Source organism: Coffea arabica, chromosome 1e (assembly GCF_036785885.1).
Source record: "Coffea arabica cultivar ET-39 chromosome 1e, Coffea Arabica ET-39 HiFi, whole genome shotgun sequence".
Classification (NCBI taxonomy): Eukaryota; Viridiplantae; Streptophyta; class Magnoliopsida; order Gentianales; family Rubiaceae; genus Coffea; species Coffea arabica.
The window spans coordinates 13,391,534-13,535,712 of record NC_092311.1 but is presented as its reverse complement, the minus strand read 5'-3'; the positions used below and the strand labels follow the sequence as shown (position 1 = coordinate 13,535,712).

General features: G+C 39.8%; 1 protein-coding gene and 1 pseudogene across 1 annotated transcript; both read right to left on the bottom strand.

Annotated features, from left to right (window-relative positions):
* Positions 1-16,139: 16,139 nt before the first annotated feature.
* Positions 16,140-17,192, bottom strand: LOC113688905 (uncharacterized; annotated as a pseudogene).
* Positions 17,193-33,627: 16,435 nt separating this feature from the next.
* Positions 33,628-107,329, bottom strand: LOC140016196 (uncharacterized). The gene is made up of 2 exons (XM_072069649.1): positions 105,777-107,329; positions 33,628-33,667 (listed from the first exon to the last, which is right to left on the bottom strand). The coding sequence occupies exons 1-2, from the start codon at positions 107,327-107,329 to the stop codon at positions 33,628-33,630; spliced, it is 1,593 nt and encodes a 530-aa protein (XP_071925750.1).
* Between the last annotated feature and the right edge of the window lie 36,850 nt (positions 107,330-144,179).

Genomic DNA, 144,179 nt, shown 5'->3' with positions numbered 1-144,179 from the left:
CGAACGAAATTGAGCTTGGTTCACAATGTGACGCCCCGTATGAAGGAGGGTTTTCATTTTATATATATCTTTGTTGAACGAGCGGAGGAGAGCAATGTTTGAACTTGGAAAAGAAAAGAAAAGTTTTGAAAAAAAAAGACAGGGGTCAAATCCGGCCAGTTTCTGGCCGGATACCAGGCCGGATTGTCTTGGAGTTTTGAAAAAAAATTCGACTGAGCCACTGCCTTGAATCCGGCCGGAAATCCGGCCAGATTCCGGCCGGATTCTGACGTGGCATGTCGGCCAACAACTTTTGACCGGCTGTTTGGCTTGATAAATATCTTGTTTTGGCTGTTTTTGCTCTTCATTTTGCACCCTCCTTGGCCGGCTGTCTTGGAGAGAAAACAAGAAAGGAAAAAAACTCCATTTCTTCCCTTTGATTTCCTTCTTTAAATCTTGAGTTTTAATTGGTAGTTTTGGAAAATATTTCACACAAGTGCTCTCAAGGGTGGTTTAAAGCTTTTGATGGATTGATTTTGGATGGGAAGCTCTAGGTTGATAGCTTCTTGAATTTGAGGTAAGTTGAATAAACAAGTTCCTTGTGGTTCTAATATTGGTTAATCTAGGGTTTGTGATGTTTGAATGTGTTATATTGTGGAGTATTTCATGGGTTTAAGGAAATTATGGTGAATTTCTGATTTAATGGGCATTTTTCTGATTTTATATGAAGGTCATGATTTGTGTTGGATTGATGGTTGGAAATGGTGTTAAATAGACCCTTGATGCATTAATTGTGATCGTTTGCAGAAAAATTCTGGTTTGTGCGGAAATTCCGGTTTCTAGGGTTTCATTTGGGGGATTTTCTAATGGTTGGCTTTAAGCTTCTAATTGGCTTTGATTGAAGGATTTTGTGGCCTAAATGGATATGTTTTATTGCTTGTGAACTATATGTGCAATTGTAGTTGACGGTTACGAATTTTGGTGAAAATTTGTAGGTTGGAAAATAAAGGAATTAAGGGGAAATGCTGTCCGATTTTGAATAGCGTTGGTTACCTTAAGTTTCAGTGAAAGGCTTGGACTTGAATGATGAAATTGTCTATATTGGACGATGATTGTGAGCCGTGGAGGTGAGTGACCCTAAACTATTTCCAAAGTACTTGTGAAATGTTTCTTGCATTATGTACTCGATTGCATATCATGCGTGCTTGCATGTGAGTTCATGACATGATTTGGCTTCAATGAGTTCTGGGAAAGTCTTGTGCTGGACACCAACGTCACCACCATTTTCGTGAGTTCGTGACATGACGGAGCAAATGGCTCCGGAGCTCAAAAAGGGGCTCCCTCCTAATGTTAATGTTAATGTTAAATGATCTATTTGAGCGTTGGGTGTTCAAGTGCTATGATTTCCCTGGCTCACGAGAGCACTAAACGAACATTTGATCTCTGAATCATGACATCATCGAAATGATCGAAATGCAACATTGTGAAATATATTTGTTTAATGATTTTACTGGTTACTCGCTGAGCTTCTAGCTCACCCCAAAAATATTTTATTCCCCTCCACAGGGCTCAAGGTGAAGGAAGGGCTTGTAGTGCTTCTTCATGGATTATCTCATGTATGGATTGAATTTGGATTTCCTTTTGTGTAATCGTTCATATTGGGATTGTATTGAACATTTAGAATTGATTGGATGTGTAATAGTCTAGTTTTGGAATTCCTCCTGTGTACTAATTGTGATCAAGGATCAGAGTGGCGCTGCGGAAGCGTGGACGCTTCGCTTTTGATATGTAAATGTTGGAATTTGATGTAATATTTGAGTTTTATCTTGTAATTCATTTGAGGATTGCAGTGAACGACTGAGTCCCGGCGAGAGCTGGGCAGGCGGCCCGCCGAACCCTCTGGTTCGCCTTAGGGGGAGGTGGGGCTGTCACACACAAGCTCGGGTCACAAACTTGGTCCACATAATCGGTGAACCGGATTCACAAACTTGGTGACCTCAAACCAGGTTGGACTAACTTCGACCAAGCCCTAACCGGCTCGAATAGTCCATCTAGGTCATGAGATCGGGCCCCAAACTCACAAACTTCACAAAATTCATTCAAAAGTCACCCCGAGCCACAAGCTCAAGGGGTTTAGTTCCAAAATGATTTATATACATATGTCATGTACAAATATGTGTGCAAATTAGGGTTTAGGTCGAGTGCGATAAAGTACACCCTCGCCTAGGTACCCTTTTCATACATATTGAAACACATAAGCAACTAACACGTAAGATCGGCCTGAATACTTACTCAACGAACAAAAGAGCAAAAGTTCGAAATTTGTGTCGCGAGGAGTAGCTAGTAGGCCCCACCGGCTCCACCTAGCTCACCACCGTCTGAAATAGAAGATTGCGTCACATAATATCATAAACGGCTACTAATATGCCTAAAACAAGCAAAACGGTAAAATCGGCACATACGAGTGCGGAAACGGCACACGGAAACGGGAATGGCGGCCTAGCCATTTTGCCGTCAAAACTGTTTTGAGTCTAATCGAAGCTATGAGTGTCGGATCAAGGTACATGAGGTACCGTTGCGAAGCTAAGAGAAAAAGCTATACCTTTTATGAAGATCCCTAACTCTGGATCTGAACAGAGATGGGTCGAAAGTGCAGAAAACCGTTCCAGGAATTCGCACTCCAAAATAACGGACAGGGTATGTTTGCTGGACTATAACTCCCAGCTCACAAATCCAAATCAGGAAATACCAAAGGCATTAGAAAGCTGAGACATAAGGTTAAAACTTTGATGTTTTGGCCAAGACCTGAATCCACTCAGAACAGAACGAAATTTGAGTGTCAAAGTACCCGTCAGAACTGTCCAGATTCAAAAGCAGTTCTGACGATTGATCTTGTTTGGGTTATAACGGAAGCTACGGAACTCAGATTTCGACGTACTTTATACTGTTTCGAAGCCAAAACCAAGATCTACATTTCTTATGAAGGAGTCACCACCCAGATCGTATGGTATCAAAACCGAAAAAGTCACGGGCAGAAGCTAAACTAACAACGCACAGAACCTGATGTTCAAAACAGGCTTGAGTATTTCATCTATAACTCATGATACACTAATCCGTTTGACCTGAAATTTTGCAGGAATATTCAGGACTTAAGAGGATACAATGTTGAAGAAGGCCACTCAGTCCAATTTCGAGTGTAACTACGTCAAAAATGTAACATACTACACCAGAATCGCAAAACAGGTTCACAAACCGTAGTCTAGTACAAACATCATAAAACAGCCTACATAAGTCCAAATCCAGAAATTCCAAAGCCATACGAAAGCTTAGAAACAGGGATACATTTCATTAGAAGACCAGAACAACCAATTCTGAAGCAATTCCAGCCAAAACAACCAATTACAGGCGCAATTCTTACATTCGGGTAAAACCAGAACAGCAATAGTAATTTTGACTTTTCTCACTCTACACTACTCCGATTGACCTGAAATTTTGCAGGCACCTCTAAAATGTCATTCCCTAAAACTTTTATGTTTTAATCCAAGGCCAATTCGGCCTCTAACTGGGAGCTAAAAATTCGGGCAGAATGCTCCCTCAAGAACCCTAATTTTCTGAAATTTCTTCCAAACCAGAAATTGGTTGCAATTAATCACTTTTTCCACCTTCTAGAATCATTATATACCATTTCCAATCATCATACAAGGCCACACCCTCAAATTGATATATAAACAGAAAAATCACCAATAAATGGAAAACTTCACCACTTCATCCAAAATCAAGAAATAAACCACAAAATTCAACATTTTAACTACCACTAAGCACAAATTAAGCTTCATTAGGTGAAGGAGAAGGTTCATTCACTACTCACCTAGTAAAACAAGAGAGGGAGAGTTGCTTGACACCTTAGCTTCCCAAAACACTTCACCAAACAACTCACTAACACCTAATGAAGAGGTTTTATGGAGTAGAAACAAGTTTAAGTGATTGTTTTGGAGGATTTGAGCTAGATGGAAGCCAAAACTTTGAAGAGTTTTCTTTCTTCCTTTGCTAGAGAAGGCCGGCCAAGATGGAGAAGAAAAGAGTGAATTTTTGGTAATTTTTGAGATATTTTAACCAAATGGTATGACAAGGAATAGTAGTCTTACTTAAGGACTAATCCAAGGGTGACACTTGTCACCTTCATTAATGCAAGTCATCACTTTGTTCCCTCTCACTCTAATCCATAAAGTATCCTCTAATTATCTCTTAACACCCGGTAAATTAAATCCAGTATCCAAAACTTAACCTAGTTGGCCGAATTTTTTCGAACTTTTCGCACTAGTGGGTCCCACGTCCGATATACGCTCTTAATTTCTCAAAACCTATTCGATACTAGAAAAATCATCTAAAAACTATATCTGCTCCTTAAAAATATCTAGAAAATTTTCCTACTCACGAAAATGCAGAAAACAAGCCATGAAAAATGCGAAAACCTAGAAAATGCAATTTACGGGTTCTCACACTCTCTCCCCCTTAAAAGAATTTCGCCCTCGAAATTTTACCTTCAAAATTTAAAGTAACCAATGGCCTGTACCTTCTTCGTCGTCAGAGTCAGAAGAAACGAGGTTCTTCATTCCAGTCCCTTCTCCACTTGACGGTCCAGGATCGGTCTTGGTTGGTTGTTGGGTTCTTTTCTTTTCACGCACTTTAATCGGGCAATGAGCAATTCGATGCTCGGCGCTTCCACAGAGCAGACATCTCCTCCCCTTTCTCCAACAATCGTTCTCAGTGTGATTGGCCTTTCCGCAATAGTCACAAGTCAAGTGGGAAGCCATCTTTTTGCTTTCCGGAGAAGTCTTCCCCTGTCTGGTTTGGCTTCCTTTGATAAATCTTTCATCTACTGCTCCCAATGTCCATGGCGGCCCGAATAACTGGTTCACTTTCTGTACTTTAGAAGGTGCCCTTGCTTCACTAGGTTCCTCACTCACGCTACCCACTGCATCCCTTTTCCGTATTTGGGAAGCTTTCACCTGCGCCTTTGCATTCTCGATTTGTTGAGCCTTCTCAAGGGCCTCCTCGGAAATCCCTTCGTATTTCGTTTTTAGCTCTAAGTTCTTGTGCAAGAGCTCAATTTTCTCTGAATACTCGTGCTTCCATCGCCCTTCCCAGTATGCGACTAGTTTCTTTTGGACTTCTATTTCGTCTCGAAGAACCGCGATTTCCTTATACATCTCAACCCAACGTGCCATCTCACAGAATTGCTGGACCTCAGATGGTAGCCTGTCGGCAAAACAATGGGTCATAATAAAGTCTTGAATACAAGTGGCACTCTTGGTCCATGTTTGGTTCAGCTGTTGTTTCCTCCCTTTCTTCTCTTGACCCTTGGTCTCGTTTTGTTTCACTGCTATGACCATGTCCGCGACTACGTCTTTCTTCTTCTCTTTTTTTCCCCCTCTCTCTTTTCTTTCCAAAAGGGTACTTTAATGAATGAATGCAATAAATTGACTAAAATAACAATACCTATCATACCAATTACACAAATAACATATCGCACATAACACGCCATATTAAAAGACGGTTAAGCAAGTATACAAATACAGATCAAGTTGGACAGATAACCATGTATACAAGCACATATACAAGCAAAGATACTAACGTCAGGTGGTAGTAATATACGGACGAACCAAAAGGAAAAGGTGAAGTCGTCCTAGTATCAGCCCGTCTGGTCTCTCACGTCACTTACTATACAAACTAGATGTCCATTGATCTCTTGTGCTCATTCTAGTCAGACAAAGCCTGTTCATGTTTCCAAAATACAAGGCTCAAATACCTAGTAGCTTGCATCGCCTCAACTCTGGAGTACTCAGGCACAAGAATCCGAAATAAGACAATCCACCTCTCGAGCTGGCCAGTCCCAAGAGTAAACCATCTACAATCGAAATTCCTACCAGACGTACCTATCTATGATTCTCAGATATCATGAGAGAGATTTGCGGCCTATAACATTCACAATTCAGAGCTTAGGCTCAAACGAGCACTTAGTCCTTCATACCTATTCACTACTTAGTCCAGGCTCACTCCGCGCAGAGACCACGCGAAGCAGGCTCTGATACCAACTGTGACAGCCCCACTTCCCCCTAAGGCGAACCAGAGGGTTCGGCGGGCCACCTGCCCAACTCTCGCAAGGACTCAGTCGTTCACTAAAGTCCTCAAATAAAGTACGAGATAAATCTCAAATATTACATCAAATTCTCCAATAATTACATCTCAAAAGTATCGAGTCAAACCACTCTAATACATTAGAATAACAACCAGCAGAAGGTAGACCCTATGGAGGGTTCTTATACAAACCACCAAAACAAAAACAAACATCCTAACTGTCCGACTGTTACAATCAAACCTAACTATACTAGTGTATGTGTCAAAAGTCCCCGCGTCGGCCCCTGCTAAGGAAAACAAAGGAATGGGGTAAGCTATATGCTTAGTAAGTAAACAGGGGCAAAAGCGTAAATTTCACGTAACAACAGTTACATAGTAAGAGTAAAGCAAAAGCAGAAAAGTAACATCACATAATAAGGATACAGGTGGCTCCAAAGCCAGATCGTTTGCCATGTGTGACCTCCTGCCGACACTCTGTCGACCTCAAATAATGGTCCGTAGAACTTCACTTGTACACCCACCGTACACCTTATCACCCTCTCTGGCCAGGCACCTCACAAACTTGCTCGAGCGAACGAAATTGAGCTTGGTTCACAAGCTCGGGTCACAAACTTGGTCCACATAATCGGTGAACCGGATTCACAAACTTGGTGACCTCAAACCAGGTTGGACTAACTTCGACCAAACCCTAACCGGCTCGAATAGTCCATCTAGGTCATGAGATCGGGCCCCAAACTCACAAACTTCACAAAATTTATTCAAAAGTCTCCCCGAGCCACAAGCTCAAGGGGTTTAGTTCCAAAATGATTTATATACATATGTCATGTACAAATATGTGTGCAAATTAGGGTTTAGGTCGAGTGCGAGAAAGTACACCCTCACCTAGGTACCCTTTTCATACATATTGAAACACATAAGCAACTAACACGTAAGATCGGCCTGAATACTTACTCAACGAACAAAAGAGCAAAAGTTCGAAATTTGTGTCGCGAGGAGTAGCTAGTAGGCCCCACCGGCTCCACCTAGCTCACCACCGTCTGAAATAGAAGATTGCGTCACATAATATCATAAACGGCTACTAATATGCCCAAAACAAGCAAAACGGCAAAATCGGCACATACGAGTGCGGAAACGGCACACGGAAACGGGAATGGCGGCCTAGCCATTTTGCCGTCAAAACTGTTTTGAGTCTAATCGAAGCTATGAGTGTCGGATCAAGGTACATAAGGTACCGTTGCGAAGCTAAGAGAAAATTCTATACCTTTCATGAAGACCCCTAACTCCGGATCTGAACAGAGATGGGTCGAAAGTGCAGAAAACCGTTCCAGGAATTCGCATTCCAAAATAACGGACAGGGTATGTTTGCTGGACTATAACTCCCAGCTCACAAATCCAAATCAGGAAATGCCAAAGGCATTAGAAAACTGAGACATAAGGCTAAAACTTTGATGTTTTGGCCAAGACCTGAATCAACTCAGAACAGAACGAAATTTGAGTGTCAAAGTACCCGTCAGAACTGTCCAGATTCAGAAGCAGTTCTGATGATTGATCTTGTTTGGGTTATAACGGAAGCTACGGAACTCGGATTTCGATGCACTTTATACCGTTTCGAAGCCAAAACCAAGATCTACATTTCTTACGAAGGAGTCACCACCCAGATCGTATGGTATCAAAACCGAAAAAGTCACGGGCAGAAGCTAAACTAACAACGCACAGAACCTGATGTTCAAAATAGGCTTGAGTATTTCATCTATAACTCATGATACACTAATCCGTTTGACCTGAAATTTTGTAGACATATTCAAGACTTAAGAGGCTACAATGTTGAAGAAGGCCACTCAGTCCAATTTCGAGTGTAACTACGTAAAAAATGTAACATACTACACCAGAATCGCAAAACAGGTTCACAAACCGTAGTCTAGTACAAACATCATAAAATAGCCTACATAAGTCCAAATCCAGAAATTCCAAAGCCATACGAAAGATTAGAAACAGGGATACATTTCATTAGAAGACCAGAACAACCAATTCTGAAGAAATTCCAGCCAAAACAACCAATTACAGGCGCAATTCTTACATTCGGGTAAAACCAGAACAGCAATAGTAATTTCGACTTTTCTCACTCTACACTACTCCGATTGACCTGAAATTTTGCAGGCACCTCTAAAATGTCATTCCCTAAAACTTTTATGTTTTAATCCAAGGCCAATTCGGCCTCTAACTGGGAGCTAAAAATTCGGGCAGAATGCTCCCTCAAGAACCCTAATTTTCTGAAATTTCTTCCAAACCAGAAATTGGTTGCAATTAATCACTTTTTCCACCTTCTAGAATCATTATATACCATTTCCAATCATCATACAAGGCCACACCCTCAAATTGATATATAAACAGAAAAATCACCAATAAATGGAAAACTTCACCACTTCATCCAAAATCAAGAAATAAACCACAAAATTCAACATTTTAACTACCACTAAGCACAAATTAAGCTTCATTAGGTGAAGGAGAAGGTTCATTCACTACTCACCTAGTAAAACAAGAGAGGGAGAGTTGCTTGACACCTTAGCTTCCCAAAACACTTCACCAAACAACTCACTAACACCTAATGAAGAGGTTTTATGGAGTAGAAACAAGTTTAAGTGATTGTTTTGGAGGATTTGAGCTAGATGGAAGCCAAAACTTTGAAGAGTTTTCTTTCTTCCTTTGCTAGAGAAGGCCGGCCAAGATGGAGAAGAAAAGAGTGAATTTTTGGTAATTTTTGAGATATTTTAACCAAATGGTATGACAAGGAATAGTAGTCTTACTTAAGGACTAATCCAAGGGTGACACTTGTCACCTTCATTAATGCAAGTCATCACTTTGTTCCCTCTCACTCTAATCCATAAAGTATCCTCTAATTATCTCTTAACACCCGGTAAATTAAATCCAGTATCCAAAACTTAACCTAGTTGGCCGAATTTTTTCGAACTTTTCGCACTAGTGGGTCCCACGTCCGATATACGCTCTTAATTTCTCAAAACCTATTCGATACTAGAAAAATCATCTAAAAACTATATCTGCTCCTTAAAAATATCTAGAAAATTTTCCTACTCACGAAAATGCAGAAAACAAGCCATGAAAAATGCGAAAACCTAGAAAATGCAATTTACGGGTTCTCACACTCTCTCCCCCTTAAAAGAATTTCGCCCTCGAAATTTTACCTTCAAAATTTAAAGTAACCAATGGCCTGTACCTTCTTCGTCGTCAGAGTCAGAAGAAACGAGGTTCTTCATTCCAGTCCCTTCTCCACTTGACGGTCCAGGATCGGTCTTGGTTGGTTGTTGGGTTCTTTTCTTTTCACGCACTTTAATCGGGCAATGAGCAATTCGATGCTCGGCGCTTCCACAGAGCAGACATCTCCTCCCCTTTCTCCAACAATCGTTCTCAGTGTGATTGGCCTTTCCGCAATAGTCACAAGTCAAGTGGGAAGCCATCTTTTTGCTTTCCGGAGAAGTCTTCCCCTGTCTGGTTTGGCTTCCTTTGATAAATCTTTCATCTACTGCTCCCAATGTCCATGGCGGCCCGAATAACTGGTTCACTTTCTGTACTTTAGAAGGTGCCCTTGCTTCACTAGGTTCCTCACTCACGCTACCCACTGCATCCCTTTTCCGTATTTGGGAAGCTTTCACCTGCGCCTTTGCATTCTCGATTTGTTGAGCCTTCTCAAGGGCCTCCTCGGAAATCCCTTCGTATTTCGTTTTTAGCTCTAAGTTCTTGTGCAAGAGCTCAATTTTCTCTGAATACTCGTGCTTCCATCGCCCTTCCCAGTATGCGACTAGTTTCTTTTGGACTTCTATTTCGTCTCGAAGAACCGCGATTTCCTTATACATCTCAACCCAACGTGCCATCTCACAGAATTGCTGGACCTCAGATGGTAGCCTGTCGGCAAAACAATGGGTCATAATAAAGTCTTGAATACAAGTGGCACTCTTGGTCCATGTTTGGTTCAGCTGTTGTTTCCTCCCTTTCTTCTCTTGACCCTTGGTCTCGTTTTGTTTCACTGCTATGACCATGTCCGCGACTACGTCTTTCTTCTTCTCTTTTTTTCCCCCTCTCTCTTTTCTTTCCAAAAGGGTACTTTAATGAATGAATGCAATAAATTGACTAAAATAACAATACCTATCATACCAATTACACAAATAACATATCGCACATAACACGCCATATTAAAAGACGGTTAAGCAAGTATACAAATACAGATCAAGTTGGACAGATAACCATGTATACAAGCACATATACAAGCAAAGATACTAACGTCAGGTGGTAGTAATATACGGACGAACCAAAAGGAAAAGGTGAAGTCGTCCTAGTATCAGCCCGTCTGGTCTCTCACGTCACTTACTATACAAACTAGATGTCCATTGATCTCTTGTGCTCATTCTAGTCAGACAAAGCCTGTTCATGTTTCCAAAATACAAGGCTCAAATACCTAGTAGCTTGCATCGCCTCAACTCTGGAGTACTCAGGCACAAGAATCCGAAATAAGACAATCCACCTCTCGAGCTGGCCAGTCCCAAGAGTAAACCATCTACAATCGAAATTCCTACCAGACGTACCTATCTATGATTCTCAGATATCATGAGAGAGATTTGCGGCCTATAACATTCACAATTCAGAGCTTAGGCTCAAACGAGCACTTAGTCCTTCATACCTATTCACTACTTAGTCCAGGCTCACTCCGCGCAGAGACCACGCGAAGCAGGCTCTGATACCAACTGTGACAGCCCCACTTCCCCCTAAGGCGAACCAGAGGGTTCGGCGGGCCACCTGCCCAACTCTCGCAAGGACTCAGTCGTTCACTAAAGTCCTCAAATAAAGTACGAGATAAATCTCAAATATTACATCAAATTCTCCAATAATTACATCTCAAAAGTATCGAGTCAAACCACTCTAATACATTAGAATAACAACCAGCAGAAGGTAGACCCTATGGAGGGTTCTTATACAAACCACCAAAACAAAAACAAACATCCTAACTGTCCGACTGTTACAATCAAACCTAACTATACTAGTGTATGTGTCAAAAGTCCCCGCGTCGGCCCCTGCTAAGGAAAACAAAGGAATGGGGTAAGCTATATGCTTAGTAAGTAAACAGGGGCAAAAGCGTAAATTTCACGTAACAACAGTTACATAGTAAGAGTAAAGCAAAAGCAGAAAAGTAACATCACATAATAAGGATACAGGTGGCTCCAAAGCCAGATCGTTTGCCATGTGTGACCTCCTGCCGACACTCTGTCGACCTCAAATAATGGTCCGTAGAACTTCACTTGTACACCCACCGTACACCTTATCACCCTCTCTGGCCAGGCACCTCACAAACTTGCTCGAGCGAACGAAATTGAGCTTGGTTCACAAGCTCGGGTCACAAACTTGGTCCACATAATCGGTGAACCGGATTCACAAACTTGGTGACCTCAAACCAGGTTGGACTAACTTCGACCAAACCCTAACCGGCTCGAATAGTCCATCTAGGTCATGAGATCGGGCCCCAAACTCACAAACTTCACAAAATTTATTCAAAAGTCTCCCCGAGCCACAAGCTCAAGGGGTTTAGTTCCAAAATGATTTATATACATATGTCATGTACAAATATGTGTGCAAATTAGGGTTTAGGTCGAGTGCGAGAAAGTACACCCTCACCTAGGTACCCTTTTCATACATATTGAAACACATAAGCAACTAACACGTAAGATCGGCCTGAATACTTACTCAACGAACAAAAGAGCAAAAGTTCGAAATTTGTGTCGCGAGGAGTAGCTAGTAGGCCCCACCGGCTCCACCTAGCTCACCACCGTCTGAAATAGAAGATTGCGTCACATAATATCATAAACGGCTACTAATATGCCCAAAACAAGCAAAACGGCAAAATCGGCACATACGAGTGCGGAAACGGCACACGGAAACGGGAATGGCGGCCTAGCCATTTTGCCGTCAAAACTGTTTTGAGTCTAATCGAAGCTATGAGTGTCGGATCAAGGTACATAAGGTACCGTTGCGAAGCTAAGAGAAAATTCTATACCTTTCATGAAGACCCCTAACTCCGGATCTGAACAGAGATGGGTCGAAAGTGCAGAAAACCGTTCCAGGAATTCGCATTCCAAAATAACGGACAGGGTATGTTTGCTGGACTATAACTCCCAGCTCACAAATCCAAATCAGGAAATGCCAAAGGCATTAGAAAACTGAGACATAAGGCTAAAACTTTGATGTTTTGGCCAAGACCTGAATCAACTCAGAACAGAACGAAATTTGAGTGTCAAAGTACCCGTCAGAACTGTCCAGATTCAGAAGCAGTTCTGATGATTGATCTTGTTTGGGTTATAACGGAAGCTACGGAACTCGGATTTCGATGCACTTTATACCGTTTCGAAGCCAAAACCAAGATCTACATTTCTTACGAAGGAGTCACCACCCAGATCGTATGGTATCAAAACCGAAAAAGTCACGGGCAGAAGCTAAACTAACAACGCACAGAACCTGATGTTCAAAATAGGCTTGAGTATTTCATCTATAACTCATGATACACTAATCCGTTTGACCTGAAATTTTGTAGACATATTCAAGACTTAAGAGGCTACAATGTTGAAGAAGGCCACTCAGTCCAATTTCGAGTGTAACTACGTAAAAAATGTAACATACTACACCAGAATCGCAAAACAGGTTCACAAACCGTAGTCTAGTACAAACATCATAAAATAGCCTACATAAGTCCAAATCCAGAAATTCCAAAGCCATACGAAAGATTAGAAACAGGGATACATTTCATTAGAAGACCAGAACAACCAATTCTGAAGAAATTCCAGCCAAAACAACCAATTACAGGCGCAATTCTTACATTCGGGTAAAACCAGAACAGCAATAGTAATTTCGACTTTTCTCACTCTACACTACTCCGATTGACCTGAAATTTTGCAGGCACCTCTAAAATGTCATTCCCTAAAACTTTTATGTTTTAATCCAAGGCCAATTCGGCCTCTAACTGGGAGCTAAAAATTCGGGCAGAATGCTCCCTCAAGAACCCTAATTTTCTGAAATTTCTTCCAAACCAGAAATTGGTTGCAATTAATCACTTTTTCCACCTTCTAGAATCATTATATACCATTTCCAATCATCATACAAGGCCACACCCTCAAATTGATATATAAACAGAAAAATCACCAATAAATGGAAAACTTCACCACTTCATCCAAAATCAAGAAATAAACCACAAAATTCAACATTTTAACTACCACTAAGCACAAATTAAGCTTCATTAGGTGAAGGAGAAGGTTCATTCACTACTCACCTAGTAAAACAAGAGAGGGAGAGTTGCTTGACACCTTAGCTTCCCAAAACACTTCACCAAACAACTCACTAACACCTAATGAAGAGGTTTTATGGAGTAGAAACAAGTTTAAGTGATTGTTTTGGAGGATTTGAGCTAGATGGAAGCCAAAACTTTGAAGAGTTTTCTTTCTTCCTTTGCTAGAGAAGGCCGGCCAAGATGGAGAAGAAAAGAGTGAATTTTTGGTAATTTTTGAGATATTTTAACCAAATGGTATGACAAGGAATAGTAGTCTTACTTAAGGACTAATCCAAGGGTGGCACTTGTCACCTTCATTAATGCAAGTCATCACTTTGTTCCCTCTCACTCTAATCCATAAAGTATCCTCTAATTATCTCTTAACACCCGGTAAATTAAATCCAGTATCCAAAACTTAACCTAGTTGGCCGAATTTTTCCGAACTTTTCGCACTAGTGGGTCCCACGTCCGATATACGCTCTTAATTTCTCAAAACCTATTCGATACTAGAAAAATCATCTAAAAACTATATCTGCTCCTTAAAAATATCTAGAAAATTTTCCTACTCACGAAAATGCAGAAAACAAGCCATGAAAAATGCGAAAACCTAGAAAATGCAATTTTCGGGTTCTCACAAACCCCTTGGTTTGCCTTAGGGAGAGGTGAGGTCGTCACAATCATTCCATATATTCAATTGCTTAACATCTCCTCTGTTTGTCAAATAGAATTGTAATATGAAATCGACACCAATATCAATTGTGGTGTGTTATCAAAAGGCCCCAATATACTAGGATCTTCAACTTGTTGTATCATAGAATCTTCTCTCAAGTTGATGTCTTGCCTAGATGCATGATGGCTGTGGCCATCATCACCCGATTCATTATTATCTAGTTCTAATTTGGAGTCCGCATTCACATATATGAAATCATTGTCAATATTTGTAGTAAGTATGGACAATATAGTTGTTTCAATTTCAATTGCAAGAATCTCCATTATTAACAGATGCTTCACCACTTAACTACTACTAGGGCATTCTCATTTTGGCACCTACTGGTTCATCTATGCCTTAACATGGATAGTTTGATATCTTCAAAATCTGATTTAGTCAATTGGTTGTCAGAAGAACCTTCCGCCCAAACCACTTTCATCACCCGAAGTCATATGAATATGCCTTAATCAAAATTCATACGTGCATTTTATTTTCGTTGAGTATCATATTGACCAAAACATGGAAGCTTCTCCGCTTCAACATAGATCTCGCTGGCTTGCTAAAGTGAGTTGAATTTTATGAAATGTAGTACATCAATTCCATTATCATCATCAAAGGCATCTTGACAAATATACCTACACTTATGCAATTTCGAAACACCGGACTTCCATTAAATTTATCTCGATCTAAATCCATAATGTTGTAATTCTATTAACTAGCTCATCAAAACCTATTCATTCTTTCAAGGACAACATGCATATTGGAGGGTTATATGATATTGATCCTCTAACAAATACAATTTTTCCTCCCCAATACAATTGAATCACTAAGAAATTCTCAACCGACATGTTTTGCCTAATATAATGAATGCCATCCAATTATATTGCATATAGCACCAAACTATCTAATCGCTAATACAATTAGTTCTAAAAATTAAAATGATTGTCTATATCTTACCAAATAAAATATTAACTAATCACTTGCTCAATTAAAGACTATAAAATCAATAAATGTTAAAAAAAGTAAACAAAACACATGCCATAGGTAGAGTAATTTAATATTATAAATTATGAAATGGATAATAAGGTAGCATGAGTTTAATTTAGTTTTGAACAATATAAAATAAATCACATGTTAATTCTACATTAATTTAACCTATTTGTCACGTCTCGAATCTGCCACGATTTAAAACATAACATATCGTGAAACTCAAGAAAGGAATTCCTCAAATCTCATAGGGCATCTTACTTTCACTAACCATAACATGCAAAAAATTTCATAAAATTTAGACTTTTAAAACTAAACGTATGTTTGGATAATAAGCGTAGCAATGAAAATCCAAATTTATCTAAAGGTAACAGAACACCACTTATTACATCACTTGTAAGGATAACTATAGTTAAATATCTACTCCAACAGCAGCCAAGCGACCTTTCCATATTTCAGCAACACACAAACTAATTATTATCCTTTTACATGTAAATTAAATTGCATTCTTCATTATCATCTACAAAATTGCTAGGAGTGGGGTGAGCATACTCATACTTAACAAGTAATCCACCTGATTCTTGCTGGATCATAAGATTTTTTCAGACATATACATAACTTGCAAAATAATGTCATAGCTTATAATTTCAAACATACCATTTCTTGATAATCACATGATTCAATGTTCAATTGCAAAAAACATAATTCATTCCATATCAATTTGCAAAAATCAGAATTCACAAAAATTAATGAACGCATATTTCTCTAATCAAGTGCCACACAAGACACAAATCTCTCTAGGACTAGGTTTTTCTTTTTCCATTTCTTGTCTCCTTGTACTAGCTGATTATAGGGTCCTCAGTTATCCTACAAATTCAACTCACTTCCTTGCTCAAATTCTTTCTCTTTATTTTTAGAAAATTCCTTTCTTCCTTTTTTTAGTCGAATTCCCCATTTATATCTGTGTGTGTGTGTGTGTGTGTCCATATATATATACCATTTTTTTTGTCATGCAAACACACACAACATTTTTGCATTATGCACTGCTAATATACGAGATAATCCGCATGCAAAGAAGCACAAATTATACAACAAGGAGTATCTTCCCAATGTGCTTGCTACTTTCCATTAGCTTGTGACCTTCTGAAGCTTGACCTAATGGTAAATACTTGTAAACTACTGGTTTCACCTTGCCCGCAGCGATTGCTGGCCAAACATTCTTCTCTACTTCACTGATGATTAAAGCTTTGTTTTCCTTGCTTCTATTGCGCAATCCAGCAGCTTGCACTGTGAGACGTCTCGCAAGCATACCTAAAAGATTCACTTCAGTCCCACCCATAAAACCAATAATAAAAAGCCTCCCACCAAGATTCAGGCTGTCCAAATTCCGCAGGAAGTACAACCCACCAAGGTTGTCTAGTATAACATCAACACCTTTTCCTCCTATTTCTTCCTTCACACAGGCTACAAAATCCTGAGTCTTGTAATTGATACAAACATCTGCCCGAGATCCTTGCAAGTAGCTAGTTTTTCATCACTTCCTACTGTGACAAATACTTTGGTCACTCCATAATATTTGGCAATTTGGATGGCAAATGTACCAATTCCACTAGAACCTCCATGCACCAGAAGAGTCTTCCCCGCAGAAAGTCGGCTCATCATGAAAATGGTTGACCAAACAGTGCAAGCTACCTCAGGAAAACTAGCTGCATCTTGCAAAGAAACACCAGATAGGATAGGACGAACTTGTCCTGCAGGCACAACTACTTTCTCTGCGTACCCCCCTCCACTAACAATAGCACATACCTGATCACCAATTTTCCACCTAGTTACATCCTTGCCAACAGCTTCAATGTTACCAGAGCATTCAAGACCAGGGTACTCACTATCACCCCGAGGGGGAGGGTATTTGTCCTGGCATTGAAGGGTGTCTGCTCTGTTGAGAGCAATAGCTGCAACTTTTATCAAGACCTCGTCATCTTTGATTTATGGGTCTTCTACTTCTTTCAATTGCAACACTTCTGGGCCACCGGGGCTTGTGATCACCACAGCTTTCATCGCTCCTGGATTTTTTCTTAGGTGTTCTTCTCAGTGTGTGAGACCAGAAGCGGTGTTTGTTTTGACAAGAAAGTTTTTTCTGTCTCTTGATTAACAAAAAGAGTTCATTTATGATCAACAATTCTCAAGAAAAACTCTTTATACGTCAAGTTCAAATCCACTATTATCACCAGTTGCTCTTCCAAAACATGTTTTATGTTAGCTACACACTTTCATAATTGCAACGCCTTATGCAATTGCAACATATGAAACACATTATGTACTCCCGAAAATGTAGGAAAACCAACTCTATCCAATCTTTCATATGGTCTAATGAATCTAAAATTTAACTTTCCACTCTTATAAAACCTTATCACCCCCTTAGTAGGTGATACACGAAAATATAGCTTATCTCCCTTTTAAAATTCCATGGGTTGTCTATGTTAATCAGCCCAACTCTTCTTGTGATTCTCCGCAATTTTTGCTGAATAATCTTAAATTTTTCAACCATTGTTGCACTAACTCAAGACCAATAACCAACTTTTCACCAACACTTTCTCCCGTATAAAGCCTCAACTAAGGCCATTCCTATATTACTGTGGTAGCCATTGTTATAGGAAATTTCTTGATACGAACATGGAATCCAATGATTTATGTTCAAGTCATACAAGAGATTAATCCATTGGAGTTCGTCAAATCATTATCAAATCATCCATTGGAGTCATCAAATCCGAGATCCCTTCCTTGATTTTTCTTAGTTTCCTTAGTTCAAGTCATTTATGTTAGTTTTCTTAGTCTTTGTTGTTTGCTTGAAAAATTCCAGCTATGTGCGTTTAATTATTTTCAGTAAATAATAGTTGGTTAATTAGTTAATTTGATTTGTTAGTTTGGTTCAATAAATGGCTAAGGTCATGTGGACCATTACTGAGCCAATTTGAGTTAGTTAGTTTCCTATTCTAGTCGAGTTAGGGTTTAGTAAAGTAGCTCTAGTTTAGATAGAATTTTGAGTCTTTGTAAGGCTATAAATAAGCATTGTCTCAAACATTATTTTCATAGAAGTCATGATGAATTAAAGAAAATTCCAGCAAAACACTTTGTGTTTAGTAAGTCTCTTGTCTAAGAGATCTTTTCTTGAATACTTGAGAGGATTCTTGAGTTTTCAATCGACTTATCAATTCAAGATCACGTTGAATTGTGGCATCATTCTATCATTCTAATAAATCTCGAGCGGTCTCTGATTGTTTATAATCCATCCTGTTGTGTCCATAGTTTGATCAAGAAAGATCCTTTCGTTGCTGATGAACTTGATTCTTCGATAAGTTCTTGTTGGGTTGAGTTCGCATCAATTCGATAAGTTTAACTAACTCATCCCAGCCCTTGAAATACAATGTACAAACTCTTAGCATATCCTTCAAGATTTGTATAGTATGTTCGGATTGTCTATCCATTTCCGGATGAAATGTGATACTCAATTGTAAATCGGTTCTCAGAACCTAATGATAAGCAGTCCAAAATTTGGATGTAAATATCAGTTCATGATCCAACACTATACTATTAGGCACTCCATGAAGACATGGTACATTCTCCATATACATTTCAATAAATTTCTCCGTAGTTGCTGGATTCTTCATAGGTAGAAGATACACGAACTTGGTCAATCTATCCACTGTAACCCATATAATGCTATTTCCCAACTTTGTTTTAGGCAACCCTACCGCAGAATTCATAGTTACATCTTCACAGAATTTGGATGTGAATCTCAGGTCATGATCTGATACTATACTTATAGGCACTCCAAGAAGACAAGCTACATTCTCCATATACATTTGGATAAGTTTCTCTGTAGTTGATGGATTCTTTATAGGTAGAGGATGTATGGACTTGGTCAATCTATCCACTATAACCCATAAAATGCCATTTCCCAACTTTGCCTTAGGCAACCCTACCATAGAATTCATAGTTACGTCTTCCCATTTCCATTGACAAATTTCTAAAGGCTTTAATAGACATGCAAATGTTGATGCCAGCATTCATTTGCTAACAAACTAGACATTTAGTTACAAGTTCGCAATAGTTTTCTTCATGCCTTTCCACCAAAAGTTCCTTTTAAGGTCCTTATACATCTTATTTCCTCCAAGATGAATGGAATACTTGTTACTGCATACTTCCTTTGTGACGGCTCCACCTCCCCCTAAGGCGAACCAGAGGGTTCGGCGGACCACCTGCCCAACTCGCGCCAGGACTCGATACTCTAAAACTAGAAAATAAAGTTCACGCCAAAAGTAAGTTCTATGTACTCTATTATAGCTTCAAAGGTTGCATAAACTAGTACATCAAGTCATACATACCACGAGTATCAGAAAGTAAACCCTAGAAAAGCTGATAACTACAACCACCACGATAACTATATATATCTTACTAGTCAACTTATAACAAGGATAAATTCAACTATTCTCTAATCAAAAGACAAAACACCTTTCCGAGCTATCCCCGCGTCGGCCCCCTGCTAAGGAAAACAAATGGAATGGGGTAAGCTATATGCTTAGTGAATAATCAGGGGTATAAATGAAAACGCACACCCAAATAACAAGTAATCAGGTTATTTCACATCAATAACAAAAAGGTAACAACACAATGGTAGGATACAGGTGGCTCCAAAGCCAGTTCAATTCCCCGAGCTTGAACGCCTGTTGACACTCCGTCAACCAAAGTACTCATAGACCGTAGACTCCACTTAACTTTCTCCGTTCACCTTATCAACCCCCGCTGGCCAGTCAACAGCACACAGCAGCTCGAGCGAAACAAAATAACTTAGCTTTCGTCAAAGCTTTAACAAGGAACTAAATCCCAAGTTTAGCATAGAACTATCTTCGACCAAACCCCAACTGGCTCGAATAGTTCGTCTAACCCCTGGAACCAGGTTGGAACCAAGCCCTGAGATATTCAATCTCTCAATAGATGATATCTCTCAGCAAAGTATACAACAAAGTACTTACCCCAACAACACACAGCAAAAAGGGGTTTAATTCAAGTCATGTAATCACCCCCATCAGCACACAACAAAAGGGTGATACTCAACATAAGGCATATATTCTCAAATATGAAATCAAAACAAAGGATGGGTTTAGGTTGAGTGAGATAAAGTACATCCTCGCCTAAGTACCCATTTAACATATACAAAGCACTTTAACAATTTCACATCAATAACAACCCAATTACACACTTGATAAAGCTTGGCACAAAAAATGATACAATTCACTGAGCTTGACCGTCACCGTCGAAAGCCTCACAATCTGTATTGACAGATTATATACACACATAAGTGAAACGGCCACACAATAGCAGTTTATAACTTAAACGATCGAATACGGTCGAAAACGGTTAAAAATAATAACAAACGGTCAAAAATGACGTTAAGGCCAAAAGAATGTCGAAATTGGCCGAAACGGCCAGAATGGTAACAAAATACCAAAAGTAGACCTAAACGGTCCAAAACGGCAAAAACGGTTGAGAAATGCACATGCACGTCCGTGAAAATGAAAATGGTACAAAACGGGTTACACGATTTTGCCCATAACTGGAGTTGTGGTTATCGGATCGAAATGTACTAGATGGTGTCTCGAACCTTAGACAAAAGGTTACAACTTCCATGAAGATACCTCAACCCATTTTTCAATGCATCCAAGTTAAATCTGCAAAATATAGAACTAGAACTCCAAAGGCTAGTTTATCTTTCTCGTGAAAATTTGGCAGCATGCCCCTTGTGTTTACCCATTTTCCAGCCATTTATGGCTTCAATCTTTTCCTGAAACAAACCCAAAGTTACATACAAAATAATTTCATTTCAATAGCCGTTCAATAGGCTCAAGGTCATACAGGTACAAAATCAAGCTAACGACATGTGCGGAAATGAAGTTTAGCAAAAGACAGATTTGACGTGTTTTTGCGTAACGGACACAACCGAGGCTACACTCATCGGATTGAGGTACCACTTATACCGTTTCGAAGCTAAGGCAGAGAGATACAATTTTGGTGAAGACCACCTAGTCTAATTTCCAGTGTAACCCAGTCAAATTCCCAATTCACAGAACCAAATTCCAACTAACTGGCCAGTTAACCGTACTACCTCCAAATGATCATATCTCAAGCTACCAAAGTCCGTTTATGGCGTTCTTGGAGGCTTTGAAAAGCTAAGACAATGTAATAAAACTTTCATGTTTTGACTAAAAGCTAGTTCAGTACATATCAAGGTGAACAAACGCAACCAACTTAGTGTACTGTCAAAACTGTCCACTGACTTTACTCCTAGGGCAGTCAGGGTATTTTTGTCTTTTCACAGGCTACGTTGCTCCGATTGAGCTGAAATTTTTTAGGAAACAATAAAATGTCATTCTATACAACTTTCATGTTTTGTACTAAGCCTAATTTGGCCTCTAACATAATGAAATAGAACCAGACAGAACTGAAGCTAAGATTTCCAGAAATCTGGAATTTTGCTATATTCAAGCTATAACTCACATTTTTATCTTGAAACTACCACTACTATCTCCTTTACAAGATTATATACCACATATATACATCATACAACTCCTAACCTACAAGAAACCCTAACTCAAAAGTCATCCATCTAATCATCAAAATCACTTGAAACAAGCATCACAAGCACAATACTACCATTAATACCCAACTTAATCATGATTAATGGGGAAAGAAAGGTTGGTCAGCCATTATACCTCAAGACAAGAGCTTGCAAGAATGATCCTCCACCTTTCCTTGAAATTTTTGGTTCCTTAGCTTCCCAAGCTTCCAAACTAGGGATTAATCGGTTTAGTTTTTCTTGTTTTCACTCAAATGGTTCAAACTCAAGATGGATTGAAGGTGTTTCTCTTGCTCTCTCTCTCTCTTAAGCTCGGCCAAAATAGAAAAAAAATGAGGAAAGATGAACTCAAATGGAAGATAAGAAGGTGAGACTTTGGCTTGGCCAAGGAACCATAGGTGGTTGACACTTGTCACCACCAAAACCAACTAAAATTTTGTTTTCTTTTCCTTGCATTTTGGCCACATATTTCGGTTATATGGCTGAGGATGAGGGGGATATTTTGCAAAAATATCAAGGGTATGTGGTGGTAGGGAAGTGGCGGTCAAGTGGGGGGTTCAATCGGTAGTGATCGATACCCGTCGGTTCGAGCCGTTTTTCTTAAATCGCGTATACTAGGGGTTTTGCCTTCTAATCACTAACTTATTATTATCACTTCTAATTATATATTATTTTCTCATCCAAAAGTCACTCTTACCTACCAAATTTGATCCTCACTCCGTACCGAATAGTCACACTACGAAAAAACGTGAAAATCCTAATTCGCTCTAACTTGAAAACGGACAACGAAAACCCTTACTTCTATATTCATTTACACTTATTGTGGGGTGATTGGGTAGTAGGGCCATAATAAATGAATAATTTCCAAATAAAAGGGCATTTTTAAGAAAAACGTGAGGGTTTTTACAAGTCCATAAATTGAATTTAGGGTTTCGGTTGAAATATGAGAAATTTGAGAAAACGGTCAGTCACAAGTGAAACTAGGGTTTTGATTAGACTTTTAGGGTTTCCAGTCTTTTAAAATAAAACAAGGTTTTAAATCAAACCCAAAGAAATAACTTTAGTTTCTTCTTTAAAACAAAATAATGTTTCAAAATAAAAATAAACAAAAGAAACCGTAGTATCTTCTTTGAGACTAAACAAAAGATGATCCTAAAAGTTGGGGTGTCACATCCTTTGTGACACCTCGGATTTTTGTGTAAGAGGAAAAAGTGTGACTGAAAAATTTGCTCATATTTTCTTAAAATACCCTTTTATTTTGATTAAATTACTTTATAATAGCTATACTACTTATTTACCTCCTCAGTGGTTGGAATAAAGAATAGAATTAAGAGTTTTCCCTTTACTTTCATCGTTCGGGTAAACTAGGGTTTTTTACGTCTTTCGGTAGTGTGATTATTCGGTACGGATTGTTTACTAAATTTGGTGGTTAAGAGTGAGTTTTAGATAAGAAAAAAATGTGTGATTAGAAGTAATAATAATAAGTTAGTGAATGGTAAGTAAAAACCCTAGTACGTGCGAGTTAAGGAAAAACGGTGTGAACCGACGGGCACCGTTTGTTATCGAGTGAACACACCACTTGACCACCACTTTATTAACTTAATTTCATTGTCACTAGTGCAAAACTATCAGCCCTAATTAACCTAGAGAGAGAGAGCTGAAATTCTTGACTAAAAAGAAAGGAAAAAGAAGAAAGATTCAAGGTGAAATCTTGTGGTGTCACTTGGAAGTCATCCAACCATCTTTGACCAACTCAAGTCTTAGCTTCTTATCTTTTCTTGGAGCTCCATTTCTGCCTCATTTCCTTCATTGTGGCCGAGACTTGAGGGAGAAAAACAAGAGAGAAAAACCACTTCATTCAATCTTGATTTCTAGCTTAGTTGAGTGAAAATCGAAAATCTAAAGCGATTAACCTCTTATTTGGGAACTTGGGAAGCTTGGTGTGCTAAAGGTTTGGAAGGAAAGGTTGAGGTTTCTCTTGCAAACATCTTTGGCAAGGTATTAAGGCTGTTTTTCCTTTTTCTTTCCCTTAATCTTGTTTAAGTTTGTATAGCAACTTATACTCTTGGCTAATGATGGTTATTTAAGTAGTTTTGATGGTTATGGTTGATTTTTGAGTTAGGGTTTGAGTTGTTCAGTTGTATTTCTTGTTGTTTAGATAGCATATGATGTCTATAAGCTTGGATAGGGAGTTGGGATGGTGGTTCAAGACATGAAAGAGAATGTAAACCTTGAATTCATCAAATTTCCAGCTTTAAGAGTAAACTGCCCTGCTTCTGACAAGTTTCATTTGTCCATGTTAGAGGCCGAATCAGGCTTAGGTCAAAACATGAAAGTTGTAGAAAATGATGTTACATAGCTGCTTGTAAAATTTCAGCTCAATCGGAGTACTGTAGCATGTGCAATGATTGAAATACCCCTGATTACCAAATGTTCTTTTTCGCGGCCAGTTTTGAGATTTCACATGTTTGGCTTCGTTTTTCACTTTGATTCGTATCAAATCAGCCTTTGGCCAAAACACAAAAGTTTTAACACTATGTTTCAGTTTTCCAACACATCTAAAAATGCCTCAATCGGAATTTTGTAGTTTGAGTTATTGCCATTTAAATTCAGTACGGATAACCAGAATGACAATGAAATTCGGGTTCTGTAATCTGCAAATTCGACCTGGATCAACTATGAACTAGGTTGACTTGTCTTCATGAAAGTTGTAACCATTTGTCTTAGCTTCGAAATGGTATAAAGTGTACACCAATCCGATAAACGTAGCTTCAGTTGTGACCGAAACGCCAAGAGACATCATACTTGCTATTTAGCTTTTGTCCTTAAAACTTGGTTTCCGGTTGCATTCCTAGACTTGCCTTGTATTTGGATGAAATTGAGCCTAGTTGAAGGACTATTGTGTTGAGATTGCTTATGTGTGAATTTGGGATGAGTTGAAGAAAATAATGAAGCCATAAATGGCTGAAAAATAGCGAAATACAAAGGGCATGCTATCCAAAATTTTAGGGCTACTTGATTCCTTCACGTTTGGATCGATTTGGTGATAAACTTGCTTAAGATGTTTGGTTAAACCTTTGTACTTGAATTTGAGTGAAAACTATTTCGATTAAGAGGTGAACAACTTCATGATTTCACTTGTGTCGTGGCTGCGAAAATTCTGGTTTGAAAGGCAAATTTGTATGTTGTTATCTCTAAGTCTTAAAGCCTTAAAATGGCTCGTGTCATGATTTCACTTGTTGCCTGGTTACCTTGTTATCTTGTTACCTTTAGCACCCTGTTACGTACTATAGGCATACGACTCGTACTCGAGTCTCAATGATTTTCCTTGATTGTTCTAGAACGTGTCGGTGATGAAAGGCATCCTTTGGAAGGAAACTTTTGAAGTTATCCTTGTTTGAAAGGGTGAGTGTACCATTCGCATGACTTGTTGCTTAACTGTTTTACTTGTACCTGAAATGTGTGACTTGAATGACTGTAACACCTGTTTAATTCTAGACGAGACGAGGGTGTACTTCATCACACTCGTCTCTCTTGCTTACTTGTCGAGTCACTGTATATGCTTGAACCTGTTACTCGTGCCTGTTATATGCTTGAACTTGTTACAGTGCCTGACCTGATGTCGTTTGGATGTGTATCCATTGACCTTCCTGTTAAACCTGAGCTCAACTCCATAGGGAGTCAATGGAATCGAGCCAGCAAGGGCTTGGTCGAGGAAAATTGACAAATCATGGGGACTGTTCCTGGAGAATCTTTGGGTATTAGAGACTCTGGATTCCCGGTATACTCGAGTATTATCATTCTTGTTCATGTTTGGCGTTCGGGCCCGGCAAGAGTATGTTTGGTGAACGGGATTTGGCATAAGAGGGGTCTACGGACATATTTGTTTCATTAAATGTTGACCGAGGGTCAACAAGTTTGGGTCAAGTACTGCAACAGGAATTTGGCTCTTGTGAGCCACCTGTATCCTTTCTAATCTTATTGGGCGTGTATATTTGATTGATTAAAAGAAAATCTCCATGATTCTTGATTGCTTGTATTTTTGGTACCTCATTGAGCGTAAGCTCACCCCTTCCCGTTACCTTTGTTTTCCTTACATGGTTCAACGTGTTGGAAACCATGATTTTGAGGAAAAGAGTAGAGCTAGTGATAGATATCCCTTTTGATTATGCTCATTTGTACAAGAAAATCCTAATTGTACTTTGATCACTTGTGAATATTCCGACTTGTATTGCTAGTTAAACTTTTGAACCTTTCGTTGTATATATCTTAAAGTGTTTAACCATGCAAATTAAGTGTACTTGTTTGACCTGGTACTTCTATTTGGCTTTGATGAACACTTCTAGTATCCGTTGGGGATTTTGGATGAGTGTGAAGTTTGAACGAGTAGAGAAAAAATTTGGTAGGAAAACTGTTCACGGAATCCGGTCGGATATCCGGCCAAGTCTTCGCCGGATTGTGACGTGGCCACAGCTTTTCATTTTAATTTTCGTTTTCATTCTTCGTTCTTTGTTTTGTTGAAGCGTTTGATCGCGGTACTATCCTTCGGAATGGCTTGGACCTCGTGTGTTCGGCTTAGTAGTTCTGACGAGAGCTGGGCAGGCAGTCCGCCTAACCCTCTGGTTCACCTTAGGGGGAGGTTGGGCTATCACAGATGGTATCAGAGCTGCTTTGCGTGGTCTCTGCGCGGAGTGAGCTTGGGGCCAAGTCGTGTTATGGTCTCGATCTTGTGAACGTGTGTAAAGGACTAAGTGCTTTTGAGCATAAGCTATGGAATGTTATAGGTTTTAAACCTTTATCGTGGTACTTGGAGACAATAGATGTATGTTCGGTAGGAATGATAAATGTAGATGATTTACTCTTGGGACTGGCCAGCTCGAGTTGTGAATTATCTTATTTTGGATTCTTGTACCCGAATATGAAAGAGATGAGAGCCTAGATTAGAAATGACTTGGGCAAACTGAAAATGTGATTCTATGGAACTTCGTGTGATGTGTTAGGGTGTCATTAAGTATGATTAATCCTGTCTAAGATATGAACTGTGTTATTCTTGTAGAGTACGGATGGAGCCCTAGAGGGGAGACGCACTCAGTTCTAACCATGAGGGAGAGTCCGTTAGCCCAGTTGGGAACTGGGTTAAAGCTCATTTATGTCATGTTTTGGTTCCGTGTGAGGGGTAGTCAGGGGAAAAGGTCTCAGTTAGTTGCTTTTGTACTTTAGCTCTAGTTTGTATATAGTACTTTTGTTGACCCCGATACTTTCATGGGATTCCCTTTTTCTTGTATCCGACTGACTGCTACAGTGTGATTTGCTTGATAAAATTTTGTTATCTGTTTATTTGCTTTTGAGTTGTGTCTACTTTTGTCACTTGTACCTGCATACATTTGTTTTAATATTGTATTCGCGCTTCAACCCTAAACTGGTTAAAATCAAATGGAGGGTACTCGTAGTGGACGGGGCCGGGGGCGCGGACTCTCAAATGAAGGAGGAATCGGGAACCAATGCCTGAGCCCAATCGTGAACCGGGAGTGGATCCTAACGTTCAGGTAGCTGTCGCTATCTAGCGCATGACCGACCTTTTGGCTCACGTAGTAGAACATCAGGCCAAAACCCTATTAATCAGCCGGGAAACCTTGGTAATCATGTAAAGGGTGAGGATAGAGCCCTTGAACGATTTCAGAAGTTCTCCCCACCGAAATTCATTGGAAGACCAGACCCAGATGTGGCCGAGAAGGGGTTGGGGAGGATGATTGACATTTTGGCTGCTTTGCACTATATGGAGGAGAGACAGATGACATTTACTGTCTTCCAGTTGGAGAGAGTAGCCCGTTATTGGTGGAATGTGATCAGAATGAAGTGGGAGAGAGAGTAAACACCGAGGACATGGGTAAATTTCATGAGGGAATTCAATGCAATGTATTTTCCGCCTCTAATTCAGAAGAAGAAGGAGGATGAGTTTATTCAACTTCGCCAGGGATCTCAAATTGTAGCGGAATATGAGAGCCACTTCACTAGATTATCTAAATTCGCTCCCGAACTTATTGTGACTGGGTAGAGGTGAATAAGGTGGTTTGTTCAGGGGCTGAATGTAGAGAATCAAAAGGACCTAGCGGTAGCCCAGATTAACACATTTAACGATGCTGTGGAGAAAGCCCTACGAGTTGAAAATGCGAGATTACAAGTTAGAAATTTCCAAGCAAAGAAAAGTACTATTCCTGAAAATAGCTTAGGGAAAGGGGATAAGAGTACACCTCTTAAGTTTGGAAGGGGTACTGGAGGAGTACGACTACCGGGGATGTCAAGAGGTGCCCCACAGGGAGGCTCGGCCTCTGCTTCCCGTGGTCCCTGCGGGTATTGTGGGAAACCGAATCACACGGAGGACATTTGCTGGAAGAAAGCGAGAAAATGCCTACGTTGTGGGAGTGCAGATCATCAGATCGCTAATTGCCCAGTCCTACCTAGTGAAGGGAGTGAGAACTGACAATCAACCAAGACCAACCCAGGACAGTCGAAAGGGGAAGGGACTGGAAGGAAGGTGCCGGCTCGGGTTTATTCCCAAGAGCAACATCAGGTCCCTAACCCGTCTGAGAAAGAAGAAGGTACGATCCCTGACTCGTCTGATAGATTCTGGTGCTAAGAAAATATCGATGACGAAATTCTTTTAAGGAGGGGAGTATGTGACACCTCGGATTTTTATGTAAGAGGAAAGAGTGTGACGACTGCAAAATTCGCTCATATTTTCTTAAAATATCCTTTTATTTTGATTAAATTACTTTATAATAGCTATACTACTCATTTACCTCCCCAGTGGATGGAATAAAGAATAGAATTAAGAGTTTTTCCTTTACTTTCATCGTTCGGGTAAACTAGGGTTTTTTACGTCTTTCGGTAGCGTGATTATTCAGTATGGAGTGTGTACTAAATTTGGTGGTTAAGAGTGAGTTTTAGATAAGAAAAAAATATGTAATTAGAAATAATAATAATAAGTTAGTGAATGGTAAGTAAAAACCCTAGTACGTGCGAGTTAAGGAAAAATGGTGTGAACCGACGGGTACTGTTTGTTACCGAGTGAACACACCACTTGACCACCACTTTATTAACTTAATTTCATTGTCATTAGTGCAAAACTATCAGCCCTAATTACCATAGAGATAGAGAGCCGAAATTCTTGATTAAAAAGAAAGAAAAAAGAAGAAAAATTCAAGACGAAATCTTGTGGTGACACTTGGAAGTCATCCAACCATCTTTGACCAACTCAAGTCTTAGCTTCTTATCTTTTCTTGGAGCTCCATTTCTACCTCATTTCCTTCACTGTGGTCGAGACTTGAGGGAGAAAAACAAGAGAGAAAAACCACTTCATTCAATTTTGATTTCTAGCTTAGTTGAGTGAAAACCGAAAACCGAAAATCAAAACCAATTAACCTCTTATTTGGGAACTTGGGAAGCTTGGTGTGCTAAAGGTTTGGAAGGAAAGGTTGAGGTTTCTCTTGCAAACATCTTTGGCAAGGTATTAAGGCTGTTTTTCCTTTTTCTTTCCCTTAATCTTGTTTAAGTTTGTATAGCAACTTATACTCTTGGCTAATGATGGTTATTTAAGTAGTTTTGATGGTTATGGTTGATTTTTGAGTTAGGGTTTGAGTTGTTCAGTTGTATTTCTTGTTGTTTAGATAGCATATGATGTCTATAAGCATGGATAGGGAGTTGGGATGGTGGTTCAAGACATGAATGAGAATGTAAACCTTGAATTCATCAAATTTCCAGCTTTAAGAGTAAATTGCCCTGCTTCTGACCGGCTTCATTCATCCAAGTTAGAGGCTCAATCAGGCTTAGGTCAAAACATAAAAGTTTTAGGAAATGATGTCATATAGCTTCTTGTAAAATTTCAGTTCAATCGGAGCACCGTAGCATGTGAAATGACTGAAATACCCCTGACTGCCAAATGTTCTTTTCCACGGGCGGTTTTGAGATTTCACATGTTTGGTTTCGTTTTTCACTTTGATTCGTATCAAATCAGCATTTGGCCGAAACACAAAAGTTTTATCCCTATGTTTCAATTTTCCAACGCATCTGAAAACGCCTCAATGGGAATTTTTTAGTTTGAGTTATTGCTATTTAAATCCAGTGCTGATAACCAGACTGACAATGAAATTCTGGTTCTATAATCTGCAAATTCGATCTGGATCAACCATGAACTGGGTTGACTTGTCTTCATTAAAGTTGTAACCCTTTGTCTTAGCTTCGAAACGGTATAAAGTGTACATCAATCCGATAAACGTAGCTTCAGTTGTGACCGAAACGCCAAAAGACGTCAAACCTGCTATTTAGCATTTGTCCTTAAAACTTGGTTTCCGGTTGCATTCCTAGACTTGCCTTGCATTTGGATGAAATTGAGTTTAGTTGAATGGCTATTGCGTTGAGATTGCTTATGTATGAATTTGGACTGAGTTGAGGAAAATAATGAAGTCATAAATGGCCGGAAAATAGCGAAATACAAAGGGCATGCTATGCAAAATTTTAGGGCTACTTGATTCCTTCAAGTTTGGGTCAATTTGGTGATAAACTTGCTTAAGATGTTTGGTTAAACCTTTGTACTTGAATTTGAGTGAAAATTATTCGATTAGGAGGTGAACAACTTCTTGATTTCACTTGTGCCATGGCTGCGAAAATTCTGGTTTGAAAGGCAAATTTGTATCTTGTTACCTCTAAGTATTAAAGCCTTAAAATCACTCATGTCATGATTTCACTTGTTGCCTGCTTACCTTGTTATCTTGTTACCTTTAGTACCCCGTTACGTACTTTAGGCATACGACTCGTACTCAAGTTTCAATGGTTTTTCTTGGTTGTTCTAGGACGTACAGGTGATCAAAGGCATCCTTTGGAAGGAAACTTTTGAAGTTATCCTTGTTTGAACCGGTGAGTGTACCACTCGCATGACTTGTTGCTTAACTGTTTTACTTGTACCTGCAATGTATGACTTGAATGACTGTAACACCTGCTTAATTCTAGACGAGACGACTTGCTTACTTGTCGAGTTACTATATATGCTTGAACCTGTTACTTGTGCCTGTTATACGCTTGAACTTGTTATTGGATGTGTATCCAACGACCTTCCTATTAAACATGAACTCAACCCCATGGGGAGTCAATGGAATCAAGCCAGCAAGGGCTTGGTCGAGGAAAATTGACAAATCATGGGGACTGTTCCTGGAGAATCTTTGGGTATTGGAGACTCTGGATTCCCGGTATATTCGAGTATTGCCATTCTTGTTCATGTTTGGAATTCGGGCCCAGCAAGGGGTATGTTTGGTGAACGGGATTTGGTGTAAGAGGGGTCTACGGACATATTTGTTTCAATAAATGTTGACGGAAGGTCAACGAGTTTGGATCAAGTACTGCAATGGGAATTTGGCGCTTGAGAGCCACCTGTATCCTTTCTAATTGAGATGTTTATTCATTTCCTTATTGGGCATGTATATTTGATTGATTAAAAGCAAATCTCCATGATTCTTGATTGCTTGTATTTTTGGTACCTCATCAAGCGTAAACTCACCCCTTCCCGTTACCTTTGTTTCCTTACAAGGTTCAACGTGTTGGAAACCATGATTTTGAGGAAAAGGGTAGAGCTAGTGATAGACATGCCTTTTGATTATGCTCCTCTATACAAGAAAACCCTAATTGTACTTTGATCACTTGTGAATATTCCGACTTGTATTGCTAGTTAAACTTTTGAACCTTTCATTATATATATCTTAAAGTGTTTAACCATGTAAATTAAGTGTACTTGTTTGAGATAGTACCTCTATTTGGCTTTGGTGAACACATCTGGTATCCGTTGGGAATTTCGGACGAGCGTGAAGTTTGAACGAGGAGAGAAAAAATTTTGGCGGGAAAACTGTTCACGGAATCCGGTCGGATACCCGGCCAAGTTTTGGCCGGATTGTGACGTGGCCACAGCTTTTCATTTTAATTTTCATTTTTTTCTTCATTCTTTGTTTCGTTGAAGCGTTTGATCGCGGTACTATCCTTCAGAATGATTTGGACCTCATGTGTTCATGTGTTCGGCTTAGTAGTCCTGGCGAGAGTTGGGCAGGCGGTTCGCCGAACCCTCTGGTTCGCCTTAGGGAGTGGTTGGGCTATCACAGATGGTATCAGAACTGCTTTGTGTGGTCTCTGCGCGGAGTGAGGTTGGGGCCAAATGGTGTTATGGTTTCGATCTTGTGAACGTGTGTAAAGGACTAAGTACTTTTGAGCATAAGCTATGAAATGTTATAGGTTTTAAAATTTTATCGTGGTACTTGGAGACAATAGATGTATGTTCGGTAGGAATGATAAATGTAGATGATTTACTCTTGGGGCTGGCTAGCTCGAGTTGTGAATTATCTTATTTTGGATTCTTGTACCCGAATACGAAAGAGATGAGAGCCTAGGTTTGAAATGACTTGGGCAAACTGGAAATGTGATTCTATGGAACTTCGTGTGATGTGTTAGGGTGTCATTAAATATGATTAATCCTGTCTAAGATATGAACTATGTTATTCTTGTAGAGTACGGATGGAGCCCTAGAGGGGAGACGCACTAAGTTCTAACCATGAGGGAGAGTGCGTTAGCCCAGTTGGGAACTTGGTTAAAGCTCCTTTGAGTCATGTTTTGGGTCCATGTGAGGGGTAGTCAGGGGGAAAGCTGTCAGTTAGTTTCTTTTGTACTTTTGGTCTTGTTTGTATATAGTTCTTTTGTTGACCTCGATACTTTTATGGGATTCCGTTTTTCTTGTATCTGACTGACTGCTGCTGTGTGATTTGCTTGATAAAATTTTGTTATCTGTCTATTTGTTTTTGAGTTGTGTCTACTTTTGTCACTTGTACCTGCATACATTTGTTTTAATATTATATTCGCGCTTCGACCCTAGATTGGTTAAAACCAAATGGAGGGTACTCGTAGTGGACCGGACCGGGGGCGCGAACCCTCAAATGAAGGAGGAAATCGGGAACCAATGCCCGAGCCCAATCCTGAACCGGGAGTGGATCCTAACGTTCAGGTAGCTGCCGCTATCCAATGCATGACCGACCTTTTGGATCACGTAGCAGAATATCAGGGCCAAAATCCTATTAATCAGCCGGAAAACCCTGGTAATCATGTAAAAGGTGAGGATAGAGCCCTCGAACGATTTCAGAAGTTCTCCCCACCGAAATTCATTAGAGGACCAGACCCAGACGTGGCCGAGAAGTGGTTGGAGAAGATGATTGACATTTTCGCTGCTTTGCACTATATGGAGGAGAGACAGGTGACATTTGCTGTCTTCCAGTTGGAGGGAGCATCCCGTTCTTGGTGGAATGTGATCAGAATGAAGTGGGAGAGAGAGTAAACACCGTGGACATGGGTAAATTTCATGAGGGAATTCAATGCTAAGTATTTTCCGCCTCTAATTCAGAAGAAAAAGGAGGATGAGTTTATTCAACTTTGTCAGGGAGCTCAAACTGTAGCGGAATATGAGAGCCACTTCACTAGATTATCTAAATTCGCTCCCGAACTTATTGTGACTGAGCAGAGGCGAATAAGGTGGTTTGTTCAGGGGCTGAATGTAGAGATTCAAAAGGACCTAGAGGTAGCCCAGATTAACACATTTGGCAATGCTGTGGAGAAAGTCCTGCGAGTTGAAAATGCGAGATTACAAGTTAGAAATTTTCAAGCAAAGAAAAGCACTATTCCTGAAAATAGCTTAGGGAAAGGGGATAAGAGCACACCTCTTAAGCTTGGAAGGGGTACTGGAGGAGTACGACTACCGGGGATGTCAAGAGGTGCCCCATAGGGATGTTCGGCCTCTGCTTCCCGTGGTCCGTGCGGGTATTGTGGGAAACCGAATCACACCGAGGACATTTGCTGGAAGAAAGCGAGGAAATGCCTACGTTGTAGGATTGCAGATCAACAGATCGCTAATTGCCCAGTCCTACCTAGAGAAGGGAGTGAGAACCGACAGTCAACCAAGACCAACCCTGGACAGTCGAAAGTGGAAGGGATTGGAAGGAAGGTGCCGGCTCGAGTGTATTCCCTAAAGCAACATTAGGTCCCTAACCCGTCTGAGAATGAAGAAGGTACGATCCCTGACTCGTCTGATAGATTCTGTTGCTAAGAAAATATCGATAACGAAATTCTTTTAAGGAGGGGAGTATGTGACACCTCGGATTTTTGTGTAAGAGGAAAGAGTGTGACGACTGAAAAATTCGCTCATATTTTCTTAAAATACCCTTTTATTTTGATTAAATTACTTTATAATAGCTTTACTACTCATTTACCTCCCCAGTGGTTGGAATAAAGAATAGAATTAAGTGTTTTTCCTTTACTTTCATCGTTCGTGTAAACTAGGGTTTTTTACGTCCTTCAGTAGTGTGATTATTCGGTACGGAGTGTGTACTAAATTTGGTGGTTAAGAGTGAGTTTTAGATAAGAAAAAAATATGTGATTAGAAGTAATAATAATAAGTTAGTAAATGGTAAGTAAAAACCCTAGTACGTGCGAGTTAAGGAAAAATGTTGTGAACCGACGGGTACCGTTTGTTACTGAGTAAACACACCACTTGACCACCACTTTATTAACTTAATTTCATTCTCATTAGTGTAAAACTATCTGACCTAATTACCCTAGAGAGAGAGAGCCGAAATTTTTGACTAAAAGGAAAGGAAAAAGAAGAAAAATTGAAGACGAAATCTTGTGGTGACACTTGGAAGTCATCCAACCATCTTTGACCAACTCAAGTCTTAGCTTCTTATCTTTTCTTGGAGCTCCATTTCTGCCTCATTTCATTCATTGTGGCCGAGACTTGAGGGAGAAAAACAAGAGTGAAAAACCACTTCATGCAATCTTGATTTCTAGCTTAGTTGAGTGAAAACTGAAAATCTAAACCGATTAACCTCTTATTTGGGAACTTGGGAAGCTTGGTGTGCTAAAGGTTTGGAAGGAAAGGTTGAGGTTTCTCTTGCAAACATCTTTGGCAAGGTATTAAGGCTGTTTTTCCTTTTTCTTTCCCTTAATCTTGTTTAAGTTTGTATAGCAACTTATACTCTTGGCTAATGATGGTTATTTAAGTAGTTTTGATGGTTATGGTTGATTTTTGAGTTAGGGTTTGAGTTGTTCAGTTATATTTCTTGTTGTTTAGATAGCATATGATGTTTATAAGCTTGGATAGGGAGTTGGGATGGTGGTTCAAGACATGAATGAGAATGTAAACCTTGAATTCATCAAATTTCCAGCTTTAAGAGTAAACTGCCCTACTTCTGACCAGCTTCATTCGTCCAAGTTAGAGGCTCAATCAGGCTTAGGTCAAAACAAGAAAGTTGTAGAAAATGATGTCATATAGCTTCCTGTAAAATTTCTATTCAATCGGAGTACTGTAGCATGTGAAATGACTGAAATACCACTGACTGCCAAATGTTCTTTTCCACGGGCAGTTTTGAGATTTCACATGTTTGCTTCGTTTTTCACTTTGATTCGTATCAAATCAGCATTTGGCCGAAACACAAAAGTTTTATCCCGATGTTTCAGTTTTCCAACGCATCTGAAAACGCCTCAATGGGAATTTTTTAGTTTGAGTTATTGCCATTTAAATCCAGTGCTGATAACCAGACTGACAATGAAATTCTGGTTCTGTAATCTGCAAATTCGATCTGGATCAACTATGAACTGGGTTGACTTGTCTTCATGAAAGTTGTAACCCTTTGTCTTAGCTTCGAAATGGTATAAAGTGTACACCAATCCGATAAACGTAGCTTCAGTTGTGACTGAAACGCCAATAGACGTCAAACCTGCTATTTAGCTTTTGTCCTTAAAACTTGGTTTCCGGTTGCATTCCTAGACTTGCCTTGCATTTGGATGAAATTGAGCTTAGTTGAATGGCTATTGTGTTGAGATTGCTTATGTTTGAATTTGGACTAAGTTGAGGAAAATAATGAAGCCATTTAAATAGCGAAATACAAAGGGCATGCTGTCCAAAATTTTAGGGCTACTTCATTCCTTCAAGTTTGGGTCGATTTGGTGATAAACTTGCTTAAGATGTTTGGTTAAACCTTTGTACTTTAATTTGAGTGTAAACTATTCGATTAGGAGGTGAACAACTTCATGATTTCACTTGTGTCATGGCTGCGAAAATTCTGATTTGAAAGGCAAATTTGTATCTTGTTACCTCTAAGTCTTAAAGCCTTAAAATCACTCGTGTCATGATTTCACTTGTTGCCTGCTTACCTTGTTATCTTGTTACCTTTAGCACCTCGTTGCGTACTATAGGCATACGACTCGTACTCAAGTCTCAATGGTTTTCCTTGGTTGTTCTAGGACGTACCGGTCATCAAAGGCATTCTTTGGAAGGAAACTTTTGAAGTTATCCTTGTTTGAACTGGTGAGTGTACCAGTCGCATGACTTATTGCTTAACTGTTTTACTTGTACCTACAATGTATGACTTGAATGACTGTAACACCTGCTTAATTCTAAACGAGACGAGAATGTACTTTATCACACTCGTCTCTCTTGCTTACTTGTCGAGTTACTATATATGCTTGAACCTGTTACTTGTGCCTGTTATACGCTTGAACTTGTTACTGGATGTGTATCCCATGACCTTCCTATTAAACCTGAGCTCAACCCCATGGGGAGTCAATGGAATCAAGCCAGCAACGGCTTGGTTGAGAAAAATTGACAAATCATGGGGACTGTTCCTGGAGAATCTTTGGGTATTGGAGACTCTGGATTCCCGGTATATTCAAGTATTGCCATTCTTGTTCATGTTTGGAATTCGGGCCCGACAAGGGGTATGTTTGGTGAACGGAATTTGGTGTAAGAGGGGTCTACGGACATATTTGTTTTAATAAATGTTGACGGAAGGTCAACGAGTTTGGATCAAGTACTGCAATAGGAATTTGGCGCTTGAGAGCCACCTGTATCCTTTCTAATTGAGATGTTTATTCATTTCCTTATTGGGCGTGTATATTTGATTGATTAAAAGCAAATCTCCATGATTCTTGATTGCTTGTATTTTTGGTACCTCATTGAGCGTAAACACACCCCTTCCCGTTACCTTTGTTTTCCTTACAAGGTTCAACGTGTTGGAAACCATGATTTTGAGGAAAAGAGTAGAGCTAGTGATAGACATCCCTTTTGATTATGCTCCTCTATACAGGAAAACCCTAATTGTACTTTGATCACTTGTGAATATTCCGACTTGTATTGCTAGTTAAACTTTTGAACCTTTAATTGTATATATCTTAAAGTGTTTAACCATGTAAATTAAGTGTACTTGTTTGAGATAGTACCTCTATTTGGCTGTGGTGAACACTTCTGGTATCCATTGGGGATTTCGGACGAGCGTGAAGTTTGAACGAGGAGAGAAAAAATTTGACGGGAAAACTGTTCACGGAATCCGGTCGGATACCCGGCCAAGTTTTGGCCGGATTGTGACGTGGCCACAGCTTTTCATTTTAATTTTTGTTTTCTTTCTTCGTTCTTTGTTTCGTTGAAGCGTTTGATTGTGGCACTATCCTTCAGAATGATTTGGACCTCATGTGTTCGGCTTAGTAGTCCTGGCGAGAGTTGGGCAGGCGGTCCGCCGAACCCTCTGGTTCGCCGTAGGGGGTGGTTGGGCTATCACAGATGGTATCAGAACTGCTTTGTGTGGTCTCTACGTTGAGTGAGCTTGGAGCCAAATGGTGTTATGGTCTCGATCTTGTGAACGTGTGTAAAGGACTAAGTGCTTTTTGTCGCGCCCCATTTTTTGATAAAATAAATAAATGGTTTAAAAATGTATTTTTTTATTCAATTTGTGATTTGGAAAATGAATTGTGATTTAAAAGAAAAATGGGTCTAAATGGGGGTTTGAGAATGCGACGATTTGACCCAAAATTATAGTTTAAAAAGGGTTTTTTGAAATAAAAAATCGGAGTCGCCACTTGGTAATGAGTTAAGGTGTACCAAGTCACCTAAAAATGAATTTTTAAAGAAAAATAGGAAAAAGTAGTAAGAAACCCCTTTTAAACGACTCCTAGTCCACGTAAACCAACGAAAAAGGTTCGGGAGTCACATTTGACGAAGGGGAAGGCAAGGATAAAATCCAAGGCACCCCTTCGACCTAGCCAAGGCTAGTTGCTTGATTTAATCAAAGATTTTCTTGTTTTAATCAAAGAATTTATTACATTTGGATGTACTACATGAATGCAAACCCTAGACCTAGGGGTATTGGGGGAAATTTCTCTTCAAAGGTTGAGTGGTGCCAATCACATTAATTGTGAAGCCCAATGACGATCCTTTGAAGAAGTCACGAATAATGCGAGTGGGATGCAAATGAATGGAATGCATGTATGCAATGTGAGGACATGAGTTTTGAAAAAGTAATAAAAAAACAATAAATATGTAAAGGAAAATGTGCACGTGAGTGGGCAAGGTACGGTATGTGAAATAATAATATGAAGTGCATGTGTGCAAGTGATGATAAAAGTGTTCGTGTGCAAGTGAAGAAACATAAAGGTGCACGTGTGCAAAATGGAACAAAAGTGTTCGTGTGCAAGTGAAGGGATAAAAGGTGTATGTGTGCAAATGGAATGAAAAGTGAAAGTGTAATGATAGAGTGGATTTAGAATGCATGAGCCTAGGGAACGCATGCATATTGGGTACGGGGAGACCTAAATCGTGACTCAATTTACCCTTTTATAGAGGGAATACAAGCGTGCTAAGGCTTAGAAAAAGCCACACTCGTCTATATCCCATATTTAAGGGGACTCTCAAGCAAATGAACCCTATAACTAGCATGAAATGCAAAAATCCTAAAATGGAGGGAAAAGGGGGTCGAGGGGCATGCAAAATGATAAAACTAAAAGAATGCATGACATGTAATGAACATGCAAACATGTACTAACGAGGGGAAATCCCTAAGGGTCTAGCGTTGGACTAGCCCATTCTATGAATTCCGACTAGCGTTGGACTAGTGGAAACGTACATTCGTCCATCACATTCATTCATGACCATGGAAAGCGAGTAGACATGCCAAACACTTATAAACACATAGCACATAACACTTAGCATGCTCAACTAGATGCAAGAACCTAATTAAAGCAAGTAACACATAACACATAGGCAATTAAAGCCCTAACTATTACATTTGCTAGCTAGGCACACGTCTTCGATAGGTCTTCATTGAATGCTCCTCCAAGCCCTATCTATTACAAGCCAAGAGGTGTACACATACCCCATAAAGAAGAACTTAAATAAAAGCAAAAGTAAATGAAATGAAAGAACTAAAGAAAGGCAATGAAAGCAAATAGTCATGTAATTTCCACGTAACACGTTGGATCATATAGAAGAGATACAAAAAGGGATGAAAGAAAATATACCGCCCCCTTTGAATGGTGACCAAATGAAAGAAAAATGGCTTCAAAACAATAAAAAGGTCAAGGTACCACTTTAATTGAGAAAAATTAAAAGAAAATGGAAACAACCGTCAAATTGAATCACTCGAAGCATTCCAAGGAAAGTAAACTACTCGTACTTAACCAATTAAGACAAACAAAAACCCAATTGGAAAAAAATTAAAGAGGTCTAAAGGGCCAATTTATTACTATTATAAACACTAAGGAACTAAAAAAACATAAAATAAAATTAAGAATCTAAGGTGAAACTTACCAAATCAAACTAGAAAATTCACAAAAAGGTAAACGAGGAGCAATTTACTAGTAGCTAAACAACCAAATGCCAAAGAATCCAAAAAAAAATCAAATTAACTACAAGTCTAGGAAAAAGAAATTATTAGACCCTTCAAATTCATTCTACAATCCCTTAAGTATCTACCCAAAACAAATCAAGATGTATTAAAGAGGAAATGGCATGTTAGGAGGACAAAATTAATTAAGTTTCCAATTAATTGGGCCATGGAAGCATTAGATGGAAGCCAAGGGGTTGGAGTGCGATTTTTGAAAGTCATTTTCATGCAAAAGCCATGCAATCACGTAGAAGAAACTTTCTCTGCAACAAATTTCATTTCCAGCCGTGGCTTCTTTCCATTCTACCATGCAAACACAATCCAACAAACAAAAAAAAACTTGTAAGGAGATCAAACATTCTTCCCCCTCTTCGGAACGCAAAAATCCAGAAAACAAGAATATTCAAATGCTAAAACAAAATCCAGCAACTTTGACTTGTTCTTCCTATTTCATGCTGCAAAAACTGAAAACTAGCAAGGTAGACAACTAAACCAGTTTTGGTGAATTGCTGCATTACCGAGTTGCTCAAATGCACTCCTAGCACAATTAAAAATTCAGCCAATCGATCCAAGCTTCAACATTAAATCAAAGACAAGCGTAACTCAATAGGCCAACAACTCCAAATACAAATTCTGGCAGCCTCTCATGCGAAGAAAAATGAAAAAAAAAACTTTCTTATAATCTGCTGCAAATTTGTAGCTTACTCTTTGTACAGACCATCCATGAGCTCAAATCAAAACATAATGAGGCAAATATCGCATGTTACCCACTAGTATATCCCAAGACATAAACCATTTAACATGCTCAAACAAGCAAAATATAGCTCGGTGACTGCTAAAAAAAACAAAGTGCAGCAGCAATTTCCAGCCGCAATCTTTCGCATTTTTATCATGCAAACAAATTCATCAACCCAGAAATTATTGACCCAATTTAAAACATGAAATTTTGGGTGCAAGATTAAGATGGCAAATCTGGTTTTGATCATCAACAAAGGAAGGAAATTCATTATCCATCAATAATAAAAGAAGCAAATCTGGCTTTGTGCACCTTCAGCCGCAGCTTTTCTTGCATTTCAACATACAAATGTGTTCACCATATATCAGAGTTTTAACTACCAATCACCAACTAAACTTGTAACTTGTAACAGCCCCACTTTCCCCTAAGGCGAACCAAAGGGGTTAGCGGACTGCCTGCCCAGCTCTCGCCAGGACTACGGTACAGTTTACGTCGATCTATAATGTTCCGGAACATACCATAGCATGCAAACAAGTCAAAATAGTCAAAATAAAAAAAAATGAAAATTTGCGCCGAAGATGAATAGTGCAGACCACGTCAGAATCCGGCCAGAATCTAGCCGGATTACCGGCCGGATTCTCGGCCGGATACAAGGCAGTGAGCAATCCAAAATTTTTCGAAAACCCTTCACAATCCGGCCAGTTTCTGGCCGGATTCCCGGCCGGATTCAGGCCAGAGCCTTTCCGCCAAAAATTTTTCTTCTGCCATTTGAAGGCCGAAGCGTTCCGAAGTTCATCCAAACATCAATTTAACATATACATATGGAAATCCGACATCGTCAAGCCAAAACGGCATACCAAAATAGCTATTTAGTTCATACATAAACAAGTAGCCATTTACACACCAAACATTGGTGAATCAAAACACTTAGGGTTTTCACCCTCAAGGAGCTAATCAAAATACATATACATGAGCTCAACTTGACATAACCGTTTCCAATTCCTGTAAGGAAAACAAATGGAACGGGATGAGCTAAAGCCCAGTGAGTTACTACCACAGAAGCAACTAAAAGCATAGAGCATAACCTTTCATTTCAAGTACACAATTAAGGAATGAAACACATCGATAAAAGGATACGGACGGCTCTCAAGAGCCCATTTCCACGCTTCCATTCTTGATCCAACCTCATTGACCCTCCGTCAATGTTGAAGAGTAACCAACCGTAGACTCCTCTTCTCTCCCATTCCTTCCACCAAACATCCCCCTACCGGGCCCGCACTCCAAACACTTGCACTGTGGTATTACTCGAGTATACCGGAATCAAGAGTCTCTCATACTACAAGATTCCTTATAACTTTACCCAAGGCTCATTAATTGTCACGACCAAACCCTTGTCGGCTCGATTCAATCAACTACCAATGGGGTTGAGCTCAATGATAACATTTGTAGTCGTTGGATACTTGTCCAATCGATACCAAGTCATGTATTTCATTTCATATAACAGTTCATATAACTTTCCAATGACTTTTCAATAACATGTGAAACAATAAGTGAGAGTGATAAAGTACACTCTCACATCAATCCTTTAACATACAACATCTCAAGTTCAAATATCAAAGCCATATAATAGCACACAAGTGAGTAGTACACTCACCAATCAATTAAGTGCTATTTCATGCACTTCCGTCAGGAGAATGTCGTGAACCACCGTCACGCCCTAGAACACGTAAACAAATGCAATGAGACTCGATAGCGAGTCACAAAACAATGCCAATCACAACCCCAATAGGGTCTTGCAAACATATATAAGCATCATAGGAAACCAGAAATTAGGAAAAGGGCTTTAACTTAGGCCTTGATAAGAAAACCGGTTTTGACGTCATAATGCGGTAATGGCACAACTCTCACTACATTTATCGGATGGGGGTGTAAGACCCACCGTTTCGAAGCTATGGGACAGGGCTACAACAATGTAGAAGGTCACTCAATCCAGTTCCTGACCCAACTAGGTCAAAAATGCCAAACACTAAACCAGAATCACCAAAACAGGTTTGCAAAACACAGAAAACTGTAATCGGTATATCTCAGTCCATACAAGTCCAAATGCCGAAATTCCAAAGGCATAAGTTAGCTAAGACATCCAGCTACATTTCATCAGAAGACACCAACTCCAAAATCCAAACCAATTCCAGTCAAAATGGCCAATTACTATCGCAGTTTTCGCATTCTGTCCAAAGCAGAACAGCTACAGTAATTTCGTCATAACTCATTCTACATTGATCCAAATGACCTGAAATTTTACAGGCATCTCCATCACATAAATACCTACAACTTTCATGTTTTGAACAAAGTCAAATTCGGCCTCTAACCCTATGATCAAAAACCGGACAGAATTGGAGAATTAAGAACCCTAACTTTCCATTTTCACACCAAATGCAAAATTGATTGCATTTAACCACATTTCACATCCACTAGAGCCATTATAGTCCATTGCCCATCATCACAAACAATCACACCATCATAATCCAATTAAACCAGAAAAATTCCCAATAAATTAAAAACTTCACCAAAACAAGCCAAATCAAGGGGTAAATCACATATTCCTTCACTCATGCCCCCATTAAGCACAAAATAAGCATTATTAGAGGTAGTAGGGTGTTTCAAGCTTCACTTACCAAGAACCAAGAGAGAGGAAGATGTTGGCCACCTTAGAGCTTCAAACAAAGTTCACCAAACAACTTACTATCACTAGAAGATAAGGTTTTATGGAGTAGAATCTAGTCTAAGCCTTTGTTCATGGAAGATTGAAGCTTATGGAAGCTTGAAAGTTAGGAAATTGTCTTCTTCTTTGAGAGAGAGAGAGCCGGCCATCAAGGGTGCAAAAATGGTGAATTTTGTGCAATTTTTTGAGATATTTAACCTTTGGTCAAAAAAGTCAAAATTGTGAATAGGAATTCTTAAAAGGCATCAAATGAGAAGGTGACACTTGTTACCTCCTTAAATGCATTCCTATCTTTCTTTTCTCTCTCACATCAATCACTTCACACTCTCTACTAATCTCTTAACACCCGATAAATTTTAAACAGTATCCGAAACTTAACCTTATTGGCCGAATTTTTCCAAACTTTTCGCACTAGTGGGTCCCACATCCACTATTTACTCTTAATTTTCTAAAAATTCTCCAATGCTAGGAAAATCATCTTAAAACTATAATTGCTCATAAAATCCACTAAGAAAATATTTCTAAGCCAGAAAATGCAGAAAACATGCAATTAAGGGGAAATAAACCCTAGGAAAATAATTAGGGTTTTACGGGTTCTCACACTCTCCCCCCCTTAAAAGAATTTCGTCCTCGAAATTTTCCTTCAAATTTAAAGTAACCAATGGCCTGTACCTTCTCCGTCTTCAGAGTCAGAAGAAACGAGGTTCTTCATTCCAGTCCCTTCTCCACTTGACGGTGCAGGGTCGGTATGGGTTGGTTGTTGAGTTCTTTTCTTTTTCCGCACTTAGTAATATACAGTCGAAAAGTCATCCCAGTACCAGCCCGTCTGGTCTCTCACGTCACTTACTATCCAAACTAGATGTCCATTGATCTCTTGTGCTCATTTTAGTCAGACAAAGCCTGTTCACGTTCCCAAAATACTAGGCTTGTTTCCAAAACACAGGGTTCAAATACCTAGTAGCTTGCATCACCTCAATTCTGGGGTACTCGGGCACGAGAATCCGAAATAAGATAGTTCACATCTCGAGCTGGCCAGTCCCAAGAGTAAACCATCTACAAATCAAAATTCCTGTCCGACATACTTATCTAGGGTCCTTAAATACCATGAGAAAGATTAAAGACCTATAACACTTCAAGGTTCATAGCTTATGCTCAAATGAGCACTTAAACATATTCATGAAATTAGGACCACAACACCACTTGGCCCAGTCTCACTTCGCGCAGAGACCACGCGACGTGGCTCTGATACCACTTGTAACAGCCCCACTTTCCCCTAAGGCGAACCAAAGGGGTTAGCGGACTGCCTGCCCAGCTCTCGCCAGGACTACGGTACAGTTTACGTCGATCTATAATGTTCCGGAACATACCATAGCATGCAAACAAGTCAAAATAGTCAAAATAAAAAAAAATGAAAATTTGCGCCGAAGATGAATAGTGCAGACCACGTCAGAATCCGGCCAGAATCTGGCCGGATTACCGGCCGGATTCTCGGCCGGATACAAGGCAGTGAGCAATCCAAAATTTTTCGAAAACCCTTCACAATCCGTCCAGTTTCTGGCCGGATTCCCGGCCGGATTCAGGCCAGAGCCTTTCCGCCAAAAATTTTTCTTCTGCCATTTGAAGGCCGAAGCGTTCCGAAGTTCATCCAAACATCAATTTAACATATACATATGGAAATCCGACATCGTCAAGCCAAAACGGCATACCAAAATAGCTATTTAGTTCATACATAAACAAGTAGCCATTTACACACCAAACATTGGTGAATCAAAACACTTAGGGTTTTCACCCTCAAGGAGCTAATCAAAATACATATACATGAGCTCAACTTGACATAACCGTTTCCAATTCCTGTAAGGAAAACAAATGGAACGGGATGAGCTAAAGCCCAGTGAGTTACTACCACAGAAGCAACTAAAAGCATAGAGCATAACCTTTCATTTCAAGTACACAATTAAGGAATGAAACACATCGATAAAAGGATACGGACGGCTCTCAAGAGCCCATTTCCACGCTTCCATTCTTGATCCAACCTCATTGACCCTCCGTCAATGTTGAAGAGTAACCAACCGTAGACTCCTCTTCTCTCCCATTCCTTCCACCAAACATCCCCCTACCGGGCCCGCACTCCAAACACTTGCACTGTGGTATTACTCGAGTATACCGGAATCAAGAGTCTCTCATACTACAAGATTCCTTATAACTTTACCCAAGGCTCATTAATTGTCACGACCAAACCCTTGTCGGCTCGATTCAATCAACTACCAATGGGGTTGAGCTCAATGATAACATTTGTAGTCGTTGGATACTTGTCCAATCGATACCAAGTCATGTATTTCATTTCATATAACAGTTCATATAACTTTCCAATGACTTTTCAATAACATGTGAAACAATAAGTGAGAGTGATAAAGTACACTCTCACATCAATCCTTTAACATACAACATCTCAAGTTCAAATATCAAAGCCATATAATAGCACACAAGTGAGTAGTACACTCACCAATCAATTAAGTGCTATTTCATGCACTTCCGTCAGGAGAATGTCGTGAACCACCGTCACGCCCTAGAACACGTAAACAAATGCAATGAGACTCGATAGCGAGTCACAAAACAATGCCAATCACAACCCCAATAGGGTCTTGCAAACATATATAAGCATCATAGGAAACCAGAAATTAGGAAAAGGGCTTTAACTTAGGCCTTGATAAGAAAACCGGTTTTGACGTCATAATGCGGTAATGGCACAACTCTCACTACATTTATCGGATGGGGGTGTAAGACCCACCGTTTCGAAGCTATGGGACAGGGCTACAACAATGTAGAAGGTCACTCAATCCAGTTCCTGACCCAACTAGGTCAAAAATGCCAAACACTAAACCAGAATCACCAAAACAGGTTTGCAAAACACAGAAAACTGTAATCGGTATATCTCAGTCCATACAAGTCCAAATGCCGAAATTCCAAAGGCATAAGTTAGCTAAGACATCCAGCTACATTTCATCAGAAGACACCAACTCCAAAATCCAAACCAATTCCAGTCAAAATGGCCAATTACTATCGCAGTTTTCGCATTCTGTCCAAAGCAGAACAGCTACAGTAATTTCGTCATAACTCATTCTACATTGATCCAAATGACCTGAAATTTTACAGGCATCTCCATCACATAAATACCTACAACTTTCATGTTTTGAACAAAGTCAAATTCGGCCTCTAACCCTATGATCAAAAACCGGACAGAATTGGAGAATTAAGAACCCTAACTTTCCATTTTCACACCAAATGCAAAATTGATTGCATTTAACCACATTTCACATCCACTAGAGCCATTATAGTCCATTGCCCATCATCACAAACAATCACACCATCATAATCCAATTAAACCAGAAAAATTCCCAATAAATTAAAAACTTCACCAAAACAAGCCAAATCAAGGGGTAAATCACATATTCCTTCACTCATGCCCCCATTAAGCACAAAATAAGCATTATTAGAGGTAGTAGGGTGTTTCAAGCTTCACTTACCAAGAACCAAGAGAGAGGAAGATGTTGGCCACCTTAGAGCTTCAAACAAAGTTCACCAAACAACTTACTATCACTAGAAGATAAGGTTTTATGGAGTAGAATCTAGTCTAAGCCTTTGTTCATGGAAGATTGAAGCTTATGGAAGCTTGAAAGTTAGGAAATTGTCTTCTTCTTTTAGAGAGAGAGAGCCGGCCATCAAGGGTGCAAAAATGGTGAATTTTGTGCAATTTTTTGAGATATTTAACCTTTGGTCAAAAAAGTCAAAATTGTGAATAGGAATTCTTAAAAGGCATCAAATGAGAAGGTGACACTTGTTACCTCCTTAAATGCATTCCTATCTTTCTTTTCTCTCTCACATCAATCACTTCACACTCTCTACTAATCTCTTAACACCCGATAAATTTTAAACAGTATCCGAAACTTAACCTTATTGGCCGAATTTTTCCAAACTTTTCGCACTAGTGGGTCCCACATCCACTATTTACTCTTAATTTTCTAAAAATTCTCCAATGCTAGGAAAATCATCTTAAAACTATAATTGCTCATAAAATCCACTAAGAAAATATTTCTAAGCCAGAAAATGCAGAAAACATGCAATTAAGGGGAAATAAACCCTAGGAAAATAATTAGGGTTTTACGGGTTCTCACACTCTCCCCCCCTTAAAAGAATTTCGTCCTCGAAATTTTCCTTCAAATTTAAAGTAACCAATGGCCTGTACCTTCTCCGTCTTCAGAGTCAGAAGAAACGAGGTTCTTCATTCCAGTCCCTTCTCCACTTGACGGTGCAGGGTCGGTATGGGTTGGTTGTTGAGTTCTTTTCTTTTTCCGCACTTAGTAATATACAGTCGAAAAGTCATCCCAGTACCAGCCCGTCTGGTCTCTCACGTCACTTACTATCCAAACTAGATGTCCATTGATCTCTTGTGCTCATTTTAGTCAGACAAAGCCTGTTCACGTTCCCAAAATACTAGGCTTGTTTCCAAAACACAGGGTTCAAATACCTAGTAGCTTGCATCACCTCAATTCTGGGGTACTCGGGCACGAGAATCCGAAATAAGATAGTTCACATCTCGAGCTGGCCAGTCCCAAGAGTAAACCATCTACAAATCAAAATTCCTGTCCGACATACTTATCTAGGGTCCTTAAATACCATGAGAAAGATTAAAGACCTATAACACTTCAAGGTTCATAGCTTATGCTCAAATGAGCACTTAAACATATTCATGAAATTAGGACCACAACACCACTTGGCCCAGTCTCACTTCGCGCAGAGACCACGCGACGTGGCTCTGATACCACTTGTAACAGCCCCACTTTCCCCTAAGGCGAACCAAAGGGGTTAGCGGACTGCCTGCCCAGCTCTCGCCAGGACTACGGTACAGTTTACGTCGATCTATAATGTTCCGGAACATACCATAGCATGCAAACAAGTCAAAATAGTCAAAATAAAAAAAAATGAAAATTTGCGCCGAAGATGAATAGTGCAGACCACGTCAGAATCCGGCCAGAATCTGGCCGGATTACCGGCCGGATTCTCGGCCGGATACAAGGCAGTGAGCAATCCAAAATTTTTCGAAAACCCTTCACAATCCGGCCAGTTTCTGGCCGGATTCCCGGCCGGATTCAGGCCAGAGCCTTTCCGCCAAAAATTTTTCTTCTGCCATTTGAAGGCCGAAGCGTTCCGAAGTTCATCCAAACATCAATTTAACATATACATATGGAAATCCGACATCGTCAAGCCAAAACGGCATACCAAAATAGCTATTTAGTTCATACATAAACAAGTAGCCATTTACACACCAAACATTGGTGAATCAAAACACTTAGGGTTTTCACCCTCAAGGAGCTAATCAAAATACATATACATGAGCTCAACTTGACATAACCGTTTCCAATTCCTGTAAGGAAAACAAATGGAACGGGATGAGCTAAAGCCCAGTGAGTTACTACCACAGAAGCAACTAAAAGCATAGAGCATAACCTTTCATTTCAAGTACACAATTAAGGAATGAAACACATCGATAAAAGGATACGGACGGCTCTCAAGAGCCCATTTCCACGCTTCCATTCTTGATCCAACCTCATTGACCCTCCGTCAATGTTGAAGAGTAACCAACCGTAGACTCCTCTTCTCTCCCATTCCTTCCACCAAACATCCCCCTACCGGGCCCGCACTCCAAACACTTGCACTGTGGTATTACTCGAGTATACCGGAATCAAGAGTCTCTCATACTACAAGATTCCTTATAACTTTACCCAAGGCTCATTAATTGTCACGACCAAACCCTTGTCGGCTCGATTCAATCAACTACCAATGGGGTTGAGCTCAATGATAACATTTGTAGTCGTTGGATACTTGTCCAATCGATACCAAGTCATGTATTTCATTTCATATAACAGTTCATATAACTTTCCAATGACTTTTCAATAACATGTGAAACAATAAGTGAGAGTGATAAAGTACACTCTCACATCAATCCTTTAACATACAACATCTCAAGTTCAAATATCAAAGCCATATAATAGCACACAAGTGAGTAGTACACTCACCAATCAATTAAGTGCTATTTCATGCACTTCCGTCAGGAGAATGTCGTGAACCACCGTCACGCCCTAGAACACGTAAACAAATGCAATGAGACTCGATAGCGAGTCACAAAACAATGCCAATCACAACCCCAATAGGGTCTTGCAAACATATATAAGCATCATAGGAAACCAGAAATTAGGAAAAGGGCTTTAACTTAGGCCTTGATAAGAAAACCGGTTTTGACGTCATAATGCGGTAATGGCACAACTCTCACTACATTTATCGGATGGGGGTGTAAGACCCACCGTTTCGAAGCTATGGGACAGGGCTACAACAATGTAGAAGGTCACTCAATCCAGTTCCTGACCCAACTAGGTCAAAAATGCCAAACACTAAACCAGAATCACCAAAACAGGTTTGCAAAACACAGAAAACTGTAATCGGTATATCTCAGTCCATACAAGTCCAAATGCCGAAATTCCAAAGGCATAAGTTAGCTAAGACATCCAGCTACATTTCATCAGAAGACACCAACTCCAAAATCCAAACCAATTCCAGTCAAAATGGCCAATTACTATCGCAGTTTTCGCATTCTGTCCAAAGCAGAACAGCTACAGTAATTTCGTCATAACTCATTCTACATTGATCCAAATGACCTGAAATTTTACAGGCATCTCCATCACATAAATACCTACAACTTTCATGTTTTGAACAAAGTCAAATTCGGCCTCTAACCCTATGATCAAAAACCGGACAGAATTGGAGAATTAAGAACCCTAACTTTCCATTTTCACACCAAATGCAAAATTGATTGCATTTAACCACATTTCACATCCACTAGAGCCATTATAGTCCATTGCCCATCATCACAAACAATCACACCATCATAATCCAATTAAACCAGAAAAATTCCCAATAAATTAAAAACTTCACCAAAACAAGCCAAATCAAGGGGTAAATCACATATTCCTTCACTCATGCCCCCATTAAGCACAAAATAAGCATTATTAGAGGTAGTAGGGTGTTTCAAGCTTCACTTACCAAGAACCAAGAGAGAGGAAGATGTTGGCCACCTTAGAGCTTCAAACAAAGTTCACCAAACAACTTACTATCACTAGAAGATAAGGTTTTATGGAGTAGAATCTAGTCTAAGCCTTTGTTCATGGAAGATTGAAGCTTATGGAAGCTTGAAAGTTAGGAAATTGTCTTCTTCTTTTAGAGAGAGAGAGCCGGCCATCAAGGGTGCAAAAATGGTGAATTTTGTGCAATTTTTTGAGATATTTAACCTTTGGTCAAAAAAGTCAAAATTGTGAATAGGAATTCTTAAAAGGCATCAAATGAGAAGGTGACACTTGTTACCTCCTTAAATGCATTCCTATCTTTCTTTTCTCTCTCACATCAATCACTTCACACTCTCTACTAATCTCTTAACACCCGATAAATTTTAAACAGTATCCGAAACTTAACCTTATTGGCCGAATTTTTCCAAACTTTTCGCACTAGTGGGTCCCACATCCACTATTTACTCTTAATTTTCTAAAAATTCTCCAATGCTAGGAAAATCATCTTAAAACTATAATTGCTCATAAAATCCACTAAGAAAATATTTCTAAGCCAGAAAATGCAGAAAACATGCAATTAAGGGGAAATAAACCCTAGGAAAATAATTAGGGTTTTACGGGTTCTCACACTCTCCCCCCCTTAAAAGAATTTCGTCCTCGAAATTTTCCTTCAAATTTAAAGTAACCAATGGCCTGTACCTTCTCCGTCTTCAGAGTCAGAAGAAACGAGGTTCTTCATTCCAGTCCCTTCTCCACTTGACGGTGCAGGGTCGGTATGGGTTGGTTGTTGAGTTCTTTTCTTTTTCCGCACTTAGTAATATACAGTCGAAAAGTCATCCCAGTACCAGCCCGTCTGGTCTCTCACGTCACTTACTATCCAAACTAGATGTCCATTGATCTCTTGTGCTCATTTTAGTCAGACAAAGCCTGTTCACGTTCCCAAAATACTAGGCTTGTTTCCAAAACACAGGGTTCAAATACCTAGTAGCTTGCATCACCTCAATTCTGGGGTACTCGGGCACGAGAATCCGAAATAAGATAGTTCACATCTCGAGCTGGCCAGTCCCAAGAGTAAACCATCTACAAATCAAAATTCCTGTCCGACATACTTATCTAGGGTCCTTAAATACCATGAGAAAGATTAAAGACCTATAACACTTCAAGGTTCATAGCTTATGCTCAAATGAGCACTTAAACATATTCATGAAATTAGGACCACAACACCACTTGGCCCAGTCTCACTTCGCGCAGAGACCACGCGACGTGGCTCTGATACCACTTGTAACAGCCCCACTTTCCCCTAAGGCGAACCAAAGGGGTTAGCGGACTGCCTGCCCAGCTCTCGCCAGGACTACGGTACAGTTTACGTCGATCTATAATGTTCCGGAACATACCATAGCATGCAAACAAGTCAAAATAGTCAAAATAAAAAAAAATGAAAATTTGCGCCGAAGATGAATAGTGCAGACCACGTCAGAATCCGGCCAGAATCTGGCCGGATTACCGGCCGGATTCTCGGCCGGATACAAGGCAGTGAGCAATCCAAAATTTTTCGAAAACCCTTCACAATCCGGCCAGTTTCTGGCCGGATTCCCGGCCGGATTCAGGCCAGAGCCTTTCCGCCAAAAATTTTTCTTCTGCCATTTGAAGGCCGAAGCGTTCCGAAGTTCATCCAAACATCAATTTAACATATACATATGGAAATCCGACATCGTCAAGCCAAAACGGCATACCAAAATAGCTATTTAGTTCATACATAAACAAGTAGCCATTTACACACCAAACATTGGTGAATCAAAACACTTAGGGTTTTCACCCTCAAGGAGCTAATCAAAATACATATACATGAGCTCAACTTGACATAACCGTTTCCAATTCCTGTAAGGAAAACAAATGGAACGGGATGAGCTAAAGCCCAGTGAGTTACTACCACAGAAGCAACTAAAAGCATAGAGCATAACCTTTCATTTCAAGTACACAATTAAGGAATGAAACACATCGATAAAAGGATACGGACGGCTCTCAAGAGCCCATTTCCACGCTTCCATTCTTGATCCAACCTCATTGACCCTCCGTCAATGTTGAAGAGTAACCAACCGTAGACTCCTCTTCTCTCCCATTCCTTCCACCAAACATCCCCCTACCGGGCCCGCACTCCAAACACTTGCACTGTGGTATTACTCGAGTATACCGGAATCAAGAGTCTCTCATACTACAAGATTCCTTATAACTTTACCCAAGGCTCATTAATTGTCACGACCAAACCCTTGTCGGCTCGATTCAATCAACTACCAATGGGGTTGAGCTCAATGATAACATTTGTAGTCGTTGGATACTTGTCCAATCGATACCAAGTCATGTATTTCATTTCATATAACAGTTCATATAACTTTCCAATGACTTTTCAATAACATGTGAAACAATAAGTGAGAGTGATAAAGTACACTCTCACATCAATCCTTTAACATACAACATCTCAAGTTCAAATATCAAAGCCATATAATAGCACACAAGTGAGTAGTACACTCACCAATCAATTAAGTGCTATTTCATGCACTTCCGTCAGGAGAATGTCGTGAACCACCGTCACGCCCTAGAACACGTAAACAAATGCAATGAGACTCGATAGCGAGTCACAAAACAATGCCAATCACAACCCCAATAGGGTCTTGCAAACATATATAAGCATCATAGGAAACCAGAAATTAGGAAAAGGGCTTTAACTTAGGCCTTGATAAGAAAACCGGTTTTGACGTCATAATGCGGTAATGGCACAACTCTCACTACATTTATCGGATGGGGGTGTAAGACCCACCGTTTCGAAGCTATGGGACAGGGCTACAACAATGTAGAAGGTCACTCAATCCAGTTCCTGACCCAACTAGGTCAAAAATGCCAAACACTAAACCAGAATCACCAAAACAGGTTTGCAAAACACAGAAAACTGTAATCGGTATATCTCAGTCCATACAAGTCCAAATGCCGAAATTCCAAAGGCATAAGTTAGCTAAGACATCCAGCTACATTTCATCAGAAGACACCAACTCCAAAATCCAAACCAATTCCAGTCAAAATGGCCAATTACTATCGCAGTTTTCGCATTCTGTCCAAAGCAGAACAGCTACAGTAATTTCGTCATAACTCATTCTACATTGATCCAAATGACCTGAAATTTTACAGGCATCTCCATCACATAAATACCTACAACTTTCATGTTTTGAACAAAGTCAAATTCGGCCTCTAACCCTATGATCAAAAACCGGACAGAATTGGAGAATTAAGAACCCTAACTTTCCATTTTCACACCAAATGCAAAATTGATTGCATTTAACCACATTTCACATCCACTAGAGCCATTATAGTCCATTGCCCATCATCACAAACAATCACACCATCATAATCCAATTAAACCAGAAAAATTCCCAATAAATTAAAAACTTCACCAAAACAAGCCAAATCAAGGGGTAAATCACATATTCCTTCACTCATGCCCCCATTAAGCACAAAATAAGCATTATTAGAGGTAGTAGGGTGTTTCAAGCTTCACTTACCAAGAACCAAGAGAGAGGAAGATGTTGGCCACCTTAGAGCTTCAAACAAAGTTCACCAAACAACTTACTATCACTAGAAGATAAGGTTTTATGGAGTAGAATCTAGTCTAAGCCTTTGTTCATGGAAGATTGAAGCTTATGGAAGCTTGAAAGTTAGGAAATTGTCTTCTTCTTTTAGAGAGAGAGAGCCGGCCATCAAGGGTGCAAAAATGGTGAATTTTGTGCAATTTTTTGAGATATTTAACCTTTGGTCAAAAAAGTCAAAATTGTGAATAGGAATTCTTAAAAGGCATCAAATGAGAAGGTGACACTTGTTACCTCCTTAAATGCATTCCTATCTTTCTTTTCTCTCTCACATCAATCACTTCACACTCTCTACTAATCTCTTAACACCCGATAAATTTTAAACAGTATCCGAAACTTAACCTTATTGGCCGAATTTTTCCAAACTTTTCGCACTAGTGGGTCCCACATCCACTATTTACTCTTAATTTTCTAAAAATTCTCCAATGCTAGGAAAATCATCTTAAAACTATAATTGCTCATAAAATCCACTAAGAAAATATTTCTAAGCCAGAAAATGCAGAAAACATGCAATTAAGGGGAAATAAACCCTAGGAAAATAATTAGGGTTTTACGGGTTCTCACACTCTCCCCCCCTTAAAAGAATTTCGTCCTCGAAATTTTCCTTCAAATTTAAAGTAACCAATGGCCTGTACCTTCACCGTCTTCAGAGTCAGAAGAAACGAGGTTCTTCATTCCAGTCCCTTCTCCACTTGACGGTGCAGGGTCGGTATGGGTTGGTTGTTGAGTTCTTTTCTTTTTCCGCACTTAGTAATATACAGTCGAAAAGTCATCCCAGTACCAGCCCGTCTGGTCTCTCACGTCACTTACTATCCAAACTAGATGTCCATTGATCTCTTGTGCTCATTTTAGTCAGACAAAGCCTGTTCACGTTCCCAAAATACTAGGCTTGTTTCCAAAACACAGGGTTCAAATACCTAGTAGCTTGCATCACCTCAATTCTGGGGTACTCGGGCACGAGAATCCGAAATAAGATAGTTCACATCTCGAGCTGGCCAGTCCCAAGAGTAAACCATCTACAAATCAAAATTCCTGTCCGACATACTTATCTAGGGTCCTTAAATACCATGAGAAAGATTAAAGACCTATAACACTTCAAGGTTCATAGCTTATGCTCAAATGAGCACTTAAACATATTCATGAAATTAGGACCACAACACCACTTGGCCCAGTCTCACTTCGCGCAGAGACCACGCGACGTGGCTCTGATACCACTTGTAACAGCCCCACTTTCCCCTAAGGCGAACCAAAGGGGTTAGCGGACTGCCTGCCCAGCTCTCGCCAGGACTACGGTACAGTTTACGTCGATCTATAATGTTCCGGAACATACCATAGCATGCAAACAAGTCAAAATAGTCAAAATAAAAAAAAATGAAAATTTGCGCCGAAGATGAATAGTGCAGACCACGTCAGAATCCGGCCAGAATCTGGCCGGATTACCGGCCGGATACAAGGCAGTGAGCAATCCAAAATTTTTCGAAAACCCTTCACAATCCGGCCAGTTTCTGGCCGGATTCCCGGCCGGATTCAGGCCAGAGCCTTTCCGCCAAAAATTTTTCTTCTGCCATTTGAAGGCCGAAGCGTTCCGAAGTTCATCCAAACATCAATTTAACATATACATATGGAAATCCGACATCGTCAAGCCAAAACGGCATACCAAAATAGCTATTTAGTTCATACATAAACAAGTAGCCATTTACACACCAAACATTGGTGAATCAAAACACTTAGGGTTTTCACCCTCAAGGAGCTAATCAAAATACATATACATGAGCTCAACTTGACATAACCGTTTCCAATTCCTGTAAGGAAAACAAATGGAACGGGATGAGCTAAAGCCCAGTGAGTTACTACCACAGAAGCAACTAAAAGCATAGAGCATAACCTTTCATTTCAAGTACACAATTAAGGAATGAAACACATCGATAAAAGGATACGGACGGCTCTCAAGAGCCCATTTCCACGCTTCCATTCTTGATCCAACCTCATTGACCCTCCGTCAATGTTGAAGAGTAACCAACCGTAGACTCCTCTTCTCTCCCATTCCTTCCACCAAACATCCCCCTACCGGGCCCGCACTCCAAACACTTGCACTGTGGTATTACTCGAGTATACCGGAATCAAGAGTCTCTCATACTACAAGATTCCTTATAACTTTACCCAAGGCTCATTAATTGTCACGACCAAACCCTTGTCGGCTCGATTCAATCAACTACCAATGGGGTTGAGCTCAATGATAACATTTGTAGTCGTTGGATACTTGTCCAATCGATACCAAGTCATGTATTTCATTTCATATAACAGTTCATATAACTTTCCAATGACTTTTCAATAACATGTGAAACAATAAGTGAGAGTGATAAAGTACACTCTCACATCAATCCTTTAACATACAACATCTCAAGTTCAAATATCAAAGCCATATAATAGCACACAAGTGAGTAGTACACTCACCAATCAATTAAGTGCTATTTCATGCACTTCCGTCAGGAGAATGTCGTGAACCACCGTCACGCCCTAGAACACGTAAACAAATGCAATGAGACTCGATAGCGAGTCACAAAACAATGCCAATCACAACCCCAATAGGGTCTTGCAAACATATATAAGCATCATAGGAAACCAGAAATTAGGAAAAGGGCTTTAACTTAGGCCTTGATAAGAAAACCGGTTTTGACGTCATAATGCGGTAATGGCACAACTCTCACTACATTTATCGGATGGGGGTGTAAGACCCACCGTTTCGAAGCTATGGGACAGGGCTACAACAATGTAGAAGGTCACTCAATCCAGTTCCTGACCCAACTAGGTCAAAAATGCCAAACACTAAACCAGAATCACCAAAACAGGTTTGCAAAACACAGAAAACTGTAATCGGTATATCTCAGTCCATACAAGTCCAAATGCCGAAATTCCAAAGGCATAAGTTAGCTAAGACATCCAGCTACATTTCATCAGAAGACACCAACTCCAAAATCCAAACCAATTCCAGTCAAAATGGCCAATTACTATCGCAGTTTTCGCATTCTGTCCAAAGCAGAACAGCTACAGTAATTTCGTCATAACTCATTCTACATTGATCCAAATGACCTGAAATTTTACAGGCATCTCCATCACATAAATACCTACAACTTTCATGTTTTGAACAAAGTCAAATTCGGCCTCTAACCCTATGATCAAAAACCGGACAGAATTGGAGAATTAAGAACCCTAACTTTCCATTTTCACACCAAATGCAAAATTGATTGCATTTAACCACATTTCACATCCACTAGAGCCATTATAGTCCATTGCCCATCATCACAAACAATCACACCATCATAATCCAATTAAACCAGAAAAATTCCCAATAAATTAAAAACTTCACCAAAACAAGCCAAATCAAGGGGTAAATCACATATTCCTTCACTCATGCCCCCATTAAGCACAAAATAAGCATTATTAGAGGTAGTAGGGTGTTTCAAGCTTCACTTACCAAGAACCAAGAGAGAGGAAGATGTTGGCCACCTTAGAGCTTCAAACAAAGTTCACCAAACAACTTACTATCACTAGAAGATAAGGTTTTATGGAGTAGAATCTAGTCTAAGCCTTTGTTCATGGAAGATTGAAGCTTATGGAAGCTTGAAAGTTAGGAAATTGTCTTCTTCTTTGAGAGAGAGAGAGCCGGCCATCAAGGGTGCAAAAATGGTGAATTTTGTGCAATTTTTTGAGATATTTAACCTTTGGTCAAAAAAGTCAAAATTGTGAATAGGAATTCTTAAAAGGCATCAAATGAGAAGGTGACACTTGTTACCTCCTTAAATGCATTCCTATCTTTCTTTTCTCTCTCACATCAATCACTTCACACTCTCTACTAATCTCTTAACACCCGATAAATTTTAAACAGTATCCGAAACTTAACCTTATTGGCCGAATTTTTCCAAACTTTTCGCACTAGTGGGTCCCACATCCACTATTTACTCTTAATTTTCTAAAAATTCTCCAATGCTAGGAAAATCATCTTAAAACTATAATTGCTCATAAAATCCACTAAGAAAATATTTCTAAGCCAGAAAATGCAGAAAACATGCAATTAAGGGGAAATAAACCCTAGGAAAATAATTAGGGTTTTACGGGTTCTCACACTCTCCCCCCCTTAAAAGAATTTCGTCCTCGAAATTTTCCTTCAAATTTAAAGTAACCAATGGCCTGTACCTTCTCCGTCTTCAGAGTCAGAAGAAACGAGGTTCTTCATTCCAGTCCCTTCTCCACTTGACGGTGCAGGGTCGGTATGGGTTGGTTGTTGAGTTCTTTTCTTTTTCCGCACTTAGTAATATACAGTCGAAAAGTCATCCCAGTACCAGCCCGTCTGGTCTCTCACGTCACTTACTATCCAAACTAGATGTCCATTGATCTCTTGTGCTCATTTTAGTCAGACAAAGCCTGTTCACGTTCCCAAAATACTAGGCTTGTTTCCAAAACACAGGGTTCAAATACCTAGTAGCTTGCATCACCTCAATTCTGGGGTACTCGGGCACGAGAATCCGAAATAAGATAGTTCACATCTCGAGCTGGCCAGTCCCAAGAGTAAACCATCTACAAATCAAAATTCCTGTCCGACATACTTATCTAGGGTCCTTAAATACCATGAGAAAGATTAAAGACCTATAACACTTCAAGGTTCATAGCTTATGCTCAAATGAGCACTTAAACATATTCATGAAATTAGGACCACAACACCACTTGGCCCAGTCTCACTTCGCGCAAGGACCACGCGACGTGGCTCTGATACCACTTGTAACAGCCCCACTTTCCCCTAAGGCGAACCAAAGGGGTTAGCGGACTGCCTGCCCAGCTCTCGCCAGGACTACGGTACAGTTTACGTCGATCTATAATGTTCCGGAACATACCATAGCATGCAAACAAGTCAAAATAGTCAAAATAAAAAAAAATGAAAATTTGCGCCGAAGATGAATAGTGCAGACCACGTCAGAATCCGGCCAGAATCTGGCCGGATTACCGGCCGGATTCTCGGCCGGATACAAGGCAGTGAGCAATCCAAAATTTTTCGAAAACCCTTCACAATCCGGCCAGTTTCTGGCCGGATTCCCGGCCGGATTCAGGCCAGAGCCTTTCCGCCAAAAATTTTTCTTCTGCCATTTGAAGGCCGAAGCGTTCCGAAGTTCATCCAAACATCAATTTAACATATACATATGGAAATCCGACATCGTCAAGCCAAAACGGCATACCAAAATAGCTATTTAGTTCATACATAAACAAGTAGCCATTTACACACCAAACATTGGTGAATCAAAACACTTAGGGTTTTCACCCTCAAGGAGCTAATCAAAATACATATACATGAGCTCAACTTGACATAACCGTTTCCAATTCCTGTAAGGAAAACAAATGGAACGGGATGAGCTAAAGCCCAGTGAGTTACTACCACAGAAGCAACTAAAAGCATAGAGCATAACCTTTCATTTCAAGTACACAATTAAGGAATGAAACACATCGATAAAAGGATACGGACGGCTCTCAAGAGCCAATTTCCACGCTTCCATTCTTGATCCAACCTCATTGACCCTCCGTCAATGTTGAAGAGTAACCAACCGTAGACTCCTCTTCTCTCCCATTCCTTCCACCAAACATCCCCCTACCGGGCCCGCACTCCAAACACTTGCACTGTGGTATTACTCGAGTATACCGGAATCAAGAGTCTCTCATACTACAAGATTCCTTATAACTTTACCCAAGGCTCATTAATTGTCACGACCAAACCCTTGTCGGCTCGATTCAATCAACTACCAATGGGGTTGAGCTCAATGATAACATTTGTAGTCGTTGGATACTTGTCCAATCGATACCAAGTCATGTATTTCATTTCATATAACAGTTCATATAACTTTCCAATGACTTTTCAATAACATGTGAAACAATAAGTGAGAGTGATAAAGTACACTCTCACATCAATCCTTTAACATACAACATCTCAAGTTCAAATATCAAAGCCATATAATAGCACACAAGTGAGTAGTACACTCACCAATCAATTAAGTGCTATTTCATGCACTTCCGTCAGGAGAATGTCGTGAACCACCGTCACGCCCTAGAACACGTAAACAAATGCAATGAGACTCGATAGCGAGTCACAAAACAATGCCAATCACAACCCCAATAGGGTCTTGCAAACATATATAAGCATCATAGGAAACCAGAAATTAGGAAAAGGGCTTTAACTTAGGCCTTGATAAGAAAACCGGTTTTGACGTCATAATGCGGTAATGGCACAACTCTCACTACATTTATCGGATGGGGGTGTAAGACCCACCGTTTCGAAGCTATGGGACAGGGCTACAACAATGTAGAAGGTCACTCAATCCAGTTCCTGACCCAACTAGGTCAAAAATGCCAAACACTAAACCAGAATCACCAAAACAGGTTTGCAAAACACAGAAAACTGTAATCGGTATATCTCAGTCCATACAAGTCCAAATGCCGAAATTCCAAAGGCATAAGTTAGCTAAGACATCCAGCTACATTTCATCAGAAGACACCAACTCCAAAATCCAAACCAATTCCAGTCAAAATGGCCAATTACTATCGCAGTTTTCGCATTCTGTCCAAAGCAGAACAGCTACAGTAATTTCGTCATAACTCATTCTACATTGATCCAAATGACCTGAAATTTTACAGGCATCTCCATCACATAAATACCTAAAACTTTCATGTTTTGAACAAAGTCAAATTCGGCCTCTAACCCTATGATCAAAAGCCGGACAGAATTGGAGAATTAAGAACCCTAACTTTCCATTTTCACACCAAATGCAAAATTGATTGCATTTAACCACATTTCACATCCACTAGAGCCATTATAGTCCATTGCCCATCATCACAAACAATCACACCATCATAATCCAATTAAACCAGAAAAATTCCCAATAAATTAAAAACTTCACCAAAACAAGCCAAATCAAGGGGTAAATCACATATTCCTTCACTCATGCCCCCATTAAGCACAAAATAAGCATTATTAGAGGTAGTAGGGTGTTTCAAGCTTCACTTACCAAGAACCAAGAGAGAGGAAGATGTTGGCCACCTTAGAGCTTCAAACAAAGTTCACCAAACAACTTACTATCACTAGAAGATAAGGTTTTATGGAGTAGAATCTAGTCTAAGCCTTTGTTCATGGAAGATTGAAGCTTATGGAAGCTTGAAAGTTAGGAAATTGTCTTCTTCTTTTAGAGAGAGAGAGCCGGCCATCAAGGGTGCAAAAATGGTGAATTTTGTGCAATTTTTTGAGATATTTAACCTTTGGTCAAAAAAGTCAAAATTGTGAATAGGAATTCTTAAAAGGCATCAAATGAGAAGGTGACACTTGTTACCTCCTTAAATGCATTCCTATCTTTCTTTTCTCTCTCACATCAATCACTTCACACTCTCTACTAATCTCTTAACACCCGATAAATTTTAAACAGTATCCGAAACTTAACCTTATTGGCCGAATTTTTCCAAACTTTTCGCACTAGTGGGTCCCACATCCACTATTTACTCTTAATTTTCTAAAAATTCTCCAATGCTAGGAAAATCATCTTAAAACTATAATTGCTCATAAAATCCACTAAGAAAATATTTCTAAGCCAGAAAATGCAGAAAACATGCAATTAAGGGGAAATAAACCCTAGGAAAATAATTAGGGTTTTACGGGTTCTCACACTCTCCCCCCCTTAAAAGAATTTCGTCCTCGAAATTTTCCTTCAAATTTAAAGTAACCAATGGCCTGTACCTTCACCGTCTTCAGAGTCAGAAGAAACGAGGTTCTTCATTCCAGTCCCTTCTCCACTTGACGGTGCAGGGTCGGTATGGGTTGGTTGTTGAGTTCTTTTCTTTTTCCGCACTTAGTAATATACAGTCGAAAAGTCATCCCAGTACCAGCCCGTCTGGTCTCTCACGTCACTTACTATCCAAACTAGATGTCCATTGATCTCTTGTGCTCATTTTAGTCAGACAAAGCCTGTTCACGTTCCCAAAATACTAGGCTTGTTTCCAAAACACAGGGTTCAAATACCTAGTAGCTTGCATCACCTCAATTCTGGGGTACTCGGGCACGAGAATCCGAAATAAGATAGTTCACATCTCGAGCTGGCCAGTCCCAAGAGTAAACCATCTACAAATCAAAATTCCTGTCCGACATACTTATCTAGGGTCCTTAAATACCATGAGAAAGATTAAAGACCTATAACACTTCAAGGTTCATAGCTTATGCTCAAATGAGCACTTAAACATATTCATGAAATTAGGACCACAACACCACTTGGCCCAGTCTCACTTCGCGCAGAGACCACGCGACGTGGCTCTGATACCACTTGTAACAGCCCCACTTTCCCCTAAGGCGAACCAAAGGGGTTAGCGGACTGCCTGCCCAGCTCTCGCCAGGACTACGGTACAGTTTACGTCGATCTATAATGTTCCGGAACATACCATAGCATGCAAACAAGTCAAAATAGTCAAAATAAAAAAAAATGAAAATTTGCGCCGAAGATGAATAGTGCAGACCACGTCAGAATCCGGCCAGAATCTGGCCGGATTACCGGCCGGATACAAGGCAGTGAGCAATCCAAAATTTTTCGAAAACCCTTCACAATCCGGCCAGTTTCTGGCCGGATTCCCGGCCGGATTCAGGCCAGAGCCTTTCCGCCAAAAATTTTTCTTCTGCCATTTGAAGGCCGAAGCGTTCCGAAGTTCATCCAAACATCAATTTAACATATACATATGGAAATCCGACATCGTCAAGCCAAAACGGCATACCAAAATAGCTATTTAGTTCATACATAAACAAGTAGCCATTTACACACCAAACATTGGTGAATCAAAACACTTAGGGTTTTCACCCTCAAGGAGCTAATCAAAATACATATACATGAGCTCAACTTGACATAACCGTTTCCAATTCCTGTAAGGAAAACAAATGGAACGGGATGAGCTAAAGCCCAGTGAGTTACTACCACAGAAGCAACTAAAAGCATAGAGCATAACCTTTCATTTCAAGTACACAATTAAGGAATGAAACACATCGATAAAAGGATACGGACGGCTCTCAAGAGCCCATTTCCACGCTTCCATTCTTGATCCAACCTCATTGACCCTCCGTCAATGTTGAAGAGTAACCAACCGTAGACTCCTCTTCTCTCCCATTCCTTCCACCAAACATCCCCCTACCGGGCCCGCACTCCAAACACTTGCACTGTGGTATTACTCGAGTATACCGGAATCAAGAGTCTCTCATACTACAAGATTCCTTATAACTTTACCCAAGGCTCATTAATTGTCACGACCAAACCCTTGTCGGCTCGATTCAATCAACTACCAATGGGGTTGAGCTCAATGATAACATTTGTAGTCGTTGGATACTTGTCCAATCGATACCAAGTCATGTATTTCATTTCATATAACAGTTCATATAACTTTCCAATGACTTTTCAATAACATGTGAAACAATAAGTGAGAGTGATAAAGTACACTCTCACATCAATCCTTTAACATACAACATCTCAAGTTCAAATATCAAAGCCATATAATAGCACACAAGTGAGTAGTACACTCACCAATCAATTAAGTGCTATTTCATGCACTTCCGTCAGGAGAATGTCGTGAACCACCGTCACGCCCTAGAACACGTAAACAAATGCAATGAGACTCGATAGCGAGTCACAAAACAATGCCAATCACAACCCCAATAGGGTCTTGCAAACATATATAAGCATCATAGGAAACCAGAAATTAGGAAAAGGGCTTTAACTTAGGCCTTGATAAGAAAACCGGTTTTGACGTCATAATGCGGTAATGGCACAACTCTCACTACATTTATCGGATGGGGGTGTAAGACCCACCGTTTCGAAGCTATGGGACAGGGCTACAACAATGTAGAAGGTCACTCAATCCAGTTCCTGACCCAACTAGGTCAAAAATGCCAAACACTAAACCAGAATCACCAAAACAGGTTTGCAAAACACAGAAAACTGTAATCGGTATATCTCAGTCCATACAAGTCCAAATGCCGAAATTCCAAAGGCATAAGTTAGCTAAGACATCCAGCTACATTTCATCAGAAGACACCAACTCCAAAATCCAAACCAATTCCAGTCAAAATGGCCAATTACTATCGCAGTTTTCGCATTCTGTCCAAAGCAGAACAGCTACAGTAATTTCGTCATAACTCATTCTACATTGATCCAAATGACCTGAAATTTTACAGGCATCTCCATCACATAAATACCTACAACTTTCATGTTTTGAACAAAGTCAAATTCGGCCTCTAACCCTATGATCAAAAACCGGACAGAATTGGAGAATTAAGAACCCTAACTTTCCATTTTCACACCAAATGCAAAATTGATTGCATTTAACCACATTTCACATCCACTAGAGCCATTATAGTCCATTGCCCATCATCACAAACAATCACACCATCATAATCCAATTAAACCAGAAAAATTCCCAATAAATTAAAAACTTCACCAAAACAAGCCAAATCAAGGGGTAAATCACATATTCCTTCACTCATGCCCCCATTAAGCACAAAATAAGCATTATTAGAGGTAGTAGGGTGTTTCAAGCTTCACTTACCAAGAACCAAGAGAGAGGAAGATGTTGGCCACCTTAGAGCTTCAAACAAAGTTCACCAAACAACTTACTATCACTAGAAGATAAGGTTTTATGGAGTAGAATCTAGTCTAAGCCTTTGTTCATGGAAGATTGAAGCTTATGGAAGCTTGAAAGTTAGGAAATTGTCTTCTTCTTTGAGAGAGAGAGAGCCGGCCATCAAGGGTGCAAAAATGGTGAATTTTGTGCAATTTTTTGAGATATTTAACCTTTGGTCAAAAAAGTCAAAATTGTGAATAGGAATTCTTAAAAGGCATCAAATGAGAAGGTGACACTTGTTACCTCCTTAAATGCATTCCTATCTTTCTTTTCTCTCTCACATCAATCACTTCACACTCTCTACTAATCTCTTAACACCCGATAAATTTTAAACAGTATCCGAAACTTAACCTTATTGGCCGAATTTTTCCAAACTTTTCGCACTAGTGGGTCCCACATCCACTATTTACTCTTAATTTTCTAAAAATTCTCCAATGCTAGGAAAATCATCTTAAAACTATAATTGCTCATAAAATCCACTAAGAAAATATTTCTAAGCCAGAAAATGCAGAAAACATGCAATTAAGGGGAAATAAACCCTAGGAAAATAATTAGGGTTTTACGGGTTCTCACACTCTCCCCCCCTTAAAAGAATTTCGTCCTCGAAATTTTCCTTCAAATTTAAAGTAACCAATGGCCTGTACCTTCTCCGTCTTCAGAGTCAGAAGAAACGAGGTTCTTCATTCCAGTCCCTTCTCCACTTGACGGTGCAGGGTCGGTATGGGTTGGTTGTTGAGTTCTTTTCTTTTTCCGCACTTAGTAATATACAGTCGAAAAGTCATCCCAGTACCAGCCCGTCTGGTCTCTCACGTCACTTACTATCCAAACTAGATGTCCATTGATCTCTTGTGCTCATTTTAGTCAGACAAAGCCTGTTCACGTTCCCAAAATACTAGGCTTGTTTCCAAAACACAGGGTTCAAATACCTAGTAGCTTGCATCACCTCAATTCTGGGGTACTCGGGCACGAGAATCCGAAATAAGATAGTTCACATCTCGAGCTGGCCAGTCCCAAGAGTAAACCATCTACAAATCAAAATTCCTGTCCGACATACTTATCTAGGGTCCTTAAATACCATGAGAAAGATTAAAGACCTATAACACTTCAAGGTTCATAGCTTATGCTCAAATGAGCACTTAAACATATTCATGAAATTAGGACCACAACACCACTTGGCCCAGTCTCACTTCGCGCAAGGACCACGCGACGTGGCTCTGATACCACTTGTAACAGCCCCACTTTCCCCTAAGGCGAACCAAAGGGGTTAGCGGACTGCCTGCCCAGCTCTCGCCAGGACTACGGTACAGTTTACGTCGATCTATAATGTTCCGGAACATACCATAGCATGCAAACAAGTCAAAATAGTCAAAATAAAAAAAAATGAAAATTTGCGCCGAAGATGAATAGTGCAGACCACGTCAGAATCCGGCCAGAATCTGGCCGGATTACCGGCCGGATTCTCGGCCGGATACAAGGCAGTGAGCAATCCAAAATTTTTCGAAAACCCTTCACAATCCGGCCAGTTTCTGGCCGGATTCCCGGCCGGATTCAGGCCAGAGCCTTTCCGCCAAAAATTTTTCTTCTGCCATTTGAAGGCCGAAGCGTTCCGAAGTTCATCCAAACATCAATTTAACATATACATATGGAAATCCGACATCGTCAAGCCAAAACGGCATACCAAAATAGCTATTTAGTTCATACATAAACAAGTAGCCATTTACACACCAAACATTGGTGAATCAAAACACTTAGGGTTTTCACCCTCAAGGAGCTAATCAAAATACATATACATGAGCTCAACTTGACATAACCGTTTCCAATTCCTGTAAGGAAAACAAATGGAACGGGATGAGCTAAAGCCCAGTGAGTTACTACCACAGAAGCAACTAAAAGCATAGAGCATAACCTTTCATTTCAAGTACACAATTAAGGAATGAAACACATCGATAAAAGGATACGGACGGCTCTCAAGAGCCAATTTCCACGCTTCCATTCTTGATCCAACCTCATTGACCCTCCGTCAATGTTGAAGAGTAACCAACCGTAGACTCCTCTTCTCTCCCATTCCTTCCACCAAACATCCCCCTACCGGGCCCGCACTCCAAACACTTGCACTGTGGTATTACTCGAGTATACCGGAATCAAGAGTCTCTCATACTACAAGATTCCTTATAACTTTACCCAAGGCTCATTAATTGTCACGACCAAACCCTTGTCGGCTCGATTCAATCAACTACCAATGGGGTTGAGCTCAATGATAACATTTGTAGTCGTTGGATACTTGTCCAATCGATACCAAGTCATGTATTTCATTTCATATAACAGTTCATATAACTTTCCAATGACTTTTCAATAACATGTGAAACAATAAGTGAGAGTGATAAAGTACACTCTCACATCAATCCTTTAACATACAACATCTCAAGTTCAAATATCAAAGCCATATAATAGCACACAAGTGAGTAGTACACTCACCAATCAATTAAGTGCTATTTCATGCACTTCCGTCAGGAGAATGTCGTGAACCACCGTCACGCCCTAGAACACGTAAACAAATGCAATGAGACTCGATAGCGAGTCACAAAACAATGCCAATCACAACCCCAATAGGGTCTTGCAAACATATATAAGCATCATAGGAAACCAGAAATTAGGAAAAGGGCTTTAACTTAGGCCTTGATAAGAAAACCGGTTTTGACGTCATAATGCGGTAATGGCACAACTCTCACTACATTTATCGGATGGGGGTGTAAGACCCACCGTTTCGAAGCTATGGGACAGGGCTACAACAATGTAGAAGGTCACTCAATCCAGTTCCTGACCCAACTAGGTCAAAAATGCCAAACACTAAACCAGAATCACCAAAACAGGTTTGCAAAACACAGAAAACTGTAATCGGTATATCTCAGTCCATACAAGTCCAAATGCCGAAATTCCAAAGGCATAAGTTAGCTAAGACATCCAGCTACATTTCATCAGAAGACACCAACTCCAAAATCCAAACCAATTCCAGTCAAAATGGCCAATTACTATCGCAGTTTTCGCATTCTGTCCAAAGCAGAACAGCTACAGTAATTTCGTCATAACTCATTCTACATTGATCCAAATGACCTGAAATTTTACAGGCATCTCCATCACATAAATACCTAAAACTTTCATGTTTTGAACAAAGTCAAATTCGGCCTCTAACCCTATGATCAAAAGCCGGACAGAATTGGAGAATTAAGAACCCTAACTTTCCATTTTCACACCAAATGCAAAATTGATTGCATTTAACCACATTTCACATCCACTAGAGCCATTATAGTCCATTGCCCATCATCACAAACAATCACACCATCATAATCCAATTAAACCAGAAAAATTCCCAATAAATTAAAAACTTCACCAAAACAAGCCAAATCAAGGGGTAAATCACATATTCCTTCACTCATGCCCCCATTAAGCACAAAATAAGCATTATTAGAGGTAGTAGGGTGTTTCAAGCTTCACTTACCAAGAACCAAGAGAGAGGAAGATGTTGGCCACCTTAGAGCTTCAAACAAAGTTCACCAAACAACTTACTATCACTAGAAGATAAGGTTTTATGGAGTAGAATCTAGTCTAAGCCTTTGTTCATGGAAGATTGAAGCTTATGGAAGCTTGAAAGTTAGGAAATTGTCTTCTTCTTTTAGAGAGAGAGAGCCGGCCATCAAGGGTGCAAAAATGGTGAATTTTGTGCAATTTTTTGAGATATTTAACCTTTGGTCAAAAAAGTCAAAATTGTGAATAGGAATTCTTAAAAGGCATCAAATGAGAAGGTGACACTTGTTACCTCCTTAAATGCATTCCTATCTTTCTTTTCTCTCTCACATCAATCACTTCACACTCTCTACTAATCTCTTAACACCCGATAAATTTTAAACAGTATCCGAAACTTAACCTTATTGGCCGAATTTTTCCAAACTTTTCGCACTAGTGGGTCCCACATCCACTATTTACTCTTAATTTTCTAAAAATTCTCCAATGCTAGGAAAATCATCTTAAAACTATAATTGCTCATAAAATCCACTAAGAAAATATTTCTAAGCCAGAAAATGCAGAAAACATGCAATTAAGGGGAAATAAACCCTAGGAAAATAATTAGGGTTTTACGGGTTCTCACACTCTCCCCCCCTTAAAAGAATTTCGTCCTCGAAATTTTCCTTCAAATTTAAAGTAACCAATGGCCTGTACCTTCACCGTCTTCAGAGTCAGAAGAAACGAGGTTCTTCATTCCAGTCCCTTCTCCACTTGACGGTGCAGGGTCGGTATGGGTTGGTTGTTGAGTTCTTTTCTTTTTCCGCACTTAGTAATATACAGTCGAAAAGTCATCCCAGTACCAGCCCGTCTGGTCTCTCACGTCACTTACTATCCAAACTAGATGTCCATTGATCTCTTGTGCTCATTTTAGTCAGACAAAGCCTGTTCACGTTCCCAAAATACTAGGCTTGTTTCCAAAACACAGGGTTCAAATACCTAGTAGCTTGCATCACCTCAATTCTGGGGTACTCGGGCACGAGAATCCGAAATAAGATAGTTCACATCTCGAGCTGGCCAGTCCCAAGAGTAAACCATCTACAAATCAAAATTCCTGTCCGACATACTTATCTAGGGTCCTTAAATACCATGAGAAAGATTAAAGACCTATAACACTTCAAGGTTCATAGCTTATGCTCAAATGAGCACTTAAACATATTCATGAAATTAGGACCACAACACCACTTGGCCCAGTCTCACTTCGCGCAGAGACCACGCGACGTGGCTCTGATACCACTTGTAACAGCCCCACTTTCCCCTAAGGCGAACCAAAGGGGTTAGCGGACTGCCTGCCCAGCTCTCGCCAGGACTACGGTACAGTTTACGTCGATCTATAATGTTCCGGAACATACCATAGCATGCAAACAAGTCAAAATAGTCAAAATAAAAAAAAATGAAAATTTGCGCCGAAGATGAATAGTGCAGACCACGTCAGAATCCGGCCAGAATCTGGCCGGATTACCGGCCGGATACAAGGCAGTGAGCAATCCAAAATTTTTCGAAAACCCTTCACAATCCGGCCAGTTTCTGGCCGGATTCCCGGCCGGATTCAGGCCAGAGCCTTTCCGCCAAAAATTTTTCTTCTGCCATTTGAAGGCCGAAGCGTTCCGAAGTTCATCCAAACATCAATTTAACATATACATATGGAAATCCGACATCGTCAAGCCAAAACGGCATACCAAAATAGCTATTTAGTTCATACATAAACAAGTAGCCATTTACACACCAAACATTGGTGAATCAAAACACTTAGGGTTTTCACCCTCAAGGAGCTAATCAAAATACATATACATGAGCTCAACTTGACATAACCGTTTCCAATTCCTGTAAGGAAAACAAATGGAACGGGATGAGCTAAAGCCCAGTGAGTTACTACCACAGAAGCAACTAAAAGCATAGAGCATAACCTTTCATTTCAAGTACACAATTAAGGAATGAAACACATCGATAAAAGGATACGGACGGCTCTCAAGAGCCCATTTCCACGCTTCCATTCTTGATCCAACCTCATTGACCCTCCGTCAATGTTGAAGAGTAACCAACCGTAGACTCCTCTTCTCTCCCATTCCTTCCACCAAACATCCCCCTACCGGGCCCGCACTCCAAACACTTGCACTGTGGTATTACTCGAGTATACCGGAATCAAGAGTCTCTCATACTACAAGATTCCTTATAACTTTACCCAAGGCTCATTAATTGTCACGACCAAACCCTTGTCGGCTCGATTCAATCAACTACCAATGGGGTTGAGCTCAATGATAACATTTGTAGTCGTTGGATACTTGTCCAATCGATACCAAGTCATGTATTTCATTTCATATAACAGTTCATATAACTTTCCAATGACTTTTCAATAACATGTGAAACAATAAGTGAGAGTGATAAAGTACACTCTCACATCAATCCTTTAACATACAACATCTCAAGTTCAAATATCAAAGCCATATAATAGCACACAAGTGAGTAGTACACTCACCAATCAATTAAGTGCTATTTCATGCACTTCCGTCAGGAGAATGTCGTGAACCACCGTCACGCCCTAGAACACGTAAACAAATGCAATGAGACTCGATAGCGAGTCACAAAACAATGCCAATCACAACCCCAATAGGGTCTTGCAAACATATATAAGCATCATAGGAAACCAGAAATTAGGAAAAGGGCTTTAACTTAGGCCTTGATAAGAAAACCGGTTTTGACGTCATAATGCGGTAATGGCACAACTCTCACTACATTTATCGGATGGGGGTGTAAGACCCACCGTTTCGAAGCTATGGGACAGGGCTACAACAATGTAGAAGGTCACTCAATCCAGTTCCTGACCCAACTAGGTCAAAAATGCCAAACACTAAACCAGAATCACCAAAACAGGTTTGCAAAACACAGAAAACTGTAATCGGTATATCTCAGTCCATACAAGTCCAAATGCCGAAATTCCAAAGGCATAAGTTAGCTAAGACATCCAGCTACATTTCATCAGAAGACACCAACTCCAAAATCCAAACCAATTCCAGTCAAAATGGCCAATTACTATCGCAGTTTTCGCATTCTGTCCAAAGCAGAACAGCTACAGTAATTTCGTCATAACTCATTCTACATTGATCCAAATGACCTGAAATTTTACAGGCATCTCCATCACATAAATACCTACAACTTTCATGTTTTGAACAAAGTCAAATTCGGCCTCTAACCCTATGATCAAAAACCGGACAGAATTGGAGAATTAAGAACCCTAACTTTCCATTTTCACACCAAATGCAAAATTGATTGCATTTAACCACATTTCACATCCACTAGAGCCATTATAGTCCATTGCCCATCATCACAAACAATCACACCATCATAATCCAATTAAACCAGAAAAATTCCCAATAAATTAAAAACTTCACCAAAACAAGCCAAATCAAGGGGTAAATCACATATTCCTTCACTCATGCCCCCATTAAGCACAAAATAAGCATTATTAGAGGTAGTAGGGTGTTTCAAGCTTCACTTACCAAGAACCAAGAGAGAGGAAGATGTTGGCCACCTTAGAGCTTCAAACAAAGTTCACCAAACAACTTACTATCACTAGAAGATAAGGTTTTATGGAGTAGAATCTAGTCTAAGCCTTTGTTCATGGAAGATTGAAGCTTATGGAAGCTTGAAAGTTAGGAAATTGTCTTCTTCTTTGAGAGAGAGAGAGCCGGCCATCAAGGGTGCAAAAATGGTGAATTTTGTGCAATTTTTTGAGATATTTAACCTTTGGTCAAAAAAGTCAAAATTGTGAATAGGAATTCTTAAAAGGCATCAAATGAGAAGGTGACACTTGTTACCTCCTTAAATGCATTCCTATCTTTCTTTTCTCTCTCACATCAATCACTTCACACTCTCTACTAATCTCTTAACACCCGATAAATTTTAAACAGTATCCGAAACTTAACCTTATTGGCCGAATTTTTCCAAACTTTTCGCACTAGTGGGTCCCACATCCACTATTTACTCTTAATTTTCTAAAAATTCTCCAATGCTAGGAAAATCATCTTAAAACTATAATTGCTCATAAAATCCACTAAGAAAATATTTCTAAGCCAGAAAATGCAGAAAACATGCAATTAAGGGGAAATAAACCCTAGGAAAATAATTAGGGTTTTACGGGTTCTCACACTCTCCCCCCCTTAAAAGAATTTCGTCCTCGAAATTTTCCTTCAAATTTAAAGTAACCAATGGCCTGTACCTTCTCCGTCTTCAGAGTCAGAAGAAACGAGGTTCTTCATTCCAGTCCCTTCTCCACTTGACGGTGCAGGGTCGGTATGGGTTGGTTGTTGAGTTCTTTTCTTTTTCCGCACTTAGTAATATACAGTCGAAAAGTCATCCCAGTACCAGCCCGTCTGGTCTCTCACGTCACTTACTATCCAAACTAGATGTCCATTGATCTCTTGTGCTCATTTTAGTCAGACAAAGCCTGTTCACGTTCCCAAAATACTAGGCTTGTTTCCAAAACACAGGGTTCAAATACCTAGTAGCTTGCATCACCTCAATTCTGGGGTACTCGGGCACGAGAATCCGAAATAAGATAGTTCACATCTCGAGCTGGCCAGTCCCAAGAGTAAACCATCTACAAATCAAAATTCCTGTCCGACATACTTATCTAGGGTCCTTAAATACCATGAGAAAGATTAAAGACCTATAACACTTCAAGGTTCATAGCTTATGCTCAAATGAGCACTTAAACATATTCATGAAATTAGGACCACAACACCACTTGGCCCAGTCTCACTTCGCGCAGAGACCACGCGACGTGGCTCTGATACCACTTGTAACAGCCCCACTTTCCCCTAAGGCGAACCAAAGGGGTTAGCGGACTGCCTGCCCAGCTCTCGCCAGGACTACGGTACAGTTTACGTCGATCTATAATGTTCCGGAACATACCATAGCATGCAAACAAGTCAAAATAGTCAAAATAAAAAAAAATGAAAATTTGCGCCGAAGATGAATAGTGCAGACCACGTCAGAATCCGGCCAGAATCTGGCCGGATTACCGGCCGGATACAAGGCAGTGAGCAATCCAAAATTTTTCGAAAACCCTTCACAATCCGGCCAGTTTCTGGCCGGATTCCCGGCCGGATTCAGGCCAGAGCCTTTCCGCCAAAAATTTTTCTTCTGCCATTTGAAGGCCGAAGCGTTCCGAAGTTCATCCAAACATCAATTTAACATATACATATGGAAATCCGACATCGTCAAGCCAAAACGGCATACCAAAATAGCTATTTAGTTCATACATAAACAAGTAGCCATTTACACACCAAACATTGGTGAATCAAAACACTTAGGGTTTTCACCCTCAAGGAGCTAATCAAAATACATATACATGAGCTCAACTTGACATAACCGTTTCCAATTCCTGTAAGGAAAACAAATGGAACGGGATGAGCTAAAGCCCAGTGAGTTACTACCACAGAAGCAACTAAAAGCATAGAGCATAACCTTTCATTTCAAGTACACAATTAAGGAATGAAACACATCGATAAAAGGATACGGACGGCTCTCAAGAGCCCATTTCCACGCTTCCATTCTTGATCCAACCTCATTGACCCTCCGTCAATGTTGAAGAGTAACCAACCGTAGACTCCTCTTCTCTCCCATTCCTTCCACCAAACATCCCCCTACCGGGCCCGCACTCCAAACACTTGCACTGTGGTATTACTCGAGTATACCGGAATCAAGAGTCTCTCATACTACAAGATTCCTTATAACTTTACCCAAGGCTCATTAATTGTCACGACCAAACCCTTGTCGGCTCGATTCAATCAACTACCAATGGGGTTGAGCTCAATGATAACATTTGTAGTCGTTGGATACTTGTCCAATCGATACCAAGTCATGTATTTCATTTCATATAACAGTTCATATAACTTTCCAATGACTTTTCAATAACATGTGAAACAATAAGTGAGAGTGATAAAGTACACTCTCACATCAATCCTTTAACATACAACATCTCAAGTTCAAATATCAAAGCCATATAATAGCACACAAGTGAGTAGTACACTCACCAATCAATTAAGTGCTATTTCATGCACTTCCGTCAGGAGAATGTCGTGAACCACCGTCACGCCCTAGAACACGTAAACAAATGCAATGAGACTCGATAGCGAGTCACAAAACAATGCCAATCACAACCCCAATAGGGTCTTGCAAACATATATAAGCATCATAGGAAACCAGAAATTAGGAAAAGGGCTTTAACTTAGGCCTTGATAAGAAAACCGGTTTTGACGTCATAATGCGGTAATGGCACAACTCTCACTACATTTATCGGATGGGGGTGTAAGACCCACCGTTTCGAAGCTATGGGACAGGGCTACAACAATGTAGAAGGTCACTCAATCCAGTTCCTGACCCAACTAGGTCAAAAATGCCAAACACTAAACCAGAATCACCAAAACAGGTTTGCAAAACACAGAAAACTGTAATCGGTATATCTCAGTCCATACAAGTCCAAATGCCGAAATTCCAAAGGCATAAGTTAGCTAAGACATCCAGCTACATTTCATCAGAAGACACCAACTCCAAAATCCAAACCAATTCCAGTCAAAATGGCCAATTACTATCGCAGTTTTCGCATTCTGTCCAAAGCAGAACAGCTACAGTAATTTCGTCATAACTCATTCTACATTGATCCAAATGACCTGAAATTTTACAGGCATCTCCATCACATAAATACCTACAACTTTCATGTTTTGAACAAAGTCAAATTCGGCCTCTAACCCTATGATCAAAAACCGGACAGAATTGGAGAATTAAGAACCCTAACTTTCCATTTTCACACCAAATGCAAAATTGATTGCATTTAACCACATTTCACATCCACTAGAGCCATTATAGTCCATTGCCCATCATCACAAACAATCACACCATCATAATCCAATTAAACCAGAAAAATTCCCAATAAATTAAAAACTTCACCAAAACAAGCCAAATCAAGGGGTAAATCACATATTCCTTCACTCATGCCCCCATTAAGCACAAAATAAGCATTATTAGAGGTAGTAGGGTGTTTCAAGCTTCACTTACCAAGAACCAAGAGAGAGGAAGATGTTGGCCACCTTAGAGCTTCAAACAAAGTTCACCAAACAACTTACTATCACTAGAAGATAAGGTTTTATGGAGTAGAATCTAGTCTAAGCCTTTGTTCATGGAAGATTGAAGCTTATGGAAGCTTGAAAGTTAGGAAATTGTCTTCTTCTTTGAGAGAGAGAGAGCCGGCCATCAAGGGTGCAAAAATGGTGAATTTTGTGCAATTTTTTGAGATATTTAACCTTTGGTCAAAAAAGTCAAAATTGTGAATAGGAATTCTTAAAAGGCATCAAATGAGAAGGTGACACTTGTTACCTCCTTAAATGCATTCCTATCTTTCTTTTCTCTCTCACATCAATCACTTCACACTCTCTACTAATCTCTTAACACCCGATAAATTTTAAACAGTATCCGAAACTTAACCTTATTGGCCGAATTTTTCCAAACTTTTCGCACTAGTGGGTCCCACATCCACTATTTACTCTTAATTTTCTAAAAATTCTCCAATGCTAGGAAAATCATCTTAAAACTATAATTGCTCATAAAATCCACTAAGAAAATATTTCTAAGCCAGAAAATGCAGAAAACATGCAATTAAGGGGAAATAAACCCTAGGAAAATAATTAGGGTTTTACGGGTTCTCACACTCTCCCCCCCTTAAAAGAATTTCGTCCTCGAAATTTTCCTTCAAATTTAAAGTAACCAATGGCCTGTACCTTCACCGTCTTCAGAGTCAGAAGAAACGAGGTTCTTCATTCCAGTCCCTTCTCCACTTGACGGTGCAGGGTCGGTATGGGTTGGTTGTTGAGTTCTTTTCTTTTTCCGCACTTAGTAATATACAGTCGAAAAGTCATCCCAGTACCAGCCCGTCTGGTCTCTCACGTCACTTACTATCCAAACTAGATGTCCATTGATCTCTTGTGCTCATTTTAGTCAGACAAAGCCTGTTCACGTTCCCAAAATACTAGGCTTGTTTCCAAAACACAGGGTTCAAATACCTAGTAGCTTGCATCACCTCAATTCTGGGGTACTCGGGCACGAGAATCCGAAATAAGATAGTTCACATCTCGAGCTGGCCAGTCCCAAGAGTAAACCATCTACAAATCAAAATTCCTGTCCGACATACTTATCTAGGGTCCTTAAATACCATGAGAAAGATTAAAGACCTATAACACTTCAAGGTTCATAGCTTATGCTCAAATGAGCACTTAAACATATTCATGAAATTAGGACCACAACACCACTTGGCCCAGTCTCACTTCGCGCAGAGACCACGCGACGTGGCTCTGATACCACTTGTAACAGCCCCACTTTCCCCTAAGGCGAACCAAAGGGGTTAGCGGACTGCCTGCCCAGCTCTCGCCAGGACTACGGTACAGTTTACGTCGATCTATAATGTTCCGGAACATACCATAGCATGCAAACAAGTCAAAATAGTCAAAATAAAAAAAAATGAAAATTTGCGCCGAAGATGAATAGTGCAGACCACGTCAGAATCCGGCCAGAATCTGGCCGGATTACCGGCCGGATACAAGGCAGTGAGCAATCCAAAATTTTTCGAAAACCCTTCACAATCCGGCCAGTTTCTGGCCGGATTCCCGGCCGGATTCAGGCCAGAGCCTTTCCGCCAAAAATTTTTCTTCTGCCATTTGAAGGCCGAAGCGTTCCGAAGTTCATCCAAACATCAATTTAACATATACATATGGAAATCCGACATCGTCAAGCCAAAACGGCATACCAAAATAGCTATTTAGTTCATACATAAACAAGTAGCCATTTACACACCAAACATTGGTGAATCAAAACACTTAGGGTTTTCACCCTCAAGGAGCTAATCAAAATACATATACATGAGCTCAACTTGACATAACCGTTTCCAATTCCTGTAAGGAAAACAAATGGAACGGGATGAGCTAAAGCCCAGTGAGTTACTACCACAGAAGCAACTAAAAGCATAGAGCATAACCTTTCATTTCAAGTACACAATTAAGGAATGAAACACATCGATAAAAGGATACGGACGGCTCTCAAGAGCCCATTTCCACGCTTCCATTCTTGATCCAACCTCATTGACCCTCCGTCAATGTTGAAGAGTAACCAACCGTAGACTCCTCTTCTCTCCCATTCCTTCCACCAAACATCCCCCTACCGGGCCCGCACTCCAAACACTTGCACTGTGGTATTACTCGAGTATACCGGAATCAAGAGTCTCTCATACTACAAGATTCCTTATAACTTTACCCAAGGCTCATTAATTGTCACGACCAAACCCTTGTCGGCTCGATTCAATCAACTACCAATGGGGTTGAGCTCAATGATAACATTTGTAGTCGTTGGATACTTGTCCAATCGATACCAAGTCATGTATTTCATTTCATATAACAGTTCATATAACTTTCCAATGACTTTTCAATAACATGTGAAACAATAAGTGAGAGTGATAAAGTACACTCTCACATCAATCCTTTAACATACAACATCTCAAGTTCAAATATCAAAGCCATATAATAGCACACAAGTGAGTAGTACACTCACCAATCAATTAAGTGCTATTTCATGCACTTCCGTCAGGAGAATGTCGTGAACCACCGTCACGCCCTAGAACACGTAAACAAATGCAATGAGACTCGATAGCGAGTCACAAAACAATGCCAATCACAACCCCAATAGGGTCTTGCAAACATATATAAGCATCATAGGAAACCAGAAATTAGGAAAAGGGCTTTAACTTAGGCCTTGATAAGAAAACCGGTTTTGACGTCATAATGCGGTAATGGCACAACTCTCACTACATTTATCGGATGGGGGTGTAAGACCCACCGTTTCGAAGCTATGGGACAGGGCTACAACAATGTAGAAGGTCACTCAATCCAGTTCCTGACCCAACTAGGTCAAAAATGCCAAACACTAAACCAGAATCACCAAAACAGGTTTGCAAAACACAGAAAACTGTAATCGGTATATCTCAGTCCATACAAGTCCAAATGCCGAAATTCCAAAGGCATAAGTTAGCTAAGACATCCAGCTACATTTCATCAGAAGACACCAACTCCAAAATCCAAACCAATTCCAGTCAAAATGGCCAATTACTATCGCAGTTTTCGCATTCTGTCCAAAGCAGAACAGCTACAGTAATTTCGTCATAACTCATTCTACATTGATCCAAATGACCTGAAATTTTACAGGCATCTCCATCACATAAATACCTACAACTTTCATGTTTTGAACAAAGTCAAATTCGGCCTCTAACCCTATGATCAAAAACCGGACAGAATTGGAGAATTAAGAACCCTAACTTTCCATTTTCACACCAAATGCAAAATTGATTGCATTTAACCACATTTCACATCCACTAGAGCCATTATAGTCCATTGCCCATCATCACAAACAATCACACCATCATAATCCAATTAAACCAGAAAAATTCCCAATAAATTAAAAACTTCACCAAAACAAGCCAAATCAAGGGGTAAATCACATATTCCTTCACTCATGCCCCCATTAAGCACAAAATAAGCATTATTAGAGGTAGTAGGGTGTTTCAAGCTTCACTTACCAAGAACCAAGAGAGAGGAAGATGTTGGCCACCTTAGAGCTTCAAACAAAGTTCACCAAACAACTTACTATCACTAGAAGATAAGGTTTTATGGAGTAGAATCTAGTCTAAGCCTTTGTTCATGGAAGATTGAAGCTTATGGAAGCTTGAAAGTTAGGAAATTGTCTTCTTCTTTGAGAGAGAGAGAGCCGGCCATCAAGGGTGCAAAAATGGTGAATTTTGTGCAATTTTTTGAGATATTTAACCTTTGGTCAAAAAAGTCAAAATTGTGAATAGGAATTCTTAAAAGGCATCAAATGAGAAGGTGACACTTGTTACCTCCTTAAATGCATTCCTATCTTTCTTTTCTCTCTCACATCAATCACTTCACACTCTCTACTAATCTCTTAACACCCGATAAATTTTAAACAGTATCCGAAACTTAACCTTATTGGCCGAATTTTTCCAAACTTTTCGCACTAGTGGGTCCCACATCCACTATTTACTCTTAATTTTCTAAAAATTCTCCAATGCTAGGAAAATCATCTTAAAACTATAATTGCTCATAAAATCCACTAAGAAAATATTTCTAAGCCAGAAAATGCAGAAAACATGCAATTAAGGGGAAATAAACCCTAGGAAAATAATTAGGGTTTTACGGGTTCTCACACTCTCCCCCCCTTAAAAGAATTTCGTCCTCGAAATTTTCCTTCAAATTTAAAGTAACCAATGGCCTGTACCTTCACCGTCTTCAGAGTCAGAAGAAACGAGGTTCTTCATTCCAGTCCCTTCTCCACTTGACGGTGCAGGGTCGGTATGGGTTGGTTGTTGAGTTCTTTTCTTTTTCCGCACTTAGTAATATACAGTCGAAAAGTCATCCCAGTACCAGCCCGTCTGGTCTCTCACGTCACTTACTATCCAAACTAGATGTCCATTGATCTCTTGTGCTCATTTTAGTCAGACAAAGCCTGTTCACGTTCCCAAAATACTAGGCTTGTTTCCAAAACACAGGGTTCAAATACCTAGTAGCTTGCATCACCTCAATTCTGGGGTACTCGGGCACGAGAATCCGAAATAAGATAGTTCACATCTCGAGCTGGCCAGTCCCAAGAGTAAACCATCTACAAATCAAAATTCCTGTCCGACATACTTATCTAGGGTCCTTAAATACCATGAGAAAGATTAAAGACCTATAACACTTCAAGGTTCATAGCTTATGCTCAAATGAGCACTTAAACATATTCATGAAATTAGGACCACAACACCACTTGGCCCAGTCTCACTTCGCGCAGAGACCACGCGACGTGGCTCTGATACCACTTGTAACAGCCCCACTTTCCCCTAAGGCGAACCAAAGGGGTTAGCGGACTGCCTGCCCAGCTCTCGCCAGGACTACGGTACAGTTTACGTCGATCTATAATGTTCCGGAACATACCATAGCATGCAAACAAGTCAAAATAGTCAAAATAAAAAAAAATGAAAATTTGCGCCGAAGATGAATAGTGCAGACCACGTCAGAATCCGGCCAGAATCTGGCCGGATTACCGGCCGGATACAAGGCAGTGAGCAATCCAAAATTTTTCGAAAACCCTTCACAATCCGGCCAGTTTCTGGCCGGATTCCCGGCCGGATTCAGGCCAGAGCCTTTCCGCCAAAAATTTTTCTTCTGCCATTTGAAGGCCGAAGCGTTCCGAAGTTCATCCAAACATCAATTTAACATATACATATGGAAATCCGACATCGTCAAGCCAAAACGGCATACCAAAATAGCTATTTAGTTCATACATAAACAAGTAGCCATTTACACACCAAACATTGGTGAATCAAAACACTTAGGGTTTTCACCCTCAAGGAGCTAATCAAAATACATATACATGAGCTCAACTTGACATAACCGTTTCCAATTCCTGTAAGGAAAACAAATGGAACGGGATGAGCTAAAGCCCAGTGAGTTACTACCACAGAAGCAACTAAAAGCATAGAGCATAACCTTTCATTTCAAGTACACAATTAAGGAATGAAACACATCGATAAAAGGATACGGACGGCTCTCAAGAGCCCATTTCCACGCTTCCATTCTTGATCCAACCTCATTGACCCTCCGTCAATGTTGAAGAGTAACCAACCGTAGACTCCTCTTCTCTCCCATTCCTTCCACCAAACATCCCCCTACCGGGCCCGCACTCCAAACACTTGCACTGTGGTATTACTCGAGTATACCGGAATCAAGAGTCTCTCATACTACAAGATTCCTTATAACTTTACCCAAGGCTCATTAATTGTCACGACCAAACCCTTGTCGGCTCGATTCAATCAACTACCAATGGGGTTGAGCTCAATGATAACATTTGTAGTCGTTGGATACTTGTCCAATCGATACCAAGTCATGTATTTCATTTCATATAACAGTTCATATAACTTTCCAATGACTTTTCAATAACATGTGAAACAATAAGTGAGAGTGATAAAGTACACTCTCACATCAATCCTTTAACATACAACATCTCAAGTTCAAATATCAAAGCCATATAATAGCACACAAGTGAGTAGTACACTCACCAATCAATTAAGTGCTATTTCATGCACTTCCGTCAGGAGAATGTCGTGAACCACCGTCACGCCCTAGAACACGTAAACAAATGCAATGAGACTCGATAGCGAGTCACAAAACAATGCCAATCACAACCCCAATAGGGTCTTGCAAACATATATAAGCATCATAGGAAACCAGAAATTAGGAAAAGGGCTTTAACTTAGGCCTTGATAAGAAAACCGGTTTTGACGTCATAATGCGGTAATGGCACAACTCTCACTACATTTATCGGATGGGGGTGTAAGACCCACCGTTTCGAAGCTATGGGACAGGGCTACAACAATGTAGAAGGTCACTCAATCCAGTTCCTGACCCAACTAGGTCAAAAATGCCAAACACTAAACCAGAATCACCAAAACAGGTTTGCAAAACACAGAAAACTGTAATCGGTATATCTCAGTCCATACAAGTCCAAATGCCGAAATTCCAAAGGCATAAGTTAGCTAAGACATCCAGCTACATTTCATCAGAAGACACCAACTCCAAAATCCAAACCAATTCCAGTCAAAATGGCCAATTACTATCGCAGTTTTCGCATTCTGTCCAAAGCAGAACAGCTACAGTAATTTCGTCATAACTCATTCTACATTGATCCAAATGACCTGAAATTTTACAGGCATCTCCATCACATAAATACCTACAACTTTCATGTTTTGAACAAAGTCAAATTCGGCCTCTAACCCTATGATCAAAAACCGGACAGAATTGGAGAATTAAGAACCCTAACTTTCCATTTTCACACCAAATGCAAAATTGATTGCATTTAACCACATTTCACATCCACTAGAGCCATTATAGTCCATTGCCCATCATCACAAACAATCACACCATCATAATCCAATTAAACCAGAAAAATTCCCAATAAATTAAAAACTTCACCAAAACAAGCCAAATCAAGGGGTAAATCACATATTCCTTCACTCATGCCCCCATTAAGCACAAAATAAGCATTATTAGAGGTAGTAGGGTGTTTCAAGCTTCACTTACCAAGAACCAAGAGAGAGGAAGATGTTGGCCACCTTAGAGCTTCAAACAAAGTTCACCAAACAACTTACTATCACTAGAAGATAAGGTTTTATGGAGTAGAATCTAGTCTAAGCCTTTGTTCATGGAAGATTGAAGCTTATGGAAGCTTGAAAGTTAGGAAATTGTCTTCTTCTTTGAGAGAGAGAGAGCCGGCCATCAAGGGTGCAAAAATGGTGAATTTTGTGCAATTTTTTGAGATATTTAACCTTTGGTCAAAAAAGTCAAAATTGTGAATAGGAATTCTTAAAAGGCATCAAATGAGAAGGTGACACTTGTTACCTCCTTAAATGCATTCCTATCTTTCTTTTCTCTCTCACATCAATCACTTCACACTCTCTACTAATCTCTTAACACCCGATAAATTTTAAACAGTATCCGAAACTTAACCTTATTGGCCGAATTTTTCCAAACTTTTCGCACTAGTGGGTCCCACATCCACTATTTACTCTTAATTTTCTAAAAATTCTCCAATGCTAGGAAAATCATCTTAAAACTATAATTGCTCATAAAATCCACTAAGAAAATATTTCTAAGCCAGAAAATGCAGAAAACATGCAATTAAGGGGAAATAAACCCTAGGAAAATAATTAGGGTTTTACGGGTTCTCACACTCTCCCCCCCTTAAAAGAATTTCGTCCTCGAAATTTTCCTTCAAATTTAAAGTAACCAATGGCCTGTACCTTCACCGTCTTCAGAGTCAGAAGAAACGAGGTTCTTCATTCCAGTCCCTTCTCCACTTGACGGTGCAGGGTCGGTATGGGTTGGTTGTTGAGTTCTTTTCTTTTTCCGCACTTAGTAATATACAGTCGAAAAGTCATCCCAGTACCAGCCCGTCTGGTCTCTCACGTCACTTACTATCCAAACTAGATGTCCATTGATCTCTTGTGCTCATTTTAGTCAGACAAAGCCTGTTCACGTTCCCAAAATACTAGGCTTGTTTCCAAAACACAGGGTTCAAATACCTAGTAGCTTGCATCACCTCAATTCTGGGGTACTCGGGCACGAGAATCCGAAATAAGATAGTTCACATCTCGAGCTGGCCAGTCCCAAGAGTAAACCATCTACAAATCAAAATTCCTGTCCGACATACTTATCTAGGGTCCTTAAATACCATGAGAAAGATTAAAGACCTATAACACTTCAAGGTTCATAGCTTATGCTCAAATGAGCACTTAAACATATTCATGAAATTAGGACCACAACACCACTTGGCCCAGTCTCACTTCGCGCAGAGACCACGCGACGTGGCTCTGATACCACTTGTAACAGCCCCACTTTCCCCTAAGGCGAACCAAAGGGGTTAGCGGACTGCCTGCCCAGCTCTCGCCAGGACTACGGTACAGTTTACGTCGATCTATAATGTTCCGGAACATACCATAGCATGCAAACAAGTCAAAATAGTCAAAATAAAAAAAAATGAAAATTTGCGCCGAAGATGAATAGTGCAGACCACGTCAGAATCCGGCCAGAATCTGGCCGGATTACCGGCCGGATTCTCGGCCGGATACAAGGCAGTGAGCAATCCAAAATTTTTCGAAAACCCTTCACAATCCGGCCAGTTTCTGGCCGGATTCCCGGCCGGATTCAGGCCAGAGCCTTTCCGCCAAAAATTTTTCTTCTGCCATTTGAAGGCCGAAGCGTTCCGAAGTTCATCCAAACATCAATTTAACATATACATATGGAAATCCGACATCGTCAAGCCAAAACGGCATACCAAAATAGCTATTTAGTTCATACATAAACAAGTAGCCATTTACACACCAAACATTGGTGAATCAAAACACTTAGGGTTTTCACCCTCAAGGAGCTAATCAAAATACATATACATGAGCTCAACTTGACATAACCGTTTCCAATTCCTGTAAGGAAAACAAATGGAACGGGATGAGCTAAAGCCCAGTGAGTTACTACCACAGAAGCAACTAAAAGCATAGAGCATAACCTTTCATTTCAAGTACACAATTAAGGAATGAAACACATCGATAAAAGGATACGGACGGCTCTCAAGAGCCCATTTCCACGCTTCCATTCTTGATCCAACCTCATTGACCCTCCGTCAATGTTGAAGAGTAACCAACCGTAGACTCCTCTTCTCTCCCATTCCTTCCACCAAACATCCCCCTACCGGGCCCGCACTCCAAACACTTGCACTGTGGTATTACTCGAGTATACCGGAATCAAGAGTCTCTCATACTACAAGATTCCTTATAACTTTACCCAAGGCTCATTAATTGTCACGACCAAACCCTTGTCGGCTCGATTCAATCAACTACCAATGGGGTTGAGCTCAATGATAACATTTGTAGTCGTTGGATACTTGTCCAATCGATACCAAGTCATGTATTTCATTTCATATAACAGTTCATATAACTTTCCAATGACTTTTCAATAACATGTGAAACAATAAGTGAGAGTGATAAAGTACACTCTCACATCAATCCTTTAACATACAACATCTCAAGTTCAAATATCAAAGCCATATAATAGCACACAAGTGAGTAGTACACTCACCAATCAATTAAGTGCTATTTCATGCACTTCCGTCAGGAGAATGTCGTGAACCACCGTCACGCCCTAGAACACGTAAACAAATGCAATGAGACTCGATAGCGAGTCACAAAACAATGCCAATCACAACCCCAATAGGGTCTTGCAAACATATATAAGCATCATAGGAAACCAGAAATTAGGAAAAGGGCTTTAACTTAGGCCTTGATAAGAAAACCGGTTTTGACGTCATAATGCGGTAATGGCACAACTCTCACTACATTTATCGGATGGGGGTGTAAGACCCACCGTTTCGAAGCTATGGGACAGGGCTACAACAATGTAGAAGGTCACTCAATCCAGTTCCTGACCCAACTAGGTCAAAAATGCCAAACACTAAACCAGAATCACCAAAACAGGTTTGCAAAACACAGAAAACTGTAATCGGTATATCTCAGTCCATACAAGTCCAAATGCCGAAATTCCAAAGGCATAAGTTAGCTAAGACATCCAGCTACATTTCATCAGAAGACACCAACTCCAAAATCCAAACCAATTCCAGTCAAAATGGCCAATTACTATCGCAGTTTTCGCATTCTGTCCAAAGCAGAACAGCTACAGTAATTTCGTCATAACTCATTCTACATTGATCCAAATGACCTGAAATTTTACAGGCATCTCCATCACATAAATACCTACAACTTTCATGTTTTGAACAAAGTCAAATTCGGCCTCTAACCCTATGATCAAAAACCGGACAGAATTGGAGAATTAAGAACCCTAACTTTCCATTTTCACACCAAATGCAAAATTGATTGCATTTAACCACATTTCACATCCACTAGAGCCATTATAGTCCATTGCCCATCATCACAAACAATCACACCATCATAATCCAATTAAACCAGAAAAATTCCCAATAAATTAAAAACTTCACCAAAACAAGCCAAATCAAGGGGTAAATCACATATTCCTTCACTCATGCCCCCATTAAGCACAAAATAAGCATTATTAGAGGTAGTAGGGTGTTTCAAGCTTCACTTACCAAGAACCAAGAGAGAGGAAGATGTTGGCCACCTTAGAGCTTCAAACAAAGTTCACCAAACAACTTACTATCACTAGAAGATAAGGTTTTATGGAGTAGAATCTAGTCTAAGCCTTTGTTCATGGAAGATTGAAGCTTATGGAAGCTTGAAAGTTAGGAAATTGTCTTCTTCTTTGAGAGAGAGAGAGCCGGCCATCAAGGGTGCAAAAATGGTGAATTTTGTGCAATTTTTTGAGATATTTAACCTTTGGTCAAAAAAGTCAAAATTGTGAATAGGAATTCTTAAAAGGCATCAAATGAGAAGGTGACACTTGTTACCTCCTTAAATGCATTCCTATCTTTCTTTTCTCTCTCACATCAATCACTTCACACTCTCTACTAATCTCTTAACACCCGATAAATTTTAAACAGTATCCGAAACTTAACCTTATTGGCCGAATTTTTCCAAACTTTTCGCACTAGTGGGTCCCACATCCACTATTTACTCTTAATTTTCTAAAAATTCTCCAATGCTAGGAAAATCATCTTAAAACTATAATTGCTCATAAAATCCACTAAGAAAATATTTCTAAGCCAGAAAATGCAGAAAACATGCAATTAAGGGGAAATAAACCCTAGGAAAATAATTAGGGTTTTACGGGTTCTCACACTCTCCCCCCCTTAAAAGAATTTCGTCCTCGAAATTTTCCTTCAAATTTAAAGTAACCAATGGCCTGTACCTTCTCCGTCTTCAGAGTCAGAAGAAACGAGGTTCTTCATTCCAGTCCCTTCTCCACTTGACGGTGCAGGGTCGGTATGGGTTGGTTGTTGAGTTCTTTTCTTTTTCCGCACTTAGTAATATACAGTCGAAAAGTCATCCCAGTACCAGCCCGTCTGGTCTCTCACGTCACTTACTATCCAAACTAGATGTCCATTGATCTCTTGTGCTCATTTTAGTCAGACAAAGCCTGTTCACGTTCCCAAAATACTAGGCTTGTTTCCAAAACACAGGGTTCAAATACCTAGTAGCTTGCATCACCTCAATTCTGGGGTACTCGGGCACGAGAATCCGAAATAAGATAGTTCACATCTCGAGCTGGCCAGTCCCAAGAGTAAACCATCTACAAATCAAAATTCCTGTCCGACATACTTATCTAGGGTCCTTAAATACCATGAGAAAGATTAAAGACCTATAACACTTCAAGGTTCATAGCTTATGCTCAAATGAGCACTTAAACATATTCATGAAATTAGGACCACAACACCACTTGGCCCAGTCTCACTTCGCGCAGAGACCACGCGACGTGGCTCTGATACCACTTGTAACAGCCCCACTTTCCCCTAAGGCGAACCAAAGGGGTTAGCGGACTGCCTGCCCAGCTCTCGCCAGGACTACGGTACAGTTTACGTCGATCTATAATGTTCCGGAACATACCATAGCATGCAAACAAGTCAAAATAGTCAAAATAAAAAAAAATGAAAATTTGCGCCGAAGATGAATAGTGCAGACCACGTCAGAATCCGGCCAGAATCTGGCCGGATTACCGGCCGGACCGGCCGGATACAAGGCAGTGAGCAATCCAAAATTTTTCGAAAACCCTTCACAATCCGGCCAGTTTCTGGCCGGATTCCCGGCCGGATTCAGGCCAGAGCCTTTCCGCCAAAAATTTTTCTTCTGCCATTTGAAGGCCGAAGCGTTCCGAAGTTCATCCAAACATCAATTTAACATATACATATGGAAATCCGACATCGTCAAGCCAAAACGGCATACCAAAATAGCTATTTAGTTCATACATAAACAAGTAGCCATTTACACACCAAACATTGGTGAATCAAAACACTTAGGGTTTTCACCCTCAAGGAGCTAATCAAAATACATATACATGAGCTCAACTTGACATAACCGTTTCCAATTCCTGTAAGGAAAACAAATGGAACGGGATGAGCTAAAGCCCAGTGAGTTACTACCACAGAAGCAACTAAAAGCATAGAGCATAACCTTTCATTTCAAGTACACAATTAAGGAATGAAACACATCGATAAAAGGATACGGACGGCTCTCAAGAGCCCATTTCCACGCTTCCATTCTTGATCCAACCTCATTGACCCTCCGTCAATGTTGAAGAGTAACCAACCGTAGACTCCTCTTCTCTCCCATTCCTTCCACCAAACATCCCCCTACCGGGCCCGCACTCCAAACACTTGCACTGTGGTATTACTCGAGTATACCGGAATCAAGAGTCTCTCATACTACAAGATTCCTTATAACTTTACCCAAGGCTCATTAATTGTCACGACCAAACCCTTGTCGGCTCGATTCAATCAACTACCAATGGGGTTGAGCTCAATGATAACATTTGTAGTCGTTGGATACTTGTCCAATCGATACCAAGTCATGTATTTCATTTCATATAACAGTTCATATAACTTTCCAATGACTTTTCAATAACATGTGAAACAATAAGTGAGAGTGATAAAGTACACTCTCACATCAATCCTTTAACATACAACATCTCAAGTTCAAATATCAAAGCCATATAATAGCACACAAGTGAGTAGTACACTCACCAATCAATTAAGTGCTATTTCATGCACTTCCGTCAGGAGAATGTCGTGAACCACCGTCACGCCCTAGAACACGTAAACAAATGCAATGAGACTCGATAGCGAGTCACAAAACAATGCCAATCACAACCCCAATAGGGTCTTGCAAACATATATAAGCATCATAGGAAACCAGAAATTAGGAAAAGGGCTTTAACTTAGGCCTTGATAAGAAAACCGGTTTTGACGTCATAATGCGGTAATGGCACAACTCTCACTACATTTATCGGATGGGGGTGTAAGACCCACCGTTTCGAAGCTATGGGACAGGGCTACAACAATGTAGAAGGTCACTCAATCCAGTTCCTGACCCAACTAGGTCAAAAATGCCAAACACTAAACCAGAATCACCAAAACAGGTTTGCAAAACACAGAAAACTGTAATCGGTATATCTCAGTCCATACAAGTCCAAATGCCGAAATTCCAAAGGCATAAGTTAGCTAAGACATCCAGCTACATTTCATCAGAAGACACCAACTCCAAAATCCAAACCAATTCCAGTCAAAATGGCCAATTACTATCGCAGTTTTCGCATTCTGTCCAAAGCAGAACAGCTACAGTAATTTCGTCATAACTCATTCTACATTGATCCAAATGACCTGAAATTTTACAGGCATCTCCATCACATAAATACCTACAACTTTCATGTTTTGAACAAAGTCAAATTCGGCCTCTAACCCTATGATCAAAAACCGGACAGAATTGGAGAATTAAGAACCCTAACTTTCCATTTTCACACCAAATGCAAAATTGATTGCATTTAACCACATTTCACATCCACTAGAGCCATTATAGTCCATTGCCCATCATCACAAACAATCACACCATCATAATCCAATTAAACCAGAAAAATTCCCAATAAATTAAAAACTTCACCAAAACAAGCCAAATCAAGGGGTAAATCACATATTCCTTCACTCATGCCCCCATTAAGCACAAAATAAGCATTATTAGAGGTAGTAGGGTGTTTCAAGCTTCACTTACCAAGAACCAAGAGAGAGGAAGATGTTGGCCACCTTAGAGCTTCAAACAAAGTTCACCAAACAACTTACTATCACTAGAAGATAAGGTTTTATGGAGTAGAATCTAGTCTAAGCCTTTGTTCATGGAAGATTGAAGCTTATGGAAGCTTGAAAGTTAGGAAATTGTCTTCTTCTTTGAGAGAGAGAGAGCCGGCCATCAAGGGTGCAAAAATGGTGAATTTTGTGCAATTTTTTGAGATATTTAACCTTTGGTCAAAAAAGTCAAAATTGTGAATAGGAATTCTTAAAAGGCATCAAATGAGAAGGTGACACTTGTTACCTCCTTAAATGCATTCCTATCTTTCTTTTCTCTCTCACATCAATCACTTCACACTCTCTACTAATCTCTTAACACCCGATAAATTTTAAACAGTATCCGAAACTTAACCTTATTGGCCGAATTTTTCCAAACTTTTCGCACTAGTGGGTCCCACATCCACTATTTACTCTTAATTTTCTAAAAATTCTCCAATGCTAGGAAAATCATCTTAAAACTATAATTGCTCATAAAATCCACTAAGAAAATATTTCTAAGCCAGAAAATGCAGAAAACATGCAATTAAGGGGAAATAAACCCTAGGAAAATAATTAGGGTTTTACGGGTTCTCACACTCTCCCCCCCTTAAAAGAATTTCGTCCTCGAAATTTTCCTTCAAATTTAAAGTAACCAATGGCCTGTACCTTCACCGTCTTCAGAGTCAGAAGAAACGAGGTTCTTCATTCCAGTCCCTTCTCCACTTGACGGTGCAGGGTCGGTATGGGTTGGTTGTTGAGTTCTTTTCTTTTTCCGCACTTAGTAATATACAGTCGAAAAGTCATCCCAGTACCAGCCCGTCTGGTCTCTCACGTCACTTACTATCCAAACTAGATGTCCATTGATCTCTTGTGCTCATTTTAGTCAGACAAAGCCTGTTCACGTTCCCAAAATACTAGGCTTGTTTCCAAAACACAGGGTTCAAATACCTAGTAGCTTGCATCACCTCAATTCTGGGGTACTCGGGCACGAGAATCCGAAATAAGATAGTTCACATCTCGAGCTGGCCAGTCCCAAGAGTAAACCATCTACAAATCAAAATTCCTGTCCGACATACTTATCTAGGGTCCTTAAATACCATGAGAAAGATTAAAGACCTATAACACTTCAAGGTTCATAGCTTATGCTCAAATGAGCACTTAAACATATTCATGAAATTAGGACCACAACACCACTTGGCCCAGTCTCACTTCGCGCAGAGACCACGCGACGTGGCTCTGATACCACTTGTAACAGCCCCACTTTCCCCTAAGGCGAACCAAAGGGGTTAGCGGACTGCCTGCCCAGCTCTCGCCAGGACTACGGTACAGTTTACGTCGATCTATAATGTTCCGGAACATACCATAGCATGCAAACAAGTCAAAATAGTCAAAATAAAAAAAAATGAAAATTTGCGCCGAAGATGAATAGTGCAGACCACGTCAGAATCCGGCCAGAATCTGGCCGGATTACCGGCCGGATACAAGGCAGTGAGCAATCCAAAATTTTTCGAAAACCCTTCACAATCCGGCCAGTTTCTGGCCGGATTCCCGGCCGGATTCAGGCCAGAGCCTTTCCGCCAAAAATTTTTCTTCTGCCATTTGAAGGCCGAAGCGTTCCGAAGTTCATCCAAACATCAATTTAACATATACATATGGAAATCCGACATCGTCAAGCCAAAACGGCATACCAAAATAGCTATTTAGTTCATACATAAACAAGTAGCCATTTACACACCAAACATTGGTGAATCAAAACACTTAGGGTTTTCACCCTCAAGGAGCTAATCAAAATACATATACATGAGCTCAACTTGACATAACCGTTTCCAATTCCTGTAAGGAAAACAAATGGAACGGGATGAGCTAAAGCCCAGTGAGTTACTACCACAGAAGCAACTAAAAGCATAGAGCATAACCTTTCATTTCAAGTACACAATTAAGGAATGAAACACATCGATAAAAGGATACGGACGGCTCTCAAGAGCCCATTTCCACGCTTCCATTCTTGATCCAACCTCATTGACCCTCCGTCAATGTTGAAGAGTAACCAACCGTAGACTCCTCTTCTCTCCCATTCCTTCCACCAAACATCCCCCTACCGGGCCCGCACTCCAAACACTTGCACTGTGGTATTACTCGAGTATACCGGAATCAAGAGTCTCTCATACTACAAGATTCCTTATAACTTTACCCAAGGCTCATTAATTGTCACGACCAAACCCTTGTCGGCTCGATTCAATCAACTACCAATGGGGTTGAGCTCAATGATAACATTTGTAGTCGTTGGATACTTGTCCAATCGATACCAAGTCATGTATTTCATTTCATATAACAGTTCATATAACTTTCCAATGACTTTTCAATAACATGTGAAACAATAAGTGAGAGTGATAAAGTACACTCTCACATCAATCCTTTAACATACAACATCTCAAGTTCAAATATCAAAGCCATATAATAGCACACAAGTGAGTAGTACACTCACCAATCAATTAAGTGCTATTTCATGCACTTCCGTCAGGAGAATGTCGTGAACCACCGTCACGCCCTAGAACACGTAAACAAATGCAATGAGACTCGATAGCGAGTCACAAAACAATGCCAATCACAACCCCAATAGGGTCTTGCAAACATATATAAGCATCATAGGAAACCAGAAATTAGGAAAAGGGCTTTAACTTAGGCCTTGATAAGAAAACCGGTTTTGACGTCATAATGCGGTAATGGCACAACTCTCACTACATTTATCGGATGGGGGTGTAAGACCCACCGTTTCGAAGCTATGGGACAGGGCTACAACAATGTAGAAGGTCACTCAATCCAGTTCCTGACCCAACTAGGTCAAAAATGCCAAACACTAAACCAGAATCACCAAAACAGGTTTGCAAAACACAGAAAACTGTAATCGGTATATCTCAGTCCATACAAGTCCAAATGCCGAAATTCCAAAGGCATAAGTTAGCTAAGACATCCAGCTACATTTCATCAGAAGACACCAACTCCAAAATCCAAACCAATTCCAGTCAAAATGGCCAATTACTATCGCAGTTTTCGCATTCTGTCCAAAGCAGAACAGCTACAGTAATTTCGTCATAACTCATTCTACATTGATCCAAATGACCTGAAATTTTACAGGCATCTCCATCACATAAATACCTACAACTTTCATGTTTTGAACAAAGTCAAATTCGGCCTCTAACCCTATGATCAAAAACCGGACAGAATTGGAGAATTAAGAACCCTAACTTTCCATTTTCACACCAAATGCAAAATTGATTGCATTTAACCACATTTCACATCCACTAGAGCCATTATAGTCCATTGCCCATCATCACAAACAATCACACCATCATAATCCAATTAAACCAGAAAAATTCCCAATAAATTAAAAACTTCACCAAAACAAGCCAAATCAAGGGGTAAATCACATATTCCTTCACTCATGCCCCCATTAAGCACAAAATAAGCATTATTAGAGGTAGTAGGGTGTTTCAAGCTTCACTTACCAAGAACCAAGAGAGAGGAAGATGTTGGCCACCTTAGAGCTTCAAACAAAGTTCACCAAACAACTTACTATCACTAGAAGATAAGGTTTTATGGAGTAGAATCTAGTCTAAGCCTTTGTTCATGGAAGATTGAAGCTTATGGAAGCTTGAAAGTTAGGAAATTGTCTTCTTCTTTGAGAGAGAGAGAGCCGGCCATCAAGGGTGCAAAAATGGTGAATTTTGTGCAATTTTTTGAGATATTTAACCTTTGGTCAAAAAAGTCAAAATTGTGAATAGGAATTCTTAAAAGGCATCAAATGAGAAGGTGACACTTGTTACCTCCTTAAATGCATTCCTATCTTTCTTTTCTCTCTCACATCAATCACTTCACACTCTCTACTAATCTCTTAACACCCGATAAATTTTAAACAGTATCCGAAACTTAACCTTATTGGCCGAATTTTTCCAAACTTTTCGCACTAGTGGGTCCCACATCCACTATTTACTCTTAATTTTCTAAAAATTCTCCAATGCTAGGAAAATCATCTTAAAACTATAATTGCTCATAAAATCCACTAAGAAAATATTTCTAAGCCAGAAAATGCAGAAAACATGCAATTAAGGGGAAATAAACCCTAGGAAAATAATTAGGGTTTTACGGGTTCTCACACTCTCCCCCCCTTAAAAGAATTTCGTCCTCGAAATTTTCCTTCAAATTTAAAGTAACCAATGGCCTGTACCTTCTCCGTCTTCAGAGTCAGAAGAAACGAGGTTCTTCATTCCAGTCCCTTCTCCACTTGACGGTGCAGGGTCGGTATGGGTTGGTTGTTGAGTTCTTTTCTTTTTCCGCACTTAGTAATATACAGTCGAAAAGTCATCCCAGTACCAGCCCGTCTGGTCTCTCACGTCACTTACTATCCAAACTAGATGTCCATTGATCTCTTGTGCTCATTTTAGTCAGACAAAGCCTGTTCACGTTCCCAAAATACTAGGCTTGTTTCCAAAACACAGGGTTCAAATACCTAGTAGCTTGCATCACCTCAATTCTGGGGTACTCGGGCACGAGAATCCGAAATAAGATAGTTCACATCTCGAGCTGGCCAGTCCCAAGAGTAAACCATCTACAAATCAAAATTCCTGTCCGACATACTTATCTAGGGTCCTTAAATACCATGAGAAAGATTAAAGACCTATAACACTTCAAGGTTCATAGCTTATGCTCAAATGAGCACTTAAACATATTCATGAAATTAGGACCACAACACCACTTGGCCCAGTCTCACTTCGCGCAGAGACCACGCGACGTGGCTCTGATACCACTTGTAACAGCCCCACTTTCCCCTAAGGCGAACCAAAGGGGTTAGCGGACTGCCTGCCCAGCTCTCGCCAGGACTACGGTACAGTTTACGTCGATCTATAATGTTCCGGAACATACCATAGCATGCAAACAAGTCAAAATAGTCAAAATAAAAAAAAATGAAAATTTGCGCCGAAGATGAATAGTGCAGACCACGTCAGAATCCGGCCAGAATCTGGCCGGATTACCGGCCGGATACAAGGCAGTGAGCAATCCAAAATTTTTCGAAAACCCTTCACAATCCGGCCAGTTTCTGGCCGGATTCCCGGCCGGATTCAGGCCAGAGCCTTTCCGCCAAAAATTTTTCTTCTGCCATTTGAAGGCCGAAGCGTTCCGAAGTTCATCCAAACATCAATTTAACATATACATATGGAAATCCGACATCGTCAAGCCAAAACGGCATACCAAAATAGCTATTTAGTTCATACATAAACAAGTAGCCATTTACACACCAAACATTGGTGAATCAAAACACTTAGGGTTTTCACCCTCAAGGAGCTAATCAAAATACATATACATGAGCTCAACTTGACATAACCGTTTCCAATTCCTGTAAGGAAAACAAATGGAACGGGATGAGCTAAAGCCCAGTGAGTTACTACCACAGAAGCAACTAAAAGCATAGAGCATAACCTTTCATTTCAAGTACACAATTAAGGAATGAAACACATCGATAAAAGGATACGGACGGCTCTCAAGAGCCCATTTCCACGCTTCCATTCTTGATCCAACCTCATTGACCCTCCGTCAATGTTGAAGAGTAACCAACCGTAGACTCCTCTTCTCTCCCATTCCTTCCACCAAACATCCCCCTACCGGGCCCGCACTCCAAACACTTGCACTGTGGTATTACTCGAGTATACCGGAATCAAGAGTCTCTCATACTACAAGATTCCTTATAACTTTACCCAAGGCTCATTAATTGTCACGACCAAACCCTTGTCGGCTCGATTCAATCAACTACCAATGGGGTTGAGCTCAATGATAACATTTGTAGTCGTTGGATACTTGTCCAATCGATACCAAGTCATGTATTTCATTTCATATAACAGTTCATATAACTTTCCAATGACTTTTCAATAACATGTGAAACAATAAGTGAGAGTGATAAAGTACACTCTCACATCAATCCTTTAACATACAACATCTCAAGTTCAAATATCAAAGCCATATAATAGCACACAAGTGAGTAGTACACTCACCAATCAATTAAGTGCTATTTCATGCACTTCCGTCAGGAGAATGTCGTGAACCACCGTCACGCCCTAGAACACGTAAACAAATGCAATGAGACTCGATAGCGAGTCACAAAACAATGCCAATCACAACCCCAATAGGGTCTTGCAAACATATATAAGCATCATAGGAAACCAGAAATTAGGAAAAGGGCTTTAACTTAGGCCTTGATAAGAAAACCGGTTTTGACGTCATAATGCGGTAATGGCACAACTCTCACTACATTTATCGGATGGGGGTGTAAGACCCACCGTTTCGAAGCTATGGGACAGGGCTACAACAATGTAGAAGGTCACTCAATCCAGTTCCTGACCCAACTAGGTCAAAAATGCCAAACACTAAACCAGAATCACCAAAACAGGTTTGCAAAACACAGAAAACTGTAATCGGTATATCTCAGTCCATACAAGTCCAAATGCCGAAATTCCAAAGGCATAAGTTAGCTAAGACATCCAGCTACATTTCATCAGAAGACACCAACTCCAAAATCCAAACCAATTCCAGTCAAAATGGCCAATTACTATCGCAGTTTTCGCATTCTGTCCAAAGCAGAACAGCTACAGTAATTTCGTCATAACTCATTCTACATTGATCCAAATGACCTGAAATTTTACAGGCATCTCCATCACATAAATACCTACAACTTTCATGTTTTGAACAAAGTCAAATTCGGCCTCTAACCCTATGATCAAAAACCGGACAGAATTGGAGAATTAAGAACCCTAACTTTCCATTTTCACACCAAATGCAAAATTGATTGCATTTAACCACATTTCACATCCACTAGAGCCATTATAGTCCATTGCCCATCATCACAAACAATCACACCATCATAATCCAATTAAACCAGAAAAATTCCCAATAAATTAAAAACTTCACCAAAACAAGCCAAATCAAGGGGTAAATCACATATTCCTTCACTCATGCCCCCATTAAGCACAAAATAAGCATTATTAGAGGTAGTAGGGTGTTTCAAGCTTCACTTACCAAGAACCAAGAGAGAGGAAGATGTTGGCCACCTTAGAGCTTCAAACAAAGTTCACCAAACAACTTACTATCACTAGAAGATAAGGTTTTATGGAGTAGAATCTAGTCTAAGCCTTTGTTCATGGAAGATTGAAGCTTATGGAAGCTTGAAAGTTAGGAAATTGTCTTCTTCTTTGAGAGAGAGAGAGCCGGCCATCAAGGGTGCAAAAATGGTGAATTTTGTGCAATTTTTTGAGATATTTAACCTTTGGTCAAAAAAGTCAAAATTGTGAATAGGAATTCTTAAAAGGCATCAAATGAGAAGGTGACACTTGTTACCTCCTTAAATGCATTCCTATCTTTCTTTTCTCTCTCACATCAATCACTTCACACTCTCTACTAATCTCTTAACACCCGATAAATTTTAAACAGTATCCGAAACTTAACCTTATTGGCCGAATTTTTCCAAACTTTTCGCACTAGTGGGTCCCACATCCACTATTTACTCTTAATTTTCTAAAAATTCTCCAATGCTAGGAAAATCATCTTAAAACTATAATTGCTCATAAAATCCACTAAGAAAATATTTCTAAGCCAGAAAATGCAGAAAACATGCAATTAAGGGGAAATAAACCCTAGGAAAATAATTAGGGTTTTACGGGTTCTCACACTCTCCCCCCCTTAAAAGAATTTCGTCCTCGAAATTTTCCTTCAAATTTAAAGTAACCAATGGCCTGTACCTTCTCCGTCTTCAGAGTCAGAAGAAACGAGGTTCTTCATTCCAGTCCCTTCTCCACTTGACGGTGCAGGGTCGGTATGGGTTGGTTGTTGAGTTCTTTTCTTTTTCCGCACTTAGTAATATACAGTCGAAAAGTCATCCCAGTACCAGCCCGTCTGGTCTCTCACGTCACTTACTATCCAAACTAGATGTCCATTGATCTCTTGTGCTCATTTTAGTCAGACAAAGCCTGTTCACGTTCCCAAAATACTAGGCTTGTTTCCAAAACACAGGGTTCAAATACCTAGTAGCTTGCATCACCTCAATTCTGGGGTACTCGGGCACGAGAATCCGAAATAAGATAGTTCACATCTCGAGCTGGCCAGTCCCAAGAGTAAACCATCTACAAATCAAAATTCCTGTCCGACATACTTATCTAGGGTCCTTAAATACCATGAGAAAGATTAAAGACCTATAACACTTCAAGGTTCATAGCTTATGCTCAAATGAGCACTTAAACATATTCATGAAATTAGGACCACAACACCACTTGGCCCAGTCTCACTTCGCGCAGAGACCACGCGACGTGGCTCTGATACCACTTGTAACAGCCCCACTTTCCCCTAAGGCGAACCAAAGGGGTTAGCGGACTGCCTGCCCAGCTCTCGCCAGGACTACGGTACAGTTTACGTCGATCTATAATGTTCCGGAACATACCATAGCATGCAAACAAGTCAAAATAGTCAAAATAAAAAAAAATGAAAATTTGCGCCGAAGATGAATAGTGCAGACCACGTCAGAATCCGGCCAGAATCTGGCCGGATTACCGGCCGGATACAAGGCAGTGAGCAATCCAAAATTTTTCGAAAACCCTTCACAATCCGGCCAGTTTCTGGCCGGATTCCCGGCCGGATTCAGGCCAGAGCCTTTCCGCCAAAAATTTTTCTTCTGCCATTTGAAGGCCGAAGCGTTCCGAAGTTCATCCAAACATCAATTTAACATATACATATGGAAATCCGACATCGTCAAGCCAAAACGGCATACCAAAATAGCTATTTAGTTCATACATAAACAAGTAGCCATTTACACACCAAACATTGGTGAATCAAAACACTTAGGGTTTTCACCCTCAAGGAGCTAATCAAAATACATATACATGAGCTCAACTTGACATAACCGTTTCCAATTCCTGTAAGGAAAACAAATGGAACGGGATGAGCTAAAGCCCAGTGAGTTACTACCACAGAAGCAACTAAAAGCATAGAGCATAACCTTTCATTTCAAGTACACAATTAAGGAATGAAACACATCGATAAAAGGATACGGACGGCTCTCAAGAGCCCATTTCCACGCTTCCATTCTTGATCCAACCTCATTGACCCTCCGTCAATGTTGAAGAGTAACCAACCGTAGACTCCTCTTCTCTCCCATTCCTTCCACCAAACATCCCCCTACCGGGCCCGCACTCCAAACACTTGCACTGTGGTATTACTCGAGTATACCGGAATCAAGAGTCTCTCATACTACAAGATTCCTTATAACTTTACCCAAGGCTCATTAATTGTCACGACCAAACCCTTGTCGGCTCGATTCAATCAACTACCAATGGGGTTGAGCTCAATGATAACATTTGTAGTCGTTGGATACTTGTCCAATCGATACCAAGTCATGTATTTCATTTCATATAACAGTTCATATAACTTTCCAATGACTTTTCAATAACATGTGAAACAATAAGTGAGAGTGATAAAGTACACTCTCACATCAATCCTTTAACATACAACATCTCAAGTTCAAATATCAAAGCCATATAATAGCACACAAGTGAGTAGTACACTCACCAATCAATTAAGTGCTATTTCATGCACTTCCGTCAGGAGAATGTCGTGAACCACCGTCACGCCCTAGAACACGTAAACAAATGCAATGAGACTCGATAGCGAGTCACAAAACAATGCCAATCACAACCCCAATAGGGTCTTGCAAACATATATAAGCATCATAGGAAACCAGAAATTAAGAAATTACCTTAGCTTGAAGCCTAAAACACACGACTAGCAGCTGCAAATCCTCCACTCTCGGCTGTCCAGAATTGCAGTCCGCAACTCTCCCTCTCCCTGGCTCAAACTTGCGGCTGGATTGGAGGAAGTTTGACTCTCGGTTCTCTCTCTCCCTCTCTCGGTTGGTCTTGAAGTGAGGCTGGAAGATAAGCTAAGTCCTCACCTCTCTCTCTCTCGTCGTTATTTCCAAAGAAGCTGATCACTTCACAGCTCCCGGCATAGGAACAATTGAAAAAATAAAATGTTATGGTGAGTGATAATGATTGTAGTGAACTGGCAATGATATAGCGTAGTGGGATGTATATATTGAGGTATTGGGAGTGGAGTGGAGTGGAGTGGAGTCGGCAATAACAATGGAAGGTGCTAGGTTGAGAAGTGGAAAATGGAGCCGGCAGAAATAGAATTGTGATTTTTTGATTTTTTGATTTTTTTTTTTATTTTTTTTTGATTTATTGAATAGAAACTAAATCTAAATAAACTAGAATCCACAAAGCACAATTTTCCATTTTTCATCAATTTCCTCTTTTCTTTTCTTTTCTTTTTTCACAAATTTTACGTTAAAACTTAAAACTAAAACTAAAACTAAAACGTGAACAAAATTAATATGACAAATAATTAGCAAATAAAAGACAAATAAAAAGGTAACAACTAAAATGCAGACAATCTAAAACAAAATCATGAATTAGATGCAACATACAAATTATTTAAAAATTTGGTGTCTACAGTTTGCCCCTCTTTGTTTGAGTTTTGAAAAAACTTGAGACAAAGAAGTAGACACCAAATACTTACCTGTGTTATTCGGCTGCAGAATGATTTGAACGGACAGGACTTTTAAAAAAACGGGATTTAAAACGGGACTGACCCGAACAAGGAATTTAAAACGGGACTGACCCGAACAGGAATTTAAAACGGGACTGACCCGAACAGGGATTTAAAACGGGACTGGCCCGAACAGGAATTTAAAACGGGACTGGCCCGAACAGGGATTTAAAACGGGACTGGCCCGAACAGGAATTTTAAAACGGGACTGGCCCGAACAGGGATTTAAAACGGGACTGGCCCGAACAGGGATTTAAAACGGGACTTCACTGGGGAAGTTTAAACAATGAATTGAGTTTAAACAATTTTTTTTTTTTTTTTTTTTTTTTTACCTGAGAATATTTCAACTTTTGTACCAAGAGGGAAATTTGGATTTCTGTGACTGAAACGATAGCTGATGCTGTTTCTTATGATCGAGTCTTGCAAATAACATCGATCCTTGTTTACTGGGAAGCTTTTGTCTGACATCGGTTTAGGTGCCAAAAAGAGAGTGGCTGCTTTTGTTTGTAAATGCAACATTCCTGCAAAAAAAGAAGAAATAATGGGCTTGCCACCATTATTTGATCCGGTTTGCCTTGAGAGTCGTGTAAACATGAGTCTTGTGATGCTTTTATTTCGGCTCGGCGGCGTCTGCCTTAAACCTTTCAATTTCTGAGACTGATAAAATGCAGATTTACCACGTCACCCAATCCAGGTGGTAGCTTTGTTGTATGTTACTCCCTGTAACTGATGATTGAATCCCCTATTTTTGCACAAACCTCAGGGTTTATCATTCATTTGAATTTAATGGTGAAAGAATGATGCATGAAAATTAGTATATGCAAGATGATTTCCTATGTTAGGCAAAGATGAGCATGCAAAAGAATGTAGACAATCATAAGCATTCACACACAAATAATTTGAGAATAACCAAGAGGTTTATAAAGATACATTTTGCAAAAGAATATTTGTAAAGAACAAATACAAATTTAACCAACGAATATCATATTCAAAACTTTGGATATTTTCTCTTCGGAATCCGATATTGGCAGAAGTATCACAAATATGAGGAAAACCCCAAATGAACCAGGTCACCGGCTGTTCCTTCTTGAGCTTGTCTGTTGAGAAAACCTACCTTGGCGCCCTTTCGGGTTTTCACCAAGGTTGCCCCCACCCTTTTTGTTGTTTTTTTTTTTTTTTTTTTCTTTCTTTTTTCTTTCGAGGCGCCCTTTCGGGTTTTCACCTAGAGAACCATGAAATATCTCGACCATTATCGACTCAGAAATATGAATTGAAGATTTCTGGCATCAGTAGAATGCATTTCCCTTGTGAGATTAGGCGAAAGCATTATAGACATCACCTGCCAGTTGATTAACAAATTTCCTAATAGAAATGCAGCAAGTGATGAAAACCAGGACTTTGGGCTTTTGTAATGAAGTCCGGTGGGGTGTTTTTCAAGAAAGGTTAAGGCTTGAAAGCAGATTTGATACGAGGGGTGAAATAACTTGAGATTGCACCCTTTTGAAAACAACTCCGAAACTGAGGAAAATTTGCCCCAGTTTGATCAGATTTTCTCTCTTTGCATTTTTCATTGTATTTTCCTCACTTTTTGCATTTTTCTTTGAAAACTAAATTTGCCCCAGTATAGGGTTTTCTTCTTTTTTTTTTTTTTTTTTTTTTTCGAAACAAATTTACCCCAGTGTGGGGTTTGCAATTCTCAAGGGTTATCAAACGAAATTTGTCAATTCTGATGGCTCAAAGGGGACAAGTAGAGATAAAATGTTTTTAGTGTAAAAGAAGATGGCCTGACTTGCATTTCGCCATTTGCATGAATTTCTAAAGAAAATTTGCATGATCAAATGAAAAACTTTTTGCACATATCTGAGTTGATGGGTTGAGGGAAAACCCGTCCATCCATTTCCGCCAAAATAAGAGCTCCGCCAGGTAATACCTTTTGGATAATGAACGGCCCTTGCCAATTTGGAGCGAACTTGCCTTTAGCTTCATCTTGCATTGACAAAATTCGCTTCAGTACCTTATCACCTTCTTCAAATGCCCGCCGATGGACTTTTTTGTTGTAAGCTCGGGCCACACGTTTTTGATAGCATTGCCCATGACAGATAGCATTGAATCGCTTCTCATCTATCAAAGTCAATTGCTCATGGCGCTGCTTGATCCAATCGGCCTCCTCCAATTTAGCTTCCATAAGGATTCGTAGCGACGGAATTTCAACCTCAGCTGGTAATACAGCTTCCATCCCATACATAAGTGAATATGGCGTTGCCCCAGTCGATGTCCGAATAGAAGTCCGGTACGCCATCAATGCATAAGGCAACTTTTCATGCCAATCGCGATGCTTTTCTGTCATTTTGCGGATAATTTTCTTCAGATTCTTATTTGCGGCTTCTACAGCTCCATTCATCTGAGGCCTATAAATGGCAGAATTGCGGTGTTTGATTTTGAACTGCTCACATAGTCCATCTACCATGTCATTGTTCAGATTCTTGGCATTGTCCGTGATAAGCGTTTCGGGTACTCCAAAGCGACAGATGATGTGATCTCTCAGGAAATTGGCCACTACCTTCTTCGTGACATGTTTGAATGACTCTGCTTCAACCCATTTGGTAAAGTACTCGATCGCCACCAATATAAATCGATGTCCATTTGAAGCGGGAGGATCGATTGTACCAATCACGTCCATACCCCACATTGAACAGGGCCATGGGGCGGTCATGCTATGCAGTTCAGTGGGTGGAGCGCGTATAATGTCACCGTGCATTTGGCATTTTATACATCCCCGGACAAAATCTATACAATCATGCTCCATAGTAAGCCAGAAGTATCCGGTTCTCATGATTTTCTTCGCTAGCAAATGGCCATTCATGTGAGGTCCACAAACGCCACTATGCACTTCTTTCATCATATATTGAGCTTCATCCTCATCAATGCACCTTAAAAGGTTCAAATCTGAGGTTCTTTTGTATAACACTTCTCCATTTAAGAAAAATTTTGAAGCCATTCTACGCAGAAAATTCTTGTCCTTTGTCTTAGCATGCAGAGGGTAAGATCCTGTTTTGAGAAACTCCTTAAGATCATTATACCACGGAACATTGTCGGAGGACTTGTCTACAACCCAACAGTGGGCAGGTTTGTCTTGAAGTTGAATCGGAATTGGCTCGATCCTCAATTCATCAGGATATTGGATCATAGAAGCTAAAGTGGCCAAAGCATCGGCAAATGCGTTTCGGGCACGTGGAAGATGTCTGAACTCCAAATTTCGAAATTGCTTGGCCAGAGTAAGCAGACTGCAATGGTAGGGCAGAATTTTTGAATCTTTGGTTATCCACTGTTTCAAGGTTTGATGTACAAGCAAATCTGAATCGCTGAAAGCTATCAACTCTTTGATTTCCATTTCCAAAGCCATTTTGAGACCAAAAATGCAAGCTTCATATTCAGCCATGTTGTTTGTGCAGGCAAATTGCAATTTGGCAGCGGCAGGGTAATGTTTCCCTTCGGGTGAAACCAGAACAGCTCCAATTCCAACTCCGAGGGAATTCGAAGCTCCATCGAAGAAAAGCCTCCATTCAGGGCTTTGTTCACTCATATCATCTGTAGCGCCTACGAATAAAACTTTCTCATCAGGGAAATAAGTATGAAGTGGCTGATAATCATCATCCCTTGGATTTTCCGCCAGATGATCAGCTATAGCTTGCCCCTTGACCGCCTTTTGTGAAGTGAAAACAATGTCGAACTCTGATAGAATTATCTGCCATTTGGCCAGGCGTCCGGTTAACATCGGCTTCTCCAAAAGAAACTTCAGAGGATCAGATCGGGAAATAAGATAAGTGGTATGGCTCAACAAGTAGTGTCTCAACTTTTGAGCCGCCCAGGCCAATGCACAACAGCTTTTCTCAATGAATGAATAATTAGCTTCGTACTGTGTGAACTTCTTACTTAGATAGTAAATGGCTTGTTCTTTCCTCCCAGAGTCATCGTGCTGACCTAGAACACACCCTACTGCTCCATCGAGTACAGATAAATACATAATCAAAGGTCGGCCCAGTTTGGGTGGCACTAAAACTGGTGGATGCAACAAATAATCTTTAATCTTGTCGAAAGCCTGTTGGCACTCCTCATTCCAATACAACGGCACATTCTTTCTCAATAATTTGAACAACGGCTCGCATGTGGCAGTTAGTTGGCCGATGAACCTCCCAATGAAATTGATCTTCCCTAAGAAGCTTTTCACGTCCTTCTGAGTTTTCGGCACTGGCATATCTCGAATTGCTTTGATTTTCGCCGGATCTATTTCTATGCCCTTCTTGCTAACAATGAATCCCAACAGCTTACCCGCAGGTGCTCCAAAGGCGCATTTCGCAGGATTTAACTTCAAATTGTACTTCCGCAATCTTTCGAATAACTTCTTCAAATCAACCAAATGGTCCTCTGCCCTCTTAGACTTGATTATGATGTCATCCACGTAGACCTCCATCTCCCGGTGGATCATATCATGAAATAAGGTTGTCATGGTCCTCTGATACGTTGCTCCTGCATTCTTTAAACCGAAAGGCATGACTCGGTAGCAAAAGGTACCCCAAGGGGTAATGAAAGCAGTTTTCTCCCTATCCTCTTCTGCCATCAAAATTTGGTGGTAGCCAGCAAAACAATCGCAAAAGGATTCAATCTCATGTCCGGCAGTATTGTCTAAGAGAATGTGAATGTTTGGTAGAGGGAAATCATCTTTAGGACTGGCTTTATTAAGGTCTCTATAATCAACGCAAACTCGCACCTCTCCATTCTTTTTTGGAACAGGGACTGGATTTGAAAGCCAAATTGGGTAATGGGAAACAATGATAATGTTGGTTTTGAGTTGTTTTTCAATTTGCTCTTTTATTTTGAGGCTCATATCGGGTTTGAACTTTCTGGGTTTTTGCTTTACGGGTGGAAAAGAAGGGTCTGTGGGTAACCTATGCACTACCACGTCAGTTGAAATGCCAGTCATATCATCATAGGACCATGCAAAGACATCTTGGAACATAGTCAAAAATTCAAGCATCTCCTTTTTCTGCCTCTCATTCAAATGAATACTAATTTGCACCTCCTTAACTTCATCCTCAGTGCCAATGTTAACCTTTTCTGTTTCTTCCAGGTTCGGTTTTGGTTTTTCCTCATATTGTTCAAGGTCCTTTGCAAAAGAATCGAATACCTCCTCATTATCACTCTCGCTTTGGAGTTCGGATTCACAGACCTCCAAGTCATGAGTGATATAGAGATTGCCGTTATTGAATTCCAGAATTGTGATATCCAAAGGGTCAAATAATTTTATTTTTGGCCATCTGAAAGAATTAATGAATGTGGGATAATAAGCAAATAAGCATACAACAAACAAATGGTCAAGCAATACAACGAAGATATAAACAAATGAATAAACAAAACAACATGACAAGAACAACTTGTACATTTTCATAAAACCTTTGATTGAAAGCAAATGGAAATGAAAACTTAACAATATTTACATGCGAAAATGTTAGTCAAAAAGTAAAATTGTTTTCATTGGCTATTTACAGATGCAACTTTTCATGAATTCACATGAATGATAAACCCCTTTCAGTTTACCGAAACTCCTTCCGAACGGGCAGGAACTCGGCTGTCCAATTGGGAATTGATCCTTCGGGGATGTCAGGAAATTCAGCTTCGCCTGGAACACTATCTTCAAATGTTGCCCCAACGAACAATTGGGCCAAACTAGCTTCAATTTCGTCAACTGGGTTGATTTCTGACATGATCACCTCGGCTGGTCGTGGGAAAGTATAATGCAGGGGTGGAATGTCAAGAGCCCTTTGCCTTCCTTCTTTCTCCGCTTTCTTGCGCTCCTTCATTTCTCTGATATCCTTAGCAGTCGGTCGGAAACCCAAACCAAACGAATCATTTTTCTCCACAATCTCCACTGGCTTTAAAATTCCTTGCAGATCTCGTCCCAGCCCTTTGTCAAATTCATAGCCTCCACGGATCATCTCCTTAGCCATCATGACACTGGCCCTTGATAGAGCTTGCTCCTCCTTTGTTATCCAACTGACGGAGACAATATCAGATGTGCTATGAGGGGTCACTGTGGAGCTTCGGCTACCCTCTTCTTTGGACTCGGAATCGATGATTACAAGGCAATCCTCTTCGGCAAATATAGTTATCAGCTTGTCATTTACTACAAATTTCAACAACTGATGTAATGAAGAAGGCACCGCCCCAGACTTGTGAATCCATGGCCTGCCAAGCAAAACGTTGTAAACACTAGGAAAGTGCATGACTTGGCAGGTTATTTGAAACTGGGCGGGTCCCATTTCAACTACTAAATCCACTTCTCCTATTGGCTCTCTTTGTGCTCCATCAAAACCTCGAACTATGGTCCCTGAAGGCCTCAGCTTGATGTCTTGCAATCCCAGCTTTTCCAAGGTGCTCCAAGGACAGATATTAAGCGCGGATCCATTATCAATCAAAACCTTCGGCAGCCTTTTCCCATTGCACCTAACAACTATGTACAGGGCCTTGTTATGTCCAATGCCTTCCGCCGGCAATTCATCGTCAGAAAAAGTAATTTGCTTGGTGAATAACACACTCCCAACCACGTGCGAAAAATTATCAACAGAAATGTCCCTAGGGATTTGAGCTTTAGTCAATACCTCGATCAACGCATCCCTATGCACATCTGAAGAAAAAAGTAAATCCAACATGGATATCTGGGCAGGTGACTTGCTTAGCTTCTCAATCACATTGTATTCACTTCTCTGGAGCCTTTTAAGAAAATCCAAGGCTTCCTTCTCAGTGATTGTTGGTTTGGCGGGTGGCTCGGAATTATTTGCTTGAATCGGAATGGTAGCTTCAAATGGACTTACGATTTTCCCTGATCTGGTGACCACTGACACTTCTTCCTTCGCGATTGACTTTTCCCCAATCTGTACAGTAGGTTCATTGTAATTCCATGGCACTTGTTGCAGACTCAGAACAGGCTCCTGCTTCGGGAATTCGATGATTACTGGCTCCAAAGCCTCACTCTCCGCTGGCGTGAGATCCAAAACAAAGGGCTTTTCGTCCTCTTCAAATGGCAATTCTATGACAAAGGGTTGGTCTGTGACCCCAAACACTTCAGCTTCCCTTGTCAATTCTTTGACCGGTTCCACATACTCCGTATCATCCAGAATAACCCCAATGATATTGGCATGTTCCGGTAAAGGGTTCCTATTTACGTTCGGCCCTTGCGCCTCCCTTTTCCGGATTACAATCTCCCCGGCTTCAACCATATCTTGGATTTTATGCTTAAGCGCCTTGCAATCAAAGGTGGCATGTCCGGGGGCCCCAGAATGATAAGCACAGACAGCTTGTGGATTATACCACGCGGGCATGCCATATGGGTAGGTAGGAGGGGGTACTGTACTAATTTTCCCGGCGGCCTTCAACTGGTCATACAATTGGTCCAGAGGCCTGCCTAAATTGGTGAATGTACGGCTAGGTGGTCGGTTGTAAGGTTCAGGAGGTTGAGGATGGTTGTAAACAGGTCTATTTGGTGGAGGAAATCTTAGGTTATATGGAGGGCGAGGTCGGTTTTGAGGTGGATTTGGTTGGGAAATTTGAAAAGGGGCTGAAAGTGGGTTAGGATAACTTGGGCGAGGTCGAGGGTGGTGGATGTTGGTGGTATATACAGGATGCGGGTTTGAGTAGTAAGGGTAATGTGGTTGGTAGGTTGGATTGTGTTGGTATCGGGGTCGGGGTGAAGGGTTTTGGTTCCAAATAAAGGTTGCATCCCCCTCCTTCTTTTTGAACGGCGGCTTTTTCACATTGCTTCCTTGACCTTGTAAAGCATCCAACTGGGATTTGAGAGCAGAGACGTTGACAATTTTCCCGGCTCTTACAAAGTCATCAAACTCTTCCAATTTATTCACAATGGCAGCAAATGAACAACCAGTCATACGGAAAATTTCTTCGAAATATGGAGGATCATGCGCCTTTATGAATGTGCGAATAATTTCATCCTCGGTCATCGGAGGCTCCACTTTCGCAGCTATCTTTCTCCATCTCTTGGCATATGTCTTATGATCTTCAGATGGTCGCCTCTTCGTTCCTTCCAAAGTAGTTCGGGTTGGTGCCAGCTCACAGTTATACTCATATTGTCTGATGAAGGCATTGGACAGATCGAGCCAGGTCTTCACTTCCTCTGGCTTTAGGTTGGAATACCAATCGAGAGCATCCCCTTCTAAGCTTTCTGGAAATAATCTCAACGGCAAATTCTCGTCATCCACTGGCTTGCCCAACTTGTTAGCAAACAAACGCAGGTGCGTCTTAGGGTTACCCGTTCCATCATATTTGTTGAACTTAGGGGTCTTGAACCCCACCGGTAGTTGTACGTTCGGAAATAGGCACAAATCATCATAATCCAACACCCCTTGTTTGCTTAAACCTTGGCTTTTCCGAATAAATTCATCAAAACGATCCAAGCGTTTAAGTAACTTCATATCAATCTGGGCAGACGACTCTCCCATTTCTGGCTTATTTTGAAAAGTGTGCTCCGGCACCACGGGCTCCGCGGTAGTCTGATAAAAAACTGGTGGGTTCAAATGCAGGGTCGGATTGTCTTGAGGCTGAAATCCTTGACCATAAGGAGGGTAGAAAGGAGGATTTTGAGTAAAAGCATATTGCGGGTTTACAGTTCCCTCAAACGTAGTTTGAAATGGAGGAATAACAAATGGTTCGGATTGTGTTTGTGTGGCGGGTACAGGTTCAGGTTGCACTCCGCTACTAACGAGCTCATCAATCAACTTCTTCTGAGCGGCCATTTCCGATGCCATTTCCCCAAATTTTGTGAGTAACTCTGTCAACTGAACCCCAGGACTTGCAGCTTCCGGCTGGGTAGTTGCGACGGCCTTATCAGATGATTCTGGTTGAGTACTCATGTCTACACGATTCCTTTGGGCTTTACTTCGGGATCGCGTAATAATGGGGCTTTTCCGAAAAGCTATTTTGAAATTTACCTGAGAATGCAAAAGACTTCTTTAGATAAATCAATGATTACTGAATTTCTGCAATTTATTCAAAAAAAGAGAAAAAAGAAAAAGACATGAGTTAGTAATTATTCAAACAATTCGGATGCATGTCTTATTTGGGGGGCCCTTTTTGTGCCAAGGGTAGGCCTAGCATGATGCAACACCTTCGAAATGGGACCCGTAATACAAACCTGTTTTTGACAATAATCCAAAATAAGAGCAAAAGAAAAGTCATTTTCATTGATAAACTTGCCAATATTTACATCATGTCACGAAGACGATTCCGTACAAGATTACCAAAACTTCTGAACCTATCTAATACAGAGTCCTTTGTTTCCCTAGCATATGAAATTCTAACACATTCAGTTTGGTCATATAATTCTGCACATTTCCTTTTCAGCTCTTGACGCTTTCCTTGTTCATTTTCATACAATTGCTTGTTTTGCTCGGCCATCCCTTTGTATGCTTCGGCAGACTTACTTAACTGCAGAATTTCCCTATCTTTTGCTTCGACAATGGCCTTTAACCTTTTCACCTCCTCAGCTGGCTCATCTTGAATTTCTTGCGCAGCGGATCCTCCTACCCAGTCTTCGTATTGTGAAGTCGTCAAACCCTTCTGCTTGAGCTCCGGGATGTATCTAAAACTCACGTCATCGGATAGCGTCACCCAGGCGTCAATAATCCGATCTTTCATAGGGATTTGATTTGGACACATTCCCCAGTTAAAAATAATGGTGACTTCGCTCATGTCAATTACGGGTGGTATTTCTTGGACACGCCCTAATTGTCTGAGAAACCTTTTTGGGGCGTACGCGGTAATCCCTTGAGTACCCAGTAGGAGAATGAATTCGGATGCCTGAGTGCGAAGAACGGGTTTAGTACAATCGGTCCAATCCAACACCCATCTAATATTTTGATCGGTCACGTTCTTCAAGAAATCCACAAACTCAGATGCATTACACGGCAGATTGTCTCTGTTAATTCTCTTGTGATGCGTGGTTATCCAGTTGTATGCGGACATTGGTAGACTCGATGAAATAGCCGATCGTCTCATGAAATGCTCCATTCCCCATATATGTAAGATCAAATTTGAACCACAAAAGAACTTTTTCCCTTTCTGACAGGTAGTGCAGGCTATGAAGATGTCGGCCAAAATGGTAGGAATAATGGAACACGGCCTATCATTAATTCCGAGAAACAAGTCATACAGGATTCTAGTGAGCTTGAAGGCTATCTTTTTGTCTTTCCTAGGAAAAAAGTAGGTTCCCGTCATGACTAAACCGTATACCCAGACTCTCTTTCGATCCCACGTTTCCTTGGAAGTAAACGAGAAATCCCCTTGATGCCTCTCAAAACCATCTCTTAGCGCAAATCGATCAAATAAGAACTTCGCCTCTATATTTTGGTCTGCCCCTTGTAGTACTGATTCCTTTAACCCAGTGAAACGGCAAAATTCAGCTTTGTTAGATACTAGCGGCAATACCACGGCAGTTCCTTGAATCGGCAAATTGAGAAATCCAGCGATTTCCTCAATTGTTATGGTCATCTCCCTTTTTCCAAGTCTAAAAGCAGAACAAATGGGGTCCCATAGATGCACCAAAGCTTCTACCAAATATCCATCGGACTTAATGTCCTTGAAATCCCCGATGTGTCCTAATCGATCGGCTATTTGGTTAACCTCATTGGGTGAGAGTAACGTGGGCCATCTTTGTACCTCCGGCGGCACTACTAACATCTGTTGCACTCGGCGAGGGCTCTCCATCTAGAAACCAAAACCGGAGTTAAATACCTTACCTACAGGTCCCATTTCTCTGGTTAACAGGAATTTAAACGTGCAAATCCCAAAAATTGAGTTAAATACCCATGGGATTTAGGTTGGCTTGTCCCTAATGCGGGATTCCCTAAGTGGCATTCCCTTTCTAAGGCTTATGCATGATGCCATTCTTATCAAAGCAGGGAAAAATGCGATTTGAAATGAGACGTGACCTAAGGAGCCCTTTGTTTGCCAGGGTAAGCCTAAAATGGTATGACATTAATTTATGAACAAAATATACCGAAATTTCTAAACGTGCAATAGCCTATCTATAAGGGTAGGTCCTAAAAGAGGATCATGCCAGACCTCTTATTTGCTAATGTTTGTGAATGCAATGGGGGCACAAAACCAAGAAAAGTTAGCTCAGTCCGATAAATACACATAACACATTGTAACAACGAAATCAACACAAGGGAATAAAGCAATAAAAAGAAGAAAGGGGTTGGACCCCTCCCCTCGTGAATAGTGTCCCTAATAGGGTAAGGTCGACTCTACCCTAGGCAAGCTAAAATGGATGCATGAGGTTAGGGTTCACTAATGCATCTAGACTCAATAAGTCATAGGTCCCCGAGCCTTCAGACTTGGAAACCAAGGGTCATCACTCCCAAGGTTCCTTGTCGGTGGCTCGAGCGATTCCCCAGGCGTTGCTACGCACACGTCGTGTTACGGCTACCCGTCTGGGCAAATCTAAAAAAAATCCTCAACCTTCGACTAAAAACTAATAGGTTATCAACCTAAAGTTTAAAGCGGAAGATCGAGTGACCCCTCGGATCATGCTACGCACACGTCGTGATACGATCACATGTCCAAGTGGGTCGCCTAAAATCCTAATAGGGTGGAGTGGCGTGACAAGCCACTAAAAGAAAAATAAATGAAGGGTAAAAATAATTAAAGCGTATGCGCGTATGCTAGTGCTCGTTTGGAGGGGAGGGATCAAGAACCAACGCGAGGCTCTAAGGTGACACACCCCCCCAAATGCAATGCGAGCGCGAGGTAAGCAAGTAAACATACATCCAATCAACCAATCATACATTCGTGAGTGAGGGAGTAGTTGGATACGCGTGAAATGCAAAAATCCTAATAAAAGGAAAAATGCAATCCTAAACACCCAAATGTGATATATGAAAAGATTAAAAGAAGAAAAAGATTGATTAAATCAAAATTGCTCGGACTCTCGAATGTCCCCAGTGGAGTCGCCAACTGTCGCGCCCCATTTTTTGATAAAATAAATAAATGGTTTAAAAATGTATTTTTTGATTCAATTTGTGATTTGGAAAATGAATTGTGATTTAAAAGAAAAATGGGTCTAAATGGGGGTTTGAGAATGCGACGATTTGACCCAAAATTATAGTTTAAAAAGGGTTTTTTGAAATAAAAAATCGGAGTCGCCACTTGGTAATGAGTTAAGGTGTACCAAGTCACCTAAAAATGAATTTTTAAAGAAAAATAGGAAAAAGTAGTAAGAAACCCCTTTTAAACGACTCCTAGTCCACGTAAACCAACGAAAAAGGTTCGGGAGTCACATTTGACGAAGGGGAAGGCAAGGATAAAATCCAAGGCACCCCTTCGACCTAGCCAAGGCTAGTTGCTTGATTTAATCAAAGATTTTCTTGTTTTAATCAAAGAATTTATTACATTTGGATGTACTACATGAATGCAAACCCTAGACCTAGGGGTATTGGGGGAAATTTCTCTTCAAAGGTTGAGTGGTGCCAATCACATTAATTGTGAAGCCCAATGACGATCCTTTGAAGAAGTCACGAATAATGCGAGTGGGATGCAAATGAATGGAATGCATGTATGCAATGTGAGGACATGAGTTTTGAAAAAGTAATAAAAAAACAATAAATATGTAAAGGAAAATGTGCACGTGAGTGGGCAAGGTACGGTATGTGAAATGATAATATGAAGTGCATGTGTGCAAGTGATGATAAAAGTGTTCGTGTGCAAGTGAAGAAACATAAAGGTGCACGTGTGCAAAATGGAACAAAAGTGTTCGTGTGCAAGTGAAGGGATAAAAGGTGTATGTGTGCAAATGGAATGAAAAGTGAAAGTGTAATGATAGAGTGGATTTAGAATGCATGAGCCTAGGGAACGCATGCATATTGGGTACGGGGAGACCTAAATCGTGACTCAATTTACCCTTTTATAGAGGGAATACAAGCGTGCTAAGGCTTAGAAAAAGCCACACTCGTCTATATCCCATATTTAAGGGGACTCTCAAGCAAATGAACCCTATAACTAGCATGAAATGCAAAAATCCTAAAATGGAGGGAAAAGGGGGTCGAGGGGCATGCAAAATGATAAAACTAAAAGAATGCATGACATGTAATGAACATGCAAACATGTACTAACGAGGGGAAATCCCTAAGGGTCTAGCGTTGGACTAGCCCATTCTATGAATTCCGACTAGCGTTGGACTAGTGGAAACGTACATTCGTCCATCACATTCATTCATGACCATGGAAAGCGAGTAGACATGCCAAACACTTATAAACACATAGCACATAACACTTAGCATGCTCAACTAGATGCAAGAACCTAATTAAAGCAAGTAACACATAACACATAGGCAATTAAAGCCCTAACTATTACATTTGCTAGCTAGGCACACGTCTTCGATAGGTCTTCATTGAATGCTCCTCCAAGCCCTATCTATTACAAGCCAAGAGGTGTACACATACCCCATAAAGAAGAACTTAAATAAAAGCAAAAGTAAATGAAATGAAAGAACTAAAGAAAGGCAATGAAAGCAAATAGTCATGTAATTTCCACGTAACACGTTGGATCACATAGAAGAGATACAAAAAGGGATAAAAGAAAATATACCGCCCCCTTTGAATGGTGACCAAATGAAAGAAAAATGGCTTCAAAACAATAAAAAGGTCAAGGTACCACTTTAATTGAGAAAAATTAAAAGAAAATGGAAACAACCGTCAAATTGAATCACTCGAAGCATTCCAAGGAAAGTAAACTACTCGTACTTAACCAATTAAGACAAACAAAAACCCAATTGGAAAAAAATTAAAGAGGTCTAAAGGGCCAATTTATTACTATTATAAACACTAAGGAACTAAAAAAACATAAAATAAAATTAAGAATCTAAGGTGAAACTTACCAAATCAAACTAGAAAATTCACAAAAAGGTAAACGAGGAGCAATTTACTAGTAGCTAAACAACCAAATGCCAAAGAATCCAAAAAAAATCAAATTAACTACAAGTCTAGGAAAAAGAAATTATTAGACCCTTCAAATTCATTCTACAATCCCTTAAGTATCTACCCAAAACAAATCAAGATGTATTAAAGAGGAAATGGCATGTTAGGAGGACAAAATTAATTAAGTTTCCAATTAATTGGGCCATGGAAGCATTAGATGGAAGCCAAGGGGTTGGAGTGCGATTTTTGAAAGTCATTTTCATGCAAAAGCCATGCAATCACGTAGAAGAAACTTTCTCTGCAACAAATTTCATTTCCAGCCGTGGCTTCTTTCCATTCTACCATGCAAACACAATCCAACAAACAAAAAAACTTGTAAGGAGATCAAACATTCTTCCCCCTCTTCGGAACGCAAAAATCCAGAAAACAAGAATATTCAAATGCTAAAACAAAATCCAGCAACTTTGACTTGTTCTTCCTATTTCATGCTGCAAAAACTGAAAACTAGCAAGGTAGACAACTAAACCAGTTTTGGTGAATTGCTGCATTACCGAGTTGCTCAAATGCACTCCTAGCACAATTAAAAATTCAGCCAATCGATCCAAGCTTCAACATTAAATCAAAGACAAGCGTAACTCAACAGGCCAACAACTCCAAATACAAATTCTGGCAGCCTCTCATGCGAAGAAAAATGAAAAAAAAAACTTTCTTATAATCTGCTGCAAATTTGTAGCTTACTCTTTGTACAGACCATCCATGAGCTCAAATCAAAACATAATGAGGCAAATATCGCATGTTACCCACTAGTATACCCCAAGACATAAACCATTTAACATGCTCAAACAAGCAAAATATAGTTCGGTGACTGCTAAAAAAAACAAAGTGCAGCAGCAATTTCCAGCCGCAATCTTTCGCATTTTTATCATGCAAACAAATTCATCAACCCAGAAATTATTGACCCAATTTAAAACATGAAATTTTGGGTGCAAGATTAAGATGGCAAATCTGGTTTTGATCATCAACAAAGGAAGGAAATTCATTATCCATCAATAATAAAAGAAGCAAATCTGGCTTTGTGCACCTTCAGCCGCAGCTTTTCTTGCATTTCAACATACAAATGTGTTCACCATATATCAGAGTTTTAACTACCAATCACCAACTAAACTTGTAACTTCATTGTAGCATTGAAACAAGAAAATGGAGCTAATCATCAAAGGTAGAAAGAAAACTAAACAGCACAAGAATGAAACAGAAAAAAACGCAGCAAGCTTTCTGCAATTCGGCACTTTACAAAATCCAGCTTTCAAACACAATCAAATCCAAACACAAGGCTTTAAACTAGGCAGCAAACCATCATCCAAACAAATAGAAAAAAAAAACTGAGCAAAATCCAGTGCAAATACAAATAAAATACGTTCAGCAAGTTGAAAAATCTGGAACATATAAAACTGATTTGGCAAGTTGAAATGCATTTTCCAGCAAGTACTTGGGCATGAATCCGAATTTACCTCGGTTAAATCATTGTGTTAAGTACCCAAAACTAACATGCAAGGCTACTTAATGAAATTACTATCATTTCTAGTTCAGATCAAGTTCGGACAGCAACTATAAACATCCACAAATCCAGAAATTCTGTTCGCCATCCTTGGATGAACTTGCATGTAGCCGTTCACTATTTCATTTTTTTTTTTTTTTTTTTAGCCGGACCAATAAACTTCCTGCAAAGCTTAATCATCTAATTTTAATTAGTCAAACACCTAACCAAGTGAAAATCAACCACTTTCCAGCAAATTTCATGCTAAAATACCCATGCAATTTCCAAAACAACTTCAACGGCTAAACTGGAAAAATTGTTTCAGCAATCCATCAACTTCCATTAAAATTTCCAGCCATGCAACCGAAATTCAGGCCACGTAGTTCACATGCAACATCAAATAAGAAACTATCTATCAGGTTGAGTCCAAAATTAAGCTCAGATCATCACAGCTAGCAAATTAAAAACCGAAACTTCCAGCTCAAGCTCTCGGCAGCTTCACTTCCTTCTCAAACAGATTTTTCTATGATTTAACCTATCATCTAACCACACAATCCCACATGCATGCTTATAGTCAGCTTCATCAACCCATAAACAACTCATCTAAGTTCAGAAATTACCTTAGCTTGAAGCCTAAAACACACGACTAGCAGCTGCAAATCCTCCACTCTCGGCTGTCCAGAATTGCAGTCCGCAACTCTCCCTCTCCCTGGCTCAAACTTGCGGCTGGATTGGAGGAAGTTTGACTCTCGGTTCTCTCTCTCCCTCTCTCGGTTGGTCTTGAAGTGAGGCTGGAAGATAAGCTAAGTCCTCACCTCTCTCTCTCTCGTCGTTATTTCCAAAGAAGCTGATCACTTCACAGCTCCCGGCATAGGAACAATTGAAAAAATAAAATGTTATGGTGAGTGATAATGATTGTAGTGAACTGGCAATGATATAGCGTAGTGGGATGTATATATTGAGGTATTGGGAGTGGAGTGGAGTGGAGTGGAGTCGGCAATAACAATGGAAGGTGCTAGGTTGAGAAGTGGAAAATGGAGCCGGCAGAAATAGAATTGTGATTTTTTGATTTTTTTTAATTTATTGAATAGAAACTAAATCTAAATAAACTAGAATCCACAAAGCACAATTTTCCATTTTTCATCAATTTCCTCTTTTCTTTTCTTTTCTTTTTTCACAAATTTTACGTTAAAACTTAAAACTAAAACTAAAACTAAAACGTGAACAAAATTAATATGACAAATAATTAGCAAATAAAAGACAAATAAAAAGGTAACAACTAAAATGCAGACAATCTAAAACAAAATCATGAATTAGATGCAACATACAAATTATTTAAAAATTTGGTGTCTACAAGAGAAGGGAGTGAGAACCGACAGTCTACCAAGACCAACCTTGGATAGTCGAAAAAGGAAGGGACTGGAAGGAAGGCGCCGGCTCGGGTGTATTCCCTAGGGCAACATTAGGTCCTTAACCCGTCTGAGGATGAAGAAGGTACGATCCCTGACTCATCTGATAGATTCTAGTGCTAAGAAAATTTTGAGGACGAAATTCTTTTAAGGAGGGGAGTATGTGACACCCCGAATTTTTGTGTAAGAGGAAAGAGTGTGACGACTGGAAAAATTCGCTCATATTTTCTAAAATACCTTTTTATTTTGATTAGATTACTTTATAATAGCTATACTACTCATTTACCTCCCCAGTGGTTGGAATAAAGAATAGAATTAAGAGTTTTTCCTTTACTTTCGTCGTTCGGGTAAACTAGGATTTTTTACGTCTTTTGATAGTGTGATTATTTGGTACGGAGTGTGTACTAAATTTGGTGGTTAAGAGTGAGTTTTAGATAATAAAAAAAGGTGTCATTATAAATAATAATAATAAGTTAGTGAATGGTAAGTAAAAACCCTAATACGTGCGAGTTAAGGAAAAACAGTGTGAACCGACGGGTTCCGTTTGTTACTGAGTGAACACACCTCTTGACCACCAAGTATAGAATAATGATAGCCAAATAATGAGGAATTGAGAAATGAAGTGATGAAGGATGTGACAGCCCTACCTCCCCCTAAGGCGAACAAGAGGGTTCGGCGGACAGCCTGCCCAACTCTCGCCAGGACTACTAAGCCGAACATACGAGGTCTAAAGCATTCCGAAGGATATTACCGCGATCAAACGCTTCAACGAAACAAAGAATGAAGAATGAAAACAAAAATTAAAATGAAAAGCTGTGGCCACGTCACAATCCGGCCAAGACTTGGCCGGATATTCGACCAGATTCCGTGAACAGTTTTCCTGCCAAATTTTTTCTCTCCACGTTAAAACTTAACACTCGTCCGAAATCCCTAACGGATACCAGAAGTGTTCACCAAAGCCAAATAGAAGTACCATTTCAAACAAGTACACTTAATTTACATGGTTAAACACTTTAAGATATATACAATGAAAGGTTCAAAAGTTTAACTAGCAATACAAGTCGGAATATTCACAAGTGATCAAAGTACAATTAGGGTTTTCTTGCACAGAGGAGCATAATCAAAAGGGATGTCTATCACTAGCTCGACTCTTTTCCTCAAAATCATGGTTTCCAACATGTTGAACCCTGTAAGCAAAACAAAGGTAACGGGAAGGGGTGAGCTTATGCTCAATGAGGTACAAAAAATATAAGCAATCAAGAATCATGGAGATTTGCTTTTAATCAATCAAATATACATGCCCAATAAGGAAATGAATAAACATCTCAATTAGAAAGAATACAGGTGGCTCTTAAGAGCTAAATTCCCGTTGCAGTACTTGATAAACTCGTTGACCCACCGTCAACATTTAATGAAACAAATATGTCCGTAGATCCCTATTACGCCAAATCCAATTCACCAAACATACCCCTTGCCGGGCCCGAACGCCAAACATGAACAAGAATGGTAATACTTGAGTATACCGGGAGTCCAGAGTCTCCAATACCCAAAGATTCCCCAGGAACAGTCCCCATATTTATCAATTTTCCTCGACCAAACCCTTGCTGGCTCGATTCCATTGACTCCCTGTGGGGTTGAGCACAGGTTTAACAGGAAGGTCGTTGGATACACATTCAAACGATATCAGGTCAGGCACAATAACAAGTTCAAGCGTATAACAGGCACGAGTAACAGGTTCAAGCATATACAGTGACTCGACAAGTAAGCAAGAGAGACGAGTGTGATGAAGTACACCCTCGTCTCGTCTAGAATTAAGCAGGTGTTACAGTCATTCAAGTCACACATTGCAGGTACAAGTAAAACAGTTAAGCAACAAGTCATCGAGTGGTACACTCACCAGTTCAAACAAGGATAACTTCAAAATTTTCCTTCCAAAGGATGCCTTTGATCACCGGCACGTCCAAGAACAACCAAAGAAAACCATTGAGACTCGAGTACGAGTCGTATGCCTACAGTACGTAGTAGGGTGCTAAAGGTAACAAGATAACAAGGTAAGCAGGCAACAAGTGAAATCATGACACGAGTGATTTTAAGGCTTTAAAACTTAGAGGTAACAAGATACAAATTTGCCTTTCAAACCAGAATTTTTGCAGCCATGACACAAGTGAAATCATGAAGTTGTTCACCTCCAAATCGAAACAGTTTTCACTCAAATTCAAGTACAAAGGTTTAACCAAACATCTTAAGTAAGTTTATCACCAAATCGACCCAAACTTGAAGGAATCAAGTAGCCCTAAAATTTTGAGCAGCATGCCCTTTGTATTTCGCTATTTTCCAGCCATTTATGGCTTCATTATTTTCCTCAATTCAGTCCAAATTCACACATAAGCAATCTCAACACAATAGCCTTCAACTAGGCTCAATTTCATCCAAATACAAGGCAAGTCTAGGAATGCAACCGGAAGCCAAGTTTTAAGGACAAAAGCTTAATAGCAGGTTTGACGTCTCTTGGCGTTTCAGTCACAACTGAAGTTACGTTTACCGTATTGGTGTACACTTTGTACCGTTCGAAACTAAGACAAAGGGTTACAACTTTCATGAAGAAAATTCAACCCAGTTCACAGTTGATCTAGGTCAAATTTGCAGATTACAGAACCAGAATTTCATTGTCAGTTTGGTTATCAGCACTGGATTTAAATGGCAATAACTCAAACTACAAATTTCTGATTGAGGCATTTTTAGATACGTTGGAAAACTGAGATATAGGGCTAAAACTTTCATGTTTTGGCCAAAGGCTGATTTGATACGAATTAAAGCGAAAAAAGAAGCCAAACATGTGAAATCTCAAAGCTCCCCGCGGAAAAGAACATTTGGCAGTCAAGGGTATTTCGGTAATTTCACATGTTACAGTACTTAGATTGATCTGAAATTTTATAGGAAGCTATATAACATCATTTTCTATAACTTTCATGTTTTGACCTAAGCCTGATTCGGCCTCTAACATGGACGAATGAAGCTGGTCAAAAGCAGGCAGTTTAATCTTAAAGCTGAAAATTTGATGAATTCAAGGTTTACATTCTCATTCTCATTCATTTTAATTTTCGTTTTCATTCTTCATTCTTTGTTTCGTTGAAGCGTTTGATCACGGTAATATCCTTCGGAATGCTTTAGACCTCGTATGTTCGGCTTAGTAGTCCTGGCGAGAGTTGGGCAGGCTGTCCGCCGAACCCTCTTGTTCGCCTTAGGGGGAGGTAGGGCTGTCACATCCTTCATCACTTCATTTCTCAATTCCTCAAGTATAGAATTTACAGAAAGTGCACCTGTGACCATATCTTCGATCCCTTCAATATCCACATTAATCATAGCATGTACACTTGCATTAGCCTTTGGTCTAGCTTCTCTAGCCTTGCTTTGTTAGTCATATTTCTAGGCGGCTTTGGGCAATCCCTAGCACGGTGACCAACTTGTCCATAGTTGAAACAAGCTTTAGTCCTCACATAACACTTACCAAGGTTACGATGATGACAAGTGAACATTCCAGAATTATAGGGACATTCGCTCTTGTAGACATTCTTGCAACCCTACTTGAACCACAAGCACCCGTAGAATTAACTTTAACTTTCTTAACCAATTTGAAAGTTTCTCTAGGTTTTTGGTTACTTGGATTTCCTTCAAACTTAATAGGTCTAGGATATTTAGCTCTTTCCACTTCTTGAACCCTAGCTATCTCAATCTTGGCCTTCAGACTAGTTTCAAACATAACACTATAGTTAGATGTAGCCATATTTACCATTTTTGCTTACACCTCACTTAACAAACTATTCTTATATCTTAGCATCTTCAGCAACTCGTTTGCCATGATAGTAGGAGAGAATTTATCTAGAATAGTGAACTTATGGATATACTCCATAATCAATATTCCAATGGTCTATCTTAAATTTTCAAATTACTGCATCCTTTGCAGCCTAATAGCAGGAGGGAAGAAATGTACTATGAACTAATCCCTAAAATGAGTCCAACTGACAAGTGATGCAATAGTTGGCTCCACTGCCATCCACCACTTACTCATATCTCTAACTAAAAAGTGCTTAATAATAAGGTACTTTATTCCTTTTGGCTCATTTAATAAAGCAAAATTATTCTAAACTTCTTTTATCCATTTCTTGGCTTTATCTAGGTCAAGCGCACTATCAAAATTAGGCACATGAATATTTTTCATGCACTCATAATAAACATGGGTCCCAATCAGACCTTGAGTGTTAGAATTTGCTTGATGGCTAAGGTTTCCTTCAAAATTGCATTTAGGTTAGCTTGATTTTGCACTTTGGTTGTTAGATTGGTTGTTGTTTGAAGTAGCTCGGGAGGCATGTTTAATTGCACATTCATTGGTACAATACCCATAGTGTTTGAATCTTGATCTTGGAGAGGGGTTTGTTGGGTATTGTTATTCGTATTTCGAGATCTTCCTCTAGCTGGCATAGTCCTATTCATATTAAATTGTTGCATACTACTCCTTGATTTATAAGGGAAACCATATTTTTATTAGGTCAAAGCAATAAAAACATAATCACGTGAGCAAAATAACGTTGCAACATTTTAATAGTAAGGAAATTGAAATTGCAATTTAACTTAATCATAAAATGCAACTTATTTAAATTAGACAAAGTAAACAAACAACAAAATCCCTTGTTTCATAAATAAACAAAATTCAAACTACTACTATTTCTACCAATTGCTAAGCTTGCAACTAATCCATATAATACTAATTAACTCAATTACCAAATCTACGTGTAATCAATGATTTCTTCTATAATTTCTTCAATTTGTTCAATCGGCTCTTCCTTCGAGTCCTTAACTGATTCATCATCTTCATTCTCATAACAATATTTTTTATTTACTGGAGGGGATGGAATTCAATGCAAAAGTGTGTGCAACAATTCATATGTCCAAACTAATTCTCTTTGAGTCACCAGGTCAATGTCTATCTCATCATTTAATTCTCTGATTTGCCTTTTGAAGGTTTGATCAAAGTTTCAGTTAGCCTCCACACAACCTCTTTTCCAACACTTTTTTCCTTCTTCCACTTCCACTAGCTTACATCTCAACTCCCTAATCTCAGTTAGAGGCCATGGTTGTTTTCTACGTCCCTAATCTCAATTGGAGGCGATGGTTGTTTTCCATGTGCTTGTTGCATTCACTTGTCAATATTCATGACTCCTCCCTATCACAAACCCTCTAATCCACAACTTCATTAAGCAACTCCACTGGAATTGACATTTCCTTGTTACCTACAAATAAGGTTTACTTATTAATATCTTGAACTATGTACTAAGTCATACAATTAACTATCGCATTTATGCTCTAGATCTTAAAATTGGAGTCCCAATACTACTCAATATCACACCCCAATCTGCCACAATTTGGAACATAACACGCCATGAAACTCAAGAAGCGAATTCCTTAAGTCTCACAAGGCATTTTGCTTTCACTAGCCATAATATGGAACATAATGCTCCATAAAATTTAAACTTTAATAAACTAAACATATGTTCAAATTGTAAAGTAACCATAGTTAAATATCTACTCCAAGCGTAGCCACTTGGCCTCTCCAAATTTCAACAACACATAAACTAATTATCATTCTCCTCCATGTAAACTATATCATATTCTGCACTATCATTTACAAAAATAATGTATCCAAATTGATGAACAAACATAAACTCATACGATAATACTCAAGAAAAATCGATATGTGAGGGAAAGAGGATTTCTTCTATTATTACTCAAACGAGGCTACAAGTCTTTCTTACAAAAGGATAACGAATGGAGGTTACTAAACTCGTCGATATCCAATGTGGCTGACTTATAAGTAATGCATTATATTAACGAAAAGAAACTCCTCCTAACTAATCACTAAAACCCATGGGCATTAGTCCCATATTATCATTGCTGTAAACCAACCATGCAACTTATTTAATGAACCAATCAAATAAAGACATATGACTACTAATAAATAATGTTTGGCTTAATATTTTTCCTACAATGCTTTCCTTAAATCAAGTTCCTCTAATTTTAACACATCCAACATCTTCTTTAACTTGACAAATGTTTCTATTTTCAATGCCTTGGTGGAAATGTCTGCCACTTACTCTTAAGTTTTAGAATAATCTATCTTAATTTCCTTTTCTCAAGCTAGTTCATGTATGAAGTGATATTTGATATCAACATGTTTGCTATGCCCATAGAGAACTGAATTTTTGGATAACTCAATTGCTAACTTACTGTCACAAAAAATTTGTATAGGATCAACCTACTTATGTTATAGAATACCAAGCACGCGATGCAATCACGAAGTCTGAGTTGTACCGTTAGCTGCTGCAATATACTCCGTCTCTACTATAGACAAAGTTATCACTTGTTACTTCTTCAAACTCTAAGAAAACACTACTGAACTAATGAAAATGCATATCCTAAACTCTTGCTCTCAATTGTATCACCTACCCAATCACTATCTGTAAAACCCAATAACTCAAATGGATCATTTTCTAAATAAAAAATACCATCACTCCAAGTATCTCTAATATATCTCAAAATCCTCTTAACTGCCTGCAAATGTGACTAACATGAATTTTCCATGAACCTGCTAATCAAACTAACAGCAACATTAATATTTGACCTTGTAGATGTTAAATATCTCAAACTCTTACCAAACTTTTAATATAGATGGGATTCGCATATCCACCAGCACCTTCTTTGGTCAACTTTAATTTTTCTTCCATAGAAGTTAGAACTGGTTAGTTGTATTCATTTTAAACTTCTTCAGAATATCACTTGCTTATTTCTTTTGAAAAATAAAAGTCTCACGATCAAACTGAAAGACTTCAATTCCTAGAAAATAAGACTTAAGTTCCATGTATATCATCTACTTAATCGTGGTCTCACTGAACTATATAATCATCTAGGGATTATTTTTCCTTAAAGATTAAATGATTTACATACATGTATAAAATAAGGATGTCACTATGGGTAGAAGATTTAATATATAAAGTGTGATCATACGAATACCTCTAAAAATTATGAGTAAGAAAATAGGAGTCAATTCTCGTATACCACACCCTCAAGGCTTGCTTCAGTTTTTTGACCTTTTCTAATAAAACCTATAGGATGCTTTACTTATACCTCCTCATTGAGAACTCCATTTGGGAAAGCTGACCTAACATCCATTTAGTAAATTCTCCAGTTATTCTAAGCAGTATGAGAGATTATCATACAGTCTATGTCAAGTCTGGTAACAGAATTAAACACTTCAAAATAATCAATTCCAAGTCTCTACTTGCACCCTTTCATCACTAGTCTCACTTTGTATCTATCAACTTTTTCATTGGGTTTAAATTTTGTCTTGTGCACCTATTTTACTTCAATGGTTTTTTACCCATTGAAAGAGAAGTAAACTCTTAGATGTCATTCTTTTCAATGGAATAAATTTCTTCATCCATTATTCCCAACAATCAGTATAGGCTACCTTCTTATACACTACTAGGTCACAATTTGCAAATAATAAAAAATTAACAATATTTAGTCAGAAAGAATATCATCTAGAATAATCATACAATCTTGCAAACGAACTGGCATATGCCACTGAGACTGTAGACGTCCAGTTAACTCAACTTGCTGATCTTGAGCAACTCGTGGTGGCTGAACATCATGATTAAGTTCTTATTCTTGATAATTTATAGTCACCTTTGTTGTCTTGGGATCTCCAATAGATCAGTTCCAAATACCTCTTTTGTCAAAAGTCACATCTCTACTTACTATCACTTTCTCTATCACAAGATTACACAATTTGTAAGTCCGAAAAGCTTCACTGTAGCTAATATAAATACATACTTCTTCCCCTTATCGTCAAGTTTCCTTCTCAACTGATTGGGAACATGAGAATAGGTAATGTAGCCAAATTATGTGAGATGGCCAACAAATAAATTGCATAAGAAACTGCCTCTTCCCAAAAGTAGTTTGGCATATTTTTCAACTTTAGCACACACATTTTATCATATCTATAACTATCCCATTCTTCCTCTCAGTCACTCTATTTTATTGTGGAATGTACATAAAAGTTAACTGATGCTAAATACCATTTTTCTCAAGAAAATCATTACATCAAATATTTTTTATCCTTAAAATTTTAATCTGACAGCCATTTTGCTTCTCAATAAATGTATTAAAAAATTTAAAAGTCTCACATGCATCAGACTTTTGGTTCAAAAAATACACGCAAACTTATCTACTAAAATCACCAATAAAAGTAATAAAATACTTGCAACCACTATTAGAATGAATCTCCACTATGCACAAATCTAAATGAATAACCTCCAATAATCTTTTTGCCTTTCAAAATTTATCAGTTTGAAAAGCATCTCTATGTTGCTCTCCGAAAACGCACATATCACAAATTCTATCAAGATTCTTGATACCGGGCATTCCATTAACCATTCTTCCACTGACCAAAAATCTAAAATTGTCAAAATTAAAATGACCAAATCACATATACCACAATCAATTATTGTTATTTATCACTATACTCAGATAGAAAAAATTTTGGGATAATTTCAGAAACCTCCCCTGAGGTTTCTGACAATTTCACTATCCTATCCTGAAATTTATAAAATTACACAAACCTCCCCTGACGTTAAGGTTTTGATAACAAAATTAGTCCAATTAGAAAAAGTAACATTAAAAAAGTACTTTAAATAGAGAGATGAAACTTGTATTCCATAAATACCCCTTATGTGACAGCCCCACCTCCCCTAAGGCGAACCAAAGGGTTCGGCAGATCGCCTGCCCAACTCTCGCCAGGACTCACTCACTCATTACAGTCCTCAAATAAATTACATTGCCCATCTCAAATATTACATCAAATTCTCCATGAATTTACATATCATAACGAAGCAAATACTAATTGCCAAGCATGGAATGTACACATACCTTCGTTTCAATTCTCAACTTCTATACAATCCTAACTATTACACAAGAGAGATTTAAATTCAAACTGTACAGGAGATAATCCATCCAGTCACATGAATAAGGTAATACCAGTACTTCCTTTTGCCTCGAGCCCTATGGAGGGGAAACAAATATTTTTGGGATGAGTTAGAAGCTCAGCGAGTGTCCAATAAAATTAGTAATCAAATAAGCTTCACAATAGTGCATTTAAATGAGATTATGAATCAATGATCAAATGTATGTTTATTGCTCTTATGAGCCAGTGAAATCATCGTATTTAGAACTCTAACGCTCAAACGGATCCAGTCAGTCACACAGTACAAGGGAGCCATTTGCTCCAAATAATCAGGGGTGGAGACGTTGGTTCTAAGCACACAAATTCCAAGTACTCATTTGAGCCAAAATATGTCATGGTCCACATGCAAGCACTCATGATATGCAATCGAGTATGCAATGCAAGAAATAGTTCGAAAAGTAAATTTGCAAATAGTTGAGGAATCACTCACCAGCCATAGCTCAGGAACCTCATCCATCATAAGTCCGTGCCTGGTTCAAGTCCAAGCCCTAGATCACACATATAAAGTCAAGCAAAGGAAATTCTAAAAACATCAAGTTCCTATCACCTTTTGGTATTTTAATCACAATTGAAGCTAGACTTATCCGATTGAAACAAATCTTATGGCGTTACGAAGTTAAGACATATACCAACATTTCTTATGAAGACCTCCAAAACCAAATTATATATATTCATGGTCAAAAACCGAGATCTTAGAGAAAAATAGAAACTGTCCGCGAAACAGGGCTTAAGGGCAGTCAAGGGTATTTCGATCATTTCACAAACTACAGTACTCCAATCGATCTGAAATTTTGCAGGTAGATAGCTAACTCATATATCTACAACTTTCATGTTTTGTCCAACAGTTGGTTCGGTCTAAAACATGGATAAATTTGCAGTCCAAATTAAGTCCAGAAACATGGTAAACGGAAATTACACTTCTAAACTAACCCTTGTATAGAACCACAAGTACACATACAAATCAGAAGATATACCACATATCTAATTAGGCCACAATGCCCCTTCAATATGAGCCAATTGATAGCTCCAAAACCAATCATAATTAAGCCCAATTCAAACCCCTAAGAGTTTGTGGCCAAAATTACTCCAAAAGTCAACTAAGAATAGTGCGCGTACGCGCACGATTCGTGCTCGTTTCCTCTCGGGTTTGTTTCACTTGTGTGACAGCCCCACTTTCCCCTAAGGCGAACCAAAGGTGTTAGCGGACTGCCTGCCCAACTCTCGCCAGGACTAACGGTTCAGTTTCGGGACTAATACGTTTCGGGACATACAAACGCGCGTAAACAAGTCAAAATGTCAAAATAAAAAAAAATGAAACCGGAGTCGGCCATGAATAGTAACCGACCCGTCAAAACCCAACCAAATATCAAGCAAACATTCACATCTTGAAATTTAGAATTTACAAGCCAAAGTGGCATACAAAAGTATTCAAAAGTAGATACATGTCTGGTTTGCCAAATCAAAAGAGAAACGGTCCCAAAAGTACATTTAGGGTTTCAATAAATGAGCTATACAAAAGATATGTCCAACTAGCTCAATTCGGCAACCAATTATCAATTGCAGTCCAAAAGTATTTAGTTTCCTGTAAGGAAAATAAAAGGAATAGAGTGAGCTAATTGCCCAGTGAGATAATACTACTCAAGCAACCAAGTTCATATAAGCATCAAACTTTTCATTTCAATACATCAAAAGTAGACAAAGGCACACATTAATGGTAGTGATAAAAGGATACAGGCGGCTCTCAAGAGCCCTTTTCCTCGTTTGCAATCTTGATTGGATCTCATTGACTCTCCGTCAATGTTTACAAGTAACCAACCGTAGATTTCACTTTACTTCCATTCCTTCCACCTAACATCCCCCTACCGGGCCCGAACTCCAAACACTTGCACTGTTATGATGTCATATTATACCATAAAGTTGCATCTTATACCACCACTAAGCATAAATTAAGCATCATTAGAGGGAGGAGAGTGGTTCTTCATAACTCACCTTAGAAACAAGAGAGAGAGAGCAACAAGTCCTCTTAGCTTTCCAAACAACTCCACCAAACCCCACACAAACACTCACTTAAGGTTTTCTATGGAACAAAAGTAAGATTAAGTGGTTGTTTTGATGATTTGGAGCAAGATGGAATCAAGAACTTGAAGAGTTTCCTTCTTTCTTCTTGAGAGAGAGGGCCGGCCAAGATGAAGAGAAAATGGTGAATTTTTGGTGATTTATTTGGTCAATTGGACAAAAGGTGAATAGCGGTCTTATTTAAGACCAAATCCCATGGTGACACTTGTCACCTTCATTAATGCTTGCCTAACTTTTGTCTCTCTTATACCAATCCACTTAGCATCCTCTACTTATCTCTTAACACCCGGTACATTAAATCCAGTATCCAAAACTTAACCTAGTTGGCCGAATTTTTCCGAACTTTTCGCACTAGTGGGTCCCACGTCCAGTATACGCTCTTAATTTCTCAAAAACTATTTGATACTAGAAAAATCATCTAAAAACTATACCTGCTCATAAAAATTATCTAGAAAATTTTTCGGATACAGAAAATGCAGAAAACAAGCCATTGAATATAATAAAACCCTAAAATGGAAAAATTACGGGCTCTCACACTCTCTCCCCCTTAAAAGAATTTCGTCCTCGAAATTTCTCACCTTGGTTCACAAACAGTTTAGGGTATTCCTTTCCACCTCCCAGGTAGCCTCTTCTATCCCATGATGTCTCCACTTTTTTTTTTCCCGAGCGACAACAACTGCGACTAACTCCAGATCGTGGGTTGGATAGCTTTGTTCGTGGGGTTTCAATTTCCCAGAGGCAAACGATATCACATTCTGGTTTTGCGTCAACACACACCCCAACCTTCCCTCGAAGCATCAGGGTAAACAGTAAAACTGTCCTTACCTTTAGGCAAGGCCAAAAGAAGAGCCATGGTTAACCTTCGCTTTAATTCCTGAACACTATCCTCTCTCCTACCCAAACACTGCGATCCTTACAAACCATACCAGTGCTCAAACGATGTTGTCCCCATAGGAATACTACTTTCAGGTCATAGGGTAGACGAGCAGGTTTGGTATCTATTCCGTCTATCAAAATTGGGGTTGACAAGTGAATAAGTAACACCGGAATCTACTAATATTTTCGCAGAAATACCACAATCGTACCTTCCTCAATTTCAGGAGAATCGGGGACCTGTTGTGGCTCCAGTTAATACACTCGAGCTGCCACCTTAGATTTGGTCCCTTCCATATTTGCCGGTTCGGAATTAGTCTTCGTCGATTGCTGACTCCCCTTTCCATCTCGTGATAGGACTGGACAAGTGGCGAGCTGATGGTTTGCACTTCCACAGCGCAAACATTTCCCCTCCTTCTTCCAGCAATTGTCCTCCGAGTGGTTTGACTTTCCGCAATACCCGCAGGGTCCGCGTACTGCAGAAGCCGAGCCTCCTCTCTGGCCTCTCCCCACTTGGCCGCCTCGTGACGGGCTCTCTTGTGACACTCCCGGCATCCTTTCTCCTCCAGTTCCTCGCCTAAACTTGGAAGGGGTACTCTCATCCCCCTGTCCAGAGCTACTTCCAGGAAAACCCCGTTTCTTCGCCTGGAAGTTCCGTACTTGCACCCTGGCGCTCTCTACCCGTTGGGCCTTCTCAACGGCCTCGCTAAAATCGTTAATTAGGGCCACCGCGAGGTCCTTCTGAATTTCTACGTTCAGGCCCTGGACAAATCGCCGTATTCTTCGTTGCTCGGTCATGATGAGTTCGGGCGGAAATTTGGATAGGCGGTGAATTGGCTCTCGTACTCCGCCACAGATTGAGCCCCTTGGCGAAGTCGGATGAACTCATATTCCTTTCTCTCTTGAACCAGAGGAGGGAAGAATTTCGCGTTGAATTCCCTTATGAAATTCACCCAAGTCCTGGGCGTTTGTTCCCGTTCCCATTTTTGCTGTATGACGTTCCACCAGGAACGGGCCGCCCCTTCCAACTGAAAAACGGCAAAAGTCACCTGCCGTTCTTCGGTGTAGTGTAAGGCCACAAAAATATCGACCATCTTCTCGAGCCACCTCTCGGCGACATCCGGATCGGGCCCCCCAATAAACTTCGGTGGTGCGAACTTCTGGAACCTCTCAAGTGCCCTATCGTCGCTTTCGACATGGTTGCCCGGGTTTCCAGGATTAGGGTTTGGCTTTTGGCCTTGTTGCTGCACTACTTGTGCCAGCAGGTTGGTCATTTGCTGCATAGCGGCAGCTATCTGCACATTGGGGTCAACTCTCGGTTCAGGATTAGGTCCAGAGGAGGTTTCCCCAGTGCCCCTTTCAGGTGTAGGTTGCCTATTCTCGCGCCCACGCCCCCGTCCACTACGTGTGCCTCCCATAAAATCTAAGTCGATCTAGGTCACAAAATAAATATACTGTTAAAGGGCACCTAACCCTCCTTTTCGTAGCACTAAACAGGAACAAGTAAACAAGAACAATTAACTAAACAACTCCCTCGTAGAGCATTTAAACACATAACACATATACAGAGAATACATAACAGGATCAACAATTATATAGAACAGTCAGTCAGGTACATACAAAGTCATCCCATAAAACAAAGGTTAATCACGCTTAACCATACCCGAACAAACCACACGAAGTTCCATAGAATCGCCTTCCTAGTTCGCCCAATCCTTTCTAACCTAGGCTCTCATCTCTTTCGTATCCGGGCGCAAGAATCCCATCTAAGATAATTCACAACTCGAGCCGACCGGTCCCAAGCGTAAATCATCCATATTAAAGATTCCTACCCGACATACAGATCTAACTTCCTCAAGTTTCATGATAAAGATTTTTACACTTATAAAATGCTCGGTTCATAACTTATGCTCAAAAGAGCACTTAACCCTTTCAGACACCTTCACCAAAAGCAGGACCATAACACCACTTGGTCCCAAGCTCACTCCGCGCAGAGACCACGCGAAGTGGCTCTGATACCACCTGTGACAGCCCCACTTTCCCCTAAGGCGAACCAAAGGTGTTAGCGGACTGCCTGCCCAACTCTCGCCAGGACTAACGTTTCAGTTTCGGGACTAATACGTTTCGGGACATACAAACGCGCGTAAACAAGTCAAAATGTCAAAATAAAAAAAAACGAAATCGGAGTCGGCCATGAATAGTAACCGACCCGTCAAAACCCAACCAAATATCATGCAAACATTCACATCTTGAAATTTAGCATTTACAAGCCAAAGTGGCATACAAAAGTATTCAAAAGTAGATACATGTCTGGTTTACCAAATCAAAAGAGAAACGGTCCCAAAAGTACATTTAGGGTTTCAATAAATGAGCTATACAAAAGATATGTCCAACTAGCTCAATTTGGCAACCAATTATCAATTGCAGTCCAAAAGTATTTATTTTCCTGTAAGGAAAACAAAAGGAATAGAGTGAGCTAATTGCCCAGTGAGATAATACTACTCAAGCAACCAAGTTCATATAAGCATCAAGCTTTTCATTTCAATACGTCAAAAGTAGACAAAGGCACACATTAATGGTGGTGATAAAAGGATACAGGCGGCTCTCAAGAGCCCTTTTCCTCGTTTGCATTCTTGATCGGATCTCATTGACTCTCCGTCAATGTTTACAAGTAACCAACCGTAGATTTCACTTTACTTCCATTCCTTCCACCTAACATCCCCCTACCGGGCCCGAACTCCAAACACTTGCACTGTGGTATTACTCGAGTATACCGGAATCGAGAGTCTCTCATACTACAAGATTCCATATAACATTTTCCCAAGGATTATTAATTGGCACGACCAAGCCCTCGCCGGCTCGATTCAATCAACTACCAATGGGGTTGAGCTCAATGATAACAATTGTAGTCGTTGGATACTCGTCCAATCGACACCAAGTCAAGTACTTTCATTTCATGTAACATTTCATATAACATTCCAATAACATGATAAACAATAAGTGAGAGTGATAAAGTACGCTCTCACTTCAATCAATTAACAATCAACTCATCAAGTTCAAGTATCAAAGCTATATAGTAACACACAAGTGAGTAGTACACTCACCAAGCTTGCAAATGGTGTTTCATGCATTTCCGTCAAAAGAACGTCGTGAACCACCGTCACGCCCTAAAACATGCAAACAAGTACAATGAGACTCGATAACGAGTCATAAACCAATGCCAAATATTCCCAAAATAGGGGTCCATAAGTATATACAAGCATTAGGGGAAAACCAGAAAATCCGGAAATGGAATTAGCTTTAGCCCTGAAAAAAATAGTTTTTGACCTCATTTTGCGGTAATGGTGCCAATGGCACTACGATTATCAGATGAAGGTCCAAGACCCACCGTTTCGAAGCTAAGAGATAGGGCTACAATGTTCCAGAAGCCAACTCTGTCTAGTTTCGAGTGTAACAAGGTCAAAATGCAAGATACTACACCAGAACCGGAAAAACAGATTCACAAAATGTATTCTGGTGTAAACATCATAAATCAGCCTACCTAAGTCCAAATCCAGAAATTCCAAAACCAGTTAAAATCTAGGAAATAGAGCTACATTTCATTAGAAGGCCTCAACAACCAATTCGGAAGCATTCCTAACCAAAACAACCCATGACAGAAACAATTCTCAAATTCGGGTAAAACCAGGACAGCAAGGGTAATTTCGATTTTTCTCAAGCTACGCTACTCCGATTGACCTGAAATTTTGTAGGAACCTCTAAAATATAATTCCCTACAATTTTCATGTTTTAAGCCAAGGCCAATTCGGCCTCTAACTATGAGCTACAAAATCGGGCAGAATATAATTTCATAAACCCTAACTTTCCAAAATTTCTTCCAAAACAGAAATTGCTTGCAATTATCCACTTTTTCCACCTCCTAGGTCCCTTACACACCATTTCCAATCATCATACATAGCCACACAATCATATTCATATTAAAACAGAAAAATCCCCAATAATTACAAAACTTCATCAATTCAACCAAAAATCACAATATAATCCATAAAGTTGCATCTTATACCACCACTAAGCATAAATTAAGCATCATTAGAGGGAGGAGAGTGGTTCTTCATAACTCACCTTAGAAACAAGAGAGAGAGAGCAACAAGTCCTCTTAGCTTTTCAAACAACTCCACCAAACCTCACACAAACACTCACTTAAGGTTTTCTATGGAACAAAAGTAAGATTAAGTGGTTGTTTTGATGATTTGGAGCAAGATGGAATCAAGAACTTGAAGAGTTTCCTTCTTTCTTCTTGAGAGAGAGGGCCGGCCAAGATGAAGAGAAAAATGGTGAATTTTTGGTGATTTTTGTGATTTATTTGGTCAATTGGACAAAAGGTGAATAGTGGTCTTACTTAAGACCAAATCCCATGGTGACACTTGTCACCTTCATTAATGCTTGCCTAACTTTTGTCTCTCTTATACCAATCCACTTAGCATCCTCTACTTATCTCTTAACACCCGGTAAATTAAATCCAGTATCCAAAACTTAATCTAGTTGGCCGAATTTTTCCGAACTTTTCGCACTAGTGGGTCCCACGTCCAGTATACGCTCTTAATTTCTCAAAAACTATTTGATACTAGAAAAATCATCTAAAAACTATATCTGCTCATAAAAATTATCTAGAAAATTTTTCGGATACAGAAAATGCAGAAAACAAGCCATTGAATATAATAAAACCCTAAAATGAAAAAATTACGGGCTCTCACAACTTGTGCACTAAACCTCTATTGCACTTCCATTGATACTATTATTATTCACTCTTAATAGTCTAAAAATAAAGGTCTAAAGTCCCTCAATTAATCACACGCGCGGAAACGCGTACTTCCGATTTGTGCGCGATAGAGCAGAATTTCTAAGGAATTCTTGTAACGATGATATAACTAACTAATACTAGGGTAAATAATCATGAAAATAACTATTTTAGAAATAAAAACATGAGTTCTCACATGAGTCTAGTATTAATTCATCAAATCTCCAATTAATTTGTACCAACGCGTCTTTCGGAAAACTTTCGACGCGCGCACGGTATAAGTTTAAGTTTAACTTATTCATATCTAATCTCTCAATTAACTTTTTTTAATCTACTATTGATCATTTTTAATTCTCCAAGACTATTGTACTCTTGGATCGAACATAATCTCGAAAAACGTGTATTCCTTATTTCTCGCTAAACGAGGCATAAAAAAATTAATTTTACTAACGAGATGTGTTAAAAATATAATTGAGACATTATTCCATGTAAATAAGTTTAAAATGATTGAAATAAATTATTCAGAGAAAACGAGTGAGTAAATAATTAATTAAACCAGTAAACTAAAATATAAATAAGAAAAATTCGGGTACTCACACCTACCTTCGGACGCATAGATTGAAGGTACCAGACATCCGAAATAATTCAAGAAAATTCCTTGAGCTCACTGCCTACGTTCGGACGAAAGAAATTGGTCTACCGGACGTCCGACACTACCAACAGCTAGTTGACTATTCAACTGCCTTCTATTCATTGAAAGCATTAATTGAGGAACTTTTTGGTCCCATATAAATAGAACAAAGTCAACCACTTCAAAGTAACTTTGTACATTGAGACTACATCAGATCAAGAGTGATTTTAGTGGTAAAATACTCTTCAAAGAGGATTTGTACTCTTAGTTGTGTAATTTTCGAAAAGCTTTTCTAGTGTGATTCAATTACTTCAATAGTATAATTTTGTGAGGGTTATCCGAGTGATAGTAAAACTTCCTTGCTTGACCAAGGGTAGCTTGGGGCAAGGAGGAAGTGATCCTTTTCTTGTATACAAGAGATTGGTTGTAAGTTGATCAACTTGAAGAAACTTGCTCTCTAAAGTGATATTCAAACTCAAGAGGAGTTTGGCATTTGGTTTGATATTCTATCTCTTTTACTTACTGTCTTGATATATAAATTGCTCATCTCTTCTACTCACAAGCACTTGTGCTTTCTCATCAATTGCTCAATTGTGTGGTTTTTTAGAAAAAGAGGACAAGTACTCAAAAAGTGACTCATAATTTGGCCAGTTTTTAAACTACTTAATTCACCCCCCCCCTCTTAGGTTGTTTTCAATCCTTACAATTGGTATCAGAGTTTGGTCTCATAGAGATTAAATTCAATCGACTTTGGAGTAAAATGACAACCAACAATGTCATGTTTTTTTAAGGACAATCCGTCACTAGACCTCCAATGTTCAATGGATCAAATTATATGAGTTGGAAGGAAAGGATGATTATTTTCTTACAATCTATTGATATCGAGCTGTGGTTTATTGTCAATGAAGGTCCATATGATGCCTCAATAGTTGATGAAGTCACTCATAGACCAAGACCAAAAACTAGAAATGAATTGACTGGTGATGATAGAACCCACCTCACTTTGAATGCCAAGGCTATGAATGTGTTATACAGTGCTCTAAATTCAAATGAGTCTATTAGAGTCAAGGGCTGTAGATCTGCAAAAGAGATTTGGGATAAACTTAGAGAAATCCATGAAGGGAGTGAGAATGTGAGAGAATAAAAGAAGTCGATTCTGGTCACAAGTCTGAATCTTTTAAGATGGAACCTCATGAAAACGTTGATAAGATGTACTGTAAATTCAATGATCTCATTAAGGATTTAGAAGTACTGGAAAAAGAATACTCTCTAGGTGAGAAAAATAGAAAAATTCTGAATGCCTTATCCAAGGATTGGGAGAGTAAGGTGACTGCCATTGAAGAAACTAGAGATCTAATCTCTTATGAGGTGAAACTCAAGTCCAAGGTGCAAGAGGAAGAAGATGCAAAGATGAGAAAGAGCATTGCTCTAAAGGCCTCGCAAGATGAAGATGACTCAGCTTCCTTGGATGGAGACGCTATGGAAGGTGATGGCAGTGACATTGCACTCATCACAAGAAGTTTCAAAAGAATTCTTAACAAAAGAAGATTCAGAAAAGGAGGACCTAGCAATCCATTCCCAAATCAGTTCAACAACTCAAGAAACAAAGGGAAGCAAGAGTTCAATAAAAAGTAAACTGAAAAATGCTTCAAGTGCGACCAACCTGGACACTATGCGAGCGAGTGTCCAATGAAGAAAAAGAAAGAAGGAAAAATTGAACAAAAACCAAAGTTCAACGACTTCCAGATCACCTGGAATGACTGCAACTCAGAAGGTGAAGTCGAAGAAGAAGAGGAATCTGCCCAAATAGCTTTCATGGCCATTGGTGATGAAGAGGTAACTACTTGTAACTCTCAAACTGATAGTGATAATGAATCTGATGATGATATTAATTCTTTTATGGAAAGAACGCATAATGGCTTGACAGAATCCTATGTTAGAAATAAGGAATTAAACAAAAGATCAATTTTTTGATTCAAAACAATGCAAATCTTTTACGACAAAACAAGAGTCCGAAAAATGAAAATGAAAACCTGAGAAGGATTGAAAATGATCTACATACTAAACTCGATAGAAAAACAAATTTCTATGACATGCTCAAAAAGGAACAAAACAGTTTAAAAAGAAGAATGGATGATCTTAATCAGTTGCTTCAACATAAGAAACAAAACTGCTTTCAAAGAAATGATACAAAACCTTATTTTGGCATTCATGAGAAAAGATTGAATTCTAGTGAAAACGAATTTACCATTTATAAGAAAAGGCAAATCAGATTTGTTAAACCTGTCCATGCGAGTAACTCACTAATTATGTGCAGCTTTTGCTGTCAAATTGGTCACATGAAGAGTAATTGTTATGTGAGGAAGAATATGAGAAATGGTATGAAATGCATGTGGATAGTTAGGCATAATACTAACTCTCAAGGACCCAAAATGTAAAGGGTACCAAATATTATCTTGTGAACTTTTGTGTAGGTGAACTTGGTGAATATTATCAAGGAATCAAAATGGTTCATAGATAGTGGATGTTCAAGGTATATGACTGGTGATCCATCACAATTCATCAAACTCAAGCCAAAAGCAAGCGGAAAAGTAACTTTTGGAGACGATAACAAAGCCAAAACTGTTGAAATTGGTGATGTTGATAAGAATGGTCAAACCTTTATTCACAATGTTCTTTTAGTTGACAATCTGAGCTATAACTTGTTAAGTGTTAGTCAATTGTGTGACAAAAATCTGTTTGTGTTATTTAAAAAGTATGAATGTCTTGTTCTTGACTCAAAATTCAACACTATTTTCAAAGGAAAAAGAGTTAATGACATTTACGTAGTTATTCTGGAAAATGTTGACTCTCCTAGTCTTAAATGTCTTCAAGTTGCAAATGAAGACCCTTGGTTGTGGCATAAAAGGTTTTGTCATTTCAATATGGATTTGCTAAAAGAGATTTCCAAAAAGGAACTTATTAGAGGGTTACCAAAAATCAAATTTGAAAAGGATAAAATCTGTGATGCTTGTCAATTTGAAAAACAAGTCAAAGTTTCTTTTAAACCCAAGAAACAAAACCTTTGAAACTTTTACATCTTGATTTATTTAGTCCTACACAAACTACCAGTTTAGGTGGCAAAAGATATTGCTTTGTTGTTGTTGATGATTATTCTAGATACACTTGGGTGATATTTCTTGCACACAAAGATGATGCTTTCAAAACTTTGTTTCATTATTTGCAAAGGTTCAAAATCTGATTGGGTTGAAAATCATCAAGATCAGAAGTGACAATGGCTCAAAATTTCATTTTTGTGGCTTTCCAGAATTTTGTGATAACAACGGAATTACATGTGAATTTTCAATTGCAAGAGTTCCCCAACAAAATCGGTTATTGTGACAGCCCCATTTTCCCCTAAGGCGAACCAAAGAGGTTAGCGGACTGCCTGCCCAGCTCTCGCCAGGACTAACGGTGCAGTATAGAGCGATCTTTCACGTTCCGGAACTTATAACGCGCGCAATTAAGGCAAAAGGGCAAAATAACCCAAAATAAAAGAAAATGAAATCCGGAGTCGGCCATGAATAGTAACCGACTCGTCCGAACCCAACCAAACATCGAATTACATATACCCCATAACATTTAGCCTTTACAAACCAAAATGACATTTAAAAGTGATACAAAAGTCACTACATATATGGTTTGCCAAAACAAAAGTGAAAACGGCCCTAATGATACATTTAGGGTCCCATTTTATATACAATACAAAAGAGTCATTCATCTAGTTCATTCGGCAACCATTTATCAAAATTCATTCCAAAAGAGTCATATTCCTGTAAGGAAAACAAAAGGAACGGGGTGAGCTAATTGCCCAGTGAGAATACAACTCAAGCAACCAAATTCATGGATACATCAAGTTTAACAGTCCAATTTACCAAAATAAATAAAGCCACACATTAATAATGAGGATAAAAGGATACGGGTGGCTCTCAAGAGCCCTTTTCCTCGTTTGAATTCTTGATCAGGTCTCATTGACTCTCCGTCAATGTCTGAAAGGTAACCAACCGTAGACTCCTCTTAACTTCCATTCCCTTCCTCCTAACATTCCTCAACCGGGCCCGAAATCCAAACACTTGCATTGTGGTATTACTCGAGTAAACCGGAATCAAGAGTCTCTCATACTACAAGATTCCCTATGATGTTGCCCCAAGGCACATTAATTGGCACGACCAAGCCCTCGCCGGCTCGATTCAATCAATAACCAATGGGGTTGAGCTCATGGATAATATTTGAAGTCATGTATTTCATTTCATATAACATTTCATATAACTTTCCACTAACATGCGGAACAATATGTGAAAGTGATAAAGTACACTCTCACCTGGATCAATCAACATTCAACATCTCAAGTACAAAGATCAAAGCCATGTAATAGCACATAAGTGAGTAGTACACTCACCAAGCTAGCACAATGCGGTTTCAAACACTTTAGTCAAAAGAACGTTGTGCACCACCGTTTCCTCCTAGAACAAGTGAACAATTACCATAAGACTCGATAACGAGTCACAAAGCCAAGCCAATTATAACCCAATAGGGTTTCATATGCATAAACAAGCATAATAGCAAACCAGAAAAATCAAGCATTGGAACTCATTCGTCCCAACTACAAAAACAGTTTTTGGCCTCCAAAAGCGGTAATGGCACAACTCTCACTACAATTATCGGATGGGGGTGTAAGACCCACCATTTCGAAGCCAAGAAACAGAACTACAACAATGTAGAAGGTCACTCAATCCAGTTCCTAACACAACTAGGTCAAATATACGAAATACTATACCAGAATTCCCAAAACAGGTTTGCAAAACACAGAAAACTGTAATCGGTATATCTCAGTCCATACAAGTCCAAATGCCGAAATTCCAAAGGCATATGTTAGCTAAGACATTCAGCTACATTTCATCAGAAGACACCAACTTCAAAATCCAAACCAATTCCAGTCAAAACAGGCAATTTCTATCGCAGTTCGGACATTCTGTGCACCAAAAACAGCAACAGTAAAAACGGCATAACTCACTCTACACTCGTCCAATTGCCCTGAAATTTTGCAGGCACACTAAAATCATCAATACCTACAACTTTCATGTTTTGAGAAAAGTCGAAATCGACCTCTAGCTATGACCTAAATTTTCGGACAGAATAGGGGTTCATGAACCCTAACTTTGCACATTTCATTCCAATTCCAAAATTGGTTGCATTTAACAACAATTCACACCCACTAGAGTCATTTCCAACCATTACAATTCATCATACAAGCCCCCAACATCAAGATCCTATTAAACCAGAAAAATTCCCAATAAAATAAAAACTTCACCAAAACAAGCCAAATCAAGAAACAAATCATATATTCCTTCACTCATGCCACCATAAAGCATAATATAACCATCATTAGGCATAGGGGAGAGGTTGTAGCATCACTTACTAAGAAACAAGGGAAAGAGAGATTGTGGACACCTTAGAGCTTCAAACAAACTTCACTACAACCCTTACTAGCACTAGAAGATAGGATTTTATGGAATGAAATGGATGGAAGCAAATGTTTTGGGTTGATTTGCACCAAGTAGAAGCTAGAACTTGAAGAGTTTCTCCTTCCTTCTTGAGCTTAGAGAGCCGGCCAACAAGAGAAGAAAAATGGTGATTTTTGGGCATTTTTTTGATATTTAATCCTTGGGTCAAAAAAGTCAAGAAATTGAATAGTAATTCTTAAAGTCCAACCAATGAGATTGTGACACTTGTCACACTCATTAAATGCATTCCTATCTTTCTTTTCTCTCTCACATCAATCACTTCACACACACTACTTATCTCTTAACACCCGATAAATTTTTCACAGTATCCGAAACTTAACCTTATTGGCCGAATTTTTCCGAACTTTTCGCACTAGTGGGTCCCACGTCCAAAATACGCTCTTAATTTTCTAAAAATTCACCAATGCTAGAAAAATCATCTTAAAACTATAACTGCTCATAAAATCCACTAAGAAAATATGTCTAAGCCAGAAAATGCAGAAAACATGCAATTAAGGGGAAATAAACCCTAGGAAAATAATGAGGGTTTTACGGGTTCTCACACTCTCTCCCCCTTAAAAGAATTTCGTCCTCGAAATTCCTTATCATGGTTCACAAATAGCTCAAGGTATTGTTTTTTTTTTTTTTTTTTTCCACCTCCCAGGTAGCCTTTTCTATCCCATGATTTTTTTTTTCTTCGCGAACACTATTCTCTCTCCTACCCAAACCCTGCGATCCTTACAACCCATACCAAGAGTCCCCACCTCTTACTACTTTCAGGTAGGCGTGATATCCATTTCGTCCGTCAGAATTGGGACTGACAAATGGATGAGTAACACCGGGATCTACTAATATTTCCGTAAAAATACCACAATCGTACCTTCCTCAATCTCAGGAGAATCGGGGACCTGTTGTGGCTCCAGTGAATACACTCGAGCTGCTACTTTGGGTTTCGTCCCATTCCCCTTATCCGGTCCCGTGTTGGTCTTTGACATAGTTTGAGCTCCCTTTCCTTCTTGCGTCATAAGTAGGCAGGTAGCAAGCTTGTGGTCTGCGCTTCCACAACGCAGACATTTGCCTCCTTTCTTCCAGCAATTGTCTTCAGAATGATTCGACTTTCCGCAATACCCGCAAGGTCCGCGTGCTGCAGAAGCCGAGCCTCCTCTCTGGCCTCTCCCCAACTGGCTGCCTCGTGACGGGCTCTCTCGTGACACTCCCGGTACCCTTTCTTCCCCAATTCCTCGCCCAAACTTGGAAGGGGTACTCTCATTCCCCTGCCCCGAATTATTTCCAGGAAATCCTCGCTTTTTCGCCTGGAAATTTCTTACTTGCAAACTGGCACTCTCTACCCGTTGGGCCTTCTCAACGGCCTCGCTAAAAGCATTGATTTGAGCCACTGCGAGGTCCTTCTGAATCTCCACGTTTAGGCCCTGGATAAAACGCCTAATTCGCCGTTGCTCCGTCACAATCAACTCAGGCGCAAATTTGGACAGGCAGGTGAACTGGCTCTCGTATTCTGCCACCGATTGAGCTCCTTGGCGGAGTCGGATAAACTCATCTTCCTTCCTTTCCTGAACCAGAGGAGGGAAGAATTTCGCGTTAAACTCCCTCATAAAATTTACCCAAGTCCTGGGCGTTTGTTCCCTCTCCCATTTTTGCCGAATGACATTCCACCAGGAGCGGGCCGCCTCTTCCAGCTGGAAAACGGCAAAAGTCACCTGCCGTTCATCGGTATAGTGCAGGGCGGCAAAAATATCGACCATCTTTTCGAGCCACCTTTCGGCAACATCCGGATCAGGTCCCCCGATGAACTTGGGTGGGGAAAACTTTTGAAATCGTTCCAGAGCTCTGTCTTCGCTCTCAACATGATTGCCAGGGTTTCCAGGGTTTCCAGGATTAGGGTTTGGATTCTGGCCTTGTTGCTGCACCACTTGTGCCAACAGGTTTGTCATTTGCTGCATAGCGGCAGCTATCTGTACATTAGGGTCAATTCTCGGTTCAGGATGGGGTCCAGAGGAGGTTTCTCCAGTACCCCGGTCTGGCGTAGGTTGCCTATTCCCGCGCCCACGGCCCCGTCCACTACGTGTACCGTCCATTCAATCTAAGTCGATCTAGGTCACAAAATAAATATACTGTTAATGGGCAATGGGCACCTAACCCCTCCTTTTCGCAGCCCGAAACAGGAACAAGTAAACAAGAACAAATAACTACTCACTCCCTCGTCGAGCATTTAAACACATAACACATATACAGAGAACACATAACAGTATCAACATGTATACAGAACAGTCAGTCAAGTACATATAAAGTCATCCATAGAATCGCAATTTCTAGTTCGCCCCATTCTTTCTATCCTAGACTCTCGTGTCTTTCGTATTCGGGCGCAAGAATCCCATTTAAGATAATTCACAACTCGAGCCGGCCGGTCCCAAGCGTAAATCATCCATATTATAGATTCCTACCCGACATACATATCTATCTTCCTCAAGTTGCATAATAAAGATTTTTTACACTTATAACATGCCCCATTCATAACTTACGCTCAAACGAGCACTTAGGCATCTCCATGAAATCAGGACCATAACACCACTTGGCCCTAGGCTCACTCCGCGCAGAGACCACGCGAAGTGGCTCTGATACCACCTGTGACAGCCCCACTTTCCCCTAAGGCGAACCAAAGAGGTTAGCGGACTGCCTGCCCAGCTCTCGCCAGGACTAACGGTGCAGTATAGAGCGATCTTTCACGTTCCGGAACTTATAACGCGCGCAATTAAGGCAAAGGGGCAAAATAACCCAAAATAAAAGAAAATGAAATCCGGAGTCGGCCATGAATAGTAACCGACTCGTCCGAACCCAACCAAACATCGAATTACATATACCCCATAACATTTAGCCTTTACAAACCAAAATGACATTTAAAAGTGATACAAAAGTCACTACATATATGGTTTGCCAAAACAAAAGTGAAAACGGCCCTAATGATACATTTAGGGTCCCATTTTATATACAATACAAAAGAGTCATTCATCTAGTTCATTCGGCAACCATTTATCAAAATTCATTCCAAAAGAGTCATATTCCTGTAAGGAAAACAAAAGGAACGGGGTGAGCTAATTGCCCAGTGAGAATACAACTCAAGCAACCAAATTCATGGATACATCAAGTTTAACAGTCCAATTTACCAAAATAAATAAAGCCACACATTAATAATGAGGATAAAAGGATACGGGTGGCTCTCAAGAGCCCTTTTCCTCGTTTGAATTCTTGATCAGGTCTCATTGACTCTCCGTCAATGTCTGAAAGGTAACCAACCGTAGACTCCTCTTAACTTCCATTCCCTTCCTCCTAACATTCCTCAACCGGGCCCGAAATCCAAACACTTGCATTGTGGTATTACTCGAGTAAACCGGAATCAAGAGTCTCTCATACTACAAGATTCCCTATGATGTTGCCCCAAGGCACATTAATTGGCACGACCAAGCCCTCGCCGGCTCGATTCAATCAATAACCAATGGGGTTGAGCTCATGGATAATATTTGAAGTCATGTATTTCATTTCATATAACATTTCATATAACTTTCCACTAACATGCGGAACAATATGTGAAAGTGATAAAGTACACTCTCACCTGGATCAATCAACATTCAACATCTCAAGTACAAAGATCAAAGCCATGTAATAGCACATAAGTGAGTAGTACACTCACCAAGCTAGCACAATGCGGTTTCAAACACTTTAGTCAAAAGAACGTTGTGCACCACCGTTTCCTCCTAGAACAAGTGAACAATTACCATAAGACTCGATAACGAGTCACAAAGCCAAGCCAATTATAACCCAATAGGGTTTCATATGCATAAACAAGCATAATAGCAAACCAGAAAAATCAAGCATTGGAACTCATTCGTCCCAACTACAAAAACAGTTTTTGGCCTCCAAAAGCGGTAATGGCACAACTCTCACTACAATTATCGGATGGGGGTGTAAGACCCACCATTTCGAAGCCAAGAAACAGAACTACAACAATGTAGAAGGTCACTCAATCCAGTTCCTAACACAACTAGGTCAAATATACGAAATACTATACCAGAATTCCCAAAACAGGTTTGCAAAACACAGAAAACTGTAATCGGTATATCTCAGTCCATACAAGTCCAAATGCCGAAATTCCAAAGGCATATGTTAGCTAAGACATTCAGATACATTTCATCAGAAGACACCAACTTCAAAATCCAAACCAATTCCAGTCAAAACAGGCAATTTCTATCGCAGTTCGGACATTCTGTGCACCAAAAACAGCAACAGTA

What these genes read in the sequence shown, in the direction of transcription:
- LOC140016196 (XM_072069649.1), bottom strand. Translation starts at nt 107,329, where the DNA reads ATGCCCGCGTGGTATAATCCACAAGCTGTCTGTGCTTATCATTCTGGG. An exon ending in AAAGCGGAGAAAGAAGGAAG is followed by an intron (nt 33,668 to 105,776) that starts GCAAAGGGCTCT and finishes CCTACAACGTAG; the next exon opens with GCATTTCCTCGCTTTCTTCC.